The sequence below is a fragment of the Sus scrofa genome, chromosome 18 (genome assembly GCF_000003025.6).
Source record: "Sus scrofa isolate TJ Tabasco breed Duroc chromosome 18, Sscrofa11.1, whole genome shotgun sequence".
Lineage (NCBI taxonomy): Eukaryota > Metazoa > Chordata > Mammalia > Artiodactyla > Suidae > Sus > Sus scrofa.
Genome location: NC_010460.4, coordinates 19,571,931 through 19,678,053, shown reverse-complemented (window position 1 = coordinate 19,678,053; position 106,123 = coordinate 19,571,931). Strand labels below are relative to the sequence as shown.

At 39.3% G+C, this 106,123-nt stretch overlaps 1 protein-coding gene and 1 pseudogene across 4 annotated transcripts; one reads left to right on the top strand and one right to left on the bottom strand.

The window, feature by feature from the left end:
• Positions 4,889–105,499, bottom strand: TNPO3 (transportin 3). Of its 3 annotated transcripts, XM_013990809.2 has the most exons (24): positions 104,795–105,498; positions 92,161–92,321; positions 74,875–75,075; positions 73,301–73,374; positions 71,910–72,066; positions 61,562–61,705; positions 49,698–49,873; positions 48,980–49,118; positions 46,159–46,305; positions 43,641–43,748; positions 41,885–41,976; positions 39,815–39,954; positions 37,286–37,477; positions 34,789–34,880; positions 33,699–33,775; positions 32,266–32,326; positions 31,075–31,215; positions 28,222–28,338; positions 26,524–26,618; positions 24,926–25,082; positions 22,860–23,027; positions 15,392–15,504; positions 8,068–8,159; positions 5,720–6,026 (listed from the first exon to the last, which is right to left on the bottom strand). In XM_013990809.2, exons 3-23 carry the CDS (start codon positions 74,995–74,997, stop codon positions 8,099–8,101), a joined length of 2,574 nt encoding a protein of 857 aa, XP_013846263.1. In that variant the 5' UTR covers positions 74,998–75,075; positions 92,161–92,321; positions 104,795–105,498; the 3' UTR covers positions 5,720–6,026; positions 8,068–8,098. The 3 variants fall into 3 exon arrangements, with proteins under 3 accessions (XP_013846262.1, XP_013846263.1, XP_020934776.1); XM_013990808.2 differs by lacking the exon at positions 92,161–92,321 and having other exon boundaries at positions 4,889–6,026; positions 104,795–105,499; XM_021079117.1 differs by lacking the exons at positions 5,720–6,026; positions 92,161–92,321 and adding an exon at positions 6,049–6,140 and having other exon boundaries at positions 104,795–105,499.
• On the top strand, positions 98,229–99,140 carry LOC102159828 (annotated as a pseudogene). Its single transcript, XR_002340470.1, has 2 exons — positions 98,229–98,239; positions 98,551–99,140. The product of XR_002340470.1 is annotated as a 40S ribosomal protein S20 pseudogene (transcript).

The following is a 106,123-nucleotide window of genomic DNA, read 5'->3' as shown; positions in this document are numbered from 1 at the left end:
ATTTGTTCTGCACTTCGTTCTTCCCTACATGCTGATGACTACATCTCTGTTAACATGTTTTGGCTCCTGTGTTTCCTGCAAATTAGTACTTTGATCTAGACTGGATTCTAGAGGCTTAATTTGATATAGGTTTTTATTTTGACTATCTTTTAATGGGTATTGGAATTATTTTCATCTTTAGTTATTATCCACTATGCTGTAATGGATAGGCTTGTGGGCACTTTTGTCTGTTCGTATTTTTGCCAGCCTATCTTTACGATGGATCCACAGAAATGGGATTTCTGGGCCAAAGGATAAATGTGTCTAATTTTGCTAGATACTGGCAAAATTCTGACAGATCTGAGGGTGGCTGTTTCCCCTGATCTCAACAGATTATACTGCCAACGTTTTAGATTTTTGCCAATTTGATAGGCGGGAAATAGCTCTACCACTTCTCATTATGATCAAGGCTGAGCATCTTTATATGGTTAAGTGGCTCTTGCAGATTTAAGTGTGTGTGTGTTTCTTTTCAGGGCTGCACACACAGCATATGGAAGTTCCCAGGCTAGAGGTCAGAGCTGCAGCTGCCTATGTCACAGCCACAGCAATGCAGGATCAGAACCACATCTGTGCCCTATGCTGCAGCTTGCAGCAACACTGGATCCTTAACCCACTGAGCGAGGCCAGGGATCAAACTGCATCCTCATGGATATTAGTTGGGTTCATTACTGTTGAGCCATAGTGGGAACTCCCTTCCATTACTATGGCACATTTGTCACAATGCATGAAAAGCTGGAGTTCCTCTTGTGGTGCAGCAGAAACAAATTTGACTAGTATCCATGAGGGATGTGGGGTTGATCCCTGGCCTCGCTCAGTGGATTAAAGATCTGGTATTGCCGTGAGCTGTGGCGTAGGTCGCAGACGTGGCTCGGATCTGATGTTGCTGTGGCTGTGGTGCAGGCTGGAAGCTGTAGCTCCGATTCGACCCATAGCCTGGGAACTTCCACGTGCCACAGGTGTGGCCCTAAAAAACAAACAGACTGTGTTATTAACTACATTCCATTCTTTATTCAGATTTCATTAGTTTTTAATCTCTTTTTCTGTTCTAGAATCCCATCCAAATTATCACATTAGTCATCGTTGTCTCCTTAGCCTCCACTGGTCTGGCAGTTGCTCAGACTTTGTTTTTGATGACTTGGAGGGAACATTTTAGTGTCCCTCACTTGGGGTTTATCTGAGGTGCTTCTCCAGGTTTTGTAAGGAAAACTGAGGTAAAGTGTCACTCTCACCACGTCGTATCGGGGTACCTACTATCACCATGATTTACACTGGATGTTGACCTTGATCACCTAGTTGTCGTGTCTGTCAGATTTCTCCACTATAAAGTGACTCCTCCTCCCACCCTTTCCATACTGTACATATGTACAAAGGTTAGAGAAAAACTGGCCCAAACCCCTTCTAGAAACTTTGTGAATTAGACTGCTTACATACAGTTCCTTTCGTCTTCGGCTTAGTTTTCAGTCATTTACAAAGGTCAGCCCTCCCCACTGGCTTGTGCAGTTCAGATTCCTCTTTAGACTGAAATTAGGTGTCAACCTTTTAAGATTAGGAGATGTCACATATCTGATTTCTAGCTTCTCTCAAAAAAATTGGCAAATATGGAAATACTGTCTCACATTCCCCAAAGACAATAATCGGCGGGGACTTTAGATGGGAAGGTCCTCCAGTCCTCACCCAGCCTGCTTCACTCCCTTCACTGCCTCGTCCCTGCAGGCACCCGCGTTTACAACCTTTGGTGAATGTGGAGCAAGAGGCCCCAGCGCAGATGACTGACAAAGCTTGGCAGGAGCACCTGCACTAGGCGACCATTCCTGGACTGACTTCTCCAATAGGGCAGGCAGCTCAGTGGCTGCTGAAAATCTTCCTTGGGCTTCTACTTACCTTTTTGTTTTTTGGCCTGCACCCGTGGCACATGGACATTCCCAGGCCAGGGATCAAACATGAGCCACAACAGTGACCCAAGCTGTAGCAATGACAATGTTGGATCCTTAACTACTGAGCCACAATAACAACTGCACTACTTACTTTTTGATTTCTTAAAAATAAAACAAAACCAGAAACAGCATATTTGGCAGTTATTCCCTACAGACACACTACCCCAAAAAGGTGAGACATGGAGTTCCCTTCGTGGCGCAGTGGTTAATGAATCCGACCAGGAACCATGAGGTTTCGGGTTTGATCCCTGGCCTTGCTCAGTGGGTTAAGGATCCAGTGTTGCCGTCAGCTGCAGCTGCAGTGTGGGTCGCAGACGTGGCTTGGATCCCATGTTGCTATGGCTCTGGCGTAGGCTGGTGGCTACAGATCCAACTGGACCCCTAGCCTGGGAACTTCCATATGCCGTGGGTGCGACCCTCAAAAGACAAAAGACAAAAAAAAAAAAAAAAAAAAAAAGATAAAAAGTGAGACACACAAATTCCAGAGGTTAAAACGCATTGCCACTCACTGCTTCCTAGCTCTGCTCAAGTTCCACTCGGCAGTGGCCTTTGCCCTGGTGGCCTCTGCTAGTGTTTAAGATGGAATCCACAGAATACTGATGCTCATGGCCCCGGGGATGAATGCAGCCCTCTAGCACCCAGTAGCTTCCCTCACTTCCTTCCTCCAGGCCCTCTTCCCCAGCAAGTTCACCCCTGTATCCAACGAAATATTCCCTTTTAGCTGAAGACTCCTTTCCCTTACTCAGCTTTTCACTTACCTAAAGAAATTTTTAGTCCTTGTAGAGTAGAAGACAGAAAACTTTTGCCCATTTTTGTCAGAAAATGTTCTCACAAGGCAACTTTCTCATTTGCTGGTTATACATTTCAGCAAACCAGGCATAGCTTGTTGCAAAATCTTGGATTTTTAGGCTTTCATCCCTATAAAACAATTTACCATGGCTACACAAGGTAGACTCACTTTGCATTCATGAGGTGTTGATACCATTCAAAAGTGCAAGTTCCTGTCTTATTTATGTTATTGATTATTGATTTTTATAGAACAGCTACATAAAAATTTTAAGCTACTTTTTTTTAGTACAGTCTTGCTGGGAATAGCCCCAATGAGTGATTTGTGTCTAACATAATCATGACTAAAATTTCTTGGCTAAGTGAGTCATGGACATGAGGGAACAGACAATTCTGTGAGGACTTCATGATTTAGGTAAGTTTAGGGTTAAGACTCTCATTCTACTGCCACTAGACAATGTCATATCATGCAGGAACACACTATCTTCATTAGGGTACCTGATTCCAGATGGTTCCATGCACCTGAGGCATGTGGAAGTTCCCAGGCTAAGAGTCCAATCAGAGTTGTAGCCGCCAGCCTTTACCACAACCAAAGCAATACGGGATCCGAGCCGTGTCTGTGACCTACACCACAGCTCGTGGCAATGCCAGATACTTAACACACTGAGTGAGGCCAGGGATCGAACCTGCATCCTCACAGTTACTATTCAGATTCATTTCCACTGAGCCACGACAGGAACTTTTTAAGTTGTGACTTAGATGATTATCTTTGGTATGCCAAAAAATAATATCAGTAAGAACTAGTCTGAAACAATCTGTTACACTTAAGAGTAAGCAGTGAGGCCCTGACACCATGAATCAGAAAAGAGTTCTGGTTTTCAAAGTTACAGTTGTGAAAGGGGTGTTCTTCATCACTAGGATATGCATTCCACAGGCTACTTTTCAGTGGCAGGGGAGAGTTCCATTAAGCCTTTCGTATTTTTTTCAGCCCCAGATACAACTTCCTGCAATAAAAGCCAAATTCCTCAAACAGAGCCAACTGGTTGTTGCAAGGACCTAGGCTTCAAGATTTTATTTTTAACCAGAAAATGAGCAGGATGGCTAGGGTAACGCACTGGCCCCCAGAATCTGATCATTTTATCCAAACACTGTTCCCTATTCAAGTTGGTTTTTTTTCTCTTCTTCTAATATTGTCCGTCTAGAGAATAAAACTGAGTACCACTGATATTATGCAGGAAGGTTGTGTTTCATTGATTCCAAGTACTAGATCCAACTCTGCAGTCAAAGCCCAGTTACTATAATATACTACATGATCTGACTTATAAATAAAACCCAAGAGGAGTTCCCGTTGTGGCTCAGTGGTTAATGAATCTGACCAGTACCCATGAGGATGGAGGTTTGACCCCTGGCCTCACTCAGTGGGTTAAAGACTCGGCGTTGCCTTGACCTGTGGTGTAGGTGGCAGACATGGCTTGGATCTGGCATTGCCGTGGTGTAGGCCAGCAGCCACAGCTCCGATTGGACCCCTAGCCTGGGAACCTCCATATACCGCAGGTGCAGCCCTAAAAAGATAAACAAACAAATAAATCCCAAGAAAATGCAAACTAATCCAGTGACAGAAAGTAGATCAGTGGCTACTTGGGCATAGGGAGAATGGGAAGAGGCGTGAGGAAACTTTTGGGAGTAAAGGGTATGTTCACTATCTCTTGTGTTGACCGTTTCATGGAGTGTACCCCATGTCAAAGCTTATCAACTGATACTTTAAACACATGCAGCTTACTGTATATCCATGATACTTCATTACAGATTTTCCTTTAGGTTAGGAAACAATCCACTTGGGTGGCCACTGTAAAAAGAATATACTGTATTTTAACATGCCAAGTGACCCATTCTCCTTCCCACTGAGGCCATATGAAAGGACAGACTGTAGCAGGAGGATAAGCTAGAATAAAAGATGTAGAAAGAACCACTCGCCTGAAATAGGAAGGGTCTGTGGCAGCAAGGGCAGGGGCTTGCCTTTTAAACTCCACACCCAGAAATCTATTCGAGAACAACAGGACTATTCACTTAGGTGGTCTATCTGTACCACTTCAGATCTACAGGGCAATGAAAGTACAAACAAACACTGATTAAATTTTAAAAATTTATTATTATTTTTCTTGTTGCTGTTGATTTGTTCTTGAGATGGCTACAACACCAGACAGAACAGTGCCCTCGTATCTAATCTGAAACTCCTTTAAAACATTAGGACTCGCTTTGGGCTTCCCTCTCCTGCCTGACCCCCCATGAAGTCAAATAATTTCCACATTTTTTAATAAAATACCATTAGCCCTGTAAACACTTTTACCCCCCATACTCTCACCTTCATTTTACCTCTCTCATGTAAATGGGTGAAAAATTAACTAAAACAAAACAAAAAAAACTTAAAAAACTTAATATATTTATATCCCACTCACCCCAATTTTGCCTCTTCTCTCCAAAGACGACAACACCAAATATGACTCAGAAGTGGACTTAAGAAATTGAACAATATCAGGGTTGAGAGATACATGTATAATTTTAGCCCTGGCAGGTCCTGGTATCATTGGTGTGACCATGATATAAAACACAACAGACTCCTTGCTTACTTCTCCTTGTCTAAACAGCTCTAAAGGTGAGAAGAAACAATTGGGAGAATAGGAGGAATTTCTACTCACTTTCATTGAAAGAGGAGGGGGAAGGGGAAGGAGAGGGCAGGAGAGAAGGAAAGGACAAAACAACAGAAAACCTCTAGAGCTGATCTTGACCCTTTCCTTCCAACTGCAGCTATTCCATTCATTTCAATTTCCATTGTCCCTAAGTTAAATGCTCTCGTTTCATAAAAATTTTGTACTTTTATTTTTCTGTGTGCACACATGCTTGTTAGCATGTGTGTGGGTACGTGTATGTATGCGTGCGTGTCATCTGCTACCAGGAGAATGTTTCAGTTCTGGTTTCCTTTTTTATTTCCTTAAAATTATTTTTCCTTTTAGAAACAAGTTCACCAGGAAACCAGCTCCCCTCCCACCACGCCGGATAGGCTACAGCCATCTTTTTTAACCGCACTGATTTTCCTTCACACCTCCAAACAGGAACTCCTCAGGATGGCCTCAGAGGGCTGGAGTCTCTCCCTGTCTGGCGGGATGCCCTGGTGGCGGTGAAGGCCCCTCTGCCACAATGGAGGTTTCTGATTGTGGGACACAGTCTGGTTTTTGTTTTCTTCCTGTCTTCTAATTAAAAAAGACATTCCTAACAAAAAAGAGAAGAGAGTCAATAACTGTGGTCCAGGAGATAGCAAGTACTTTAGAAAGTCAACCTCAAGCCAGATGTTTTCATACTTACTCAGGTACCTCATTCTGGTCTCTGCCATAAGAATTCAGTTAAAAAAAAAAAAAAAAAAGAGAGGTTGGATTTTTTTTTTTTAAAGTTGCGATTTCTTTCTTTATTTTTGTTTTTGGTCACACCTGTGGTACGTGGAAGTTCCCAGGTCAGGATGGAACCTGCGCCACAGGAGAACTTTAGCTGCAGCAGTGACAACACTGGATCCTTTATTGGCTGAGTCACAAGTTAACTCCTTCCTCGTGATATTAAAGAGCTACTGCTTTAATGAAACCACTGCTACTGTCTGCAGTGGTTTTCCAATTTTGAGTGTGCTCTGAAAACTAGGGATAATATGTGAGGGTAAAGAGTAAACCAGCAGGTCCAGGCTGCCCACCCCAAATCAACCAGAAAAACCTCCATTTGAGTCTGTTTAAATAGTGTGTGTGTGTGTGTGGGGGGGGGTGTTTTGTTTTTTTGCTTTTCAGGGCCTACATGTAGCATATGTAAGTTCCCAGGCTAGGGGTCCAATCAGGACTACAGCTGCTGGCCTGAAGACAGCCACAGCAACACCAGACTGGAGCCACGTTTGAGACCTACACCAGAGCTCACAGCCATACCGGATCCTGAACCCACTGAGTGAGGCCAGGGATCACACCTGAATCCTTGTGGATACTAGGTCAGGTTTGTTACTGCTGAGCCACAAAGGGAACTCCTGGGATTTCATGCAAGATTTTGTTTTTTAAAAAGGCTCTGCCTACTAAAAGAAAGTTTAAAAACCACTGATTTATTAGATTCTATGGAAAGGGTACTATGTGCGAGTATCAAGCAGAGTGGTTGAAAGTGAGGGCTCTTGCACCAGAAAAGTGAATTGTGGCACTATCAATTACTGACTGTGACACCAAGCAAATTGTTTAACATTCTGGAACCATGATTTCGTTATTTATAAAATGGAAACATTAATTACTAGTAACAAATCCAGAGGACTGTGTGAGGACTATCTTACAGTTAACAAATAACATGCTTTGTAGATGGTACAAAGCACTTAGAACAGTACCTGACACAAAGTAAGGGCTCCATAAATGGTAGTTTTGAACATGCACAGCTGTACACAAATAATCCTATGTGATTCAATGTTAGCTATTACAGACACTGAAAAACCCCGAGGATCCCAAATGATATCACTCTTCATTAAGGATCCAAAGTTTAGAAATAATTTCTGGTGTGGTGAGGCACTGCTGAAAAGCATCTTCAAAATGCATACAATCACAGAAACCACCAGTGAGAGGGCTGTACGTTCATGGAGAACTGCTTCCAGGGAGAATGAATTCTGCTTAAGACATCAAAGGAGAGTTGCTTTTCTTCTCTCAGTCAAGAAACTGGCCCCCAAATCCCACCATCCAGTTCTTTCCTTCCTCAGCTAAGCTCGCTTTGCTTCAGAATAAAGAAGCACATAGAGCAAACGGAAGATCAGGGACTAGACAAAGAGGCCAGCTCCTTTCCTATATCTCCTGCCTTGGTCAAAACCCTGGCATTTCAGTGTTCCAACTATAAAAATGATAAGAACAAGCATCTTTACTCATCAGATCTGAAAGATCAGTTTTAGGAGGGCAGTGCCATATCATGGTTCACTTTAGGTCAACAATGTTTTCACCCAAGTAGTCCATTAGTCCATCCTAGAAATACCTGTAAGGAGAAGAGGGAAGGATTTTTTTTTTTTTTTTTTTGAGATATTCTACAATGAGAATTTCTTATGGGGGTAAAAATGGTATCCAAAAGAAGCTGACAATTATTTGGCTGCTTTGGCCCAAGAAAATCAGGGCTGTGCATTTCCCAGCTGCTCAGCAGTATTAAACTGTTAAGTCCTTCCCTGACTTTAGCTATACTACTAGTCCCATGAGGGGCATTAAAACCTATGACCACCAAGTACTCCCAACAGCCAGGGAAAAGCTGGGAACTATATACCACTCACCTGGGTGACAGGCACAGTGCAGGAGTGTGAGCTATCGAAACAATCTGGTGAAGTCTCTCAAGGCCCAGCAAACTTGTTTACATTCCTCGGCACTAGAAAAGACAAGGTAGGTTGGTCCCTGACTAATGAGAAAGATATAATATGCTGAAAAACAACCACAACGTTGAGGTACACTAACTGTTCCAGCTCTGCTAGGAGCTCTTTCCATCATTTCTTGACCCTATTTCAGATCTTTCTGTAACTCAAGGGTTAATATTAACTATTGTATATGAGAAGAATTATAAGCTGTGTGGACCTAACTGAGCAGGCTTTGGAGAAAAACTCCTTGGGTTTGAATCTAGATTTCACTGTGTCCTTGAGCAAGTTACCAATCTGTCTCAGTTTCCTCATCCATTATCCTCATGATGTTCTGAGGATTAAATAAATCAGTTCCTATACATAAAGGGCTTAGGATAACAGAGCAGCGAACAAAATAGTACACGACATACGTAAGTTGCTACAACAATACAACTTGAAGTCCTTGACATAAATATAAGCCAGCACCCTCAAAGTAAAACAGCAAGCATATTCACCTAAGGTGGATCATTTTAACTCTATGAGCTGAGCTAACTTAGGCACTCTGGTTTCCTCATTCTTTTCCAAAAGCACATTTTCTTTATAAAGCTCAGTCTAGCAACTAAATCTTGATCAGTCATCGATTTTCTAGTTGAACAGGCTTCTCAAGGTTTCCTCCTGTGGGAGGAGGAGAGAGGAAAGGGTTAAGGCATGAGGAAAGGGAGGAGGAGGAAGCAGGTCTTGGTCCTCAGGCAAGCACTGAGATGCCTCCGTAGTATGAATAGTCCAATATTCATCTGACTCCATTTTTTCAAAAGGCGCCCTTTGTCTAAAATTGTCACTAAGAAACCAGTTGATGCCAGCTTCATTCCTTTGAATCAGTCTTCATAATAGTTTTTGGTAACTGAACATGAGGCTAAGCTAAAAACAGCGGAAAAGGAAGCACTTCCTAATATACTCACCCTTTTGTGGAGCTCTCTTTGGCTCAGAGAAACTCAAGGACCACAGCCTACGCCTAGGACTCAGTGCCGGAAGAAAGCTCTCTCCTGCTTGTAGTGGAGGGAGGGAACCACTAACAGTGAGCCAACATAAAAGAGGGGGAAATGAGAGCTGTCCCCTTAAGTGCCTACATTTGGATTTCCCCAACTATCATAGGGTCTAAAACACCACTAAGAACCTTAATTCGGACTCCAGGATTTTATGCAATAGAAACTTTCTTCTATTCCCCTTCCATCCTAAAAAATGAAAGGAAGATAATGAAGGTCTTCTAGGTTTTACTGGAATTTGCTCTGTGAATCTGTTTATGCCTCAACAAAAGCATTACATTTCTCAATTTATTTTCAAATCAATACTATTAAGGAGGCACTCTTGGTGAGCAAGCCTGTCATTCATGCCTCCCAATGTCATGAAGGAGGAAGATATATAGCCCCAGAGAAGTCGCCTTGTGATATATTATTACAGGGGACTATCATAACAGGAAAGAGAAACTTAGGATAACACTGGAGACTCAAGATTCTTTTGCTATCCTGATGCCTTGCATGTTTTTCAGTTCTACCCTTCTTAAATCAGAGATCATGGTTTAATCTGGAAGACTCCATTCTTCGCCTCTTCTGTGACACATGAGAAAAAGTACTGAAACCAAAATGCAAGTACAAGGAGAATCTGTGGTGAGACAGGATGAAATGAGAGATGGGCCAGTCTCTGGAATCAGCTCAGCTTCCACTCCCAATCCTGTCAACAAACTGTTCTGGTGTCAAGAGCTTCAACCAAATGTTTAATTTAAATGTTCTTGGTGATTAGGCCCAAAGAAATGGATTCAAAACAAAACCAGGAGTTCCCGTCGTGGCGCAGTGGTTAACGAATCCGACTAGGAACCATGAGGTTGCGGGTTCGGTCCCTGCCCTTGCTCAGTGGGTTAACGATCCGGCGTTGCCGTGAGCTGTGGTGTAGGTTGCAGACGCGGCTCGGATCCTGCGTTGCTGTGGCTCTGGCGTAGGCCGGTGGCTACAGCTCTGATTCGACCCCTAGCCTGGGAACCTCCATATGCCGCGGGAGCGGCCCAAGAAACAGCAACAACAACAACAGCAACAACAACAAAAGACAAAAAAAAAGGCAAAAAAAAAAAAAAAAAAAAAAAAAAAACCAACAACAAAAAAAAACAAAACCAAAAAAACTCCTTAAAAATTACAACTATCTTCTGTTTTTTGCCTCAGTCCTCACAGCATTTAATATTTCTGGTTTGTTTTTATATTTATTCATATTCATTTATATTTATTTACATATTCATTCACTCATTCATTCAAAACTGCCACTATTTTTGTAGGTTCTGATTTTTTGGCTTCCAGTCCCATCATCTCCATTATGGTTTATTATAGGATACTGCATATAGTTCCCTGTGCTATACAGTAGGATCTTTTTGCTTATTTATTTTTTATAGAGTAGTTTGTATCTACTAATACCAAACTCCTAATTTATCCCTCCCCTACACCCTTTCCCCTTTGGTAACTCTAAGTTTGTTTTCTATGACTGTGAATCTGTTTCTATTTCATAAACAAGTTCATTTCTGTCATATTTCGGAGTCCACATATAAAAGTGACATCACATGGTAAGTGTCCTTCTCTTTCTGACTTTCCTTGGTATGATAATCTCTAGGTCCATCTAAGTTGCTGCAAATGGCATTTATTTCATCCTTTATGGCTGGGTAATATTTCATGGTATATATATACACCATATCTTTACCCACTAGTCTGTCAATGGACACTGAGGTTGCTTCCATGTTGTGGATATTATAAGTGCTGCTGCACTGAACACTGGGGTGCATCTACCTTTTCAAATTATAGTTTTCTCTGGACATGTGCCCACAAGCCTTCCACTATGTTTTTGAATAATTTTATGGTCATGATTCCTTGAGCCCATTAATCCTAGTGGTGTGCTGAAAAATTCAGTCCTTTTCATAATGAAGAGTAACCCAGCTCTAACTAATGGCTTCAGCAAGAAGACACCCCCATACTGGCCTATTCTAGCGTCAATGCTTCCTATTCATGACTTTTGACCTTGAGATCTTCATGCAGGTGACAGTCACAGAATAAACACCAAGATAGAGAAATGGGAAATGACAACATGATGGAAAGTAATAATGATATTTTAAAATGAAAAATTCCAGCTTTCTTCAAGTTGGCCAACTAAAAATGCCAGGGAATTAATTAATTACCAGCACCATTTGAAAAACAGGCTTGGACTTGCTGAAATGAAACTGAACCAGTCCTCCCTCCCTGCTAGGATGGCAAACAAAGCAGCATGTTGAGGCAGGAGTAACAGGACCTTAAAACCAAAAGGGAGACTGAGTCATGCATGGAACAGAAGGTTCAAGGGCAACATACATACTAGAGTAAGAGAATTACTAAGAGGAGGTGAGTACTTTCAAATGCTTTCTCCAGCACCTCAACATTACCTCTTACTCCTGTTCATTTCCCACCATTATGCCACAGCCTACTATAGGAGGAGCTGCAAAACTTGTTTAGTAGCAGTAAGAGATCAAGTGCCAGGCTGGTAAAAAAAATCTAATTCTCCCATATCACAGGACAAAGATCGCAGATATTTTTGTTCATAGCAAATGCATTATTTGGGTTCCTTTTCCTTGCCTCAAGATTTTTCATACATTGTAGAATTTCCATGACTTTTATTTCAGACTAACTCTATGTTTCTAATGTCACATATTAGCCTAGATGAGGAAATATGGGCTTGGTAGAGACTTATTCCAGAATGTGTAGGTGGCTGCCTTAGAGCTAAAAGAGACATGCTCCAGCTGGTTCTGCAAGTACGTAATGACATTCTGGCAGGTTCTTTTCCAAGGAGAAAGTTAACATTCACTCATCACCTACTATGTGCCAGATCATCTTTAAATTTCCATTTGGTATATTACAATAACTCTGTTAGATAGGTATTACTACCCCTACTTTACAGATAAATAAGCTGCAAAGTAACAATCAGTAAGTGGCAAGATTCAAAACAACACTCCCAACGCTAAGTTCAGTCCTTCAAGGGTTCCCCCCAAGGCTCTCATTTGCTCTAATCTAGATCAGAGTCAATATGATCCTGCCCTCCTAATGAACAACACTAGATGGAACAGAACAAGAGAAGCAGGGAGAAACAACCGTTATACTTCTTTCCTCTATGACAGCTTATAGGTAGAATACTACTTCTACTGCAAGGATTCACAGAAAAAAAAAAAAAAAAAAAGATAAAATAGTTTTTTAAAAAGTTATTCCAGTCAATATATACCTACCTAGTAGAGGGGAAATCCCCTCTTTTGGCAAAAGGTGTCATGTAGACAGTCAGTCACATGCTATTTTTTTTGGTCTTTTTAGGGCCACACCTGCAGCATATGGGAATTCCCAGACTAGGGGTTGAATAGGAGCTACAGCTGATGGCCTATGCCACAGCCACAACAATGCCAGATCCAAGCCTCATATGTGACCTACACCATAGCTTATGGCAAAGCCAGATCCTTAACCCACTGAGCGAGCCCTGGGATTGAACCCGCATCCTTATGGATACTAGTCAGGGTTATTACCACTGAGCCACAAAGGGAACTCCAGTCACATGCTTTTTTTTTTGCATTTCACACACTATTTTTTTTAGCATGTCACACATGTCACTTGATCTATGGCCAAAAATTAGTTATTTCTGGGACATGAAGTTAAGCCACTTAGTAAGCTATGAAAAAAAAAATAGCATTCAAAGATTTGGAATTTTAACATTAGTAGAATTACTAGAAATTCTAGGGAATGAGAGAGTAAACCATTTTGGACAGCAACAAAAAAATCACTTCTCAGGAAAAAAAGATTAGCATTTAATTTTCTTTCCCTTTTAAAACTAGGTCTGGTTTTAATTCTAAAAGTATACCATGCTCATGAAAAAATGCAAATAGTACAAAAGGTTATGAAATTAAAAGTCCTAGTTTTGCATCTTTTCAGAAATTTACTATGCATAACAAAGTAGCCTACATATATATAAATATGTATAGAATAGCTTAAAAGTGCAAGTTGGTTCATTTACTACAGCACCAAAAAGAATAAAGCACTGCTGAAAGAAATTAAAGATACCAATACATGGAAAGACATCTTGTGTTACAGATTGGAAAACTTCATTTCGTTAAGATGTTAACAACTATACAAAGTGATCAACAGATTCAGTGTAATCCCAATCAAAAATTTCAATGACATTTTCTGTGGAAATAGAAAAATCTACCCTAAAATTCATATGAAATCTCACGGGACTCCAAAGAGCCAAAATATTCTTGAAAAAGAACAAATGGAGGTCTCAATTTCCCAGTTTCAAAACTTATTACAAAGTCATAATAATCAAAACAGTATCATATGGACATAAAGACAAGATACACAAACCACTGGGATAGAACAGAGAGCCCAGAAATAAATCCTTTACATATATAGTCAAATGATTTTCAATAAGGGTATAAAGACTGTTCAGTGAAAAAAGGACAGTGCAGGGAGAACTGCAAAAGAATGAAGTGGGACCCTTAACATACATCATATACAAAAATTATCTGAAAATGGATCAAAGACCTAAACGTTAAAACCAAAAACTTTAAAACTCTCAGAAGAAAACATAGGGAAAAAGCTAATTTCTTGGATATACACCAAAAACCACAGGCAACAAAAGCAAAAAATAAATATGGAGAAATTAGAACTTTATGCACATTGGTGAGAATGCAAAATGGTATATAGCTGCTATGGAAAACGGTATGGCGGTTTTGCAAAAATCAAAAAAATCAAAAAATAAACACAGAACTGCCACGTAATACAGCAATTTCACTTCTGGGTATATATCCAAAAGAACTGCAAGTAGGGTCTTGAAGAGATACTTGTAATGTTCATAGTGGCATTGTTCACAATAGTCAAAAGTGGAATCAATCTAAATGTCCATCAACAGATGAATGGATAAATAAAATATGGCACACATAAATGAATGTTATTCAGCCCCCCCCCTTTTTTTGTCTTTTCTGGGGCTGCACTCACGGCATATGGAGGTTCTCAGGCTAGGGGTCCAATCGGAGCTACAGCTGCCGGCCTATCCCACAACCACAGCAACACCAGATCCTTAACACACCGAGCAAGGCCAGGATTGAACCCGAAACCTCATGGTTCCTAGTCAGATTCGTTAACCACTGAGCCATGATGGGAACTCCTTATTCGGCCTTTCAAAGGAAGGAAATTCTGATACAACATGGATGAACCTTGAGGACATTATGCTAAGTCAGTCACAAAAGGACAAATACTTGCATGATTTCACTTATATGGGGTATCTAGAGTAGTCAAATGTAAAAAGTAGAATGATGGTTGCCAGGGGGCATGGGGGAGTGAGGGGGAAATGAATAGTCGTTTAATGAGTATACGTTCATTTTGCAAGATGAAAAAGTTCTGGAGACTATACACTTAAAAATGGTTAGGATGATAAATTTTGCATGTATTTGCATCAAAATTAAAAAATAAAAAAATTTTAAGTGCAAGCTGGATTATATGATACTATTATTTTTTCCCTTTATAATAGAGCTTATATATTTTTCTGTATAATCACATGCATTTTGTTCATTCTGTTTTTCATTATTATCAACCCTACTACAACAACTCATTCAAAAAGAAATATCAGAGTAAGGTATCACAGTTACAAAATCCAATTTACGCGACTGCTGTTAATGCTATCAAAGATCCTAAAAGTCCTGTAACTTGATTCAGTGATTACATTTTTAAGGAAAATAGTCGAAAGAAGGAAAGGGCTTGAGTTTCAATATTATCCTTAATACTAAAAAATGAAACTTAATAGAGGCACTATAAAGAAATCAAGGAAAACCTTATAGCTATAAAACTGAAATTAGGAGGATTATATAGCTATATTTAAAATGCCTATTACATTTAGAAAGGACTTCAAAAAGACACAGGTAGATTTTCTGAAGAGCAGTGGGCTGCTCAATGCATTTTTCTTTTGGAAGAAATAATGCTTCCACTTTCCCATTATGATCTTACACCAGTTAATACACATGTACAATACAACCGAGGCACAATATACAACATGGTGATAGCTTTGCCAAGATTGGTTTCCAAAGCCAATTTGTGCAATTCAAGGCTAAACAGACACAAAACTGAATTTACAAAGGCACATAAGAAACATAATCCTGGGTATACAGTAACTAAGGTGCTATTAGAAAAAAAGATATTTTTTCTACATATCCAAGCTGCTGTTCATCACTCACCTAGTGACTTGTTTGTGGAAATCTGTAAGTTGTTTGTGTGTCACTGTGACAGCTCCCACGGTTGTCTCCTTTGGCAAACCTTTCAAGGAATTCTCTAACCATCGACAAAAAGTCTGTACAGAGAAGAGGGATGAGAGTTTGAAAATGAGGCAGGGCTTACTCAAGTGAGATCCTACAGATAATAACAAAACCCCACAGGCTTTCCTTAGCAGCATTAGCTCCCGAGACTTGGAAGCAAGTAAGGGAGTTAACAAAAGTACTATCTTTAGGCCTTCCAAACCACTGTGAGTTGGAATCCTCTACAAAGGCATGCCTAGACTTCCTTTCAAGGGGGCTGCAGGCATCATTTCAGACAGAGCCCTTCTACCTTGGAAATGAAGTCTCTTCTGGATGAAGCTATTGTTCGTTCCTGTCTTTAAAACTTATGTAATATTTTAAAAATTAACCAGCGGCCAGAAAACGCTTGAGCTTAGAGATCAAAGGCAATCCAAAGCAAGGGTTCATGTATCAGAAAGAGCAAGGACAAAAGTATAGTAAGTAAACATTTCAAAAAGTGTGTGTGTTTATAACATAAATCCAACATCTTAAGGATTTTCAGGTCCCCTCTTCTCAGTAGTCATAACCAGTCTACCTGCCTGGTTCTTGGGTTAGAAAATCCTTTTGTTGATCAGTATTTTTTTTTTTTTTTTTTTGGTGGGGGGGGGGGTCTTTTTTGCCTTTTCTAGAGCTGATCCCACAGCATATGGAGATTCCCAGGCTAGGGGGCTAATCGGAGCTGTAGCCGCTGGCCTATGCCAGAGCCACAGCAACACGGGATCCGAGCCGCGTCTGCGACCTACACCACAGCTCACGGCCGGATCCTTAACCCACTGAGCAAGGGCAGGGATAGAACCCGCAACCTCATGGTTCCTAGTTGGATTTGTCAACTATTGCACCACGATGGGAACTCCGTCTTCCTGCTCATAAAAACAATTTATTGGCGTTCCTGTTGTGGCGCAGTGGTTAATGAATCTGACTAGGAACCATGAGGTTGCGGGTTCGATCCCTGGCCTTGCTCAGTGGGTTAAGGATCCCGCATTGCCGTGAACTGTGGTGTAGGTTGTAGACGCGGCTCGGATCCCATGTTGCTGTGGCTCTGGCATAGGCTGGCAGCTACAGCTCCAATTAGACCCCTAGCCTGGGAACCTCCATATGCTGTGGGAGCGGCCCAAGAAATGGCAAAAAGACAAAAAAAAAAAAAAAAAAAAAAAATTATTTACATCTGAACATAGTCTGTTTCCCCCATTATCCTTCCTTTTTAAACTTAAAAATCAAAATTCTAGAATTTCCCTGGGTTCTTATTTTCATTTGAATTATTCTTTGAGAAAGCTCCATTTTTTTCTTTATGCTTTTAAGTAGCATGTATACTCTGACCATAATTTTCAGCTATAAAATAACTTTCTTAATTTTTTTTTTTTTTTTTTTTTGTCTTTTTAGGGCCACATCCACAGAAGATGGAAGTTCCCAGGGCTAGGGGTTCAATCAGAGCTGTAACTGCCAGCCTACACCACAGCTACACGGGATCCGAGCAGGGTCTGCAACCTACACTACAGCTCTCGGCAACATTGGATCCTTAATCCATTGAACGAGGCCAGGGATCAAACCCACATCCTCATAGATACTAGTTGGGCTCATTACCACTGAGCCACAATGGGAACTCCATAACTTTTTTTTTGCCACTTCTAGGGCCGCTCCCTCGGCATATGGAGGTTCCCAGGCTAGGGGTCCAATCGGAGCTGTAGCCACCGGCCTACACTAGGGCCACAGCAACGCAGGATCCGAGCCGCGTCTGCAACCTACACCACAGCTCACGGCAATGCGGGATCCTTAACCCACTGAGCAAGGCCAGGGATCAAACCTGCAATCTCATGGTTCCTAGTCAGATTCGTTAACCACTGCACCACAACGGGAACTCCAAGAGTAGTTATTTCTGAGCAATGAACAAGGTGATGAAGGGAATATGCATAAGTGATTGCTGCAACAATGGGAACTCCGACTCCATAACTTTCTTAAACCTAAATTTTTTACATTATATATCTTCCTATTATGTTAATTTATGATCACAATAGACTGGGGCAAAAATAAATATTCCACTCTAAAAAGTACTGAATAATTCTCCAAGTGTTACCCCCAAGTAAATCAATACTCTAGTCAGACAAAAATAAGCAGAGGCAAACAAGAAGAACCTTTAATTGACAAGTCCTGGCATACAAAAATGACCCATGAATGAATGAGTATAATGGACTTAATGACTTCCGCATATTAGAGTGCAGTGTGTGTTCTGCCCTGAACAAGTGCTCTTTATTGTGAGGATGGACGATATAATGCATTTAAAATGCGGAAGTTGTGGAGTGTTTTGAAATATAGATAAGATTAAGACTAATATGGCTCTTTTTAAATGTTAGTTTTGCAGGAAATAATAGAGACTACCAGTGTTATATTAAAATTCTGAAAATGCAAAAACAAAAAACCCCCAAAACAACCCTTAAGTTAACTATAGTATTCCCCAAAACAAGAACAATAATAAAGTAAACTATATACTGTCAACTAATATTTGATAAAGGAGCTAAGAGTACTCAATGTAGAAAGACAACTTAAGGAATGGGAAAAAATATTTGCAAACCAATATATCTGATAAGAGGTTAACATCCAAAATCTATAAAGAACCCATGAATCCAGCTCTTAGAAACAAATAAGCCCCCCCCCCAAAATGGGCAATAGACCTGAATAAATATTTCTTCAAAGATTTATAAAAGCAACAAGTATTTGAAAAAATGCTCAACGCCACTAATCATTAGGGAAATACACATGAAAACTATAAGAGGAGTTCCCGCTGTAGGGCAGTGGGTTAAGAATCTGACTGGGAGTTCCCATCTTGGCTCAGCGGTAATGAACCCGACTAGTATCCACGAGGATACGGATAAAATCCCTGGCCTCGCTCAGTGGGTTAAGGATCCAGCATTGCCATGAGCTGTGGTATGTACAGGGTTGCAGACATGGCTCGGATCTGGTGTTGCTGTGGCTGTGGCTGGCAATTACAGCTTTGATTTGACCCCTAGACTGGGAACTTCCACATGCTGTGGGTATGGCCCTAAAAAAACAACAAAAACAAAAGAATCCAACTACAGTGGCAGGTTTGGTTGCCGTGGAAGCATGAGTTTGATCCCAGCCCAGTGGAGTGGGCTAAAGAATCTAGTATTGTTTCAGTGGCAGCTGCGGTTCGGATTCAATCTCTGGCAGGAGAACTTCTATATGCTGCAGGTGTGGCCGTAAACAAACAGACAAACCCAAAAAACCACAATGAGATATCTTAACTCCTGCTGGAATGGCCATGATCAAAAAAATAACAGATAACAAATGGTGGCATGGATGAGGAGAAAAGAGAACACCTATGTACTATTGATGTGATTATAAATTGGTACAGACACTATGGAAAGCAGTTTGGAGGATCCTAAAAAAATTACATACAGCTACCAAATGATCCAGCAATTCTATTTCTGGGGATATATCCGAGGGAAATGAAAACGCTAACTCAGACAGACTTCTGCATACCCATGTTTCAGAGCAGCACTGCTTATAAATAGCCAGGGCACAGAAATAACCTAAGTGTCCGTGGAGGGATGAATGGATAAAGCAGTTGTGTGTGTGTCCACGTGTGCACACATACATACATATACAATTGGATATTATTATCCATTTATAAAAAATGAGGAAATTCTATCACATTTCTGACAACGTGGATGACCTTAAAGGCACTATGCTAGATGAAATATGTCAGACAGAGAAAGACAACTTCTGTATGATCTCACTCATATGTGGAATCTAAAAAACAAAATTCAGGAATTCCCATTGTGGCTCAATGGTTAGTGAATCTGACTAGGAACCATGAGGCTGCAGGTTCGATCCCTGGCCTTGCTCAGTGGGTTAAGGATCTGGCGTTGCCGTGAGCTGTGGTGTAGGTCACAGACGAGGCTCAGATCTGGTGTTGCTGTGGCTGTGGCGTAGGCCGGCGGCTATAGCTCTGATTTGACCCCTAGCCTGGAACCTCCATATGCCGCAGAAGTGGCCCTAGAAATGTCAAAGAGCTAAAAAAAAATAAAAATAAATAAAAAACAAAACTCATAGAAAAAGAAATCATACATGTGGTTACCAGAAGCAAAAAGTTGGTGGAGGGGAAACTGAAGAAGGTGGCCAAAAGGTCAAACTTCCGGTTAGAAGATAAGTAAGTACTAGGGAAGTAATGTATGACCTGACGATTAGAGCTAACACTGCTGAACGATACACAGGGGAATTGTTAAGAAAGTATATCCCATGAGCTCTCATCAAAAGGATTTTCCTTTTTCCTTTCCAATGTATTCATGTAAGACGGATATTAGGTGAACCTACTATAACCATTTCACAAATATGTAAATCAAACCATAATGCCGTATGACTTAAACTTATACAGTGACGTATGTCAATTATTTCTCAAAAAAAGAAACTAACCTAAAAAGCATAGCTAGTATATGATGGGTTTTAACTTCCAGTAAAGGAAATTTGAGAAAAATGATTGAAAATACTGAATAAATTTGCTACAGATGGGTATCAAGTAAAGAAAGGGGAAGTGGGGAGAGGGAGGGAGGGAGGAAAGAATTTTAATAGTTGATATTTAAGTTGAGACAAAGCTAGTATGCCGTCTACTATTGAAGAATGTGTTGAACTTTGAAAACGGTATGATTAAGAATGTGCTCAATTTCCTTTGAACTTACATTCTTAATTACAATTTCAATCAGTTTACAAATTCATGTAACAATTCCTTTACAAAAACCCAGTTGTTAAGTTGGTATTTACAGAAAAAAATCACTTGTAAATTTTTAACAATTCAGTAGGTATATAGTAAACTTAAGAGCACATGGATACTTGGTTTCTGTTCATGCCAAACTTGCCGCTCTTTTTTTTCAGCTTTTACCTACGTATTTATGAATCCAAAATTTACGTAAAGTTGAAACTGCATAAGTCTTTTGTTTCCTGGGAATCAAGAATATTTATAAAAAAGTAAAAGCAAAGAAATTTTATTTTTCATATTAATGATGTTTGAGTACTTTCTTTAGAAAAACAAAATACTATTGTATTAGATTGAAATGGAACAGGTGCGGTGAACAAAAAGTAATGGGAACTATAGGTACTATTCATTCCTAAAGCACTTGAGCTTATGGAAGGATTGCAGAGCTATTTGATGAAACGAGTCACAAAGGAGTCTCACAAAGAGTGATGCGTAAGAATTAAAAGTTCTTGTGGCTATTTCTACAGTATAAATCTAAATAAAATGTTAGAAATCCATTACACATCTACCCCACACGTGACAGTTTTTCTTTTTTGTCTTTTCAGGACCGAAACCTCAGCATATGGAGGTTCCCAGCCTGGGGGTCTAATCAGGGCTACAGCTGCTGGCCTACGCCACAGCAACATAGGATCCAAGCCACATCTGTGACCTACACCACAGCTCATGGCAGCGCCGGATCCTTAACCCACTGAGCAAGGCCAGGGATCGAACCTGCAACCTCATGGTTCCTAGTCATATTCGTTTCCTCTGTGCCATGACAGGAACGCCTAGTTTTTCATTTGACTGAATTAATGATAAATAAAGCATATGCCCACTAAGACAATATACACTAATCACTGAATTTTGGAGATGAACACAAAAATTCAAGACTAGGTAGAACTTTGACTCAGTAACATTACCTTTTTTGGGAAACTGTTGAAATTTGAGGCTAAGAACTGCAATCACTGATGTAAAGTAGGAGACAACACTAAGATGTACATGGACTTAAAAGTTGTAAGATACTTATGTATTTGAATTTTTCTGTGGTTCAAGTCAACTTGGTCCACAACTGGTCCAACTGTGTACTTTTCTGAACTGATTTTTAAAAAATTATAAACCTTGAGTTCCCGTTGTGGCGCAGTGGTTAACAAACCCGACTAGGAACCATGAGGTTGCGGGTTCGATCCCTGCCCTTGCGTTGCGGTGAGCTGTGGTGTAGGTTGCAGACGAGGCTCAGATCCAGTGTTGCTGTGGCTGTGGCGTAGGTCAGGGGCTACAGCTCCGATTTGACCCCTAGCCTGGGATCTTCCCTATGCCGCGAGAGCGGTCCAAGAAAATGGCAAAAAGACAAAAAAAAAATTATAAACCTTATTTAAAATAATGTACAGGAGTTCCTGTCGTGGCACAGTGGTTAACGAATCCGATTAGGAACCATGAGGTTGCGGGTTCGGTCCTTGCCCTTGCTCAGTGGGTTAAGGATCCGGCATTGCCGTGAGCTGTGGTATAGGTTGCAGATGCGGCTCGGATCCCGTGTTGCTGTGGCTCTGGCGTAGGCTGGTGGCTACAGCTCCGATTGGACCCCTAGCCTGGGAACCTCCATATGCCGCGGGAGAGGCCCAAGAAATAGCAAAAAGACAAAAAATAAAAAAATAAAATAAAAAATAAAATAATGTACAGGTTGGAGTTCCCATTGTGGCTCAGGGGTTAATGAACCCAACTAGTTAGTAATATCCATAAGGACGTGGGTTCGATCTCTGGCCTCACTCTGTGGGTTAAGGATCGGGCGTTGCCATGAGCTGTGGTATAGGTCGCAGACTCGGCTCATATCTGGCATTGCTGTGGCTCTGGCGTAGGCCAATAGCAACAGCTCTGAGTGGACCCCTAGACTGGGAACCTCCATATACCCCAGATGCGGCCCTAAAAAGCAAAAACAAACAAACAAAAAAAGCAGTAATGTACAGGCTATACTATATGCTACCATTATAGTATGCAGTACACATAATCTGATTTATGATGAATCATGATTACTGATTTATGATGAACCTGACCATTATGAATTATGACTCATGTGGCCCAGTACTAAAATTACCTGGACGTTACTGCAGAGCCTAAAAAACCTTCCATGCTCAGGTGATAAAAAACCTGGTTCAAAAACTGAAATAGGATATAAATAAACCCAAGGGGGAAACAAATCCAAGTGTATATTGTGGGCTACTTTTATATGCATATGCCTCCAAATGCTCTGGCTAGATTTATTACCAAGGAACATATAGTGCTAACTAAGGAATTTGAAGTGAATTAACACTTCCTGAATAACCTTCAACACTATATAACTGATACATGGGCATCTCTCACAAGTGAACAAATCTCCCACTGGCTGGCCACACAGCCGAACTCAATGCTTAGTATTCACTTCTGGTAATATATAAACCTTTTGACAGTGACACACATAAACATGTTTTCAAGAACCCAATAATGAATTACCGGCCTTCAATAGGCCCCCTTCAACTAACGGTTAAACTTGGCAATAAACCTATATCAGGTTCCATTAACATACAACAGGGCCGGTTTCAAAGTTGTAGTTGGACTCAAGGGCTGAAAATGGGTTCCTTATGAAAACCATCTTACCGGTCTATCAACCTGCATGATCTCCCAGAGCACTTCGGCCACATCTGGTAGGGTATAGGGGGGGAGACAAAAGCAGCATGTGTGAAGCAGCTGGCTTACAAGTTGTTGTCCAAGCTGGTTCATCACCTGTCCAATCAGTTCTTTCCGTAATTCAAAGTCTTCTTCATGCTGTAAGAAAACAGGAACAACAGAAAAATTCTAATTTCAACCTTCCAAAGACCAAGTACTCTTTACCCGTTAGTCTAGCAAGTTCTCTTTTTTGAGGAAGAAAGTATATATATATAACAGCTGGATTCACAAAGTACACTAAATATTTTGTTACTAGGAATTAAGAGTTTCTAAATAATTACTAAATTATTAAGAGTTTTAATTTCAAGGAAATAGGCATGGGCTTCAGCTGAGATTAACCTTAACACTTAGATTTTCCATGAATAGAACACTGTACAAAAAAATAATGGTTAAAGATTAAGGGTAGCAATTTTCTTAACTTTTTTTTTTCCTGTGAAAAATAACTTAAGGTATCTCTGTTTCCTTTTTAAAAAATCAACTGAAAAAAGATTTCTATCAGATATCTAATCTTTCCTTTGGAAAAAAATCTTATTTTCTTCCTGCTGATTCTCTGAATAAACGTATTTTTACTATGTTAAAAAAAAAAAACTTAAAATGCCTTTCATTTTTATTTTCTTCTTTTCCCTCTCTTTTAGCTGCCAAAAATTCTTCAATAATTAGCCTATTCACATACTTGCTTATTTCTTTATTGTTCTCCCTTACCTTCAATTTCTCATCTAGTCAAACCTACCTTTGAAAATTTTGTGAACCACTTTACTACTCTAGCCAAACAGGTCTCCTAAATGTCTATTAACACACTTAATATTATCCTGACTTTTTCTGATCATGATTTATAACCCAGTTAGATTTATTCCCCTTTCCAATCCATCCAAATGGGCCCACTGAGGTCCCTCCCCTTCCAGGAAGCTAACTCAATTTACTTCTTTCCAAAGAGCTTTCCTTCCTCTGATTTTATAGCAATCATGATTTATATCACTCATCTGACAATCAAATACTGTCTACCAGCTGTTTAATTTTAATTCTTTCTTCTTTTTTGGGCCGCTCTTTTTTTGGCATGTGGAGTTCCAGGGCCATGGATCAGATCTGAGCCACAGGGGTGACCTACATCAGATCCTTTAACCCACTGGGCTGGGCTGGGGATTGAACCTCTGTCCTGGCGCTGCAGAGATGTAGCCAATCCCATTGCACTACAGCAGGAACTCCTATTAATTCTTTTTTTTTTTTTTTTTTTTTTTGTCTTTTTGCCTTTTCTAGGGCTGGACCCGAGGCATACGGAGGTTCCCAGACTAGTCGTCCAATCAGAGCTGTAGCTGCCGGCCTATGCCAGAGCCACAGCAACACGGGATCCGAGCCGTGTCTGCAACCTACACCACAGCTCACGGCAACGCCAGATCCTTAACCGACTGAGGCCAGGGATTGAACCTGCAAACTCATGGTTGCTAGTCGGGTTCGTTTCCACTGAGCCACGATGGGAACTCCTGTTAATTCTTTTTTTTTTTTTTTGCCATTTCTTGGGCCGCTCCCGCGGCATATGGGATGTTCCCAAGCTAGGGGTCTAATCGGAGCTGTAGCCACCAGCCTACGCCAGAGCAACGCGGGATCCGAGCCGTGTCTGCGACCTACACCACAGCTCACGGCAACGCCGGATGGTTAACCCACTGAGCAAGGGCAGGGACCGAACCCGTAACCTCATGGTTCCTAATCGGATTCGTTAACCACTGCGCCACGACAGGAACTCCCCTGTTAATTCTTTATACCTATTTATCTCTTCAATTAGACACCAAATGGCTTGAGAGCAGAGATAATTTTAGACTAGTTTATACAGCTTCAACACTTGGTACAGGATATCTTAAATCCATTGGTTGATATTTTGGTTAATGAATGATCCACTATGGGATATGCACACCAATATAGATCAAATAAAAGAGATGCTAGTTTCCCCCTAAGTTATGAGAAAATGAGCTACAAAGTAGAAAAACTACAATGTTTATACTTACATCATTGGCTACCCCTGTATGGATAAGGTCTCGTAGGAACCTCATGACACTGCAATTGGCATCCCGGTGATCCAGGGTAGTTGAGGCAATGGCCCACTGTAAGATAGGGATGACAACTTGGCTCCTCAGCAAGGTAACAGGGCTACGCTGAATAAACCTGGTATGGAAAGACAGGCTAGATGTAAATGACAGGATTAGGCCATAAAAGTAGCAAGGGTAAAAGGCAAAACCATGGAGACAGTGAAAAGATCAGTGGCTACCAGCAGTTGAGGAAGCAGAGGGTGGGATGAATAGGTAAAGCACAGAGGATTTTTAGGATAATGAAACTATTCTGTATGATACTAACAGTGGGTATATGTTATTATGTCATTACACATTTGTCCAAACCCATATAGAAAGTACCCACCAAGACAGAACCCTAATGTAAACTACAGACTCTATAATTGTAATGAATGGACCACTCTGGTGAGGAATGTTGATATTGAGGGAGACTGTGGGGCAAGGGGAGAGGAAGCTAGGAATATATGGGAACTCTCTATAAGTCCCACTCAATTTTCTCAGATCCTCCAATGTACCTAAAGAATCTCCAAGGAAAAGATAAAATATTGTTTCCAATTTATTTTAATAGGCAACGATTTGTGTAAAGAGCATCTCCAGAGATTAATTTTTTAAGGAACACACTGTGAAAACAGACTGATAGCCCATCCAACAATTCTCTCACACCAACTCAAAATAAGGTTTTTCTAACTTGTCTAAAAACTAACCAAAAAAGGTGCTCATTACTCAATCCTAAGATGAAATAGTCAATAACACTTTACATTTGTAAATGATAAAAATACATAACTACATATATAATACATATATTTAATAATGGCTTATTATTTTATAATGTTTTTATGTTTACCAAGGGATAGGGGTCAAATTCCTGAGCTAGGGACTCAGAACAAATACAAATGTCAGTGTTACATGTAAAAGAAATTTGAACAAGTGGGGGGTAGCAGGCTAGGGGTAGAATTGGGAAGTACAGTACCAGGTAACTTCTAAGGCATCTTACAAGCCTAAGAATTTTTGGCGTTCCCGCTGTGGTGCAGTAGGTTAAGAATTTGACTGCAGTAGCTCAGCTTGCTGCTGAGACATGGGTTTAATCCCAGGCCTAGGAACTTTAATATGCCTCAGGTATAGCCATTAAAAAAAAAAAAAAAAAAAAAAAAAAAAGCCTATGATTGTATCTAAAGGATGATAAGCTTCTCAAAGAAAGAGCTAAGTTAAGCATGATATCATAGTAGCATAAAATATTAAAACTATACAGGATTCTAGAGACTGGCTAGTCAAATGTTCTTAGACAGCTCATTTTTATTGTCCTGGGTGTGTACCCACCTTCATGAAAGGAACTCATGCTTTCTCCTGCTCCCATCCAACTCTTCTTCACTTATGGAGATATTCTGTTTCACGATTTAACTTTTGGGTTATGAATCATTAACCTACCCACTCTTCTTACCTCATTTTACAGAGAAGGGAAGTTACGTGTTAGGTAACAAGATTAAGCAGTGATGGGGAAGAGCAGCAGAAGAAAGGGACTGCCCTTCAGAAGCACTGACCTGGTGGCTAGCCTGAATAAGTCATCCACGGTGTCAGGGTGATTCTGAAGACCATTCTGCTGTTCTAAGAGCTGAAAGGTGGGGATACACAGTGCCTAAAACAGAAGTTATTTAAAAATAAATGCCTGTAAATAAATGCCACAGGATTGAGACTTGCTAAATAGCATAACATACAAAGAGAAGGGAAGCACAGATAAGAAAAGAAAAAGACTTCAATGAGAATCAGGAGTTCCCGTCGTGGTACAATGGTTAACGAATCCGACTAGGAACCATGAGGTTGCGGGTTCGATCCCTGGCCTTGCTCAGTGGGTTAAGGATCTAGCGTTGCCGTGAGCTGTGGTGTGGGTCGCAGACGCGGCTTGGATCCCGAGTTGCTGAGGCTCTGGCGTAGGCCAGCAATTACAGCTCCGATTCGACTCCCAGCCTGGGAACCTCCATATGCCGCAAGAGTGGCCCAAGAAATAGCAAAAAGACCAAAAAAAAAAAAAAAAAAAAAAAACTTCAATGAGAATCAGATCAAGAAAGGGAAGACAGGGGTTCCTTTGTGGTGCAACGGGTTAAAGTTCCAGTGTTGTCACTAGCGGCTCAGGTCTGATCCCTGGCTCAGCAACTTCCAGATGCCATGGGCGCAGCCAAAAAAAAAAAAAGAAAGAAAAGAAAGGAAGGAAGGATGTAAGCCTTTCTTAGTTGGCACAGTCTTCACATAGAACATTTCAGAAAGGGTTGAGGTATAGATTTTAGCTGATGAAACTGGATAGATATCACCTCAAAGTTTTAGAAGTTATTAAAAGTGAAGACAATGCTTATGCATTAGATATGGTCTGGTCCACTAAGGGAGAAGATGAAGTTTTAATAACAATAATGAAATGTCAGTTTTAAAAGGAAAGACATCTTGGGAAAAGCAGCATATGATTTAATCCCCTAACGTATTTTCTCCACTATGACTAGGAGGGAGGGAAAAGAAGCAGATCAGGAGCCTTTCCTACTTCCTGCTACTTATCTTAAGACCATATCCCTGCTATGTAAACCAGTTAATTGGGGGTTCCAGGCAAGAAATTAAAAACAGAATCATACTTGAGCTTTCAAATCCTTTAATTTAAATCCACTTGCCGGGAGTTCCCGTTATGGCTAAGTGGTAATGAACCTGACTAGTATTTATGAAGATGTGGGTTTGATCCCTGGCCTTGCTCAGTGGGTTAAGGATCTGGTAATGCTATGGCTGTGGTGTACGCTGACAGCTGCACCTCTGATTTGACCCCTAGCCTGGGAACTTCATATCCTGCAGCTACGGCCCTAAAAAGGAAAAAAAAAAAAAAAAAAAAAAAAATCCATTTGCCTACCTTCCCAAAAAACCCTATTTCTGGAAGGCATAAATTAGGCTGTAATAACTGCAAGGAATAGCACATTTCTGTGGTCAATCTCTCTCTCATTTTACCAAGCAAGCCTGTCTACTGTCCAGAGAACCACTAGGTAGTTCTACTTTCATGTTATTAGGAAATCATCATGACTGGGAGAGAAACATAAAGAAGCAACAGAATTAACAACATAATGTACACACCGAAAGTGGCACAACATTGTAAATTAACTATACTTTAATCAAAGAAAAGAATTTTTTTAAAAAGACATGGTGAAGAACACAATGCCTGGCCTTTAGACCCTCCAAGCCCAACACATCTATATTCCCCACAGAAAACACACCTGGAGCATGTCTAGTAGTCCCTGCCGACAGCCCTCTTCCATGCCATATTCATCCACAAGGATACTACCAAGGTACAGGAAACAGGAATGCTGATGTACATGGTAAACATTCACCATCTGCCAAGGGAAAAACCAGTTAGTTCAATTTTTCAGCCCTCAAAAAGAATCAGCTTAGCTAGCTGTCTAGAGGAAGATATTCTGAGATAGATAGGCAACATTTTTTAAAAACATAGGCTTCAATTCCTCAATAATTTCAAGTACTCTATTTAGAGTTCTTTTAAGCCTTTGACCTTTTATCTTTCCAAAACAATGCAGTAAGAATTGTATAATACTTCAAGCTAGAACCATTAAAGTGTTCATATCCAAAGCTTGTATAATATTTGTTAAAACCCTAACATAGAACATCTAAATTTTCTAGCCTACAGGTTGCTCTTATTTGCATTAAAGATTATTCTTTTTTTTTCTTTTTGTCTTTCTAGGGCCACACCCTTGGCACATGGAGGTTCCCAGGCCAGGGGTCGAATCAGAGCTGTAGCCGCCAGCCTAAGCCACAGCCGCAGCCACGTGGGACCCGAGCCGCGTCTGCGACCTACACCACAGCCCACGGCAACACCGGATCCTTAACCCACTGAGCAAGGCCAGGGATTGAACCCGTAACCTCATGGTTCCCAGTGAGATTTGTTAACCACTGAGCCACAATGGGAACTACTAAAGATAATTCTTACTGCTTTTGGCTGAACCTGTGGCATCCAGAAGTCCCAGGGTCAGGGATCGAAACTGCACCATGGCAGTGACCCGAGCCACAACAGTCACAATGTAGATCCTTAACCTCCAGGGCACCAGGGAATTCCAGATAATTCTTTTCTTTAAAGAACCAAAGCAGGGACAAATGATCAAATATCATCTTAGAGGAGACTGTGAAAGCTTTATTAAATTTTGAGTTGTTTCTAAACCCCTCTATTTAATCTTTTGAGTAAAATCAATGTTTCTTTTTTTTAAATTCTTATTATTCAATGAATTTTATTATAAAATCAATGTTTCTTACCAAGATATCTGGATCTCAGCAGAATAAAAATTTTAATACAGTATAAATATTTAAATTAAATGATTTGTTTAGAACTTTTATTCTACTGTTCTCTAAAAAATTAAGAGACCACTGTCCATCCATTTAAAATACCCTCAGAGTCATCCCCATTGTGGCTCAGTGGTAACAAACCCAAACAAGGTAATAAACCCTCAGGAGTAACAAACTCATGAGGACGAGGGTTTGATCCCTGGCCCCGCTCAGTTGGTTAAAGATCTGGCGTTGCAGTGTAGGTTGCAGATGCAGCTTGGATCCAGTGTTGCTGTGGCTATGGCACAGTCCAGCAGCTGCAGCTCCAATTAGACCCCTAGCCTAGGAACTCCCATATGTTGCATGCACAACCCCAAAAAGCAAAAAAACAAAAAACCCATAAAAAACCTATTGCAACACGTGTGTTGATCTTATTATATAAACACAATATATACAGGGGCTAAAAAACAAAACAAAACAAAACAAAACAATATATATGGGAGCTAAAGGGTAGTCTAACTGGCCCATGAGAACATGAAATGGGAGCCAAGAATCTGTTCAGTGTTGTATACTCAAAACTATATGGTGTACTTAATGAATCATTTAAATAAATAAATAAATAATTCTTTAAATTCATTAAATAATTCTGCAGCATGGAGAAGTTCTGGGGCCAGGGATCATAACCTGCACCACAACTGCAATCTGAGCCACAGCAGTGACAATGCTGGATCCTTAACCTGCTGTGCCAGCAAGGGGACTCCAGCAAACTTCTTAAAGGGCCAAAAAGTGTAAGTTTTAGTCTGGCTGGCTTTACAACCTCCTGACTACTTTGCCACTGTAGCACAAAAATGGCCAATAAACAATACTTACAGCATGGAATCTTTTGGTGCTGCCATGACTGTGGCACAGGCCTGTGGCTATGGCTTCAATTTGACCCTTAGCCTGGGAACCTCCATATGCCATGGGTGTGACCCTAAAAAGACAAAAAAAAAAAAAAAAAGAGCAAGGCATCTGAGGTGCAGAACTAGGGGACACTCACTGTCAGGGTCAGTCCACTACGTGCCTTGCCCAGGTTGGTGGGTGGGATCTAGCCTGCAGCTCTGCAGTAGCTTTCCTCGAAGCAGAGTGCAAAATTTGAGAAGGTACTTGCTAAGTGCCCTGAAAATGCAGGATTGGCACGTTGCCTTGCCTCCATCAATTTATTTGCCTAAATCTCACCCTGGCTCTGCTATAAGGTTAACACCAACAAATTACTTCCTGTATTAAGTCAGTAGTCATAGGCATCTCATAGAGCATAGTTCCAGCTGCGAAAATGATCTCAGAGAACCATATACATTGAGTCACACCATCATAATTACATACCAATCTTGGTGACTACAAGAGTCAAATGTATTTCTTGACAAATAAGAGGCTTATACGAACAACAAACTATGGTGAAGAAAAGAAAAATCTCTTTGGGCCAGAAATAGCAAAGTTTGACTTAGCATAGTTTTTAAAAGGAAATTAATATAAAATGCACAAGCACTGATATATAAGAGCTGAGTATTAAAGATATTCTCTTTTCCTAATTTCATATTGAAATGTGTTGCTATTTAGACTATCACTATATAGAACAGATTGCAGGATATCTGCCTTATACAAATAAACCTACCATAGGCACTACCTACCTTTTTTCAAATATTTTTTTACTTTGTATTTAGTAAATACGAATGTTTCATTTCATCAGCAGAGTTTCTGCTCTAAGTACTCTGATTTCAAATTCTGTATGCTTTACATTTTCCTTCTTGGACAGAACTTACCTGTGTGACCAGTGGCTGAAGTAGAGCTGCAGATCCTTTGCCTACACAGCGAACAGCAAAACGGAGGCACCTGCAACAACGCTCTACAATCCGATTATCAGCCCGATGCTTATTTAGAGTTTCAGATAAAACTGGCCATATCTGAGTCAAAAGTGAAAAGAGCATAAGAAAGAAAATAATGAACAACTAAGAGCTGAAAAAGAAAAAAAAGCTCCCAAGTTTACCAAATGATTTGGCTTTTAAACAATCTGGAAAAAGCTTTCTTTATAGGAACACACATGGCCTGATTCTGGTCAGTGGGTGTGTGTATACACGCAGAGGTTCAATACACCATCTATCACTAAAACACAGCCACTTCTTAAGCGAAGCACAGCAAGTCTTTAGAACAGAAGAGGAGCATCTCTAACTTTACCACAAGACAAAGATATACATTTTCTTTATGATTTAGGATGGGGAAGAATCAGAATGAGTTATATAAAAGAGGAAATGTATAATGACAGTTCCAAAAAGTTGGAAGACCTCGAACAAAAGGACCAGAGTTAAGGAAATGGCAATATTTGATACCATTTAACATTTAAGATATTTGATGTTTCCCCTCTGAAGTCTGAAAAGCACTTCTCAAAACATGCCAACCAATCCTCAGCTTTAAAGTTATAAAAGAAGCACATTATCAAAGAGAAACTAAAGCTATAGCAGTTAATGGGCTTTGTCAAAAATATTTTGCCAGTATCAATCAGGCCTCTCAGTAATTCTAAGATTAACACAGTTAATCTCTCCCTACTTCTCTGGACTTTCAGTGCATTTCTGCACCGCCTGTTTTCTTACCAAATCTAAAATCAAAAGTGTTTATCTAGAAGTTCCCAAGTGGCACAGTGGGTTAAAGACCCAGCATTGCCACAGCTGTGGCGCAGGCTGCAACTGCAGGACAGGTTCATTCCCTGGCTGTGAACTTCCACATGCCATGAGGAGAAGCCAAAAAAAAAAAAAAAAAAAAACAGAAAAAAAAGAAAGAAAGAAAATCAACCTAGATGGTTCTGTTCCTCTTGTCACTGATATTTAAACCACATCAACAAACTGATATTGTTCTCCGATGAACCTAGAGGAGACAGTGTCTTCTCACTTTAGTTACCCACAGCCTTGTAAGGAAAAAAGGAAGAAAGCCTTGTTCCACAGGCATCCATTAACACTTACTTCCTGTATGACTTTTTGGCAAGGATGAGTCTGCCCATTTTCCACAATGGGATTGGTATGTCTGGGGAAAGATAAAAGTCCAAGTTAATGAAAGAGTAATTTTAATTTCATCAAAGACCCAGAGCCCCCGATCCCTGCTAGCTTACTCAGTATCATTCTCACCAATTAAGAAAAAAAGAAAAAAAATAAGGTCAAGGTTTTTTCAAAACTCAATAATCTTTTCTTCCTACTTCATTCAAACAGAAACAGTTTTAAATCATCCTCTCAATTTTTTCCTTTAAGCCACTGCCACTATAACATGTAAATTCAATCCAACTCGGTACATGGGCTGTGGGCAAGGGACACTACAACTATCCTTTTCATTTTTTTCCCTTAATAAAACTGAATATGTGGTTTCTTCCAAATTAATAAAAAATATATTGAGGTTGTGTCAGTGCACTATGAGAAATCTAAGACTGCTTCATTCCCAGCATTAGAAGGCAAAAGCTTTAAGAACTCTAGTCTACCAAAAATCTTCCTCATGGTTCTAGCCTGAAGGCAATGACACACAATACGGGCCCACCCATGATTTGCCAAATCAAACTATCTATCTAGTTCCAGAATCCACAAATTTGAAGGAAGGCAGGGAAGAAAAAAACAAAAATTCTTTTTTTTGGGGGGGGCGTTTTAGGGCTGTACCTACAGCCTATGGAGATTCCCAGGCTAGGGGTCTAATTGAAGCTGTAGCTGCCAGCCAACACCATAGCCACAGCAATGCCAGATCAGAGCTGTGTCTGCGACGTACACCACAGCTCATGGCAACGCCGGATCCTTAACCCACTGAGCAAGGGCAGGGATGGAACCCACAACCTCATGGTTCCTAGTCGGATTCGTTAACCACTGCGCCACGACGGGAATTCCCTCTAATGCTTTTTTAAGTAATAAATCCTCCTGACCTGACAGCAAAGAAAGTTTAATTTCACCTGGTCACTTAAGAGGCTTATTTTTTTTGCATGTATATATTACATAGCAATGATTCTGAAAGTGTGCTCCTTGGAATAATAAGTAACAGCATCTGGGAACTTATTAGAAATGTAAATTCTTGGGTCCTGTCCAAGATCCAATCCATTAGACACTCTGTGGATAGGACCTAGCAATCTGTGCTTTGGTAAGTACTATAGGCAATGCTGATGCAGGTTAAAGTTTGAGAATCACTGATCCAGAGACCAAAAGAAGTAATTATATTTTAAAGGGTCTTTTGACAAAGGTCTACCAAAAATAAATTCTTAGATTTTGCCTTTAAAATTGTAATGAGCCTATATTAATCTAACAGAAGGAGCTTACAGTGGGTACTATGAAGTTGGGGGGAAAAAAAAACACTATCTTACTTTAATACATAATGGTCTCATTTGAGCTTTTAACCCAGGATAGGAATTTGGCATCTCCCTTCTTACCTAAATATTACTGCAAGGCGATCTAAGAACACGGTGGGATCTGAGGATATGCCATTGCTGGGCTCCTGAGACAACAGCTAAAGAGATAAGAGAGATTTTGTTTGTGTCATGTGTGTTGAAATTATACAGTTTTTTTCAGTTTTTTTTACAGTTTTTTTTTTCTTTTTTTAAATTATAGTTGATTTACAATGTTCTGTCAATTTCTGCTGTACAGCAAAGTGACCCAGTTATACAGTAAGAGAGATATTAACATCCAGTCAATTAAACACACCAGCCTACAGCAAACATTGCAACATCACCCTTGTGTCAATCTCTGATTATTTCCTTTTAATGGATTCCTCAAAGTTACTCAAAATGGTAAAAACTTTTAAATTTATATTATCAAATTATTTTTTTCTCCACCTTACTACATCCTGGCCAAGACTGCCTATTACTTTTTACTACATGATGACTGTGGAGTGGAAAACAGTATCATTTAATTTTTCCCCATTTACTTTTATAATAATTAGGATAATATAGACATTGTACATTATAATATAGACTATATGATTATATATTGTATAATATAGATTATATTTACATTATACTTTTATAATATAAAGCTTCAAAATTATATAGTTTTATAATATACTTTTAGAGATAAGACAAGTTGACTCTATTCTTCTTTCCTAAAATTTCTTAGATCCTTCTACCAGCATATCATTAGAGATAAACTTGAGAATCATTTCAGGTTCTCCTAAAAATCCCATTGGTATATTCATTGCTCCTATACCATAAATGTAATTTGAGAAGAGTTGACATCTTTACAACACTCTTCAAGGTAACATACTAGGCTATGGTTTTGGTTGTTAACTTAAATGGTGTTTCCTCATTCTGTCTTTTAAATAGTACCAGTGAAAATCTATTGATCTTGGAATACTTATTCCATATATACAGCTACTTGAATAAACTTATTATTATAACTTCTTAGTTCATTCTCTTGGTTTTTCTAGATAGACTGAAGACTACCTGCAAATAAATAATTTTGTCTTTTCCTTTCTAACATGTAAACATGTTATATTTGCTTCACCCGTTACCTAACTGGACTCACCTTTTTCAATGCCATAACCTGAACAGAACATAGTTCACTAAGACATTCAGTAATCTTATCCAAGGGTAATCTGGCTAGGACAAGCGCTGTTCCTGAAAGACAAAGGAAGATACAAACAAAGAAAATAAAAACTGAATTGAGGAATTTACTGGTCTACATCATACGGCTAACAGAAAAGCCAGACTGGTTCTATTCTTTTAAAAGATCAGCACTATTATTTTTTAAATTTTTTGTTTTGTCATCAATGATTGCTGTATGGTTTTTCTTTACTTGGCTTAGAAGACCATACTGATTTTCACATTGTCATGTCAAAGCTATTTTAATATAGCATAGTACAATGGCTCTCAAACTTCTCAGAGATTCAGTGGGTCAAGGACCGTCTTCATTTTTGATAAGCAACAGAGACAATTCCTAACACCAGAGAAGTGTGAGAAACAGGGACATAATTTTTTTTTTTTTTTTGAAGAATGGAGTAAAATTAAAGATTTAACTCTAGTTCACCACAACAGACTCCATGAACTAGGTAAGGCACACTCTCAGGGCATCCAGTTTCCTTATCTGTAAATTGAGTATTCTGAACAGAAAAATAACAGTTAAGTTTGTCTTTCTTTTAAAAATTAAAGAGTTGCAAAAATCTCTCCTCTCCCTTTTTCTCCCAAATGAAACCTTAAATAGGAATGCCAATAAGTAGGTTTAAAAAAAAAGGGGGATAGTTAGGTTAAAGTGGGGGTAGAAGGCCCAGACCCCCCCCCTTTCTACTCAGCCTCCCATCTCCTGAAATTTTATTCAACAGAATAAATCCACAATCAATCTACAAACCTTCAAATTTGAATAAAAAACTGAACAATTTTTCTTTACAGTCTATAAACCATGGGTGAGTTAGACTTTCATTTAAAACTAGGGGGATAAAATCTAACAAATAATATTTTTTTCCTGTTAATTCATCCCTACAGAAAAGAATGTTACTAAAGTTTTCTATATGTAGAAGATACCACTGTATAACTGTGATGTCACATTCTATTAGAGGTTAGATGTTACTTTGCCATCAAGGTTAAATTTCACTAAAAAATGACAAGATGACAGTAATACCTACTAGCGATAGTTAAGAATATCTGACACTGGGAGTTCCAGTTGTGGCTCGCAGGTTAAGAAACCAACATAGTGTCCATGAGGATTCGGGTTCAATCCCTGGCCTCACTCAGTGGGTTAAGGATCCAGCATTGCTTCGAAGATGCAGCGTAGACCACAGATGGGGCTCTGATCCAGTGTTGCCGTGGTTGTGACATAGGCCTGCAGCTGCAGCTCCAATTCATCCCCTAGCCTCGGAACTTCCATAGGCTTCAGGTGCAGCCATTTAAAAAAAAAAAAAGAAAGAAAGAAAGAAAAGAAAATGATTTAATGGCTCGTAATCTATGCTTACAAAGAAAAGGAGCAAAAACCCATGCTTCAAAAAGAAAATCTATCTTGGGAAGTTTCCTGGTGGCCTAATGGTTAAGGATCAGGCATTTTCACCACCATGGCTCCAGCAGCTGTTGTGGCATGAACTTCTGCCTGAGTCAGGCATGGCCAAAAGCAAAAAAGGAAAAATAAAATATGTCTTGAAAATGCATAGTTAGGAGTTTCTGCTGTGGCCCAATGCAATTGGCAGTGTCTTGGGAGCACTGGGACACAGATTCGATCCCTGGCCCAGTGGGTTAAGGATCCAGCATTGCCTGCCGCAGCTGTGGCTTAGGTTGCAACTGTGACTCAGATCTGATCCCTGGCTTGGGAACTCCATATGCCATGGGAGAGCCAAAAAAGAAGAAAACGAAAATGCATAGTTTTATCAGCTGATAGGGAACCTGACTGATCACAGAAGTGAGAAAGAACAGAGTTAGTTCACATGTAATAGTCATTCAATCTGGCCAAGGCTGTGTGCCACTCACGGAGGCTTAAAAGACACTGCACAGTTGTACTACCCAATCTCTTACTTGATATACCCCAATCCCTTCTAAATGACCAGTTGAAAGGATTTTACTATCTCACAGGACACCCTGATTTGTTTTCAGAAAGTATGGGTTAGAAAGTGTTTTCTTTCTAGGAGCCAGCAAACTGTCAACAATCAGATTACTCAGACCACTAAGCAACCAGGACTCTTCACTTCTAGTTATAGGACTAATCCACGCACATTACTTTTAGATTTCCACTTACCTCTTCGGTACAAGAATGCTTATTTGGTCTCCATGTTTATTCTTTCCCCCAACTCAAAAAGGAACTATGTTTGGTTGCAATGTTTCACCCAAAATCTAGGTTTGTGCTATAAACACTGTAAGAACTTTGAAGTTATAGAGCCTTAAAATATTCTAAGAACGCATGCATATGTAATTAACACCATCCCCTCTGAGTGACCTTCCCTATCACTGAGTAAACTGCAATGAAAACACTGGGATATAATTGATATGAGAACTCCCAGAAGTGGTTTAGAGACTGTTCCTCCTTAACATCTTAAGTAAATTACCTTTTAGTAAGCCCACAGCAGCTTCTGGAGACAACATGAAGGAATCAAGGGAACGGGCGATCTCCAGGAGTCCATTAAAGTGCTGAGCCATGTGATCTCGGCAGACAGAGCAAATGTTATGAATGGCTTTGGCTGCAGCAGAAGCCAGAGGCTTTTCACACAGGCCTTTCATCAAATAGCCCAACACAGGGTCTAAGGAGAAAAGCCATACATAAAGATTACATACTTGAAACTCAAGAGAAACATTTAGTTTGTTAGAACAAAGGTTTACATTCCCTTTTTAAGCAGAAGAACCATTAAAAAAAAAAAAAATGAAATGCGTTTAAACCTCATAGTATAAAAAAATATTAAATGGAGCTGATCTCACTGACAAATAGTGACAAGGAGCGCTGAGCCCCACTGTTTATCTTCCATTTCTTTCCTCATGGAAATCAACTGCTGCTTGTTGGTAGAGCTTCACACACAGAACACTGTCTGAAAATCACTGACTCAGTTTGAAACCAGGTGGACATGATCATCCAAGTATTAAGAACAGGGAAATGTAAAAAAAGAAGGTAAAGCTCAGAGAGTAACATTACACTCAGGGATTAATCACTTTGTATTAAAAAAAAAAAAAAGCCTACATTAATGAGTTATCTAAAGCTAACACTTTCATTCTTGCTTCTTTATAAAAGGTCCTAAAACCACAGATAGATCTTTAGCACTTCTAGAAGAATTAATTGTATTTTATTTTTTAACAAATGTAAGTGTTCCAAGAAAACTGATTATATATAGGTGAGTTTGGACAAAGCAAATACATCCTAGTTATTCTTTACCTTGCATCATAAAAATCAGAATGTTTTTCTACGGAAATCATACATGGTTAAAGAGCACTCGGTACTTTAAAGTAAGCCCATATCAAACCATAAAAGAAATACTCTCTGAAAGCCCTTAGTTATCTCCATATCTAGTTTAATGATGAAAACAATGCATCAATCCAGCATGAACCCCTGCTTAATTTAAATAAAAAAAGCCTGTCGGATTTCCCTAGTGATCCAGTGGGTTAAGGATCTGGTGGTCTCACTGCTGTAGCACAGTTTCAATTCCTGGACCAGGAACTTCTGCATGCCATGGGTATGGCCAAAAAAAAAGCTTGTTTAGCATGGGAATCAGAAGAACAAGAATCTAAAACTTCACCCAAGCAACTCTAATGTTATATGCTTCAATGATTCTCAAACTAAGTATCTGTGGTTTTGACTATTCTAGACTAAGTATGAACATGCAGCAATTTGTCTTCTAACTCAGGCATAAATTTGACTGAGATACTGAAAGGAGGTACTGAAAGATAAGTCTTAACAAATAAATCCACTTTGTTTCTCTGTGGAAAAATCGTTCAGAAGAGAAAGCCAAATGTTGAGGCAGATAATGGAAGTGAAGAAATTTAAGAATTAGAAAATAAGTATTTTGCAAAAAAAATTTTTTTTTAAATTTTTTGCTTTTTAGGGCTGTACTTGCAGCATATGGAAGTTCCCAGGTTAGGGGCTGAATCGGAGCTGTAGCCGCTGGCCTACGCCACAGCAACGCTAGATCCGAGCCATATCTGTGATCTAAACTGCAGCACATGGCGATCCTTAACCGACTGAGCAAAGGATGGAACCTGCATCCTCATGGATACTAGTCGAGTTCATAACTTGCTGAGCCAGAATGGGAACTCCTTGAAAAAATTTTTAAATGGTATGTTGAATGTGCAAGTGGTTCAGCTATGATGTAAGCATATCCATCATGTCTGTATACACAAGAAAATAGAAACACACAGCACTTTTTAAATAAGAGTTTCAGTCAGTAAAAAAAGATCATGTGTAAAAGTTAAAAGGTGGTAATAAAGATAAGCACAGCATAGCAAACAATGATATTCACAAATTTGAAGATTCTTAAAATTTTCAGAATAGTCTTGAATGTTGGGGGTCTTAATATATATATCTGGAAAAATTAAATTATTTAGTCTTTCTGGATTTCAGTTTCCTTATTTACTTCCAATTATTTTATATGATCTCCAGTTATTCTTTCAAGTCAGTAAGGGCAGCTGGAAGTTAAATAACTCAACAATCATTGTTTTAATACGTTTCTATTTAGTTTCAGTAACAATTATCAGTTTTTAAGTGAGGTGTGTATTTAACACTGAAATACCCTCCCCTTTGCTTCAGCCTTTTAGCAGCTTCTAGGGTAGAAATACAGGACAGTCTGATTAGCTCAAGTATATACCAAAGTCTAACAAAGAGAAATATTTATGCTGAAGCAGAGTACTGGCAGCAAACTGCTTCTCTATCTAGAGATCTAATCTTTCAAAAATCCTTTCTCCAGTCCGATCAGATTATAAAATGTTCTAGCAACTAAGCAACAACTCATAATGTTTAGTTTCAGTGTCTAGAAGCATGCTACCTAACAATAAAAGAGAAAGTAGGAAAACGAGGGCAAAAGTAAGAGAGAGGAAGGAGGAGGACATCAGAAAAATCAGAAGCAGCAGCTGCAGAGAGGAGTGTTCACACATACCAAGGAACTGAGGATTTCGATCGACCACTTCACTCATCTCTCCAACCAGTTCAATGCTGGTGTATCGCACAGCTGTGTGTACAGTCTCTGGGAGACGGACAACTCCTTCTAGGACCTCCACGAGTGTTGGATTGTTCTCCCTAAGTTTAGAAGGCAAGTACTCACAGTTACTGACTTCAGAGGTTAGGTTCTGGCCAAATAATAGGCTGCAATGACACAAATCATTGCTCAAGTGTTTCTTTCTAAATAAATAACCATTTGGATAAAAGTGCTTTAACGCTTGGTACAAAAGTTTTTTAAATCCTCAAAAAGGGGGGAAAGACAGAAATGGAAGATATCATTGTTTCAGGTGAGAAGCATACTGCTCCTAATCTTCTGAATATCAGTGAAGTGTCTAAAGACAAATCCTGCTATCACAAATAAGGCTCTTCAAATTGGAGAGGCAGGGATTTACTGTGGATGAATGTCTTCTTTTAATAAATCCATTTTATTTATTCCTGTATCTGCAGCACCTAGAACAGTGCCTGGCACATAGTGGGCACTCAATAAATAAATATTGCTGAATGGCTAATTATCATCAACCACTTGCTACTAGTTGTAATTCTCCAAAAAGATTCTTACAGCTGGACAGTGGAAACTTAAGAACAGGTAAGCAGGGGTAGGCCAGCTCACTAACTAAACAAGAACACAAGCTGCAGGAATAGGCAAACATGCCCTGACTTAGAACATGAGAAAAATTAAAGTTATCCAAATGCTTTCCACAGCTCCATGAATTTACTTTTCCCCTTTCCTTTTGTTTTTTTCCATTCCCCAAGAATACCGGCTGAGGTTCTTTTAAGCAGAGTGGAGGATGCCCCCAAAGTGGTAGAACATAATCCAGAAATGAAAAATGTTTAAAACATAAATAAATCCTGGATTAGCACAAGCGCAATCCTTAGTTTGTTGACAAACTAAGTCGATTAAGTCCTTTATACACTAAAAAAAACTATAATCATGCAGTTGGCTTGAAATGTGGTAAACAAAAAACAAAATAAAATCTTCTCTCATTTATGCCTTATGTTTCTTGAGGGCACTAAGCTTATCATTGAGACTCTACCCATCCTTTCTCATGCCAACATATATTAGTTAAACTATTGGTAATTTTAATAATCTTCAGACTGTTACTGAACATTCCAAAAGACATCGAAATGGGTTTAAGAGCGAAGAATAGGATATGTGATTCAGGACCAAAACTTCTTAATAGAGAAAAACAGACCTACTCTATCTCTTTAAATATTTGCTGGATTTGAAACAATACAAAAGATTTCATTGACTAGACCCTGAAAGTCAGCTAAGAAGCACTGTACATTTTATAAATACATGCCTTAACCATCTCTCCAACCAAGGCCCTGGATAGAGAGCTCAACTGCAGGCATCTGATTACAATACAGGAAAACTTGACAGATATTAGCATCTATTTATAAACTCACAGCACAAAGTAAATTCCATTTTTAGGGATTCATAGAATTTCTACGCTAAGCAATTACAAAGTCAAATTCTAATAATTAAAAATTGCCCATGGCAATAACAAAAATAGTAACTGTCCTTTAGATTTTGCTATTCTTGCAAGTGAAATGGTGCCTATGACTTGCCTCTCTGAAACTCACAAATGATTCTCCAAGATAGAAAAAAAAGAGAAAAACATAATTAAATATTTGTAAGGATAACTTACCCAAGGTCACAAAAACAGAGCACGATTAGGGCCTATTCAATTGCTTTTAAGTAAGTGCCAACAATTTAACAATCTAACAAATGTTCGATTATACCAACTTTCACAAGGGCGCCTCGGTTGGAAAAATAAATCAGCATTCTTTTCCTAGCATCGAGAACAAAATAATTTTAACTCTAGGATATGTGGTTAAAACATGGATATCAGCAATGCATGCTACTCTGGACTAGACTCCAGAAGTAAACTAGACAATATTATAGAAATTCTAAGAGTTTCCAAACATATACCATATGGAAAAAATGGCATAATTTTCCTTCCTCTGATATTAAGAGTTCCCAGCAAAAGACTTATTAGACACTCACGGATCAACACTCTTTGCTATAGCAGCCATGATAAAGAGAACCGCTTCTGTCACCTCCCAGGGTGGGTTGCCTTCTTTCAGAGTAGAATATAACTAGAGAAGAAGAGGTGGATTATGGATCCATTAAAAGGAAAACAGAATAGAATTCCAAAACAAAACAAAACAAAAAATCCTGTTAGTTAAAATAAATCTAGCCCCTTGTTTCTAAATGTAATGATCTCTCAGAGCCAGGGGAGAGTATTTTCATTTTTCAAATCTTCACTAACTCTAAGTAATACTAGTTTAATATCTGAAACAAACCCATTTAGGTCCTCTACAGTATATCAAGATTATCACCTACCTCCACAAAATGAGTATCATGGGAAAAACAAGACATACTACATGAGTGTCTTTTCCTGGTCCTGATACTAACTAATAAACACACTTAAATTTGAGATATAACGTAAAACCTCTGTATACGCACTGGCTTTACATTTCTATTTTTTTAACTACTTGTCTGCATCAACACTAACAGTATAAATTCCTGAAAAGTAGCTGTTTTGAAATACCCATTACAATACCATGTCTGTGAGGGGGAGGAGGAGTGGCAAGCAGAATACTCAGAGATGTCCAGAAATATCCCAGGGGCAACCCTCAGTGGAATGTGACTGGGTGTTAGTCTAAATAAGATTTCTGTAGTCAAATAACACACTGCTAGGTAAGATAAACAATTCTCTTATAATGGGACTTCACAGAGCTTTTAATAATACTATTTCTTTTTTCAATTTTAATTGACATAACTACTTTTTCTAGTAAAGAACATCTCATGAGATTGGTGTCTTATCTTGGACAAGACAGATAATTTATGTATATTTGTGGGCTGACGTCTGGAGAAGAACAACCAACTTGTTTAAAGCCACTGAGCCAGTGAGACAAGACTTGAAATCTGATCACAGGTCATCTGCCTGTGATCTGGGGATCTCACCAAATCTGCTTTCTAAGAATCCCCAATTCTCTGTAGTTAGGTCAACAAACATACTCTGCTTAATATAAAGAAAAAGTTATAATCCTAGTAACACTTTCTAGATCAGACGATGTCCCCAAATACACAAAATATCTGGGTTACCACCCCCCCAAATTAGGTTAGTTCAGTATTGCTGACAAAGCATCAAAACTAGTATTTCAGGGTTCAGAGCATGATCCAGCAATATGAAAACCACCCAAAATTAAGCTCATGTTAAGTGATGTGGAATGGTGATGACTGCAGTCTTCGGAGGTAAAACGTTACTGTCAGGAAAATCACAGCACCATGACTCTTCTACTCTAGCATAGTCACCTCTGAGATGAAACGGCAAAGCAATCTAACCGTTCAGTATGAGCAAAGGAAATAAATGCCAAATAACTAAGAGTTGCCAGGAGTTGATACATTAAAGCAGAGAAACTTGCCTATTTTTCCTGGCTAGGTCCAAATTCCCTATAAGTATCTTGGGGGCTTTTAGGTTTATCTGTGATCTTCCATTCCAACTGAACAAGTAGAACAGCTCTCACTAGCAAGAGTAATAGAGTAAACCATAACTGAACCATTCACTGCAATTGGCTTGCAAAATACTAAGTAAATACAGCTACTATATGCCAGGCAGTGTGCTAGGCACTTGCATATCTACTATCCCATTTCGCCATTGAGATTGAAGAAAAAGATGGAACACTTAGAGAAGACACAGAAGTGAACAAAATTAAAATGATCAGTAAAACTGGAAAGAATCTCCAAACGGGCTCACCTGAGCAAAACACTCCATAGACCCAATCAAGAAAATCAAGTCTTTCACCAGGTCTGACACTCTCATCCGAAACTCCCCAAAGTCATCAGTCTCCTCAGGAACCCCCTCCTAAAAATTCAAATCAGGTTAACATTTGTTTTAAACTCACTACAGCTTCCACTGACTTCTATATAATCAAGAATAAAAAAGCCATTAAGCAGTCCAGTCCCAATGAACAAAAGATAAATAGTCTAAATTACAATACAACCTATTCTCTACCTTTCCTATGAGAAACTCTTCTTTTTTTTAAGCATGTCCAAGCTACATCTTGCCCTGTTGTTGGAAAAATTTGGAGTGATAAGGATGGGAAGTGACCTAGAAAAAGTGATAATTTAAGAGTTTATAAGGCTACCTAGATAAGGTCTAGCTTTTTATTACTGAGTTAGCCTCTAAAGTTTTATGGTTCCAGAGCTACCAAAATCAACCTTTATCACAGTAACTAGACACAGAATAGAATTTAAGACTTTAAAAATAATTTTATATAGGTGAATAGATACGTAAGACAGGAATAATATTAATGGTAGAATTTAGGTAGTACGTATATAGATATTCACTATAAAATTAATGCACCTTTGTTGTATATTTGAAATTTTCATGAAAAAACACAGAGATCGGAGTTCCTATTGTGGCTCAGCAGTTAACAAACCCAACTAGGATCCACGAGGACTTGGGTTCGATCCCTGGCCTCTCTCAGTGGGTTAAGGATCTGACGTTGCCATGAGCTGTGGTATAGGTTGCAGATGCAGCTGGGATCATGTGTTGCTGTGGCTCTGGCATAGGCCAGTGGCTACAGTTCCCTAGTCTGGGAACCTCCATATGCCTCAGGTACAGCCCTAAAGAGACAAAAAGACAAAAAGACACACACACACACAAAAAGAGAGATCTTTTATATTTTATGCTTCTTAAGTTTTTCTTATTCCAACACACTCCTGTGAGTAAACTGAGGCTTATGAACTGTGAGGTGGTTAAGGGCATGTATAAGAATCTTGGATCACAAGTATGGGGAAAGCCCTTACAGTTCTCATACAGTTCAACCGCTTTGCTTTAAGATGAAAAAACTAAGGTCAAGGAAGGAAACAATGGCTGTTTCAGACAAGATAATGAGTTACAAAGCACTATCAGTAACAAGTGGAAGGAATTACCTGCAAGGGAAATAGTGCCACAAACCTACCTAGCAAAGGGAAGAACAGGATCAAGCAAGCTCAGCCATTTAAACCAGAGAGGCCCTGCTTATTTACATATCAGGGTTTCAAGTTAAGATGTATTTCAAGATAAGACTCCTCAGTTTGTTTTAAAAAAGTACTGATGGAGTTCCCGTCGTGGCGCAGTGGTTAACGAACCCGACTAGGAACCATGAGGTTGCGGGTTCGATCCCTGCCCTTGCTCAGTGGGTTAACGATCCGGCGTTGCCGTGAGCTGTGGTATAGGTTGCAGACGCGGCTCGGATTCAGCGTTGCTGTGGCTCTGGTGTAGGCTGGTGGCTATAGCTCCGATTCGACCCCTAGTCTGGGAACCTCCATATGCCGCGGGAGCGGCCCAAGAAATAGCAAAAAAAGACAAAAAAAATAAATAAATAAAACATAAAATAAAAAAGTACTGAAAACCACTAAACCAAATCATCATGAAGGTTCTGTGGAAATACAAAATACTATAATGCAAATGACAGTGTTAACATTAAAATGAACAGAATACAGTTTTCATGTCAGATTTAATTGTATGCAATAAGGAAAAAAAACCCACTAGGTTGAAGTACAGGGATATTCAACCAACCAACCAAAAGGATAAAATAAATGCTTTAAAATGTGAAGAGACTAAGCAAAGAATGAGGTTGAAGAGTCTTCCAATGGACTATTTTATATGATCTCTAGTATATTTTCTTTTAAGCAAATATTTATTTTCTTTTAAAATTATAAAGTTAATATAAATAATATAAAGAAAAATGGGCACATATGTGGAGGGGGAATCATATATTATTCTCTACATCCTCACACAAATATTCCACTTTTATGTTAGTTTTAATTCAACCACATATTTTATGCTATTAAAAATATAAAGTTTCACATTCTTTTTTCATCTAGCATACCAACCACTGCTATTTCAAATCATTATTTTTAACTGCTGCATTAGGGTCCATCAAGTTGCTACATCATGATTTATGTAACTCTTCTAACACTCTTGCACATGGGTTTACCATTTTTACTTTTATAGACAATGCTTTGTACATTAAAAAGCAATTTTTTCCTCCTGCAAAACTATTTAAGGTGAATTCCCAGAAGAATTACTGGCTCAGCAGGATTAATTTTTTTCTACACAAGCCTAGCACTTTTCATTATACTGGTGTTGACTTCTTCAGTGTAAGCTATAGAGTGACAGAAAACCTGTAGATTCCATTAGCTTTATTCTCTATCTTTTCAGTTCCTTTTCAAGTTTACACCAAAAAGAGGAGGAAATCAAGATTTAAGCAGAGAAGAAAACTTACATGATCTGGTTCCAGCTGGCAGTGGCGAGCCAAGGCATGAAGCAGTCTTTGAATGTAAGCTTTGAAGATGCCATGAATAACTTCGTCATTAGTTTTGTACAAATGCTCCCCTAGTCGGTACCAAAAGTTAAAGGAAATTTCTACTACCTATTAAATTAAAAGAAAGAGAAAAGATGGTTTATTTGAATTAGAAAAGAAGATAGTTTTATTATTATAATGGCCATATAGGAAAGAAACGATTTTAAATACTATGAATGGAACCAGTTAAGAAGCCACCTATCTAGCAGATTTATTATTATCCTCCCAAATTATCTTCCCATGTTAGGTCTAAAACTCCACTTAAGAAGATTGGCCCTACATTCTCCATTTAGCACTAAAAGAACTTCTCCAGCAGTATATTAGATTTTAAATTTAGAGAAACAGATACAGAAATGGAAGTTTCTTTAAAAGTATGTTTTCCTAGGAGTTCTCCAGTGACTCAGTGGGTTAAAGATCCGGCATGGTCACCACGGTGGCTCAGGCTATAGCTTGGACTTGGGTTCAGTCCCTGCCTGGCCCAGGAACTTCTGCATGCCACAGGCATGACCAAAAAAAGTATTCTTTCTTAAATTCTGAAATCATTTTATTTTCTTTTGGGGAGTAAAATACGTCTTAACAAATAAACCATCTATAAATACCTGAACATACCACAACTTATCTGACATATGGCACTGTTTAAAGGAATGATATTAGATAGTACTGCACTTATACCCAAAAATGTTTTGAGTTTCAATGAAATCAAGACAGACCCATGAGATTTCATCAAAAAGACACACATCTTTTATGTGATCAGAGAAAATGACTGAGAAACACAGGAGTACTGTGGCCTTCCCTGAGAGGGGCCCTACCACCCTTTTCCCATAAAGGATCCAAAAGGGAAATATTTAAATAGACCTAACCCAGCCTGGGAGTTCTTTCTCACTTCTTACACTATTAAGAGGAAATAAATCTTCTTTAATAAGTGGAGAGTTGTGTTTTGTTTTTTTAAACTGAAGTACAGCTGATTTACAAGGTTGTGTTAGTTTCTGGTGTACAGCAAAGTAATTCAGTTATATACATACACATGTATTTTTAGATTCTTTTTCCTTACAGGTTATTATGAAATACTTAGTTCCCTGTGCTATACAGTAGGCTTTGTTGTTATCTATTTTACACATGGCAGTGGGTATATATTAATCTTACCAAGCTCTTAATTTATCCCTCCCTCTCCCTCTTTCCCCTTTGGTAACCAAATTTGTCTCCTGTGCCTGTAGAAACAAAGGCAGAAGTTCCTTTGTATATTTTGTAAATAAGTTCATGTGCATATTTTTTTGTTTTTAAATTATTTATTTTAATTTTTGGTGGCACCTTTGGCATGCAGAAGTTTCCAGGCTAGGGATCTAACCATGCCATAGCTGAGACCCAAGCCATGGCAGTGACAACACCGGATCCTTAACAAACTGTGGCACCAGGGAACTCCACTTGTATCTTTTTTTTAGATTCCACATATAAGTGATATACGGTATTTGTCTTTCCCTGTCTGGCTTATGCTACACTTAGTATGATAATCACTAGGTCTACCCATGTTGCTGCAAATGGCCTTACTTCATTCTTTTCTATGGCTGAGCAATATTTCATTGCATATATACACATTATCCTCTTTATTCATTCATCTGTCAATGGACATTCAGATTGCTACCATATCTTGGCTACTGTAAATATAGTGCCACAGTGAACATTAGGGTGCATATATCTTTTCAAATCATAGTTTTCTCTGGATATATGCCCAGGTTTGGGATCCTTGGATCAGATGGTAACCCTATTTTTAGGTGCCTTTTTTTGGGTCTTCTTAGGGCTGCACCTGTGGCATGTGGAGGTTCCCAAGCTAGGGGTCAAATTGGAGATGTAACCACTGGACTACACCACAGCCACAGCAATAGCAGATCCAAGCCTCGGCTGCGACCTACACCACAGCTCATGGGATCGTCGGATCCTTAACCCACTGAGTGAGGAAATCAAACCTGTATTCCCATGGATGCCAGTCAGATTTGCTTCCGCTGAGCTACAATGGGAACTCCTATTTTCAGTTTTTTAAGGAACCCCATAGTATTTTCCATGGTGGCTGTAACCAATTTACATTCCCACCAATAGTGTAGGAAGGTTCCTTTTTCTTCACATCCTCTCCAGCATTTATTATTTGTAGACTTTTTGATGACTGTCATTCTGACTGGAGTGAGGTGATATCTCATCATAATTCTGATTTGCATTTCTCTAATAATTAAGGATGTGGAACATCTTTTCATGTGCTACTGGCCACCAATGGAATTTTTTTAATCTAGCAAACTTAAAAGAGGCAGCGTGGCTTAGAGATTTTGGAATGAAGAATTTTTAAGTCCTTTCAATCTCATTCCCATCCCCATCCATAATGTGGAGAAAATTTTTGGATGTTAATACTTGTGAAAGTATAGTAAATATTTTTTTTTAAACTACAAAGCTCTAAAAAATAACTGAAGCTAGAGAGGGGGCTCAGTAGAGAAGTAATAGGCTTTCTTTCTAACAGGTTCCTTCAGGTTCCTGTAACAGGCAGTTCAGCTAAGCAGGTGAGAAAACAAAAATAATTCAATGTAGAAGCCCACATATAAATTTTTTAAAAAAAATCCAATTCAGAGGAAATTACTATATCACATTATTAGAAATACAACTATGATTTCTCAAAAAAAACCTGGACAGGAGTCAATGGAATGTAGATAATATGCAACATATAACTTGGAAAACAATGGCTTTAGCACAGTACAAACACTACCTCATATTGAGGATGTCCTGCACAGATAAGAAGCAATTCCAGAGTTCGTAGGTCCCCAAGGCCTTGGCCTGGAGTACAAACAATTTTTTCAAGAAAAGTTTCACATAGTTCAGTGAAAATACGGCAGTAATTCAGAACTCTGTAAATGAAATAGGAATGAGAACACTGAGTCAGAAATCTGGATGTTATGTGTACATAATCACAGAAACACTTAACAAGTAAGATGATCCTTAGCTTAAAGGACATGTAGCGATTACCTGCTATGCTATATTACAATTTCCATAAAAAACACTTTCCTTAAATCAAATACATTTATACATATAAACACGTCATAAATCACTTCAAATTCTCAATTACTGAAACATCTGAATAAAATTCCCATCAAATCACACTTGATACTTCAAAGCTCATACTCTAATTCTTTGTTAAGGGGAAAAAATTACTACTCTTCATGATCACAATGTCTCCCTTTGCATTTAATTTGCCACTCCTAGTTCAGAAGAGAATAGACGAGCATCTTGAGGATGCAGTGTATATATTTAGAGAGTCACAAAGGATCACAAAGGATAGATGAATAATAATAGGGGACACAGGAGTTCCCTTCTGGTGCAGCAGGTACTGCTGTGGCATGGGTTTGATCCCTGACCTGGGAACTTCCACAAGACTTAATACCAGACCCTACATGAACCCAGAACTACTGCCTTTAATAATTACTCACTTGTCTAAATCTTCACGTGCCACAGCCATATGATAGGCAGTCTCTAATGTCAGGACTCCTTGAAAAAGTTGCATGGCTAATGGCAAGTTGGTTTCCACATTCTCAATGGCATAGAGAGCTGAGCACACACAGTCTGAAGCAGCTTCATGTAGGTTGGATGAGGTCTTATCCTGTTGCTAGGAGATAGCAGGAATAAGGACGTAAGAAGTACAATCATTAAGCTGTAATCCAAGTAATAGGAAAGCAATTATAGCCTATTTCTGAACACGTAGTTTAAATGCATAACTAATGGTCATGACCTTTAATGAGATAACATTCATCCATCTTCCTTTTTAAGACTGTTTCTCTATATGCCAAGCACATCAGATTTTCAAACCTCAATCACAGTCACATCACATCTAAAATCCATGTTTTGGAGTTCCCGTCGTGGCGCAGTGGTTAACGAATCTGACTAGGAACCATGAGGTTGCAGGTTTGGTCCCTGCCCTTGCTCAGTGGGTTAAGGATCCGGCGCTGCTGTGAGCTGTGGTGTAGGTCGCAGACGTGGCTCGGATCCCAAGTTGCTGTGGCTCTGGTGTAGGCCGGCAGCTACAGCTCCAATTCAACCCCTAGCCTGGGAACCTCCATATGCCGTGGGAGCGGCCCTAGAAAAGGCAAAAAGACCAAAAAAAAAAAAAAAAAAAAAAAAATCCATGTTTTCTTCCATACCTGTCCCTACAAAGAGAATGCCATGTGTTCCCTGCACTGTTTTAGTCTATGGAAACCGTTTCCATCTTTTCGCTGATATTCAAGTACTATCTAAATAAAATAAAATGGTCCAACAAGCATCAAGGACTCATTCCTAATACATCATCACATTTCAGAATAACAAGATTAAACTTGTTTAAGAACTTCTGGGCAGGAAAGAAGGTAAATTAGAAAGGAGCAAAAACCAGTTTTCCATCTTTTCATTAGCAATGACACCTGCTAGCATTAAGAAGCAAGGCCTTGGAAATTCTGAAGAAAAAGAATATTGAACCTACAATTCTATAACTAGGTAAACCATCAATCAAGAAGGAAATAAAAATATTTCTCAAGAATATATGCAAGGAGTTCCCATTGTGGCTCAGTGGAAATGAATCTGACTAATATCCATGAGGACACAGATCATCCCTGGCCTCGCTCAGTGGGTTAAGGATCCAGCACTGCTGTGAGCTGTTGTGTAGGTTGCAGACACAGCACAGATCATATGGTTGTGACATAGGCCAGCAGCTACAGCTCCAATTCAACCCCTAACCTAGGAACCTCCATATGCTGTGGGTGAGGCTCTAAAAAGACCAAAAAAAAAAAAAAGTATACAAAAGCTCAGTATTTATTTCCTACATATCCTTATGAGGAAGGTATTTGAGGTGGTTCAAAAAAACAGTTAATCCACGTGGTGCAGTGGGTTAAGAATCCAACTGCAACGGTTTGGGTTGCTGTGGTGGCAAAGGTTCAATCCTTGACCTTGAGCAGTGAATTAAAAGGTCTGGCATTGCCACAGCTGCAGCACAGATTGCAGCTTAGGTTCCCTGGCCCGGGAACATCCATATGCAATATGTGCAGCCATAAAGCAAAACAAAACAGAACAAGTTAATCCAATCCAGAAGCAGAGTAAAGAGAAGTCAGGATGACAACGGGCACGGATCAAAAGAGCAACCAATACAAATTAGAGTAGATTAGAAGGTTCAAGGAAAGAAGCCTTTTGGGTTTCCATTTAGGAGAATACAGTTGAGAGACTGTATAAATTTAGTAAAGATATATCAATCTTTTGTGAACAATAAACCAAGGACATTTAGAATCTCCAGGGGGAAAAGGCTATAAGAGCAGGGTTGGGAGAACACAAAGACACAAAAAACTCTTCAGGTTATTCTTAGATTGAGTGGTGGTTCAGTAGTTAAGGAGCCAGTGTTGACACTGCTGTGGTTCGGGTCTGGCCCGGGAAGTTCTACATGTGGCCAACAAGCAGAACAACCCACTGAGCAAGGCCAGGAATCTAATCCGTATCCTCATGGAGACTATGTCAGGCTCTTAACCCAATGAGCCATTATGAAAACTCCTCAAATTATTCTTTTGCATATATCAGGTACTATTTAAAAAATATTTTTAGGAGTTCCCTTCGTGGCACAGTAGAAACGAATCCAACTAGGAACCATGAGGTTGTGGTTTTGATCCCTGGCCCCACTAAGTGGGTTAAAGGATCCAGCATTGCCATGAGCTGTGGTGTAGGTCACAGGTATAGCTTGGATCTGGTGTTGCTGTGGCTGTGGTATAGGCCAGGAGCTATAGCTCCAATTGGACCCCTAGCCTGGGGTCCATATGCCTCCATATGCCTCAGGTGTGGCCCTAAAAAGCAAAAAATAAAAACAAAAAGCAAAAATTAAAAAAAGGAAAAAAAAGCTATATAATAAGGTGATGGTCCAAGCATAAAGCAAATTAAAATATGGCATGATTTTGAACCACCGAATGAATGTCAAGTAAGAATATATGTGACCCAGACTCACTCTTACGTGGCAGAGGACTGGTCCTGACACTGGATTAATAGAGAAGATAATATAATCCTGGTACACTATCAATCAACTACACTTTAATAATAATTTTGAAAAAGTTTAAAAAAAAAAAAACTATATATAGGGAGGTCCTGTTGTGGCTCAGTGGGTTAAGAATCAGACGTTGTCTCTGTGAGGATTCAGGTTCAATCCCTGGCACAGTGCAGTGGGTTAAAGGATCGGGGTTGCCATAGCTGTGGTGTATGTAGGTCACGGATGTGGCTTGGAGTCAACTATAGCCCAAGAACTCCTATATGCCACAGGTGTAGCTGTAAAAAGAAAAAGAAGGAAAAAAATATATATATATAAAAAATTCTGGCACACTAACCTTAATCTCAGTCCACAGGAGTTGCCACTGTTTTAAGTTTGAGGTTCATCCTAGATTGTCCTCTGTGCATATGTAATTATATTATAAACTTTTTAAACAAAAGTGGGACTTGAATTTTTAACACTGATGGCTTTACACACAACTTGGTGAGATGAGAATCAAGATTACCATTATTGAGGTACAGCATCAATAGACATGGAGACAAAGAAAATGACTAGCAAAAAAAGCATTATTAGCATTCTAACTTTTCTGAATTTTAACTTTTTTTTTTTTTTTTTTAGCCTTTTTAGGGCCATACCCTCAGCATATGGAAGTTCCCAAGCTAGGGGCTGAATCGGAGCTGTAGCTGTTGGCCTACACCACAACCACAGCAACACATGATCTGAGCTGCATCTGCAACCTAGCACCACCGAGCACCACAGCTCACGGCAATGCTGGATCCTTAACCCACTGAGTGAGGCCAAGGATCGAACCTGCGTCCTCATGGATACTGGTCAGATTCGTTTCCACCAAGCTACAATGGGCACTTTGAATTTTAGCTTCTGATGCGAGAACAACAGCAGAAATACACTAACAACAGTAGACTGCCAAAAATGTCTCCTTGAAGAATGTGTTTTCCTTTTTTTTTTGGCCACACCTGCACCTGCACCATGTGCAAGTTCCTGTCGCAGTTCAAGTCCTGAGGATCAAATCCACACCACAGAAGCAACACAATCCACTGCAGTGACAATACTGGATCCTTAACCTGCTGCTCCACAAGAGAACTCCTTCTTTCTTTAATTCACAATGATATCAATCTAGTATCATGCTGTTATCTTCTAAATAATAGTGCACCAGTATACAACCAGTACATAGTTTCCATACTAAGTGTCCAAGGCAGGAAAACCATTAGGGAGAAAGAGACAAAGTCACTCCCACCTCCAAAGACCAGTTTAATACTGTGCTTGAAATATTGCTGCTTCTTGTTATAAAAAATAGCCTACTCTAAGCACTCGATCTTACCTACCCAAAGAAATGTATTACTAGGCACTATTACTTTTAAAGTTTAAGAAAGAAATGTACAAATACATAAAAAAATTAATTCTTATTCTATTAATCTGAGAAAATCCAAAATCCATCCTATATATAATCTGATGTTTAAGTAAACTATAACAACTACAAAGATAATATCCCAATCTGTAATTGTCTCAAAGACCCAATGGCCATTATTGAAAACACACAACTTAACACTTTTAAAATAAGGAAGGAATGCTCCAGTTGAAAGACACAGTGACAGACTGAATAAAATAACAAGAGCCTACCATATGCTGTCTACAAGAGACTTACTTTAGGACAAAGGACATAATGAAAATGAGGGGACAAAGATATTTCATGCAAATGGAAATGAAAGAACAGGAGTTGCAGTAGTCATATCAAACAAAATAGACTTTAAAACAAAGGCCATACATAAAGACAAAGAAGGACACTACTTAATGATAAAAGGATCAATTCAAGACGAGGATATTACACTCGGCAATATAAATGCCCCAACACAGAAGCACCCAAATACATAAAATAAACACTAACAGATATAGAAGGATAAATAAATGGGAATACAATAATAGTAGATTTTAACACCCCACTCACATCAATGCACAGATCCTCTAGATAGAAAATTAGTAAGACAACAAAGATCATAAATGACACAATAGAACAGTTAGAATTAATTGATATTTTCAGGATTATATAAAAAAATATACATTCTTTTCAAGTGCACATGGAACATTCTCAAGGACTGACTACATACTGGGGCACAAAACTAACCTCAACAAATTTAAGAGTACAGAAATTATTTCAAGCATCTTCTATGACCACAATGAAATGAAACTAGTAATAAACAACAGGAAAAGAAATGAGAAAAAAACTGATTATGTGGAGATTAAACAACATGATACTAAAAAACCAATGTGTCAGTGAGTAAATCAAAAGGGAAACAAAAATACCTCAAGACAAAGGACAATGAAAACACAACCATTCAAAATCTATGAGATATCACAAAAGCAATTCTTAGAGGGAAGTTCATAGAGATACAGGCCTTTCTCAAAAAAGAAGAAAAATCTCAAGTCAACAGCTTAGCCCACCACCTAAAAGAACTGGAGAAAGAAGAACAAACAAAACCTAAATTCAGTATAAGGAAGAAAATCATAAAGATCAGAGAGGAAATCAGGGAGTTCCCATCGTGGCGCAGATGGAAACGAATCCGACTAGGAACCACGAGGTTGCAGGTTCAATCCCTGACCTTGCCCAGTGGGTTAAGGATCCAGCGTTGCTGTGAGCTGTGGTGTAGGCTGGCAGCTGTAGCTCCAATTAGACCCCTAGCCTGGGAACCCCCATATGCCCTGGGTGCAGCCCTAGAAAAGACAAAATAAAAAGTTGAAGAAAAAACACTCCCAAAGACATTCTATGAAGCCACCATCACCCTAATACCATAACCAGACAAAGACACTCCCAAAAAAGAAAATTACAGGCTGATATCTTTGATGAATATGGACATAAAAATTCTCAACAGTATTTTAGCCAACTGAATCCACAAACACATAAAAAAGATCATACACCACAACCAAGTGGTATGCACCAAGTTCACAAGGATGGTTTAACATATGCAAATCAATCAATGTCATATACCACATAACAAAAGTCAAAAAAAGTCTATTATCTCGATAGACAAAAAGCATTTGACAAAATCCAACATCCATTCGTGACAAAAACTCTTACCAAAGTGGGTACAGAGGGAACATAACATAATCAAAGCCATTTATGACAAAATCACAGTCAATATAATACTCAAGAGAGAAAAGCTGAAAGCTTTCCCGCTAAAATCTGGAAGAAGGATGCCCACTCTCACCACTTTTATTTAACATAGTATTGGAAGTCCTGCCACAGCAATAAGACAAACAAAAGAAATAAAAGGTATCCAAATTGGAAGAGAAGAGGTATAACTGTCACTCTATGTGGATGACATGATACTATATTTAGAAAACCCTAAGGACTCCACATAAAAACTACTGGAACTAATCAATGAATTCAGCAAAGTAGCAGGATACAATATTAACATTCAGAAATTGGTCGCATTTGTATACCAACAAGGAAATACTAGAAAAGAAATATAAAAATATAATACCCTTTAAAATCGCACCCTCAAAAATTAAATACCTAGGAATAAACCTAATCAAGGAGGTGAGAGACTTATATGCTGAGAACTATAAATGAAGCATTATTCAAGGAAATTAAAGAGGACTCAAAGAAATGGAAAGATATTCCATGCTCCTGGATTGGAAGAATTAATGTCATTAAAATGGCCATACTACCCAAAAGAAATCTACAGATTCAATGTAAGTCCTATCAAATTACCAATAACATTTTCACAGAACTAGAACAATGAATGCAAAAATTTATATGGAACCATAAAACACCAAGAATTACCTAAACAATCCTGAGGGGGGAAAAAAAAACACCATGAGGCATAACTCTCCCAGACTTCAAAACCAATATTACAAAACTACCGTAATCAAGACGGTGTTATTACTTGTACAAAAACAGACATACAGACGAATGGAACGGAACAGAGAGCCCAGATATAAACCCAGACACCTACGGTCAAATAATCTTCAACAAATGAGGCAAGAATAAAAAGTGGGAAAAGACTGTCTTTTCAGCAAGTGGTATTGGGAAAACTGGACAGCTGCATGTATATCAATGAAATCAGAACACTCTCGCATCATGCACAAAAATAAACTCAAAATGGCTTATAAACAAAATACCATAAAACTCCTAGAAGAGAATATAGGCAAAACATTCTCTGACCTCAACTGTACAAATGTTTTCTTAGGTCAGTCTCTCCAGGCAACAGATATAAAAACAAAATCAAACTTAGAAGCTCTTGCACAGTAACAGAAACCATAAAAAAACAGACAACTTAAGGAATGAGAGAAAATACTTGTAAATGATGCAAACGACAAGGGCTTAATCTCCAAAATATACAAACAACTCACAGCAAAAAAACACAAAACAACTCAACTGAAAAACAGGCAGAAGACCTAAAAAGACATTTCTCTAAAGAAATATGGAAGGCCAACAGGCACACGAAAAAAAGCTCAACATCACTAATTATTAGAGAAATGCAAACCAAAACTACAATGAGGTAACTAACCTTACATGGGTCAGAATGGCTATCATTAATAAGACTACAAATAACAAATGCTGGAGAGGGTGTGGAGAAAAGGGAACTCTCCTGCATTGTTGGTGGGACTGTAAATTGGTACAACCACTATGCAAAACAGTACAGAGGTACCTCAGAAAACTAAATATAGAACTGCCATATGATCCAGCAATCCCACTCCTGGGCATATGTCCATACAAACCTTTCATTCAGAAAGCTACATGTACCCCTATGTTCATTTCAGCATTATTCACAATAGCGAAGACATGGAAACAACTTAAATGACCATCAACAGATGAATGGATTAAGATGTGGTACATATACACAATGGAATACTACCCAGCCATAAAAAAGAAAATGCCATTTGCAGCAACATGGATGGAACTAGAGACTCTCATGCTAAGTGAAGTCAGAAACAGAAAGACAAATACTACATAATATCACTTATATGTGGAACCTAAAATATGGCACAGATAAACCAAACAGACATGTAGGGCAGACTTGTGGTTGCCAAGGGGGAGAGGAGAGGGAATGGGATGAGAGTTTATTAGGGTTAACAGATGGACACCATTACATTTAGAATGGATAAGCAATGAGGTCCTGCTATACAGCACAGGGAACTATATCCAATCACTTGTGATAGAACATGATGGAAGATAATGTAAGAAGAGTGTGCATATATACATATATATACGTGTATATATATATGTGTGTGTGTGAATGACTGGGTCACTCTACTGTACAGCAGAAATTGATGGAACATTGTAAATCAACTGAAATAAAAAATTTCTTTTTAAAAAGGGAAGGAGTTCCTGTTGTGGTGCAATGGGTTAAGGATCCACTGTTGCCTCTGCAGTGGCACAAGTTTGATACCTGCCCCAGCACAATATGTTAAGGATCCTGTGTTGCTGCAGCTGTGGTGTAGGTCACAGCTGCAGCTCAGATTCAATCTCTGGTCCAGGTCAGCCACAGGCATGACCAAATAAATAAATAAAATAAGGGAAAAAAAAGTGACTTTTTAAAAATATATACAGATTATAAACTTAATGTTACTTGATTCTGGTTTTGGTTTTTTCTTCTTTTTTAAATTGAAGTATGGTTGATTTACAATGTTGTGTTAGTTTCAGGTATACAGCACAGTGACTGATACATATATATTCTTTTTCAGATTCTTTTCCCTTACAGGTTATTGCAAAACACTGAGTATAGTTCCTTGTGCTATACAGTAGGCCTTGCTGGTTACCTATTTTATATAGTAGTAGTAGTAGGTATATGTTAATCCCAACCTCTTGGGAGTTCCTGTCCTGGCTCAGCGGAAACAAATCTGACTAGTGTTCATGAGGACAGAGGTGCATCCCTGGCCTTGCTCAGTGGGTTAAAGATCTGGCATTGCCATGAGTTGTGGTGTAGGTAGCAGATAAGGCTCGGATCTGTTGTTGCTGTGGTGTAGGTAGCAGATGAGGCTCAGATCTGGTGTTGCTGTGGTGTAGGCCAGCGGCTACACCTCCGATTCGACCCCTAGCCTGGCAACCTCCATATGCTGTGGGTTCAGCCCTAAAAAGACCAAAAAAAAAAAAAATCCCAACCTCTTAACTTATCCCTACCCCAGCACCTTTCCCCTTGGGTAACCATAAATTTGCTTTCTGTCTGGGGGTCTATTTCTGCTTTGTAAATAAGTTCATTTGTATTTTTCTTTAAGATTCCACATTTAAGCAATATATGATATTTGTCTTTCTCTGCCTGGCTTATACTACACTTAGTATGATAATCTCTAGGTCTACACATGTTGCTGCAAATGGCATTACTTCATATTTTTCTATGGTCAAGTAATTTTTCATTTTATATATATGTATGTGTGTGTGTGTATATATATGTATATATATATATTTATATTCATTCATCTGTTATTGGACATTTAAGATTGCTACTATGTCTCAGCTTTTGTAAATATAGTGTTACAATGAACACTGTGGTGCATGTCATCTTTTTGAATTATATTTTCTCTGGATATATGTCCAGGTGTGGGATCCTTGGATTATGTGGTAACTCTATTTTTAGTTTAAGGAAACTCCATACTGTTCACCGTGCTGGCTGTACCAATTTCCATTCCTACTAATAGTGTAGGAGGGTTCCCCTTTTCCTCTCCAGCATTTATTATTTGTAGGCTTTTTTTTTTTTTTTTTTTTTTTTTTGTCTTTTGTCTTTTTTTTGTTGTTGTTGTTGTTGCTATTTCTTGAGCCGCTCCCGCAGCATATGGAGGTTCCCAGGCCAGGGGTTGAATCGGAGCTGTAGCCACCGGCCTACGCCAGAGCCACAGCAACGCGGGATCCGAGCTGCGTCTGCAACCTACACCACAGCTCACAGCAATGCCGGATCGTTAACCCACTGAGCAAGGGCAGGGACCGAACCCGCAACCTCATGGTTCCTAGTCGGATTCGTTAACCACTGCGCCAGGACGGGAACTCCTTTTTTTTTTTTTTTAAGGGCCACACCTGCAGGAAACAGAAGTTCCCAGACTAGGGGTCAAATCAGAGCTACAGCTGATGGCCTATACCACAGCCACAGCAATGCCAGATCCAAGCCCCATCTGAGACCTATGCTGCAGCCTGAGGCAATGCTGGATCCAATGAGCAAAGCCAGGGATCAAACCCACATCCTCATGGATACTAGCCTGGTTGCTAATCTGATGAGCCAAACAGGAACTCCTATTTATAGGTTTTTTGATGACCTTCATTCTGACTGGAGGGAGATGATAGCTCATCACAGTTTTTGATTTGCATTTCTCTAATAATTAGCAATGTGGAGCACCTTTTCATGTGTCTATTGGCCATCTATATTTCTTCTTTGGAGAAATGTCTATTTAGATCTTCTGCATATTTTCTTTTATTGGGTTGTTCGCTTTTTTGATATTAAGCTTATGCGTTGTTTCTATATTCTGAAGATTAATCCCTTGTTGGTGGCATTGTTTGCAAATATCTTCTCCCATTCTATAGTTTGTTTTGTTTATGGTTTCCTTTGCTGTGCAAAAGCTTTTGACTTTAATTAGGTTCCATTTGTTTATTTCTGTTTTTATTTCCATTACTCTAGGAGCAAGATCCAAAAAGATACTGCTGTAACTTCTGTCATAGTGTTTTTACCTATGTTTTCCTCTAGGAATTTTTTTTTTTAGGGCCATACCTGCAGCATATGGAGGTTCCCAGGCTAGGGGTCTAACCGGAGCTGTAACTGCTGGCTTATGCCACAGCCACACCAGATCCAAGCCGCCTCTGCAACCTATATACCACAGCTTATGGCAACTGTGGATCCTTAATCTACTGAGTGAGGCCAGGGATCAAACCTGCATCCTCATGGATACTAGTCAGGTTTGTTAACTGCTCAGCCATGAAGGGAACTCCTCTAGGAATTTTATAGTATCCAGTCTTATGTTTAGCTCTTTAATCCATTTTGAGTTCATTTTGTGTATGGTGTTAAGAGAATGTTCTAATTAATTTAATTCGTTTACAGGTAGCTTTTCAGTTTTCCCAGCACCACTTATTGAAGAGACTGTCTTTTCTCCACTGTATATTCTTGCCTCCTTTGTTGTACTTTAATTGATCATAGTTGTATGGATTTATTTCTGGGCTTTTTTTTCCTTTTCCATTGATCTATATCTCTGTTTCTCTGCCAGTACCATACTGTTTTGATGACTGCAGCCTTGTAGTGTAGTCTAAAGTCAGGGAGCCTGATTCTTCCAGCTCCATTTTTCTTTCTCAAGATTGCTTTGGCTATTCGAGTTCTTTCCTGTTTCCTCACAAATTGTAGTTTTTTCTTCCAGTTCTGAGAGAAATGCTGTTGGTAATTTGATAGAAATTGCACTAAATCTATAGACTGCCTTGAGTAGTATATTTTAACAATATTGTTTCTTCCAATTCAAGAACATGTTGTATCTTGCCATCTGTTTATGTCATCTTCAATTTATTTCATTAATGTTTTATAGTTTTCAGAGTATAGATCTTTCGCCTGCTTGGTAGGTTTATTCCTAGGTATTTTGTTATTTTGATGCAATGGTAAATGGGACTGTTTCCTTAGTTTCTCTTTCTGATCTTTTGCTGTTAATGCATAGAAATGCAACAGCCCTCTGTGTACTAATTTTGTAACATGGAACTTTACTGAACTCACTGATAAATGAATATATTTAAGTTTCCTGGTAGCATCTTTATGATTTTCTTTGTATAGTATCATGTCATCTGCAAAAAGTGTCAGTTTTACTTCTTCTTTTTCAATTTGGATTCCCTCAATTTCTTTTACTTCTCTGACTGCTATGGCTAGGATTTTGAAAACTATGTTTAAAGAATTTTTTTATTACTTGAATTTTTAATATGTAAATTACTGATCTACACGTAAGACTCCTTTCCTCTTAAACCTAACTACAGTCTATTATTGTGAGTATTAAAACTAATACCTTAATGTGGTACTTGGTAATAAGAAAGGGAAAACACTTCTTTTTTTTTTTTTGGTCTTTTTAGGGCTGTACCAAGGCATATGGAAGTTCCCAGGCTAGGGGTTGAATCGGAGCTATAGCTTCCAGCCTACACTACAACCAGAGCAACTTGGGATCCTCACCCCACTGAGCGAGATCAGGGATCAAATGCACATCCTTGCAGATACTAGTCAGGTTCATTACCACCGAGCCATTATGTGAAATCCAGAAAACACTCATATCCTGGAAGGGTAATTACTATAAGTAACTATAAATAACTACATAGCAGAAAAAAACAAAACCATTACTTACCAAAACCTCAAAAAGGAGTGCCAGTAACTTATTGTTAGCCATGAAGTTACTGTCCAAAACTCCCAAGTTAAACCAACTTCCCAAACAGCGAAAGACCTTCATAAGCATTTTCTCATCTGTTCCTGCTTTTTCTACACAAGTCATCTGAAAAGAAGAAAAAAGGTTACAACAAAGTGTCAATCTTTATATTTAAACCATTATTACAATCACCTTATAGGCATAATAACAAGAAGGATAACAAAACAGCTAATAGCTAAAAGTGCTTTTTAAGTGCCAGACAGTTTCATCATCACTCTTAATTTATTTATTCTCCTCTAAAACTGTATAGGTAAGGGAGTTCCCGTTGTGGTGCAGCAGAAACGAATCCAACAGTCTCCATGAGGATATTTAAAAATGACTTTTGCAATCGCGTTAGAAATATCATAATTGCTGGAGCTCCCTTCATGGCTCCGTGGTTAACGAACCCGACTAGGATCCATGAGGATGCGGGTTCAGTCCAAGCCCTCAATCAGTGGGTTAAGCATCCACAGTTGCCGTAAGCTGTGGTATAGGTCGAAGACACGGCTTGGACCCCACATTGCTGTGGCTGTGGCATAGGCCAGTGGCTACAGCTCCAATTCGACCCTAGCCTGGGAAACTCCATGTGCTGCGAGTGCGGCCATAAAATAGCAAAAAAGAAAGAAAGAAACATCATAATTGCCATGGTGTTTAGAAGGCACGGGAGTGTGGTATATAATCCCGTAATGATCTAAATGCTGACAACTGTACTTCCAAGTAGCCATGTTCCCCCTATGTTTGCAGTATCAGGCAATAATAATTACACTTATTAATTAACTGAATTAAGCTGAAATGAAGGAAGAGAAAAAGAAATTATTCAAGTTAAGTTCACAGCAACCACACACCCACACCCACACCCACACATACCTGAATCTTTAACACTCTTCTGATGTAAACTCATCTCTCAACTGCTTGGCCTTTATGCTTCCTAATGACATTTCAATTTTAATAAGGCATGATGTTTACAAATGGAAGGATTTCATTATACATTCTAACTACTGACTCAAACTTAATGACAGAATTTTGCGAAAATTCTACATCTAAAACTCATTGCTCTGAAGAGAAGAAATCCTGTTAATTAAATAAAAAACTCACCATAAAGCTTCTCTTTGAGAACTATATTATTAAAAACAGTCTCTTAAAGTTAAGACCTCAAAACCTAAGATAAACGCCAGAAGAACTCGCCAGTAAAAATACACCAGAGATAAATAATAATTGATCTTGAATTAACAAAATGGAGAATAAATGAAGGGAGAACTAGCCAGGCTCAGTTCGAGAGTAAGAAGAACAATATTAAGAAAATTTTAGGAGTTCCCATCGTGACACAGCAGAAACGAATCTGACTAGGAACCATAAGGTGTGAGTTCAATCCCTGACCTCACTTAGTGGGTTAAGGATCCAGCGTTGCTGTGAGCTATGGTGTAGGTGGAAGATGCAACTCAGACTTGGAGTTGCTACGTCTCTGGCATAGGCCAGCAGCTATGGCTCCAATTAGACCCCTAGCCTGGGAACCTCCATATGCCACAGGTAAGGCCCTAAAAAGGACAAATAAATAAATAAATAAATAAATAAATAATTTAAGGATCCATGATGTGGCAGGTTCGATCCCTGGCCTTGCTCAGTGGGTTAAGGATATGGCGTTGTCGTAAGCTGTGGTATAGGCCACAGCTGCAGCTCTGATTAGATCCCTAACCTGGGAACTTCCATATGCCATATGTCATAGATGCAGCCCTAAAAAGAAAAAAAAAAAAAAAATTTAAAACAGTATAATATTTAGGAATGAGTCCATTTGAATAGTCCACAGAAGTGTAATACTGATAAGAAAATAAGATAAAATAGAACCTTTAGGAGAACATGAGGGACCTGAATGCAAAAGGTTCTAAGAAGCCTTTAGTATCTGCTATTACAGCCAAATACTTATTTTTCTTGGCAATTGTGGACTAGTTTCATTCTCAAGGATACATGACAAGTTACATTCCAGAATTATAGGCCTTTTTAAGTACCACAAGGATAGATTTTTCAGATTTCATGATGATAAATCAAGCTATTACCTGTTGTCAATTATGATGAAGCACTAAGTCAAGTCCAAGTGGCTACTACTGCACTTGATCACTGTGGCAGTAATAATAACTATAAGGACTGTAGTGGCTGCTGGATTCTTTTGAGTTCATTTGAGTGCTTACAAAAAGAAAATGACAAGCTCAGGTTTATTAACTCAGCTCAAGTCACAGTCTGAGAACTTTAGTTTCCATGACAGCTCTAAATGAAGCTCTTATTTTTTTTTCAGCTGCAGGGCTATTGTGCTGAAACTCATATACAAAATTTAATTGTGTGGCTTGCTAAATTACAAACAACAGCTGAATTTACAGTCTCACCAAGTTTCTCATGTGAAAGTTCGGAAATTGAGTAAAGAATTGACCTCTGGATGCAACTAGAGATTCTTATACTAAGTGAAATAAGCCAGAAACAGAAAGACAAATATCATACAATATCACTTACATGTGGAATCTAAAAAAATGAACCTATCTACAAAACAGAGTCAGACTCACAAAGAGAACAGACTTGTGGTTGTCAAGGGGGAGGAGAGGGGGAGTGGGATGGATTGGGAGTCTGGGGTGAGTAGATGCAACTCTATTATAATTTACATTTAGAATGGATAAGCAATGAGGTCTTACTGAACAGCACAGGGAAGTATATCTAGTCTCTTGGGATAGACCATTATAGAAGATAATGTAAGAAAGGCAATGTGTATATATGTACGACTGGGTCACTTTGCTGTACAACAGAATTGGTACAACAATGTAAATCAACTACACACTAAAAAACAAAAACAAACAAACAAAAAAAAGAATGGACTTCTGAAGCCTGGAATAGAGACATCTGGTTGGACCCTAATGAAACTGAAAATCCTGAAACCCTAAGTCACTCTGAGTCTCCCTTACCAGTAGTAGTAGCCCGGTTTCCAGTATCTCACTCTAGCCTTCCTCAGCTTGAAAGCCCTGAGACAGATGCCTTGAAAGAGGATGACCATTCTCTTCAATACCTAGTACAACCATCCCCTCTACCAGCCATAACTATGATCAAATCTCAGCATGTTCTAGAGAGACAGGTACACACAAGAGAAAATAAGTTATATACCAAGAAAACTGTTAAACTCTGCTAATATATACCTGAAGAAACCTGGGAAACACACTAGAGTGTATTCTAAAGGTGTTAGATCAAAGAAGGCTGGAATATAACACTAGACTGACCAAACTCACTGATACATGTGTACTTCCTTGAGATTCTGGGTTTAATGAATATATGGAGCCTCTGGGAAGTACCAATCGGAATATCACAGTGCAAATATCTAAAATTTTAGAACAAACTTATATCCTCTTCTACAGGTAACTATTTTCCTTTTGAGAAGCAACTTCTGGCTTGCTATTGGGCCTTGGTTGGCCTAAACATAGATATTAGATGATCGTGTGACCTGAGATTCTCATTATGAACTGCGTATTGTCTGAACTACCTAGCCATAAGGTTGGACATGTAGAGAAGCAACATGTCATCAAACGGAAATGATGCATAAGAAGACTGAGGCGTTCCCATTGTGGTGCAGTGGAAACGAATCCGACTAAGAACCATGAGGTTGCAGGTTCGATCCCTGGCCTTGCTCAGTGGGTTAAGAATCCAGCGTTGCCATGAGCTGTGGTGTGGGTTGCAGATGCGGCTAGAATCTGGTGTTGCTATGGCTCTGGCGTAGGCTGGCAGCAACAGCTCCAATTAGACCTCTAGCCTGGGAACCTCCATATGCCGCAGGTGTGGCCCTAAAAAAGGACAAAAGACACAAAAGACAAAAAAAAAAAAAAAAAAAAAAAGACGACGACTAAGGTACAAGAAATGCATAAGAAGACTGAAGTACATCAAATGGAAATGATGCATAAGAAGACTGAGGTACAAGAAGGTCTGGAGGTACAAGAAATTTGTACAGGTAGGTGGCTAGATACCTTTGACACTACCTCTTCTTGCACTGATTCCATGCCTATAGCCTCCTGGGGTGTTCCTTACCACCAGATAACTAAAGAACAAACTCAGTTTTGGATTACAGATGGATCTGCACAATACTCTGGTATCACCTCAAGGTGGACAGCTGCAGCATAACAAGCCCACTTAGGGGCTATAACGAAGGCCAGTGAAGGAAAATCCTGCTAGTAGGCATAACTTCAAGCAGTATATATGGGTCTCCACCCTGTCTGGAGTGAATGATGACCAGAAATATGGACCTCCACTTATTCATGAACTTTGCTAATCATTTGGATGGATGATCAGGGATTTGGAAGAAACAGGATTGAAAGATTGGTGACAAAGAAGTCTGAGGAAGAGGTACATGGATGATATATAAATGGGCACAGATTGTGAAGATGTTTCTGTCCTGTGTGAATACTCACCAAAAGGCATCCGCTATAAAGGAATCTCCCAGTAAGAGATGGACAAAATGAAAAACTCTATGATGTCACCCTCTTTCCTAGGCACCAAGTGCTTGCTCAATGGGCTCATAAACAATGTGGTCACAGTAGCAGGGACAGAGGCTAAACATGGGATCAACATGGATTTCTACTTATCAACTGGTAAACACTACTACTGAGTGTCTACTTTGTCAACAGCAGAGACCAACACAGAGTCCCCAGTGGCACCATTCCCCATGGGGAGCAGGTTCGTTGATTACATTGGACTTCTATCATGGAGGAAGCAGAGATTGGTCCTCACAGGAATAGACTCATTCTGGATATAGATTTGTCTTCCCTGCTTGTAATACTTCTGTGAACATTATCATTCATGGATTCACAGAATACCATATCCAACCATCATGGTATCATATCTAATCAATGAACTCCTATCAGGGGATTCCTCATTGTGGCTCAGCGGGTTACAAACCCAACTAGTATCCATGGGAAGTGGGTTTGCTACCTGGCCACACTCAGTGGGTTAAGGATCTGGCGTTGCCATGATCTGTGATGTAGATAGCAGACTCGGTTCAGATCCTGCATTGCTGTGGCTGTGGTGCAGCTGGCAGCTGCAGCTACAATTCAACCCCTAGCTGTGGCCCTAAAAAGCCAAAAAGTGGGGGAAGGCTCATATCAGAATAAAGAAGTACAGTAATGGTCAACTTTGAGCTCTGCTGATTTGAGATCTTGGTCCCAAAGAAGGAATGCTTCCACCAGGAAACAAAAATGATTCCAGTCAATTGGAAGACAAAAGACTACCACCTGGATAATCTGGGCTTCTTATGTCACTGAACCAAGAGGAAATGGGGGTTATTTTACAGGCTTAAATGACTGATCCTAATTATCAATGAAAATTTGTATTGCTTCTATACAGTCAAATCAAGAAACTCTTGATCTGGAACCCAGAGGACATTCTAGGAAACTTCTTAGTATCTCCATATACAACAGTAAAGGTTAATGCAAAACTACAGAAGCAACAACCCAAAAAGGCAGCATGATCGAGGGCTCAGACTCTTTGGGAATGAAGGCTTGGGTCACTTCACAGAGTAAAGAACCCCAAGCACCTGAGTTTCTGGCTAAGGCATGCGTCTTAGTCCATTCAGGCTGCTATAACAGAGTAATAGAATAGGTGGCTTATAAACAATAGAAATCCATCTCTCACAATTCTGGAGACTGGAAATCCAAGAGCAAGGTACCCACAGATCCAGTGTCTGGTGAGCACCTGCTTCTTGATTCACAAACAACTGTCCTTTTGCTGCGCCTTCACATGGCATAAAAGGGAAGGGAGCTCTCTGGCGTCTCTTTTTGCTGCCTTGTAACCAATATAAAAATGAGGGCGGCAAGAACTTTGCATATTTCCTGTTTGCTTGTTACACCACTGTACTGGAGTTTAAATGTGTGTCAGACAGTACATATAACGGAAAATGAGTTAGTTAAATGGGAAGACTATGGCCAGTTATAGATTTACTGGCTCTCAGCTCCAAATTCACCCTTTTAGACTACTCTGTAAAAATGGACTGGGCCCTTTAAATATTTCTTCCTGTGCCAGCTAGCACTAACTTTTTGTCACAAGGACATTAGAGAAACTGCACAAGGAAAGGGGTTTTGTTTCCTGATTCCAGTGTGCTCACTTAATAGCCTTCTGAAGAATGTGCAGCTTCTTCAACCCCAGACTCCCAGCTTCTCTGGTGTCCACCTCTTATAGCAAGAACACTAGCCAGCAATTTCTCCAGCATCCCCCCACCTCTACCAACAGTTTTCAGAGCAAAGTGCTTCTGGCTACTAAGGAATGCACAAGTTCTTATCCAACACCAGATTCAGTGTACTCACCTCCTCCAGTGCCTACCGTGCACATGGCCAGCAGCTTCCCCTGGCATTCCCACACCCAGGTGATTTCGTGGCAGAGTGCCTCTAGGGAGACACTTTCCCTAACAACTTTCTTGGGCTTCCTAGAAAGCAGACCTGTAGCAGCATGCAGTACCACAATGATTTCTTTACCATGGCTACGCCATCACCAAGAGAGCCTAGATCTCAGTCCTGGGAGGAGGGGTGAACTCTTCCTTCCTCGCAAACTCTATCTCAGCTTTGGCCTTAATGACTGTTCTTTGTATCTGTTTTATTTCTATATTTTTTATAACTCTCTGGCACATCTTACTAGACAATCCCTTATTACTCTAAATGCATGTTAAACATTCTTTATATTAAATAGTCAAGACAAATTATCAGATGGTTTCTTTCTCCCAACCAGACCCAGACTAATACTAAAAGGAACCAGGGATTCCAAATCTGGTACAAGGAAGTAACCAGATGAATACTAATCATCCTTTTGTTTTAGGAAGCAAAGAAGTGCTCCAGTGCCCATTTTAAGCATAAAAATAACTGAAGGAGTTCCCTGGTGGCCTAGAGGTTAAAGGATCCAGCATTGTCACTGCTGTGGCATGGGTTTGATCCCTGGCCTGGGAACTTCTGCATGCCACAGGTGCAACCAAAAAAAAGAGGAAGAATTTAAGTGGAGACCCTGAATCAACAAAAGTCCATAAGTCCATAATATGTATACCATAAAGGCAAATCAGGAAAAAAAGTAACATTTAAAACATCTTTGAAACAAATCCTTATACTGAAAACAAGAATTTTTTTTTTTTTTTCTCTTTAGAGCTGCACCTGCAGCATATGGAAGTTCCTGAGCTAAAGATCAAATCAGAGTTGCTCCTACCACCCCTAGGCCACAGCCACAGCAATACAGGATCTGAGCTGCAGCTGTGACCTATGCTGCAGCCTGCAGAAACGGCAGATCCTTAACCCACTGAGTGAGGCCAGGGATAGAACCCACATCCTCATAAAAACTAGTCGGGTTCTTAACCCACTGAGCCACAATGGGAACTCCAAAAAAAAGGACATTTTAAAATTAAGATTTAACCTGCCTTTCTAATAGGAACTCAGAAGAATGCTAATACATATGTAAAAGGAAAGATAGAATTATCAACACATTATTTTGCAAGCTATAATGGAATTAAGGCAAGGATTTAAAACCATCCTATCAACTAGGATTTAAAATCATCAGGCAAAAGATTCACATGGAATTGGACATCCTTAAAATAAACTACCATCATACAAATCATATTACATTACAAGAGGGAAAACAAACTATAAATGGAAGAATCAGATTGCCATAATCCTAATCTAGTCAATCTTAGCATTACTAATGGAAGGTCAACTAAAAAAGTATATTTTCTGGAGTTCCCATCGTGGCTCAGTGGTTAACGAATCCAACTAGGAACCATGAGGTTGCAGATTCAATCCCTGGCCCTGCTCCGTGGGTTAAGGATCTGGCGTTGCCGTGAGCTGTGGTACTGGCTGCAGACGCGGTTCGGATCCCAAGTTGCTGTGGCTCTGGCGTAGGCCGGTGGCTACAGCTCCAATTCAACCCCTAGCCTGGAAACTTCCATATGCCCCAGAAGCGGCCCAGGAAATGGCAAAAAGACCAAAAAAAAAAAAAAAAAAAAAGTGTATTTTCTGATAAAATGCAGCATAAAGACGTTTTCTAGTCAAAAATATTTAACAGTTTAAAACTAATTCATTAAGCCTTTCTTACCAGGGTTCTGAGAAAGAATTAAGTCCTAAAGAAAATGATTTGAGAGCCTATTTTTTCAATTATCCTATGGATGGTATGTATATAGGGGAAAACTCAGTAGAAACAATGGATGCCCTAGGGGATTTAAAGCTGAATTCTCATGAGGAATCCCAAGAGAGTAGGGTTGCCTCTGACTTGAAGGAATTATGACTAGAGAAATTACAGAGAACTAAAGGAACTATTTGTTTTAAAGAAGTAGCATAGTAGAAAAACCAGGAAATACAGCTAAGCAAATTACATTCAGGAGTTCCTATCGTGGCTCAGCGGAGAACTAAAGGAACTAAATGAAAAAGGCAAGGCCACAGAAAATCCAGAAGAAGCTTTATAAAACCAATCTCTTCAACAAATCAGCACCATTTTGAAAAAGGAAAAAAAAAAGGACTGTGATTAAGTCATAATAACCCAATACAAGGCACGGTTCTGGGCTGCATATTGATTTAGGGAAATGCTGTAAAGAATATTTAGGACCAACTCAGGGAATGTGAATATGGTCTAGGGATTTATTAGTTGATATAAAAATTTACTGAAAAGGTAAAGATGAAGCTGGATGACTGGAGAAGCAGGCTGTAGAAGGAAGGTAGAGCACATTCTCATTTGGATTTTAAAAATATGTACCTATGTTCATAGAGGATATATACGAAAAATTACAGTGTAATCCCAGATAGTTTGAATGTAATTTTTTTTCTTTTTTTTTTTTTACTTTTTAGGGCTGCATCTGTGGCATGTGGAGGTTCCCCGGCTAGGAGTCTAATCAGAGCTGGCCTATACCACAGCCATGACAATGCCAGATCCAAGCCACGTCTGTGACTCCGGATCCTTAACCCACTGAGCAAGGCCAGGAATCAAACCTGCATCCTCTTGGATGCTAGTCAGATTCATTTCCACTGAGCCACGATAGGAACTCCTGAATGTAATTTGCTTAGCTGTATTTCCTGGTTTTTCTACTATGCTACTTCTTTAAAACAAACAGTTAACTGAAAAATACATTTAACTTAAAAAGAGTAATTTGCCAGTGAAATTTGCCAGTGAATTTCTAACACCAAACAGAACATAATTTTAAACAAAGTTCCGTTTTTTCAAATAAAAATTTCTATGATGTTGAAGTACCAAAACAAATTTCTGAAAAATAATCTACTATAACCACATTGTTAAGAAAATTGAGATGGACAATAAAGACCTAAAAATGAGATGTGAGTTAGATAATCAATTTAATGCCGTCTACTAGTTCCAGAATCAGCAAAATTTTTCCATAAAGTACCAGCAGTAAATATTTCAGTTTTTGCGGATCATATGGCCTTTGTGAAAAACTACTCGATTCTGTCAGTTTAGCCCAAAATTATGGGCAAAGACAACATGTAACTGAATGGGCCTGTTTCCAATAAAACTTTATTTACAAAAATAAGTGAACAGCCCATAGACCATAAATTTACCCACCCCAGTCTAGAACATTAAAATTTCCAAGCTATCACTTTTGGGCCTTTGGCTAAGATAAAGTGTAAAATTTCCATGCAATCAAAAAGGATATAATCACATCTGACTCTTTTTACTTACTTTAATAAATTTTACAAAAAATTATTATTTTTTTGGCCGGGCTTGTGGCATGTGGAAGTTCCGAGGCCAGGGATCAACCCCACGCCATAGCAGTGACAATGCTGGATCTTAATCCATGAGCCACCAGGGAATTCCACATTTAACTCTTTTAAAAAAGATGATGTAGGAGTTCCCTGGTGGTGCACTGGGTTAAGGATCTGACGTTGTCCCTGCTGTGGCTTGGGTTCGACTCCTGGCCCAGTAAAGAAAGGATCCCCTCTCTAAGTAAATTTATATTCACTTCCATTAGAACAGTCCTTGCTCAAGAGCCTACAGTTAGTAGCAAGAAATAGAAGAGCAGGGAGTATGTCATCAGAAGGCCTAAGTTCAAATTTTGAATTTGAATAAGCCTGTTTCTTATTCATAAGATGGAGATAACACCACCTCACAGCACTGTTCAGAAGTTCAAAAAGCATAGATTCTGAAAGTACTTTTTAACTATAATAAGTAACATAAACGTCATAGTATTATCACTGCAAAATTTTGCTAAGAAAGCTATTTCACAATGATGCAACTGAATGACAAAATAACCACCAAGGCTTTTTGACCCTAGGCAGCAACTCAGTATTTCAAACACACTCACCAACAGAGATACCACTGTACTAGAATAAAAGGCCAAATCTTCTATAATTTCTGTACGCCGGTTAGCTCCAATTCGTAAGGAACGACTGTGTACTTCTTCAGGTAACACTGTAAGGATCTCCAGCAGAAAAGGCAGAGAAGTTACATCATTGCTATATCTAGGAAAAAAAAGAGAGATACAGGTTATTTAAAGTCCAAAAAGACAGAATCACATTAAGACAATAAGCGCCATCAGATTAACGTATGACAACATGAGTAGAATTCTCACTACCATGAAAGGGGAGAAAAACAGATATACTTTTGGGGAAATGTATCTAGAAATCAAATTTTCAACTTGCATTACAATCTTTGACCCAGCAATTCCACTTCCAAATTCACCTCTCAGAAAAAAATCTCACATATACATGCAAATGCATATGCACTGCAAGTAGTTTTTTATAATAGCAGAAATATTGGGAAAATATAAATGTCCTCCATAATTAGGATTAAAAAAGTTCTCATGTGGAGCAGCAGGTTAAGGATCTGGCAATGTCACTGCAGAGGCTTGGGTTCCTGGCCCAGGAATTTCCCTATGCCACAGGCATAGCCACAAAATATAGAAACAAAAATAAGGAGTTTTAAAAAAGTTATTGATACCATACAATGGAACACACAGAGCCATTGTAACGAATGAGATATCCATGTCATTAACATGAGAAGATGTCCACAATATAGTAAGCGAAAAGTACACAAAACATAGTTGCACATAACTGAAAAAATACATAGGTATACGCATATTAACATATATGCACTTATTTATTTTAAAATGCCTAAAGGGACGTCTAGAGAGCTATATAACCAATCATCAATAAAGACTTTAACACACTATATTTGGTGGTAAAAAGGACATCCACTTTGTTCAAAAATAATTTCTCAGCCAAATGTCAAAATGCAAGCAAATTATCATAATTATCTTGGCCAAGACCATGAGGAAATGCTTTATTCAAAGTAGCAAGCTCCATGTGTAAAAATACTATCCTTTTTATAGACATGAAAAAAAACCCATGAGAGCATACACTCATAAAAACTCTCAATTTAATATAATCCTAACATTCAGACATATTTTTATAAAATCACTGATATCACAGTGGGAGTGATCCACAAGGCAATGAAAGAATCTGTTGCAGTTAATTCAAGAAGTATGTGTGTAAATTATGACCGTCTTTTTAAGTCCCACGTGACATATTTCTATAGTATTTAAATTTGAAATGATTTTAACCAAAGTCAATTATTATAATTCTATGTTAGGAGTCTGGGAAAGTAGTCCAAACTGTTAGCTATTGCTGGCAAATTTCTCTGTATAGGTTAATGGTAATTCCAAATGTTAGCATAGAGTCAACACAAGTTGCTTACTTTTCCACCAATGTTTGTACACATCCCTTCCAGGAAGGCATCTGTAGAGCAAGGTCGGCTATTGCTAAAGCCAGCTGAGTAAAAAGAGAGATTAAATAAATGAACCGACAAGGGATCAGATATAGGGTTGCTATCAATATTAACTGGAAAGCAAAGAAACCAAATTTCTTCCAAACAATATGAAAACTAAGAATGTGACACCACCTTTTTCCCTTACCCCCACATCTATATATCATGTCAATGCTTCTGGGCTAACTACAAATTGCTGGAATTTAAAAGTTAACCTTTAAAAATGAAAAACCAAATCAAACCAAAAAAACTAACAAAAAGTCAGAAAGAACAGATTATACATTTTCTTCAGATTATATCAATACTTAATTTTATTTGGCAATACCACAGAGCTTCATGGACAGATAAATTATTCTTGGCCAAAAAGCCAAAGCTACTGGCAAAGTCAGCCCTTTGACTTACTCCTCAAATAATGATTGCCATTTCCTTTCTCTTTTCATTTCTCATCTTGAAGTCTTATGCAAATCCTCTTCAAGGGCACTTCTACATCAGGCAGAGATCACATGTTGAGTATGTACTCCAGTTTTCCTTTCTAATGTATTTCCCTATTTAATGTGGAAAAGCCAGACGCTCCAGTTCATTGCTTCATTCATGAGACTTTTACTGGCCAATCTGCCCAGAAAGGACTTTTTTAGGGCTGCACCCACGACATATGGAAGTTCCCAGGCTAGGGGTCGAAACAGAGCTGAAGCTGCTGGCCTACGCCACAGCCACAGCAACAACAGATCCAAGCCAGATCTGCGACCTACACCACAGGTCACGGCAATGCCCGATCCTTAACGCATTGATGGAAGCCAGGGATCAAACCACATCCTCTTGGAAACTAGTCAGGTTTGTTACCCCTGAGCCACATTAGGAACTCCCAAAGGACTTTTTAAAAACCAAGTATATGGACCTCTCTGACCCAGAACAGTACTTTATCATCTACAATTTTAGCAGTTTGTGTGTATGTGCATACACATGCCTGCCTGTAAAAACCTACACTCACCACCCCCTTTGGTATTTTAGTCTGAAATCAAATAATTCCAAGATTAATAACAAAAGCTTTAAATTTTCACTTTCTAGTCACTTACAAGATTATAACAATGAGTCTATAAAAAAGTTAATATTACTTCTTCACATGGCCTATGAATGCCAATGGAAATTAACCTGATAAAAGTCAAAATGGCCTTATAATTTTTCTAATGAAAAGCATAGGATTTGGAGTTCCTGTCGTGGCTCAGTGACAAATCCGACTAGTAGCCATGAGGTCTCGGGTTCAATCCCTGGCCCCGCTCAGTGGGTTAAGGATCCGGCATTGCCAGAGAGCTGTGGTGTAGGTTGCAGACACGGCTCAGATCCGGCGTTGCTGTGGCTGTGGTGTAGGCCGGCAGCTGTAGCTCCGATCTGACCTCCAGCCTGGGAACCTCCATATGCCGCAGGTGCGGCCCTAAAAAGACAAAAAAAAAAAAATTTTTTAAATAAAACCAGAGAATTATCATTAAAAAAAAAAGCATAGGATTTACCTGAGTTACAATGACAGGTGACAAGTCTTTCAAGTTCTGGATATGGGTTAGTAATGAGTCCCGTAAAGAGGCATGAGAATCTGTGGGAAGCTCATAAAATGAGGTCTGAATCTTCATTTTCATGGTCTGTGCAGCAAAATAGCATGATTCCACATCCTGTCGGATCTGTAACAATTGATCTGAAATCTCCCATGCATGAACCTGAAAGCAAATCAGACAAAAATGTCTTAAAATCTACTTTTCTGAACAATGTTAATGCCATACAACCTCAATACATACACAAACTTATTTAGACCCAAGTATAATTAAAAGAAAAATCTGACAAGCTAAGTTACCCACTATTCAGCCAAAACTTCAAACTACAGTATATATTTATAGACCATGCTCAACCAAAGTATTCCCTAGAGTCTTCTGATTGTAGGAAGGCATGAGAGCTATCAACTGAACAAAGAGATCTAATCTTGCTAATTAGAATTATTAACTGTGTAGGGGGAAAATATAAAGAAAAATGTCCCAAAAGTTTCTACTAAAACTAAAATTCACTGCATAGTTTCCAACCCTAATCCACAGGTTGGATGTTTCTTCTCTTTTCCACTTAAAATAAGTAAGCCTTTGCTCATTCTGAGAATTGAGTCTGGAAGCTATTTTAATATATCTAAAAATATGAGAATATACTTCATATTGGTCTCAATAGGGCTAAATTTCAGTCTTTAGTTCCTGACTTACACAGTAGAAAAACTCTCTCTCATACTTCAATTATTTTCTAATGTTTTTATATTGGGCGAAGTGCTATATATGCTATTTAAATCATTTTCACAGAAGCATCTGTGGAAATGATAAATAGAATTTGGTCTCTAACAGCTAGTCAAATTTACAAAAGAAGCCTTATTTTGAAAGATAAATCTGGGAATAAATTTGTACAGTATACAGTAGGCAACTAATTAACAACTGGTAAATTCTAATCCAGTTTTACACCAAACTGCCTGGGGGCAGGCTAAAATTTGGCTTGTAATAATTGACTGAAATTTTTTTCAATGCCAATTCAGGAACAGAGCCAACTGTGATGAGTGATCACATAGATTTACCTACTCAATTCCTTATAAAGATAAAGCACTTCACAAGTACAAGTAATATACAATGATTCCTCAAGATCTTTCCAAAGATAAACAGGAAGCTAAGGAAATGGCCTAAACAGCCTCCTGAAGTTAACTGAAAAGAGACACTAAAACCCACTATGAATAGGTTTATTGACATAAAACTCAGCTTTCAATCAAGTAATAAGCTGGTGAAAAACAAGCATGAAACATTAACTGCCTTCTAGATAAACTGTATTTTTATTAATTCTTGTACTTTTTACCTCTAGCATAATGTCACAAAAAAATCTTCCAAGCTACAAAGATTCTAGCCATTCATTATCTAACCAGTAATCCGAGCACATCTATAATTTAATATGCCCTTGAAATAGTTTTGCTCAAACTGATTATTTTAAAAATAATAGTAAACAAAAGGTTTTAATCAATCCAAAAACAAATGAGTAAAGAGGCCTATGTAAAGCCTAATGAGAAGGAACTGTCTAACCACTATAAATTCTTAAAACTGAAAAGCCAGGGCAGGGCCTCAAATTGAGGAGAAACTGCTATAAAAACAGTATTATACAGCATAAGTACAATAGAGACAAAGGGAAAAAAGGAGAAGGTAACAAAGCTAGGAAAACTTAGAAATCAAACCACCCTATTTGCAACTACTACCCAAGAAAAGGAAGCTCTATGAAGTTGGAAAAATATCCTCAACTACACCTCCTTCCAAAAAGTTAAAAAAAAAAACTAATTTCACAAAAAATAAGTCATTGAGGTAAAATGCCACATACATACCTATAGAGGGGGGAAAAGAGAAAAATGAGCATAATAGCAGGAAAGTAGGCCAGAAAGACATTTAAAGTCTAAAGGACATAGGAGCCATCTGAAAAACGTCCCAATGGCCTAAGCAAGAAAACCTGGAGTAACAAATTATGATTGTACTGGATTATAATTCAAAAATAAAACTATATCCATGAGTTCACAATGATGTGAATAAATAACTGGGGAGAGGTTATTTGTAGGATATGACATCTTTTTTTTTTTTTTTAACAGAAGAATGCTAGTTAATAAATGTGGAAGGAATGAGGGAAACAAAATCACTACTGCAATACCACAGAAATTACTGCTATAAGGAAGATTCATGGATGAATGACAAAATACATCAAACTATCTCCCCAAAATATTCATTGGTTACTGTGGTGGTTTTATTATATGTTCACAAATTCTTTAACACCTACCATCAAGAATTCAGCCAACTCAGAGAGACAAGGAGACTCTACTGAAAAGAATATATAGAGACCTAAGACTATGGAAAGCATGTGGAGTCCAGCTAGGTCCAGCCTTCCAGCCATTCCTACCAGAATGTCAAGCATGTAAGTAAACCTGATCAGGCCAGTCAGTCTAACAAATGGATGCCTCATGAAGCAGAACCATTCACAGAGCCCTGCTCAAATTTCCTCAAATTCATGACCTACAAAGTAATGAAAAAAAAGGAAATGGTTTTTGTTTTTAAGTCCCTAAGTTTTCGAGTTTTGGGATAATTTGTTTCACAGTAGTAGATCATAAGGATAGACAACCAGACATTACATGCATCCTGCTGAAAGACTGGATTACCACAATGACAGGAGAATCAACTCTGTGTCTCATTAAGCTTCTAGATCCAGCTGGCAATTTGAAGGCTATAAAGTGGAACTGCATCCTAACTATGTAATCAATAAAATTAAGATTGTAGGGAAACTCAACAGGTCAAATGGCTCAGATTGCTCAACAGATAAATATACAGGGAGAGAAGAAACCTGCAGATTAAGACACTCAAAAGATGTATCTTAACTGACTGAGTAATTCATTTATTTTGTATGTTTTTTCTGTATCTCTGTTTTAAAAACAAAACAGAATAAAACAAACAAAACCAATATTGCCTATTAAACTAGTATGAAGTTTTTCTCCCTAGTGAAATCTAATCATTAACCCACTGGGTTAGAACCCTTATGAAAAAGTTCATTGTGCAGTGTCATGTTGTGCTCTAATCTGAATGGCAGAAAGTAGCAAAAATTACCAGTCATATTTTTAAAGAGTAAATATTTCTATCTCTTTAAAAATAGAGACTTCAAAAATGAAGGGCAGGAGTTCCCGTCGTGGCTCAGTGGTTAACAAATCCAACTAGGAACCATGAGGACGCGGGTTCGATCCCTGCCCTTGCTCCGGTGTTGCCATGAGCTTTGGTGTAGGTTGCAGACGTGGCTCGGATCCTGTGTTGCTGTGGCTCTCGTGTAGGCCAGTGGCTACAGCTCCAATTCCACCCCTAGCCTGGGAATCTCCATATGCCGCGGGAACGGCCCTAGAAAATGGCAAAAAGACAAAAAAAAGAAGGGCAGAACCAAAAGTCAAAACAGCAGGAGTTCCCTTCGTGGTGCAGCGGAAACAAATCTGACTAGAACCCAGAGGATGTAGGTTCAATCCCTGCCTTGCTCAGTGGGTCAAGGATCCAGTGTTGCCATGCGCCGTGGTATAGCTTACAGACATGGCTTGGGTCCCACAGTTGCTGTGGCAGTGGCATAGGCCAGCAGCTGCAGCTCTGATTCCTAGCTTGGGAACTTCCATATGCTACAGGTGAGGCCCTAAAAGAGGAAAAAACAAAAAAACAAAAAAAAATTCTTTCTCAGGAACTATTAACTTGGGAGGTAGGGATGCAAAGATTTATTTTTCAAGCACCTTTAATGATGTCTGAATGTTTTCTAACAGATCCTTTAGAACTGTCTTTAAAAATAAATATGGATTTGCGTTCCAAACATGGAAGGAGCTCCAAGATATACATTTAAAAAGCAAAGATGCAGATCTTATTGTACAATCTTTTTTTGTAAAATTTTAAATTACACTTTTTTTTTTTACGAAAGCATAGTGAAGCTTTTTAACATACAGGAGTTAGTTTCATGCCCTACATGCTCCCTAAACAACCTGAAGTTACAGAGTTCATAACATTTATCAAGTGTTTCAACTTTGGTTTTACCACACTAGCTGGCATTACACAAATTTTCCAAGCAAAAATAAGTGAAAAAATGAATTAAATATCAAGAATTTGTTTGAAGACATCAAAACTACCAAGACATCTAGAACATGAGACCAGATTCCAGAGACAAAGAACAGAAGAACAGATAGTTCAGCCTAATATTTGGCTCCACTTTTCCCCTCAAGGCATTTGCCTATTTGAAAGTGGAAGACAAGAGGCTTAAGAACTTCAGACAGTCCTGGGAGATGAAAAGTGGAATAGAGAGCTCTCCAAGGAAGAGGGGGCGCTGGTATATAGTCCAGATTTTCAGCTGGGACCCTAGGTAGGAAACAGGAAATGTACTTCAAAAAGGCTGAAACTTCTTCAGGATAGACCAGATGTTAGGCCACAAAACAAGTTGTTAAAAAAATGTAAAAAGATTGAAATAGAAAGTATCTTTTCCAATCAAAATGAAATAAAACCAGAACTTAATGAAAGGAAAACTGGACAATTCATAAATATGTAAAAATTAAATAACACATTCTTAAACAACCAATGGATCAAACATTGGAAATTAGAAAATATCTTAAGGCAAATGAAAATGGAAACACAACATACCAAACATTGTAAGATGCAGTGAAAACAGTGCTGGGAGAGAAATGCGTAGCTATATCTATACACTTAAATTTAAAAAAAGAAAAAATATTTCAAATCAGCATCCTAATTTTCCATCTTAAAGAACTAGGGGGAAAAAAAGCTAAATCCAAAGCTAGCGTAAGGAAGGAAATAATAAAGATTAGAGCAAAGATAAATAAAACAGAACAGAAAAATCATGAATTTGATTTACTCAAAGATATTAAAAAATTGACAAAACTTTAGCTAGATTTTAACAAAGAAAAAAAGAAATGAATTGAAAGTGGGGTCATTACTACTAATCTTACAGAAATAAAAAAAGACTATAAAATATATATTGTGAACAACCAACTATACACCAATAAATTACGTAATCCAGATGAAATGGCAAATTCCTAGAAACATACAATGTACCAAGACTGAACCAACAAAAACAGAAATCTGTAGTTCCAATCGTGGCGCAGTGGTTAACGAATCCGACTAGGAACCATGAGGTTGCGGGTTCGATCCCTGCCCTTGCTCAGTGGGTTAAGGATCCAGCGTTGCCGTAAGCTGTGGTGTAGGTTGCAGACGCGGCTAGGAACCCGAGTTGCTGAGGCTCTGGCGTAGGCCAGCAATTACAGCTCCGATTCGACTCCTAGCCTGGGAACCTCCATATGCCGCAGGAGCGGCCCAAGAAATGGCAAAGAGACAAAAAAAAAAAAAAAAAAAAAAAAAAAAAGAAAGAAATCTGAATAGGCTACATTACTATAATTCATAAGCAGACTGACTCAGTAATCAAGAACTTCCCAAAAAAGAAAAGTCCAGGACCAGATGGCTTTATTGGTGAATTCTATCAAACACAAAGAAGAATTAGGAGTTCTAGTTGTGGTTCCTCACTAACAAACCCAACTAGGACCCCTGAGGATGCACATTTGCTCCCTGGCTTCACCACTGGGTTAAGGACCTGGTGTTGCCATGAGCTGTGGTATAGGTCTCAGACGCAGCTCGGATCCTGCACTGCTGTGGCTATGGCTGTGGCCAGCAAAAAATATAAAAAAGCAAAAAAAATAAAAAATAAATAAATAAGGAAGAGGAATTAACACTAATCCTTCTCCAACTAGCCCCCCAAATTGAAAAGGTGTAGGAAACATTTCCTAATTCATTCTATGAAGTTAGCATTACACTGATACCAAAGCCAAAAATACTACAAGAAGGGGAGGAAAAAAAGCCTACAGACAAATATCCCATAGGAATACTGATGCAAAAAACCCTTCCTCCCCAAAATAATAGCCAACTGAATTCAACAGTATATTAAAAGATTATGCACAATGACCAAGTGGGATTTATTCATGGAATGCAAGGGTGGTTCAACATACAACAATTAAACAATGTAATACATCATATTAACAGGATGAAGGGAGGGAAAAAAAACACATAAATATCTCAACTGATGCAGAAAAAGCATTTGACAAAATTTAACACCTTTTCATGATAAAGACACTCAACAAACTAGGTTAAGAAGGAAACTGTCTGAACATTTCTGACTGCATATGAAAAACCCACAATGGACATGATATTAAATGTTCAAAGATCGAAAGCTTTTCAAAACTCTAAGATCAGGAAAAAGAAAAAGATGCCCACTTTTGCCGCTTCTATTCAGCACATTACTAGAAGTTCTAGCCAGAGCAACCAGGCAAGAAAGAAAAATAAAAAGTATCCCAAATGGTCAGGAAGAGGTAAAATGATGACTGCTCACATGACATGATTTTATACATAGAAAACCCTAAAGATTTCCCCTCAAGCCTACTAGAACAAATAAATGAATTCAGTGAAGTTGCAAAATACAAAGTCAACACACCAAAATCAGTGTTTTTATATACTAACAACAAACAATTTGAAAAGGAAATTAACAACTGTATATATGACAGCTTCAAATAAAGCAAGGAGGCAAAAAGACTTATACACTGAAAACTATAAAACACTGTTGAAAGAAATGAAAAGATACTAATAAATGAAAAGATATTCTGGATTCAAGGATTAGAAAACTTACTGCTGTTGTTAGTACTCTCTCCAAAGTGCTCTACAGATTCAATGCAATCCCTATCAAAATCCTAAAGACTTTTTTTTTCCCCCAGAAACAGAAAAATCAATCAAAAAAATCCAAATGGAATCTCAAGGGACCCCAAATAGACAAAATAATCTTGGAAAAGAACAAAACTGGAGGTCTCATATTCGCTGATTTCAAAATTTATTACAAAACCAGAGCAATCAAAATAGTACGGTATTGGCATAAAGACAGATATACAGAGCAATAGAACAATAGAGTACCTAGAAATAAACCCTCACAAATATAGTCAAATGATCTTCAGCAAGGATGAGAAAAATACAAGATGGGGAAGGGAGTCTCTTCAACAAATACTGTTGGGAAAAAGGATATCCATACGCAAAAGAAAGACATGGACTCTTATTCTACACCATATACAAAAATTAACTCACAATGGACTAAAGACTTACAAATGTTAAGACCTGAAACTGCAACTCTAAGAAGAAAACATAGGGATGAAAAACTTCATGATATTGGATTTGATGATTAGTTCATGGATATGACATTAAAACTACAAGAAACAAAAGCAAATATAAGACAAATAGGATTACATCAAAATTTAAAACTTCTGGTAGTTTTTGTTGTGGCACAGCAGAAACAAACCCGACTAGTATCCATGAGGAACCTAGTTGGATCCCTGGCCTTGCTCAGTGTCGGGGACCTGGCATTGCCATGAACTGTGGTGTAGGCTGGTGGCAACAGCTCCAATTCGACCCCCAGCCTGGGAACTTCCATAAGCCACAAATGCAGCCATTTGTTAGCCAAAAAAAAAATAAAGTAAAAAAATTTTTTGGTCTTTTTCTAGGGCCACACCCATGGCGTATGGAAGTTCCCAGGCTAGGGGGTGGATCAAAGCTGTGGCTGCAGGCCTACACCACAGCTCACAGCAACGCCAGATCCTTAACCCACCGAGCGAGGTCAGGGAATCAAACCCGAAACCTCATGTTTTCCTAGTCAGGTTCGTTAACCACTTGAGCCACGACGGGAACTCCCAAAAAATTTTTTTTTAATTTAAAATTCTGCACAACAAAGGAAACAAGCCAAAAGAATGAGAAAGCAATCTAAGGAATGGGAGAAAATATTTGCAAATCATGCATCCCACGAGGAGTTAAAATCCAACTCAACAACAAAATTTCTGTAACTCAACATAAAAAAAAAACAAATAATCAAATTTGAAACTGGGCGAATGGCTTGAAGAAAGACACTTCTCTAAAGGCAGTATAAAAATGTCCAACAAGCATGAAAAAGTGTTCAACATGACTTAGTTATCAGGGAAATGTAAATCAAAACCGCCATTAGGTATCACTTCACACCTGTTAAGACAACCACTATCAAAAAAACCCAGAAATGGAGTTTCCGGAGTTCCCATCGTGGCGCAGCGGTTAACAAATCCGACTAGGAACCATGAGGTTGCGGGTTCGATCCCTGCCCCTGCTCAGTGGGTTAACGATCCGGCGTTGCCGTGAGCTGTGGTGTAGGTTGCAGACGCGGCTCGGATCCCGCGTTGCTGTGGCTCTGGCGTAGGCCAGCGGCTACAGCTCCTAATGGACCCCTAGCCTGGAAATCTCCATATGCCGCAGAAGTGGCCCAAAGAAACAGCAAAAAGACAAAAAAAAAAAAAAAAAAAAAAAAGAAAGAAAGAAATGGAGTTTCCATTGTGGTGCAAGAGGAATGAACCCGACTAGTATCCCTGAATATGGGTTCCATCCGGGCCTCGCTCAGTGGGTCGGGGATCGGGCGTTGCTGTGAGCTGTGGTGTTTGTTGGTCACAGACATGGCTTGGATCCAGGGTTGCTGTGGTGTAGGCTGGCAGCTGTAGCTCTGATTTGACCCCTAGCAGGGAAATTCCATATGCCTAGGATATGGCCCTACAAAGCAAAAAAAAAAAAAAAAAAAAAAAAAACCCAGAAAATAAAAAATTGTAATTAGAAAAAGATACATACAGAAGAAATTGTTAACAGCATTGTAAAACAACTATGCCTTATTATTATTTTTTTTTAAAGGAAGGCAGGAGATGTTTCTTTTTTTTTTTGCTTTTTTTGTCTTTTGTCTTTTTAGGGCCTCGCCCATGGCATATGGAGGTTCCCAGGCTAGGGGTCTAATCAGAGCTATAGCTGCTGGCCTACACCACAACTCACAGCAACAGCAGATCCTTAACCCACTGAGTAAGGCCAAGAATCAAACCCGAAACCTCATGGCTCCTAGTCAGACTATTTCCGCTGCACCACGACAGGAACTTCCAAATTTAAAAATTTTTAAGAAAACCAGAAATAAGTGTTGGTGGGGAATGTGGAGATACTGGAACCCTTGTGCATTGCTGATGATAAAATAAAATAGTGCAGATATGATGGATAACAGTATGGAAAATAGTAATTTATAAAATTAAGAATAGGAGTTCCCTGGTGACGCAGTGGGTTAAGGATTCAGTGTTGTCACTGCTTTGCAGGGTTGGATCCCTAGCCCAGGTATTTCAGCATGCCATGGGCATGGCCAAAATAAATTAAAAACAGAATTACCATATGATCCAACAACTCCACTTATGGATATACATCCAAAAGAATTAACAACAGGATCTTGAAAAGATATTTGCACACCTATGTTCCCCGCAGCATTATGAGCCAAGAGATAGAAGCAAATTAAATGCCTATCAATAAATGAATGGATAAAGAAAATGTGGTATATGCCATGTACTGAGTACCTACCATATTCTAAGCACAGTTCTAAGTGCAAGTGATGCAACAATGAATAAATAAAACTGAGATTCCCCTCCCCACCCCAAAGAAAGGTTCAGTATTGGTATAAACATAGACACAAGACCACTGGAACCACTCAGATCCCAAAAATGAATCCATGCATTTCTGGTCAAATTATTTTCAATAAGAACAGAACACTTATCTTACACAAAAATTAACTCAAAATGAATCAAAACCTAAATCTTAGGCCTAAACTATAAAACTCTTAGAAAAAAACATAAGACAAAAGCTTCATGGACATTAAATTTGGCAATGATTTCTTGGATCAAAAGCACAAGCAACAAAAATAAAACAGATAAACTGAACTATATCAAAATTTTAAACTGCTATCATCATTAAAAGATACAATCAGTATGAGAAGGCAGCCCGTAGAATGGGAAAAAAATATTTGTGAATGGCATATCTGATAAGGAGTTAATATTCAGAATATATAAAGAACTCCTACAATGCAACAAACCCAAATTACCTAATTTAACAACAGGCAAAAGGGAGTTCCCTTGTGGCTCAGCAGGTTAAGGACCCGACATTGTCTCTGTGAGGATGCAGGTTTGATCCCTGGCCTTGCTCAGCGATTTAAGGATTCAGCATTGCTGCAAGCTGAGGTGTAGCTCTCAGATGCAGCTCAGATCCGGTGTTGACATGGCTGTGGCACAGGCCTCAGCTGCAACCCTGATTCAACCCCTAGCCTGAGAACTTCCATATGCCACGCCAAAATGAATAAATAGGGAAAAAAAACTTGGACATTTGTCAAAGTATACAAATGATCAAGAAGAACATGCAAAGATAGTCAACATCACTAAACATTCAGGAAATGTAAAACTATAATCAGACCACCTCACATTCATCAGGAGAGCTACTATCAAGAAAACAGAAAATAAAAAGTGTTGGTGAGGATGTAGAGAAATTCTAATGTGTGTTGCTGGTGGGAATGTAAAACAATGCAGCCAATGTGGAAAACAGTATGGCAGTTCCTCAAAAAATGAAAAATAAAATTACCATCTTATCCAGCAATTCCACTTTTTGGCAATTCCACTTTGACTGCTCCACCGAAACAATCGAAGGCAAGGACTCAAACAATTATTTATACACAAATGTTCATAGCAGCACATTTCACAATAGCCAAAAGTTGAAAACAACTCAAATGTTCACTGACAGAAGAATAGATAAATAAAATGTGGTATATACATACAGTGGACTATTATTTAGCCTCAAAAAGTAAGGAAACACAACTATATGCCACAACATGGATGAACCCTAAGGACAAGATGCTTAGTAAAACAAAATAAGCCTGACACAAAAGGACAAATGTTGTACGACTCCACTTACACGAGATACGTGCAGTAGTTAAATTCATAGACAAAGAATTTTGGTAGCCAGGAGTTGATAGGGAGCTTTACCATTTAATGGATACAGAGTTTTACTTGTAAAAGACAAAAAAAAATTCTGGAGATGGACTGTGAAGCAATGTGAATGTGTTTCATGTAACTGAATTGTATATTTTAAAATGGTTAGAATGGTAAATTTGAGGTCACATATATTTTACCACACACACAAAAAATACATACATGCAAGGGATCTGGTCCTATCATAAAGACCTGCCAGAAACAAAAGAAATTACCTCAGGAGAAAAACATCATTTATTATCTCTTCAACTTCTCATAAACAATATTCCAGTATTTATCAAATGAAAGCAAAAACAAGGGAGACAGACAATAGAAAATAACCTATCTAGGAGTTCCTGTTGTGGTGCAGCGGAATGAATCCGACTAGGAACCATGAGGTTGCAGGTTCAATCCCTGGCCTCACTCAGCGGGTTAAGGATCCAAGTGTTGCTGTGAGCTGTGGTGTAGGTCACAGACACTCTCAGATCCCATGTTGCTGTGGCTGTGGTGTAGGCTGGCACCTGTAGCTCCGATTTGACCCCTAACCTCCATATGCTACAGGTGCAGCCTTAAAAAGTGAAAGAAAAGGAGGAGAGAGGAGGAGAGGGGAAGGAAGGGGAGGAGGGGGAGAGGAGGAAAGAAAGAAAGGAAGGAAGGAAGAAAGAAGCAGAGAGAGGAAATAACCTAGCCAGATAACAGAATTATCCGATGAGGACTAAAAATAACTGTGATGTCTCAACCAAAACAATAAAATTTAACATCACCAATAATAGACAGATTTTACGTGACTCTTGATGTGATTCACTGGAAACAATTTTTCATCCATGTATTGTTCTTCCAAGAACTACTCAAGTTGAACACAATCAGTAAGTGGGTCATATTAAAAACAAAGACAAAATGGGCCTGGATTTGTTTTTCAACGTCTCTATCATAAAAGAAAAAAAAAAATACTCCAGGAGATTTAAGAGACATAACTAATATTATCCTTGACTGGTTTTTTTGCGGTTTTTTTTTTGCTTTTTAGGGCCACACCTGTGGCATGTGGAGGTTCCCAGGCTAGGGATCTAATCAGAGCTACAGATGCTGGTCTACGCCACAGCCATAGCAACACCCGATCTGAGCTGCCATCTACCACCTACACCACAGCTCACAGCAACGCTGGATCCCTAACCCACTGAGTGAGGACAGGGATCGAACCCACAACCTCATATTCCTAGTCAGATTCATTTCTGACGCACCACAACAGGAACTCCTTGACTAGACCTTGAATTAGAGAAAATAAAATTTTTAAAAAGCTAGAAATCTAGTAGTTCCCTGGTGGCCTAGTGGTTAAGGATTCAGCATTGTCACTGCTGTGACTTGGGTTCAATCACTGCCCTGGGAATTTCCACATGCCATTAAAAAAAAGCTAGAAATCTATAACTGAAGCAAATGGGAGATGTGAATATGGACTGTGTATTAAATAATATTGTATATTAATATTAACTTTCTTTAATGTGACGATGGTTTTAGTTTAGTAGAATGTCTTTGGTCTTACAAAACTATATACATCAAAATGTTTAGGAGTACAACATTCTAAGTTGGCAATTTACTTCCAAAAGGTTCTCAGAAAACAGTGAGGACAAAGAGACAGAAAGACGGCAAATGGGGACAGTCAAATTGAGGAGAAAGGCCTATCATGAGAGTTCACTATACAATTCTTTAAAGTTCTGAATTTTTCAAAATAAACAGTTTGGAAAATTAAACAGCTGATTAACATTCAAGGAATTAGAAGACAGATTGGAATTTTTATTAAGAAACGGAATCTGAAAAAAGAACGAAAAAGAAATTCTAGAACTGAAAATACACTAACTGAAATAAGACCCAAGTGGAAGGGATAAATAGCAAAACAGAAAACTGAAGAAAAGATTACTATGCTAAAAAATAGGTCAATAGAGGAGTTCCCGTCATGGCGCAGCAGAAACAAATCCAACTAGGAACCATGAGGTTGCGGGTTCGATCCCCGGCTCTGCTATGAGCTGGATCCGGCATTGCCATGAGCTGTGGTGTAGGTCACAGATGCAGCTCGGATCTAGCATTGGTGTGGCTCTGGAATAGGCCAGCAGCAACAGCTCCAATTAGACCCCTAGCCTAGGAACCTCTATATGCTGCGGGTGCAGCCCTAAAAAGGACAAAAAGAGAAGAAGAAGAAGAAGAAAAAAAAAAAAAAAAAACAGGTCAATAGAAAAATTAGAACTCCGGCACAAAGTCAGAAAGAACAGAAGGTAAAGAATTGGAAGAATTCAAGTGACATGCGGGATACAGTGAAAAAGTCTAACAAACATTACTGAAAGGAAAAAAAATGGGGTACTATTTAAAGATAATGGCTGAGAAATTTCCAAACTGGTTCAAGATACCAAGCCACAGTTTAAGAAGCTCTGTAAACCCTAAAGACAGAAAAATCAGACCCAGGCACATCATAATAACCCTGTTAAAGGCCTATTAAAAACAAAAAAGAAAACCTTAAAGGACAGAGGAAAAAAGATGTATTACCTTTAAAGGAACATCAGACTGATAACCGACTTGTTAAAATAAAAAATGGGAATCGATTAATGGGAATCGATTATCTTCAAAGTACTGAAAGAAAATAACTTCCGATTGCTTACTTTATACCCAGCAAAAAAAAATCCTTCCAGTTCCTGTTTTGGTGTAGCACAAACAAATCCAACTAGCATCCCTGAGGATGTAGGTTCGACCCCTGGACTCCCTCAGTGGGTCAGGGATCTGGCATTGCTATGAGCTGTGGCGTAGGTCGCAGACTCGGATCCCCAGTTGCTGTAGCTGTGCCATAGGCTGGCAGCTGTGGCTCTGATTCGATCCCTAGCCTGAGAACTTCCGTAAGCCACAGGTGCAACTCTAAAAAGAAAAAAAGAAAAAAAAAGAAAAACTTCCAACATGCAACAAAATTAGGACATTTTGAGACCAAGAGGAAAAAAAAAATGAGTTCATTACCAACAGAGCAAATTAGAAAATACCAGAGTGTTCTTTAAGCAGAAGGAAAATAGTTCTGGATGGAAACATGGAAATCAGGAAGGAATGGAAGAGTAATGGAAAGGTCAAGTATGTGAGTAAATCTCTGAACACTGACTATATAAAGCATTATCTTGTGGGGTTTAAAAATAAATGAATCTTGGGGAGTTCTCGCCGTGGCGCAGCAGAAACGAATCCGACTAGGAACCATGAAGTTGTGGGTTCAATCCCTGGCCTTGCTCAGTGGGTTAAGGATCTGGCGTTGCTGTGAGCTGTGGTGTAGGTTGCAGACGCAGCTCAGATCCCGTGTTACTGTGGCTGTGGTGCAGGCTGGCAGCTACAGCTCCGATTGGACCCCTGCCTGGGAACCTCCATGTGCCTCGGATGCAGCCCTAGAAAAGACAAAAAGACAAAAAAAATAAAATAAATTTAAAAAAATGAATCTATATACCTAAGAGAAGTACCACATCTACCTAAGATGTAGAGAGTTCTAAAGAACTTTCGAGTTGATAAACAAAAGTAAAAAACTACAAACTTTTCTTAATTGCATCAGAAAGCTACGGTCCCAGGATAACCAAGTAAACTGAAATCTACTTTACACAGACCTCTCCAAGGAGACAGAAGGCAAGCATTGGCTCATCTCTGGCAGAATAGAGAGAGATGTGGGGCACCAGACAACCAGGTAATAAAAATTCAATTAAAATTCTTAAATTGATAAAGGCTGAAGGTAGGCTAGTATGAACATATAAAACCCTTAGGATTCATGGACACAAGAGAAATTCACAACTACCTACAGGCTCTTATCCACAGACCTCCACCAAATACTCAGAACAAGGGAGAGAAGGAGACCAGAGAAAACCTCTTTAGTGATTCAGTCCCAGAGGACAGGAGTAGCCACAATTGCAGAAAGGACACAAAACCTCTGACTGGACCCTTCTCCCCAACTGAACAAAAGCCTTAACTGGTGGGGGAGGGGCAGCAAATCATATCACACCCAAAGTGCAGATTAAGACCCACTGCTATTGCAGTAAAAGAGAAAAACCTCTACCCCCACAGGATAGTGCATAAAACCATCTTGGGCCCATGATACTATAGCAATACCACCATAGAGGTCTCCTACCACTAAAGGAAGCACAGATCAAAGGCAACAGAGAACATTCCTGTCCTACATCCCACAAACAAACAAACAAACAAACAGCTGAACATTATCAAATTCCTGAAAGCCAGCAGAGACAAAGAGAAAATACTGGAGAAAGAATCCTTTCACCCCACTAGTACCCTTGACTGTTAACAGTTCAAGTGTTGAATTTTATATTGTAATTACTTGGGCTTTTGTTCATCTTTTCTAATAGATTCAAAAGTTAAAAAAAAAAAAAAAAACCTTAATTATCTCTGTATCTCTCAAAATCCCCTGGCCATAGAGGCATCTAAACAAAGACATTAAATTATTAAATATGAAGCGAAATGACAAGATATCAACATCTCATAAGTCTATAATACCTGCCTATTTTCCCAAACATGAAGCCCATTCTTTTTTTTGTTTGTTTTTTTTAGGTTTTTTTTGCTATTTCTTGGGCCTCTCCCGTGGCATATGGAGGTCCTAGGCTAGGAGTCTAATCGGAGCTGCAGCCGCCGGCCTACACCAGAGCCACAACAACACGGGATCCGAGCCATGTCTGCAACCTACACCACAGCTCACGGCAAAGCCGGATCCTTAACCCACTGAGCAAGGGCAGGGATCGAACCCGCAACCTCATGGTTCCTAGTCGGATTCGTTAACCACTGTGCCATGACGGGAACTCCTGAAGCCCATTCTTTTACTATGTAACTGAGATACTTACTGCATTGGGAATCAGCTATAAGAACAGAATCCACAATGTTTAGAGAGAAAGGGCAACAGAAAACCAACAAATCAGTTATGTACAGATAAAGAAAACAATGGCCCTGAATGATGAGATAGTCTTCAGAGCCTGATTTATAAAACTTTGTTTGCCTTACCCCATGGAGGCTTGGTTTTATTTTAAGTATGTATTTTGTTTTAGGGGTGAGAAGAAGCTCAATATTTTCCTAGCCAAAATCTGAAGCTTTAAGAATCTCAGAAAAATTTCAGTGAAGGGACCCTTAAAATCTGCTCAAAATGTGAGTCTTTTCTGGAATGAGCTTACTTTAAAATATTACCATTATTTCTGAAATAGAAAAAACAGAACAACAGTTAATCCCAGGCAACTAAATGAAATATAAAATTTGCATCTTCTAATGATTATTACAATTTTTTAATCTTTTAACTAAACTAAAATATAGACGACAGCTATATATATTTCCTAGGACAATTCTATAAGGAATCGGTCTTTTAAAAAATTCCCACATTGCTCCTTGTGTAAATGCGTCAAGTAGAATCACAGTGAAAGAGCTGCCCTCTCATTTCAAGCGTCCTTACTTATCTCGGATGCTGCCTCACCCACTGGTCAAATATCTGTCTTCTGGAATAAGAACAAAATACAAGAATGCCTCTAAAGAAACCTGGCAAACTTGAGTATCACAAGCCACTAAGTAAACTCTCAGGAATTCCCATTGTGGCTCAGCAGTAACAAACCCAACTAGTATCTGTGAGGACTCAGGTTCAATCCCTGGCCCTGCTCATTGGGTTAAGGATCCAGCATTGCTATGAGCTGCGGTGTAGGTCGCAGACACAGCTCGGATCCCTCTTGGCTGTGGCTGTGGCTGTGGCTGTAGGCTGGCAGCTGCAGCTCCAATTCAACCCCCACGACTGGGAACTTCCATATGGCACAGGTTCAGCCCTAAAAAGCAAAAAACAAACAAAACAAACAAAAAAACTGTCGGTGGAGTTCCCGTCATGGCGCAATGGAAACAAATCCGACTAGGAACCTTGAGGTTTGAGGTTCAATCCATAGCCTCACTCAGTGGGTTAAGGATCTGGTGTTGCCATGAGCTGTGGTGTAGGCCTAAGACTCGGATCTAGCATTGCTGTGGCTGTGGCGTAGGCCAGCGGCTACTGCTCTGATGGGAACCCTAGCCTGGAAACCTCCATATGCCACGGGCATGGCCCTAAAAAAAGACAAACAAACAAACAAAAAAACTGTCAGTAAACAATTAACCAGAATAATATTGCCAGTGCTATATACTAAGGGGTCATAGTTTGTCTCTTTATCGAACTCCAGGAGGGTTTAAGAGTTGTTGGTATCTAAAAAATAAGTAATCCTGTTTTGATCACTAAGAAAATGCAACCAAATCCTGATACCCAAGATAGTACAGTACATTGCTCACTGTTCTTCCCTTCTGCTAAGCTCCAGAAAGAAGAAAGGAAAAGGGATTCTTTACAAGGAGAGAATAAAGCACTTACACTTCATAGGACTTTCTAGCCAGAGATGCCAGGTGCTACCCACTGAAATCCAGGCTTGGACTAAGCTCCACATTTCTGAAAGGACCATCTCAACCGAAGCCTGGGGCTCAGAGTCAGCAGGAGGAAGCTGCAGCTCCCACTAGCAGCACATTTCAAAGAGGCTGCAACAAGAGAACATTTTTCCATTTAAGCAACTAATTCCAATCTTCCATTTCACAAAGCAGTTGCAGAACAGGCCTTTATATCACTCTTTTCGAAAGATATTCCCATGCCTATGTGATGAATATGAAGCAGGCTATGGTCAAGCAATCCTTTCATTAACATGCTCTAAGTCTTTCATTATACTTCACAGCAGATCCTAAAACTCCCTGCCCTTTTCTTCTTTAATGGTGCACTACCGCTTCAAGATTCACTTCTACACTAATGGTTCTAAAACTGCTGAAACCAACTGAAATCACTAAGAAGGCCCTTAACAATGCAAGTACAAATTCAGATACTGGCCTAAGGATTCAGTTAATCCTAGATAAAAATTCCTCAAATTAGGCAGAATCACTTAAAATACTTAACTGAAAACAAAAGAGCTCTGGCAAACAGCAAATGAGGTTCTGAAAATATAAATATCTCAATGAGATTTGAAAAGTAGAATATATCTGTCAGGGAGTTCCTGCCGTGGCTCAGTGGTTAACGAATCCGACTAGGAACCATGAGGTTGCGGGTTCAATCCCTGGCCTTGCTCAGTGAGTTAAGGATCTGGCATTGCTGTGAGCTGTGGTGTAGGTTGCAGATGCGGCTCAGATCCTGCGTTGCTGTGGCTGTGGCGTAGGCTGGCAGCTACAGCTCCGATTAGACCCCTGGCCTGGGAACCCCCATATGCCGTGGGAGCGGCCCTAGAAAAGACAAAAAAAAAAAAAGAATATATCTGTCAGGTTGGTGTACTTTCTAAAAGCATTTCAATTAGTGAATAATACATTTATTAAATAAAGATTTATAATATATTTACTAGAAGAAAGGGGAGACTAAGGGCACAGAGTAAAAAAAAAAAAAAACACCTGTCAATCAGATAATGCAACATTTTAGACACATGCCCTCTAACAATGTGGTATGGAGCTAGAAAATCAGAATTTCCCAAGTCAAGAACAAATCATTTTCATGAGACAGGTAAAGAGCAAACAAGTCTTATTAGCCTGAAACAGAAAGTAATTTTTTTTTTTTTTTTGGTCTTTTTGCTATTTCTTGGCCCGCTCCCGCGGCATATGGAGGTTCCCAGGCTAGGGGTCGAACTGGAGCTGTAGCCTCCCGCCTACGCCAGAGCCACAGCAACTCGGGATCCGAGCCGCGTCTGCAACCTACACCACAGCTCACGGCAACGCCGGATCGTTAGCCCACTGAGCAAGGGCAGGGATCGAACCCGCAACCTCATGGTTCCTAGTCGGATTCATTAACCACTGCGCCACGACGGGAACTCCAGAAAGTAATTTTTTAAGTCAATCCGTTATCTTAAGTTTTTGTATCTAATCCTTTATGAAAATTTTACAGATTTAAGACAAATTGCTAGATTTGTCACAAGTTACATTCTGATGGTTTTCTAAGACAGCAGGGAGAGAAAATGGCTTGAAGGGATATTAGGAAAAACATAAGCTATAGATCTCAAAAGATGACCATCACTACCTAAAAATGTTATTTTTCAAAATAACTTGTTTTGCAAGATGGCCTGAAATACAGCAACTATGATGAAATGAAACTTAGCTAATACCTTCACCACAACAAGGATGAGTAAACAACTTCCACCTCCAAATGCAGAGTATAACAGAGTATAAGTCAAAAATAATCATAAAGCCCCTAGCAGGCTCCTAAAACCACAGAATACCTATGTATGCATAAATAACTTTTCTAGAAGCAAAAAAGCTCACTTATAGAGATAAGGTCAGCCAACTTACATTTTCACAGCCATTCCCATAGTAATTGAAAAGACAAATAATTAAAAGGGAAACATTATTTCCCGTATGGGAGGGAAGAGATTCCTAGCTAAAAATAATTCTTTAAAACATCCTGAGCTATTCAAAAACACTCAAAACACTCTTCAAAACAATTTTTGAAGACTGTAATGCCCATATACATTACTCTACCTTGATCTCAATGAAAAAATCAGTAGGACCAAATGACAAGAGCACTGTACCCTGTGGTCTCCTCAGTTTCTGATGAAATCCCAGTGTTTCTGGGGCAAGTGTTTTTCAAACAATCCTGTGCCACACTGACCTCTCTGTCAAATAAACTTTGGCTCTAATCTGTGGCTATTGGTGTATTATGTAGTACACAAAATATGTGCATAATGAGAAATTTTGCCAAAGTTGTTTCACAAGTGTAAAGAATCCCTATCCAAATTTAAAACCCTCAGTCACCTATGTATGTGAACATTAACATCAAGAATGGCCCTGAAAAAAGATAAATAAATGTGGATCCATAAAATCAACCTGGGAAGAGTGACTAAAGCATGCATTCCTTGATAATCAGCTCATTGTGGGCCTTACTAATTATACTAGGCAGCCCTGCTTTAAAGTAGAAAACGCCAAGCCATTTCATATGAAACAAATGTGAGGTAGTCCATGTGACAGCTTCCTGAAAACAAAAAAATATAGAAAATGGATTTCCTTTAATCACTGGTCTCTATTCTTGCCTAGCTGAGCAAGTTTTATAACAGCTCATATAAACCTGAAGAATGAGAATATTATTAGATACATTAAACATACATTAACATCATGCTGAAAATTTAAGTTTTTCGATCATAGAAATATGAGCTGTCTAGCTTATGTTGTAAAAAGTGCAATACAGTGTTAGAAAACTCTGAATACTTATGTAAAAACACGAAATTCTGTTAACAGAAAATTTCTTACCAAAAAAAAAAAAAATACAAGTTTCATAATATTTTCATTTTGGAAATTCTAACCAGGAGGAAAACTAAATCAGTACTTTCAAGGGGCTCTGCATGCAAACACTACAAAATTATCCCTACTAGCCCTATTGCGAACTTCCAATAAAGAGAGGGAGTTCCCTGGTGGCCCAGTGGTTAAGGATCCAGCACTGTCACTGCTATGGTGAGAATTCGACCCCTGGCCTAAGAAAGTCCACATGCCACAGACACGGTCAAATAAAAAAACAGAGAGGAGTTCCTATCATGGCTCAGCAGAAAGGAGTCTGGCTAGTATTCCTGAGGATGCAGGTTCAATCTCTGGCCTCTCTCAGTGGGTTGAGGATCTGGTGTTGCCAGGAGCTGTGCTGTAGATCGCAGACACAGCTCAGATCTGGTGTTGCTGTGGCTGTGGTATAGGCCAGTGGCTATAGCTCTGATTGGACCTCTAGCCTGGGGACCTCCATATGCCGTGAGTGCAGACCTAAAGAGACAGGGAAAAAAAGAGAGAGAAATAAAGCTTCTCTCTGGAACTTCACCTCCATGTCAGTAAAACACTCTCTGGTAATATTTTAGTACCAGGGTATAAGCGAGGGAAATACAGTTGAGCAAACTCAACTTCCTAAGAACTAAATTGTTTTTAAGTTCAACAGAGCTTAAAATTTTATAAAATCTAGGGAGTTCCTGTCGTGGCGCAGCGGTTAACGAATCCAACTAGGAACCATGAGGTTGCGGGTTCGGTCCCTGCCCTTGCTCAGTGGGTTAACGATCCGGCGTTGCCGTGAGCTGTGGTGTAGGTTGCAGACGCGGCTCGGATCCTGCGTTGCTGTGGCTCTGGCGTAGGCCGGTGGCTACAGCTCCGATTCAACCCCTAGCCTGGGAACCTCCATATGCTGCGGGAGCGGCCCAAGAAATAGCAACAACAACAACAAAAACAATAACAACAACAACAAAAAAAAAAGACCAAAAAAAAAAATTTTATAAAATCTAGGAAATGGTATGCCATTTCCTCAAAAAAAAGAGAAAAAAACCCCACTGAATTACCATATGATTCAGAAATTCCCCTTCTAGATATACACTCAAAAGAACTAAAAACAGATTATTTGTACACATGCGTTCATTATTCAGTCTTAGAAAGGGAGGAAACTGAAACATGCTACAACATGGATGAATCTTGAGGACATTATGCTAAGTGAAACAACCCAGTCACAAAAAGGCAAATATTGTAGGAGTTCCCACTGTGGTGGGATCCAGTGAGGCTTTAGCTGTGGTATAGATCACAGATGTCACTCAGATTCAATCCTTAGCCCGGGAACTTACATATGCCACAGATGCAGCCAAAAAAAAAAAAAAAACAAAACCAAATATCGTATGATTCTACTTAGATGAGGTACCTAGAGTAGTTAAGTTCTTGAAGACAAAAAAGCAGAATGGTGGTTGCCAGGGGAGAGAAATGAGGAGTTAACTGTGTTTAATGGGTAGATTGTTTCAGTTTTACAAGATGAAAAAAATTCTGAAGATGGATGGTGGCGATGGTTGCACAATAATGTGAACATACTTAAAGCCACTGAACTGTACACCTATAAAATGGTTAAAATGTTATGTTAGAAAATGTAGCAGTGCCCTGATGACTTAAACCATTATCTCTGGTCCAAGGCCTGGGAAGACAAGAAATAAATGAACCCAAATATAGATGAACGCCACCAGATAATCAATTATATCATGTCAACATAAATACCATCACAATTTTTTTTTAGGGCCTCACCCACGGCATATGGAAGTTCCCTGGCTAGGGGTCAAATCAGAGCTACAGCTGCCGGCCTACACCATAGCAACGCAGGATCTGAGCCATGTCTGCAACATACATCATAGCTCACGGCAACGCCAGATCCTTAACCACTGAGTGAGGCCAGGGACTGAACCCACATCCTTTTGGATACTAGTTGGGTTCATTAACCACTGAGCCACAACAGGAACTCCACCATCACAAATTCTAATTCATAGGCTCCAATACAAGGACACAAAACGTCTACACACACACACACAGTCCAAGACTTGGAATGTGGCAATGCAAATGAGTTGATTTTAACTTTTATTTAATTTTAATTGATTTAAATAACCACAACAGCCACCTGGCTAATAGCAATGTAGTCAGAGTGTAAAACTATTCTGTAGAAAGGTCTTTGGTTTCTATCATTTACTCATAAACTCCCAGTATCTAGCAATGCAAAGCATACATTATTCCCATGTTCACCGAACTGATTCATATAAGTTGTATAGGAACATTTTCTATTTTCTGGAAGGCTTGCCTTTCAAAAACATGTTATGTTTTAAGGGTCACTTCACTGGAAGATGAGAGCAGAAATATTGAAAAGACGTCCAGATTTTCAGGTAAATTATATCAATGAATGCACTTGCTAGAGGAAAACCAAAGACTCTAGGTTTTAGAGCTAGAGAGTCAAGAAACGCCAAAGAGGAAAATTACTAGGAAAGAAGTTTCTAGCTGATGCTCCATGACTCATGACCTTCCTGATATATTTAGAAGAAGAAAATTCTCAAGGATATAAGTCAAACATCACAATGCCAACTTAGTCCATGATTTGATTCCAGCTGATTTATGCTTTTTATTCTTTTCTCCATTCCTTTTCAGCTTACAGATTGAACTATACAATTTTTGAGGTAACCTCTAACCCACGGATTGTCTCTGTAAAAAGTAGCTTCCATCTTATAATCTAGATTACAAACTTAGAACAAATGAGTAGCATAATTTATTATCCTTATAAAGAGATGGTCTTTCCATCCATTGCTTTCTACACGGTCCACTAATTTCAATTATTAGAGGAGGACAAAGGAAACTATTAAGTATTCAGAATAGTCCTTTTTAGTGCAAAATAGGCTTCTTTTAAGATCTCAAAATAATTTTCTTTCTTTTTAAAAAACTTTGAGGATATCAGTGATATCTGCTTAGCACATAAAACAAAACCATGACTATAGGTTGTTTCTAAGAATTTTGGTGGAAAGAAGTTTAGAGTAATGAATATAGATCCCTCAGAAAATGGGTATTTTTCTATAAATATCAGAGAAAGAAAAGATGCTAACTCATGGGCTGAACCACATCCAAATTACACCTTTATACCAAACAGGATCATAATAACTCTACAAAATGACTCTAAGGTTAGTAAACTGCAGGTTGAGGGAAGTAAGTATCATAGTTTTTCGAAACATATTCTTCAAAGTGGTTTTGAAACAGGCAAATTCTGTTTCTTACGAATTTCAAATTGAAAATTAAATCACTATGCTACTATACTAGCATATTTTGTTAATACACTAAAAAAGACTTGGTTAAAAATGTCACTTAGTGATCACCTGAAGAAAGCCTTATTGAGTCAAAGTTCCTCTCCTTTTCTGTACTCAAGTCATTTAAAGTATAAGATGAAAGCAATATAAACATAATTTCTTTTTCTTTCTTTTCTTTTTTTTTGCTTTTTTAGGGCTGCATGTGCAGCATATGGGAGTTCCCAGGCTAGGGGTCGAATTAGAGCTACAGCTGCTGGCCTATGCCACAGCTGCAGCAACACCAGATCCAAGCTACGTCTGCGACCTACACAAGATAGATGCGGCCGGAGCTGCTGCGGAGCCTCGGGCCGTTCGCTCCCACTCCTGGCTCACCGCTGTTCGCTCTCCGGCAAGACTCCCGTGGAGCCGGAGGTTGCGATTCACCGGATTCGGATCACCCTCACCAGCCGCAACGTGAAGTCTTTGGAGAAGGTGTGTGCTGACCTGATCAGAGGCGCGAAGGAGAAGAATCTCAAAGTGAAGGGACCGGAGCGGATGCCCACCAAGACTCTGAGAATAACTACGAGAAAAACCCCTTGTGGTGAAGGTTCCAAGACTTGGGATCATTTTCAGATGAGGAGCCACAAGCGACTCATAGACCTGCACAGCCCTTCTGAGATTGTTAAGCAGATCACATCCATCAGCATTGAACCAGGAGTCGAGGTTGAAGTCACCATTGCAGATGTTTAAGTCCAACTTTTAAATAAATTGATACTCAGTTGTTAAAAAAAAAAAAAAAGCTCACAGCAAAACAGGATCCTTAACCCACTAAGTGAGGCCGGGATCAAACCCACATCCTAATGGATACTAGCCAGGTTCGTTACCACCAAGCCACAACAGGAACTCCCATAAAGATTGTTTTTTAAAAAAAGAGTAAAAAAACTTATAAGTCTGAATAGTATTGCTTATTTTCAGTCACCCATGGATATGTTAGAGAGAAGCAGCAAAAATAAAGGAAATTCACAGATAAAGACAAATCTGAGTCATCCAACTGCCCCTTTGGAGGTGTTTACATGCAGCTATCCATTCAGTACTTTTAAGAACCTGTGTGTCTGGCACCTTGATCATTTCTTAATAATTATGGTTCATTCCTTGAACTCTGGGTATCAGATTATATAAACTAAAAGGATCCTATAGTCTAGTGGAGAAGACAAATTTTCAAAAAAGTAAAAAAGTGATAAATGCAATTAAAGTGCTCTAGGTGCTGAGGGTGAGGCAGAAATGACTCAGCAGAAGAGAATCTGTTAAGGGAGTTTCCATTGTGGATCAGTGGAAAACGAACCTGACTAGTATCCATGAGGATGCAGGTTTGATACTTGGCCTCACTCGGTGGGTTAAGAATCCAGCGTTGCTGTGAGCTGTGGTGTAGGTTGCAGACACAGCTCGGATCTGGTGTTGTTGTGGCTGTGGTGTAGCTGTAGGTGACAGCTACAGCTCCAATTCAACCCCTGGCCTGGGCACTTCCATATGCCTCGGGTGCTGCCCTAGAAAGACAAAAAAGGGAGTTCCCATCATGGCGCAGTGGTTAACGAATCCAACTAGGAACCATGAGGTTGTGGGTTCGACCCCTGCCCTTGCTCAGTGGGTTAACGATCCGGCGTTGCCGTGAGCTGTGGTGTAGGTTGCAGACGCGGCTCGGATCCTGCGTTGCTGTGGCTCTGGCGTAGGCCGGTGGCTACAGCTCCGATTCAACCCCTAGCCTGGGAACCTCCATATGCCGCGGGAGCGGCCCAAGAAATAGCAAAAAGACAAAAAAAAAAAAAAAAAGAAAGACAAAAAAGACAAAAAAAATTTAAGCTAGACTTTTAAGATGGGTTAGTTTCTTCATTTGAAGATTGGGAAAAAGTAAAAGTAAAAGCACAGAAGTAAGACAAAATTTTTTAAAAAAATTATAAAACCAGAAAAAGGTAACATTCCCTCCCCACAAAAAACCATTTGCTTACTATGGGAGATATTACACTGAGTGAACACTGATGGGAAGGACCCAGTAAAGATGGTGTTTGAAGATACAAGTGAGACACAGGATAACCAAAAGATCAAGGTTCCTGAGAATTCAGAAAATAACATGCAGAGCACCAGAGATCTAACAGGAGAAGCAGTTGGACACAACAAGCTCAGGTTCTACCAAATCAGATGTGAAGGGTTGGTGGTATATTGAAGAAAGTGAATAATAAACCCTGGAAAAAGACAAGAACTATCAAAGAAGAAAGGCCAGTCAACAGAATAAGAGTTTGATGAAATTCAAGAACTAAGACTACTATTTAACATGCTTATTAAACTGACTGAAACATGTTTGTCCTTAGTCCCTTTCAAAATCAGAGTAAAAAGATTTTTTTCAAGGGTGGGGGAACCCACAAGGACAAAGAGAATGGAAACATGACTTCTGTCAAAAAAAACAGGAAAACTAGAGAGCTAAGGGTGTCAACCGTCTTAGTAGGGTTAGGAGGGCTGAAATTTGCCTAGGGGCAGGGAGGGAGGGATAAGAATGGGGGAAGCCAAGGGGCAAACTAATTCCTTTGAAAATACCAGTAAGGCTCAAGAATTAGAAGTTCCAGAGTTCTCCTGTGGTGCAGCAGTGCTAAGGTGTGGGTTCAATCCTAGCCCTGGAACTTCCATGTGCGGTGGGCATCGCACCCCACGCCCCCTAAAAAAGACATACAGAGATACAGAGATACAGAGTTAGACAGTGCTGGCCTAGCAGTTAGAATTTGGTTGTCACTTGGCTTGGGTTTAATCCCTGGCCTGGGAACTTCATATGCTGTGGGCATGGCCGGGGGTAAAAAAAAAATGTACTGATGTATACCTGAAGACAGATGCACAGATAGGACAGAAAACAAAGGAATGGGTTCAAAAATCTGTATAAGCAGTTAAGATTCCTAGATTCTCTTCCAGACTCTGAGTGGCCAGGCTACCTCCACCATCACAGAAGACTCAATGTTTACTGAAGTAGAGACTCTGGACTCTCAAGACAACAGACTAAGGAAGGGAGTATCATACTGAAAATAGAGTAAATAAAGTCTACACAGTGAAAAAGAATCTGACTAGCATCCATGAGGACGCAGGTTTGACCCCTGGCCTCGCTCAGTGGTTTAAGGATCCAGTGTTGACGTGAGCTGTGGTAGAAGTGGTCCAAGAAAAAAGACCAAGGGAAAGACAATGAGAGAGAAGGAATGAAATGTGCCCTCTTAATTATCTGTCAAATGAGGGAGTGATCCAAGAAAAGATCATGGGCTCCAGGATTCAGTGCATCCAATACAAGAAAGGGAATCCCCTAGGATAGTGAGATCCCAAGACAATAATTATTCAACAGAACTAGAGAACAATCAGGCCAGAATGGAGCAGGCAGAAGGCTCTTGGGAGAGGTTTCCTTCTACTGAAAAAGGGAAACATTACCAGTGTGGACATACTTATGGATATTTACACCTACTGACAGAGTTTAGGATGAATTATTGTAGATACACAGAAAATGAAGCAAATGTGAAAAAAGAAAAAGGTAATGATTACCACCATAAAAAAAGCTGCACAAAAAAATTACCATATTAAATATGCCATATGGTTTACAATGTGCAATAATTTAACCAAAAATGTGGTATATCTACGTTAGAGTGATGGCATGTAAGGAAATAGAGGGAGCCTAAATTCTCATCCTTCATAGGAGAAAGTCTACATATAACTGCTCTTCTTTCATCCTAGACCTTATAAAACTTTCCATTTTATAACTTTTTAAAAAAGTTTTAAAAGTTTGGTTTAAATCTTAAAAATTTTAACAATATTAACTTTTATTATTAACATTAATAAATAATAAACTTTTTTTGCTTTTTCGGCAACACATGTGGCACATGGAAGTTCCCAGGCCAGGGGTCGAATCCAAGCAGCATCTGTGACCTATGCCACAGCCGAGGTAATGGCAGATCCCCAACCCACTGTGCCAGACCAGGGATAGAACCTGGTGCCTCCAAGAGACAAGCTGGGGAGTTATCGTCATGGCTCAGCGGTTAAAGAACCAGACTAGCATCCAGGAGGACATAGATTCCATCCCTGGCCTCCCTTAGTGGGTTAAGGATCCGGCGTTGCCGTGAGCTGTGGTGTAGGTTGCAGACGCGGGCTCGGATCCCGCGTTGCTGTGGCTCTGGCGTAGGCCGGTGGCTACAGCTCCGATTTGACCCCTAGCCTGGGAACCTCCATATGCTGCGGGAGCGGCCCAAGAAATAGCAACAACAACAACAACAACAACAACAACAAAAAGACAAAAGACAAAAAAAAAAAAATTTAAAGTCCAAGATGTGGCTATGTGACCAAGTGGCTGAGAAAAAGAAATAAAGGGATTAAAGGCCAAAGTGTTAGCTGAATTGTCAACCCCTCTGTTGAAGCTGCATAAAAATGATGATGTGTGACTGTGCTAGATATATTTCAGGCCCACTTTTTCACTCTTCTCTACCATTTTTTTCTGCCCCAGTGTGCTGATCTCTATGGAACAAATCAACAAATTCCTGAGTCCTTTAGCTTTTGGTTGGGTTTGCTCAATGGGGAATCCCAGGAGGAAGTTAGGAGAATGAAGTATAGATATCTATTCCTCCAGCTTCCTTGCACAAGCACCTCATGGTGGCTATGTCCCTTCAACTGAAAACCACTACTCCTCTCAAGGCTGCCTACTCCATACTTCCCTTGAGAGTCCAAGCAACCATTCCCTCTCTTACCCCTTCTGGCTGAGGGGTATTAACAGTCTGGCCACAGGTTACTACATTCTCTTTTGTGGTACCACATTATACCTGCATCTTTATAAGCAGTACCTTCATAAAATAAACCCTCCTCAAATGATCCTATTTCAAGTGTGCCATCTGTTCCTATTGGGACTGGACTGTAAATAGTGATGATAATGACGCTGATGTAAGGCGGTAAGGATATGAGACTAGTGGAAAGTGACTAATATTTAAATAATAATTACTAGCATATTTTGAGTTCTAGGTTCCAGGAACTTTGTTAAACTCTTTGTAGTTATGAACTTATTTAATCGTCACAAATATTCTATGCGGCAAGCAGAGTTTTTTTGTCCTAGTTCATTTACATATTTCAATACCTAGCAGTTGCTGGTACAGGGTAAGCACTCAAATACTGATTTAAAATGCACACAATAAGGAAGTTTAGTAGGGAAGAGGTGACTTTTAGTGTAGCATTTCTCCTACTTTTACTTTGAAAACTATAATATCAAGGACTTGTAGTTCCCCACATCATAATAACTACCTAAACACTAAATAAGACCAGATATGTTTTTCTTATGTAGCCTATGGTCAGTTTTATCCCTTTCTCTTCCCATGAGGTTATCCATGACTTTGGTTCCTGATTTTTTTTTTTAAGTTTAATCTTCAAAGTCAAAGTTGCAAATTTTTAAATTTTTAGTATGCAATTGCAGCTTAGGAGCTGATTTAAAAGGACAGAGCATCTTTAAGTTATGAGTTGAAGAAATGGAAGGGGGGAAATTTAAAATATGCTTGGGCGCATAAAATGCAAAAATAAGAAGGGTACAGTCAGCAAGATCACCAGGCATACATACTCACTCAGAAATAAGGCATAGCAAGAGTAAGAAAATTAAAGGCGGAAGCATGATACACGTGATTCAAAGAATGCAGAAATACAACAGGTATAAAAGGTTGCAATTAACTCCCTAGCTGGATGCTTACACAATTATTTGTAATAATCAAGGCGACAACGATACCCCTATCTTATAAAGAACCTAAAAATCAGGGTAAAGATAAGGTTGGAAAACCAATATACAGCAAAAGTAGAAATGCAAAGATTTTCTGAAACCAGAATTAACGTTTTCTTTTTCCTTAACATTATGTTGCACTTCAAAACGCGGGGAAAACTCACGTGTACAAGGATCTGGAAACCTGAGAAGTTTCGAGAATATTGTACTCAAACTAGAGTGAAAAGCAGCAAGGATCAATGAGGTGTAAGGCTACGCCTGGGAAGGAATTGCCGGACGTAACAAATGGGAGAGACAGATAAAGCATCCTTTAAGAGAAAGACGGAGAAAGATGGGATTGGATTTGATTTAAGACAAACAAACGGAAAAGCAAGGCTTAAGAAGCAAGTAGTAGCAAGGGTAAAACTTAAGAGGACTAGATCAAAGCCACGAGAAAGAAGCATAGGACCTACAAATCAGATTCTACGGGGTGGGGAAAGGGCCACTTCGCGACCGACCAGCTGCGACTAGTTTCCGAAAAGCGGCGTAGATGAAGCTTCGCCGCCCCACCCCGTGGCAGCAGCTCCTCCCCGAGGAGGACCTCACGAGGCCAACCGCCAGGCTCCGGCTCGGGCTCGGGCTCCGGCTCCGGCCTCGGTCCCACCCCGCCCTTGCCCCGCGGCGCAGAACGGCCTCTCTCGGCCCCTCACCGAACGCTGCAGCTCCCCAAGCCAAAAGGAGGCGCGCTCCTTTCCGCTGGGATCTGGGTCGTGGTAGAGCGCCTGCACTGCCTGGTACACGAGCTGCAGTGTCGGTTTTGTCCCTTCCATGGTGGTAGCGGTGGTAGCGGCGGCGAGGGCTCTGGCGCTTCTCCCGAGGCTTCTCCGGTTACTCCGCCTTCGCGCTTCCTCACAGTGTCGGCCACTGCCGCTCCCTGACTGGCGCCATCTCCTCTTTGGCCGTTACCAGGGCAGAGGGGTTCCCCGTGGAAGTTGCCCCCTCGGAAACAGAGGTTAGATCGTATTCAAGTTCCTAGTCTTTTTTCCGCTCCTCCCACTAGACTCAAAATTTTTAAGCCTAGACGCCGGTGTACGCCTCTCGACCCGCAGACTTGCCCTCGGAAAGCTGTCCCCGCACGACACTGACCACGCAGCGTGCCTCACCCGCCTTAACCCGGACCGGAAGTTGCAGCCCGGATACCTTTGGCACACTTCCGCCTGGTGTAGCTCAAACGGCCTCTTTCCCGGCACGCCTCCTCTTGTCTCCCCGCCCCCTCCCGGAAGTGGCTACATTGGGGCCGAGAAGGAGCGGTTCGAGGTGGTTTTCTGCGATTCTGGACTCCGACTGTAGCTTTGGGACTGTTGTGGTTCCCATACGTATGCAGCTCTCCTCTCCTTGGCAGTGGATCCAGGTCCTTCCTTCACCTTCCGACTTCATCTCTCTCCAGAGAATTTTTTCTGACCCTCACGTCAATTCAGCCATCTGTGGCGTGGCCACTGTAATGGAAATCAGAAGACGATTTAAGACAGGATTTGTATGCTGACTCTAATGGAGGAGACAGACACGTAATCAAATAATTTGTACAAACCTGAAATGACTACCACGTTGAAATAAATCCAAAATACCCGGAATCCCTGGAGTTCCCATTGTGGCGCAACGGAAATGAATCCGACTACCAACCTTGAGGTTGTGGGTTCCATCCCTGAACTCGCTCAGTGGGTTAAGGATCCATCGTTGACGTAAGCTATGGTGAAGGTTGCAGACGCTGCTCGGATCCAGCGTGGCTGTGGCTGTGGCTGACGCCAACAGCCATAGCTCCATTTGGACCCCTAGCCTGGGAATCTCCAGATGCCTGATGTGTGGCCCTAAAAGACAAATTTTAAAAAGCTTAGAATCCCTTTTCCGCTAAACTTTTACACCCAAAAGGGTGTTTCATTCTATTGCCCAGGACACTCTGAACTCCAGAGTATTTGCAGAAACACAATGAATTGTTTTTGTTTATGCCTTTCTGCATCAAACATTAATGGTCTAACAAGTCT

What these genes read in the sequence shown, in the direction of transcription:
- TNPO3 (XM_013990808.2), bottom strand. Translation starts at nt 104,914, where the DNA reads ATGGAAGGGACAAAACCGACACTGCAGCTCGTGTACCAGGCAGTGCAG. An exon ending in CTATGGAGTGTTTTGCTCAG is followed by an intron (nt 41,977 to 43,640) that starts GTGAGCCCGTTT and finishes CTTCTTCTCTAG; the next exon opens with TTATATTCTACTCTGAAAGA. An exon ending in CGCCTTGCAGTAATATTTAG is followed by an intron (nt 32,327 to 33,698) that starts GTAAGAAGGGAG and finishes ATCTTTCCCCAG; the next exon opens with ACATACCAATCCCATTGTGG.